General features: G+C 40.9%; 1 long non-coding RNA gene, 1 other non-coding gene and 1 pseudogene across 2 annotated transcripts; 2 read left to right on the forward strand and 1 right to left on the reverse strand.

The window, feature by feature from the left end:
- The first annotated feature begins 10,756 nt into the window (after positions 1–10,756).
- On the forward strand, positions 10,757–97,305 carry LOC110342304. Its single transcript, XR_005880358.1, has 6 exons — positions 10,757–10,837; positions 13,049–13,141; positions 86,043–86,246; positions 94,190–94,245; positions 94,676–94,755; positions 96,405–97,305. It is a non-coding gene; the product is annotated as an uncharacterized LOC110342304 (long non-coding RNA).
- A 21,061-nt stretch (positions 97,306–118,366) lies between these two features.
- LOC121143389 lies at positions 118,367–118,488 on the reverse strand. The gene has a single exon (XR_005880592.1). It is a non-coding gene; the product is annotated as a U6atac minor spliceosomal RNA (small nuclear RNA).
- Positions 118,489–140,385: 21,897 nt separating this feature from the next.
- On the forward strand, positions 140,386–141,540 carry LOC101833689 (annotated as a pseudogene).
- Positions 141,541–144,179: the final 2,639 nt, after the last annotated feature.

The following is a 144,179-nucleotide window of genomic DNA, read 5'->3' on the forward strand; positions in this document are numbered from 1 at the left end:
CAGTTCCTCATGTTGTGATGACTATCAACCCCAAAATTATTTTCATTGCTACTTCATAACTGTAATTTTGATACTGTTATGAAACTTAGTGTAAATATATGTGTTTTCTTATGGTCTTAGGAAGCCCCTGTGGAAGGGTCATTTGCCCCCAAAGGGGTCACAACCCAGATGTTGAGAACCACTGCTCTAAAGGCTGGAAGGGATTATGGCTGTGGTTCTCGGTCTCATGGCAACCTGAACATAAAAATAACAGATTTTTGTGCTGTTCCAGAGGAACAAGGAAGAACTTGCTTTATGCCTGGACAAACCTCTGCCCACTTGCCCACTAGTGACATATTTGCTGACAGAGAGCACGGCTTTGCGTCTAGACTGTCAAAAGCAGGAGTGAGACTGATGATTCTGAGTGACATAACACTGGGGAGTAGCCCTGAATACTTAAATATACTGTAGATTTCTGAGAGAGAGGAAGAGAATGAGAAGCTGAATGTCTCCCTATGATTGCTACTTTAGAGAAGCCAGAGGCTAGTCCTGGAGTTACTGATCATCCTATACACTGAGGGTTGGATTCTTGGAATTGACAGATATGTGTAGAATTTGATTCAAGTCTTGGTGGTATAATTTTACCCATAGTTCTGAAATAGAGATGTAAGCAAGAAGGGTTGAATACATACCACAAGTGTTCCAGCCTAGTATTCCTTTTCTTTCTTCTGTGTACAAGAAAACTAGTTTGGAACAGACTTCTTTGAACTAGCAGAGTCAGGACATATTTTTGCAAAGTGGTGTTGAACATGTCATGTGACATGCCAAGCCAGCAGTTGCAGTGAACTTTGGGAACAATACACACTACTCTTTTTTACTTACTACATTTTTCAAAATTTATTTTTAAATTCTGATGTTTTAGGGCTTTAGAGATGAATTTTACTTATTGATATTTTGGACAACTACTGAACACAGCTGTGAAGCTGGTAAGATCTTCGTGGATCTGTTCCACTTATTATGATGACAACTGCAATGTCCCACACAGTCGCTGTTGCCCCTGACTTCTGTGGCAGAAATGGAACATTTATCATGGCCCTTCTTCCCGCTGAGCACTGGTATGGGGAGAAATTATTCTTCATCTAGCTATCGGGGCAGCCACTGTGGGGCTGGCACCAGAAGGGGAAATGATTTCCTATTCTGGCGTGAGGATCTTTGTCTCTGCCCCCAGCATAAGAGAGCTAGAGAAGGAGGGTATTTGGGACCAGGCAAGCTTCTATTTGAATAAGGCTCTGCCTCTTTCAAACCTGCCATCCTAGCTTACTTGTCTGAGCCTTTTCTCCTCTGAAAAGTGAGACTAATAGGCACAATTTTGTAGACTGTGTTGTGATACTAAAAGAGATGGAATGCACCTTGGTGCCAGATTGCCCAGCTCTCTAAAAGCTAGCTCACTTTTCCACCAAAACTTAAGCCAAGCAGAAATAATAATGAATGCATTTTTAGAAAAAATGCATCATGTTCATGTCTTAATAGGAGAATATCTTTGATGAGGAGAGTTAATTGTGGTAGTATTGTGTCTTGGAGCAGCATACCTTGAAAGGCTCAATCTGAAACCACTCAGACAGTCTCTGGCTCTGTAGAAAGACATGGCTCAATTTTAGTTTCCAAAACGTCAAACTTGGCAGGGACTAGTATTTCAGGGAGTTACAGAAGGCATAGGATCCATAATCCTTGCCCTTGAAGAAGTCAAGCCCAAGGTACACAATGACAAATAAACATTCCATAGAATACAAATAACCAAAGCCTAGAAATAGACCCACATATGCTAAATTACAGCTCCATAAATGTATTTGCTTCTAAAATATCTGCATAGGCAGACAGATCAATGGAACAGAACAGAATCTTAAGTAGGCCCAAATACTTCAGGGAATCTAGTATATGATAAAAGTGGCATTTTAAATCAGTAAAGAGAGATGGATTGTTTGGAAGATGGCACTGAGTCAATGTTTTCAGCCATTTAGGAAAAATATTGGATCTCTATCTCTCTTCTCACACTAAAATGCATTTTGGATATACTAAAGCTTTAAAAATAAAATGAAAATGGTAAAATTTTCATAAGATTTCATGGAAAGTTTTTTTTTGGTAGTGGGGGGTGGAATCTTGAGTTGGGTAAGATATTTTTCAAGCAAGAAACCACCTGAGTAGGTTTAACAAAAGAACCATTTAAACCTTAAATTTCCTCCAGGGAAAAATACAGCAATCAAAGGCAAAGACAAAAAGATGATCCACGAATGCAAGTGTCTGTCTCCAAGTGTATTCCAAAGAAATTGAACCAAATTTTACACATGTACACTGTGTGTGCACTGTATGGTCAGACATATATTAAAGATTGTTCTAGACTGACAAGAAAAAGCGGTCTAGCAAAATGAGCAAAGGTATGAAAAAACAGTTCAGAGGGGAAAATCTCTATTTTATGCATACAAGAATCCTTGATCTCATTCATAATTCAAGACATGGAAATCCCAATTGCAGACCGGTTTCTCACTGACCAGACTGATGATAGAAAATGTACCAATTGACAAGATGGATAAGGGTGTGAAGACACAGACACGCACACATGCTGATAAGCTGAAAGTTGGTATCATTGGCTAATACTATGCAAACCGAAGTATGCAGATCTTGCAAGTCCTAATTTTGGTGATTTTTCCTCTGGTTTTATTTGCACATCTACACAAAGTGGTGTGAATAAAATAGTTCATTGCTACATTATTTCAAATAGTAGAAAAAAAAAGTCCATCTGATGAACAATCTATGTGTCAGTCAACAGGACACCAACTGTATGAGTTACGATATAATCATGTAAGTTGTTATAGAGATACAGAAAATATAACGCACCTACATGTGCTGTTAAGGATTTTCAAGTCATATTGCTAAGTTGAAATAAGAATGTCCTTGGATATACTGGTGCATGCTCAACTTCTGGGTGTATGGAAACCTGTTGACTGCTTCAAGGAGAAGGGCTGGAAGAAGTAGGGAGGGGTCTCCACTTATCTTCGGATACATTTTGCCATATTTGATTTTTCTGATCAAAATCATTCGCTCCCAGGGCTGGGGATTTAGCTCAGTGGTAGAGTGCTTACCTAGCATGCAGGAGGCCCAAGTTCCATTCTGAATTCCATGCCAAAAATACAATAAAAATCATGTGTTTATAACCAACAAGTGAATTATGACCAACTAAACTGATTGCATAGTAATAGCTTTTAGATTGTTGCTTTTGTTTGTTGTTTTCTTGTTTTCTGGCTGGACTGCATCTTCCTCACCAAATCAAAGCCAGGAGTAAATTTTTCTTAGAGAAATGAAGCCTTTTTGAAAAATAGGAAGCAGATTGAATCACCCGGATATGCCCTGAGGGAAAGGCTTTGGGTAGTAGAGCTCTTGGATAGTTTCCCCACATGGAGAAAAGAGAGATCCTCTGGCAAGGGGAATGGAAGGCCCAGCATGCACTCCGAGTCACAGCCTCTGAACAAGTTGCCCAATATCTGACTTGCTTCTGAGAATGAGTTCATCAGCATGGTGCGCCACCGGAAGTCATTGTGCATGATGGGTCTGCAGAACAGTGTTTCCTGCAGTTACCAAGACCAGGTGGCTCTACAGAAGAGAATGTGCCACTGTGTCCCTCAGGCACCAAACCTCTCCACCCACCTCCATGATGTTGGGCAGGGTGCTGCAGACAGAGGTGCTCAGGCAGCAGAGACCCACCAGACAGCTGAGACAAACCCCTCTGTAAGAATGAGACTCCCAACACAGGGACCAGAAGGCCAGCCACCCAGGCAGTAGAGCACAGTGAGCAACAGAATTGTCACAGGGAACCACTGATAATGTGGAGCAAAGGACACACAATTTTAAGGATACTGTGATTCAGTGATACAAATCATAGAATATATTAGTTGAAACAAAATCATATCACAAAGTTTCCTCACTTTGCATTATGAGTAAATTTTTCGTGGAAGCAGCCAGTAAACTGAAAGGCTTCATTGCTGGGTATAGGTAGGCTTTGCTGTGTCTAACAATAATGCCCTTCCTGTAAACCGTGCAAAGGTTTCCTAATCTGCTTGTGATCCTCTGGAAGGTAAGCCGGACAGGACAGGGCAGCTCTCACTGTAGCCAACAGGAGCTAACTGCTTGGGATAGAGTTAAGTGTCTTGCTTACAATGAATTCACCTGTGGCAAAGCTGAGGGTCATAGCTAGGTTTTGAACTTCAAAACACTAGATCCTCCAAATCCCATGGTCTTTGTGGCCCTATTACATTGTGGCTGAAATGGCCTCTATGGCTTTTAATGAGGCCAGGGTACAAGAGGGCCAATAATAGACACTTGTGAAAAATGATTGGATTTTTGTTTTCGGCTTGTATTTCTTAAAATCTACTGTACAAGATTCCTCCAGGCACTTTCTATGTACACAGCAGTTTGGATTTATGGTTTTAGGAAGTTACAGTTGAAAACTAGTGTCATGACTTTATTCTCTCTCTCTCTCTCTCTCTCTCTCTATGTGTGTGAATGTGATGCATGTGTGCCTGGTGTATGTGCACATGAGCACATGTGTGTGCATGCATATCACTGATGTTGTATATGGATGATATGTATGTGTGTGCATGTATGTGCATGTGTGAACATATGTTTGTGTGAATGTGGTATACACATGGTGTGTGAATGTGGAGTTCTTGTGGTGTGTGCATGTGTATGTGTGTGTCAGTATGTGTGTATGTGTGTGGTGTATGTACACATGAGCACGTGTGTGTCCATGTATGTGTGGGTGTGAAGTTGCATATGGATGATACGTGTATATGTAGGTACACATGTGTGCATATGTTTGTGTGAATGTGGTGTACACATGGTGTGTGAATGTTGAATACACATGGTGTGTGTAAGTATGTGTGTGTGAGTCCGGGGAGGACATTGGGTGACCTGCTCTATAACTCTGTCTTATTCCTTTGATTCAGAGTCTTCCACTGAATCTGAAGCCTGACAGGCAGCCTCCCTGTCCCAGAATGCCTCCTGCCTCCTCTGCCTTCCTGTCCCCACCCACCTCCTGTCCCCACCCACCTCCTGTCCCCACCCACCTCCTGTCCCCACCCACCTCCTGTCCCCACCCACCTCCTGTCCCCACCCACCTCCTGTCCCCACCCACCTCCTGTCCCCACCCACCTCCTGTCCCCACCCACCTCCTGTCCCCACCCACCTCCTGTCCCCACCCACCTCCTGTCCCCACCCACCTCCTGTCCCCACCCACCTCCTGTCCCCACCCACCTCCTGTCCCCACCCACCTCCTGTCCCCACCCACCTCCTGTCCCCACCCACCTCCTGTCCCCACCCACCTCCTGTCCCCACCCACCTCCTGTCTCCACCCACCTCCTGTCTCCACCCACCTCCTGTCCCCACCCACCTCCTGTCCCCACCCACCTCCTGTCTCCACCCACCTCCTGTCCCCACCCACCTCCTGTCCCCACCCACCTCCTGTCTCCACCCACCTCCTGTCCCCACCCACCTCCTGTCTCCACCCACCTCCTGTCCCCACCCACATCCTGTCTCCACCCACCTCCTGTCCCCACCCACCTCCTGTCTCCACCCACCTCCTGTCCCCACCCACCTCCTGTCTCCACCCACCTCCTGTCCCCACCCACCTCCTGTCCCCACCCACCTCCTGTCCCCACCCACCTCCTGTCTCCACCCACCTCCTGTCCCCACCCACCTCCTGTCCCCACCCACCTCCTGTCCCCACCCACCTCCTGTCTCCACCCACCTCCTGTCCCCACCCACCTCCTGTCCCCACCCACCTCCTGTCTCCACCCACCTCCTGTCCCCACCCACATCCTGTCTCCACCCACCTCCTGTCCCCACCCACCTCCTGTCCCCACCCACCTCCTGTCCCCACCCACCTCCTGTCTCCACTCACCTCCTGTCCCTACCCTCTTCCCAGCACTTATACAGAACTAGAGTTACATGTGCAGCTTTTGAAGTGAGTGTGAAGATATGAACTCACGTCTTTGCCCGGCAGATACTCTTACCTGCTGGGCTTCCTTTCCAGTTCAATAAAAGAGTTTTACAGGAGCTGGAGGCTCAGGGCTTGAGGGAGCGCACAGCCTTTGTAGAGGACCTGAGGCAAGATCTGAATAGTTTTAGGATTTACTCGAAGACCAAGGCTGGAGTTTGCAAGGATTCTGCGGTCACTGTCCAACAGCATCACACATGTTCTTAGCCTGTGAGCATCTTCTAGGCACAGCATCTTTGCCTCCACTTCTCTCTGGATTCTGGGAGCTTGTAAACAGACTCGGCCTCGGCAGGTGATGCTGCACAGTGAGTGAGCTCTGTGCCATTCAACTGTGAAGCACCATGACCAGTGTCTGAGAGCTGAAATTAACTTTTGATTAGCATGACACAGCTGTGGGCGGTTTCATCTCATCGGCAGGCATTTCTGGTTCTCTCTTGCCTTTTCATGGACCACCCGTTGGTTCACCTCCAGCTACTCCGGCATCCTCATCCACACTATTCCGTTCCTCGTCAGGTTTTTCTAGTCCGATTGCTTCTTTGTGCGGCTTTTTGATGTTTCAAAAGAAGCGTGGAATATGATAGACCTTTCATTTTCAGATGTGCTTTTCTGGCTTTGATGCCTCATCAGAGCAACATGTTGGCGAGACCAGGTGAAGGAGAAATGAGGAACCTGCTCTCCCCAGGGCTGATGGATAACCTCAGCTCCGCTAGATTTTCCCACCTGTGTCAGGAATGTGGGTTAAACAGTATATCTTCATTTCCCTTGACTTTTCAAGACACCTGCCAGGTTTGTTGCCTGGACACCTGACACAATACAGGCCTCTGGTGATTCAGACTGGCCCCGGATATGAAATGGTACAATCCTCGATTAAACAGTGTCGTGGTGTGAACTTCCCATTTTAAAATTTCTCTCTTTGAAATAATTAGGGCTAGGTAGGCAGCACACGTGCTGCTTTCTGTACACCTGTCTTTCCCTGTTTGGCCTTCCAGATAGCCATCTCGCTCTTGCCTGGGAGTATTTAAAGCCTTGACCTTTTGGAAGAAACAGCCTGAAATAGCTGAGAATGTGTGAATATTCGCTTTGCTCTGCACTCTTGATCTCTGGAACGTGGTTTTCCAAATTGCGGGGAAACAATGGGCCTCTTTATAACATTAAGTAACGGTACATTTTGTCCTGAAGAGCTTGGATGTGCTTAAGCTGTACCAGACAAGGTCAGCCAAAGATTAAGATAGCATAGAAAATGCATTAAAATTTATGCTGTGGTGTAAATAGCATTTATATAAAAATACCCAGTAAATATTTTTAAAAGTTAGAATGCCAGCTTGGCATGGTGGATCACACCTGTTAATTTTAGTTCTTGGGAGGCTGAGGCAGGAGGATGGCTACAAGTTTGGCCAAAGCTACAGAATTAGAATATATCTTTAAAAAATAAAATGTCATGAAGGCTGTAGAGATGGCTCAGAGGTTAAGAGTACTGACTGTTCTTCCAGAGGTCCTGAGTTCAATTGCCAGCAACCACATGGTGGCTCACAACCATCTGTAATGAGATCTGCTGCCCTCTTCCGTCATGCAGGCAGAACACTGTATTCATAATAAATACGTAAGTCCTAAAATTATGTCCAGTTATTTGCATTTTCTGGGATTTTTGTCAACATGGTACAAGGAAGTACAGGACTATGCCTTATGGAAACATGTCACAGCTAATGGTGGTGAGAATGTTTCCTCTAGAGGATATGAGCATACTCTAATTAACCTATGAAGCTCTTTGTCTGAATTGTAATCTCACACTGCATGTCCACCCAAAAGTCAAATTAACAATTGAACTAGAGGTAAAATACCAATTGACTCCAACTCCTGCCAGAGTGACATGACTGCCATCAAGTGAGTCTCTTATTGCTTTATTAGGTTCCCCCAAATTCAGTGAGGATTCTTGTCACCTGAAAAACATTGGCTCATTGTCTTCTAGGAGGCTAGGAAGAGCATATGTCAGACAGATAAACGGAAGCATGCCCAGTTATCTCAGGAAAACACACACCACTTGTGCATACCACCATTCTGGTTCTCCAGACACCCTGTGTAAGAATAGGACTGAATGGAGATGGGACTTCCATTTGCTTTTACTCCTTGGTGAAAATATTCTATAGGTGTTAATTTGGTGAGTGTATAGTGTTAAAAATTGTATCTATTTAAGCTGGGTGGTGGTGGTACACACCTTTAATCCCAGGACTTGGGAGGCAGAGGCAGGTGGATCTCTGTGAGTTGAGGCCAGCCTGGTCTACAAAGCTACACAGAGAAACCCTGTCTCAGAAATATATATATAATAAGCATTACTGGAAAATGTAATCAGAAAACTTAGTGTGAATTAGATCAGATAGATATGTGCTGGAGAGTTGGTCTTCCTTCTGTGGTAACAACTCCCAAGGCAGAGAGTGTACCTATTTGTAGATCCAGGCTTCTCAAGGCATGCACCCATCAAGATGGAGTTTTGTTAATTAAGCTACCAAAAATGTTCCTCTGAACTGTTGTTCTGTTGACTATGGGGGAATATTTGGCAGTACAAAGGTTTTTGTTACATTTCTAAGTGATCTTTAAATTCTTTATCATACACTAAGTACCACAGTTCATGTTTATAGTACCTTTTATGGCAGATAAAATACCCTTTACAGAGATAGACTCAGCCAACTTGCATCTTGATGCCCCACCCTTCACCTTTCAGAATTAGTGTTGTAGGATGCGAAAGGAAACACCATAACTATGGAAGGGAATGTGGATTGCAAATAATGAGCTGGCTTGAAAACTATAGAGGATTATGCATGCGGGCTTTTGACTCAGTCCATTCCATGTTTAACAAGTGAGCTACCCTGCACTCCCTACGTGCTTCTAAGAGTCCTTCTTAAAGCAAAGGACAAATTAGGACTTAAGAGAGTGCAGGATGCTGGCTAAAACCCAGAGGTCAAATGTTTCAAACTGAAAAATTAGGTAATTTTCAAAGTCAATTCAAATTCCAGGTAAAATGCAGTCCCTGAGATAAGGCTGATTCCTCACACTTGGGTCTTTCAGATGGTATGCTCAGAGGTGACACTGACTGGCAGTTCTAAAGGTGAATGTGTGTGGTATTTTGAGGGTCTTACATATACGTGTATAGTACTTACAGTTATAAGATGCAGTCTCATTGTAGCCGAGTCAAACTGTTCAGAGAGCACAAAGAGCAAGCCACTAAGCCACTGTCCCTCCTTCTACCTTTGCCTCTAACAGCCTTCCCAAGAGGAAGCAGCTGCTCCGAGGCCATACAGCTAAGCACCCTCTTTTGTATGAATCAGTCTGGTCTCATACACTAAACTGTATTCTTTCTTGCACATAAAAGTACATATGCATAATACCTAGGGCAGGAGGAGAGGGATGGCTCAGCTTAAGCAGTTGAGCAGAGAGAGGGTGTGTCTTTTACGTTTTTGTTCTATTTAAGCTATAGCAATCATGTGAGCGTCATCCATACAGAACAAAGAGACTGTTTCTCTGTCTCTCTCTACTGTGTGTGCGCATGCGTGTGTATATGTGTTGGGGATATATGCAGATGCCCATATAGCGCACCTGTGTGTACATGCATATCTGTGGGGTGGTGTAGAGGACAGAGGGTAGCTTCAGAATATCCTGAGCACTTTGTCATCTGTCTGTCAGTCTTGGTTTTTAAGCCAGGGTCTCTCATTGGCCTTGAGCTCATCATGAAGACAATGCTGGGTAGCCAGTGAGCCCCAAGTACTCACATTTCTGGTCCCCCCCCCCAGTGCTGGGCTTCTAATTGCAGTATGCTTCCATGCCTGTCTTAATGTGGGTTATTGCAGTATGCTTCCATGCCTGTCTTAATGTGGGTTCTGGGAGTTGAGTTCAGATCTACGTGCCTGAGCTATCACCGTGTTCCCAGGGACAATCCTCTTCTCTGTATCTATGATCTCAAAGTTCATCTCTTCAGAAATTCCCTCAGTGTAACACCCAGAAATCATCTTTATCTTTGTCTGCACATTCCATGATGCAGTCAGGTTAGCATATTGAATTATATACCATAATATGTATTCTGTATTAAATACTAAATTAAATACACAAATGGTTCTGTGATTTCCAACTTGCTTGAAAAAAAAACTAAACCTTACAGTCTATAGTTTTATATATTGGTCTCTTTGGGTTCACTCTGTTCATTTTTAAACACTGACTAATATTCTGTGTCCTGAATGTGCCATTATTTACTTAACCTCCTTTTTTGGTGATAAGTGAGATTGACTTCAGTTTTTTCTTTCTTTAGCTTTTCCAAACAATTATAAATGAACACCAATGTATGTACATATTTCTGCACTTAAACAAGCATCTCTTTGGGATAGAATCTTAGCAATGAGGTGCTGTAGGTTGGCATTCAGTTGGTGTTTACTGGAGAATTTCTACTGACACACCTCACAAGCTAGTTATGGTGCACATCTGCTCAGAAGAACCCATACCCACTAAGGACACTATGATTTTCACCTGAGATTACCCTCTTTGGTAGTTAATGTTAGCTGTTAACTTGACGGAATCTAGGATCACCTGAGAGAAGTACCTGGGGGTATGCTTACAGGGGATTATCTTGGCTGAGTTGAGGTAAGAAGACTTACCCACTGTGGGTGGGGCCATTCCCTAGGCAAGTGATCCTTTGGTGGTGCAAAGTGGAGAGAGAAAGGTGAGCTCCAGCGTGCATGCGGTCCTTGCTGTCTTCTGATGCCATGTGACCAGGTGTCTGATGATACTGTCACTGTGACTTCCCATGGTGATGGATTATGACCTGGAACTGTGAGTTAGAAGAAGCCCTTGTTCCCCTAAATTGCTTTTGTCGGGGTGTTTTATTACAGCAGAAGGAAAAAAGAAAAGACATCTTCTGAGGCTCCTTTGTGCTCGTTTGAAAGTGTACGAGAAGCCTGTATCTTGCTTCGCTACTTGTAGTTTATATGTGTCTTTGCGAACTGTGGGCCATCTGAGGAATGAAAACAATAAATAACTAGTTGCTACTCTATGGTCATGAAGTTTCAGGTGTGCGTGACGAGCAATCACAGAGATCTACAACATAACATGGTGCCTGTGATTTGCAATGCCTCATTGCATCCCTTCAAATTCTATGGGTGAAGTATTCTTACTATGATTAGAAATGCCTGATGTTCTACTGGAAGGTTTTGTTGTCCTCCGACAATCAGGGAGATGGCTTATTTTCATAAGTTTACAAATCATTTCAACTTTGAGACTCTCTTGTTCATAAGCCTTTCCCCCTCTCCTATCTGGTTGTTCGAGTTTCCTTAATCAATGGGTGTGCCAAAATAGACTTTTATCTAGTACAGATACTTTGTTGAAAATGCCGTGGATGGCTTTGTCCTTTCAATGCCTTGTTGTAGATTTTGTTTGTATGGTCTTTCCATGTAACAACATGTTCAAATTTCACGACCTCAAAGGTAACTGTTATCTTGTGAACATTTCCATTTTCTGTCTTTCTCAGGGAGGTCTTTTACATTACAAAATTATAAAAACATCTCACTCTTTTTTCTTCTCACACATGTGCACACAAATTTACGTTTTTATTCTATCTGTAGTTTATATATGTTGCATGCAATTTTCTATCTCCAGCTGTGGGGCTGCAATCTAAATTAATATTTTCCTCAAGCTAATTGATTTTATTGAATTATTATTAAATGGCCTTATTTATACTATATTCAATAGTATAAATTATTATATAGAATATAGAATATATCCATGTACTATATGAAAATTATCCAATAGTACAAATAAGGCTATTTAATAATAACTCTTATTGAATACTTGATTTCCCTCTCTTACTTGAAATATCCACACGTGTGTGCAGACCCATGTGTGAGAGTGTAGAGGGTAACATCCTCAATTGCTCACCACCTTATTTGGGGGGACAGGTCTTTCACTGAACCTGGAGGTCACCAACTGCCTGCAGGGTTTAAACAGCCTCCCTCAGGAGTCCTTTTGTCTCTGGCTCCCAGACCTGGGGTTACATGTGCTATCTATCATACCTAGCTTTTGTTTGTTTGCTTAAGACAGAGTTTCTGTGTAGCCCTGGCTGTTCTGGAACTTGCTCTGTAGATCAGGCTGGCCTTGAACTCAGAGATGCACTTGCCCCTGCCTCCTGAGTACAGGCGCCACCGCGCAGCTCACACCTAGCTTTTATCTGAATGGTGGGGAATCTGAATTCAAGTCCTAGTGTTTGCACAGCAGTGCTTTACCTTGTGAGCCATTCCCAAGCCCAAATGTTGATGCTATTAGAAACCTCATAATCGCCACCCCGCAGGTGTGTTTGCGTTTGCTTCTGCACTGCAGTCTACAGGATCACTTTTTAATTCTCGTGCATCTTTCTCAGCAGAGGACTTCCGTGTGTTTCATGTCAGATAAGGCAGTAACTCTAAGTGCTTGGTATTAAATTGACCTTCATATGATTTAATTCTGACTTCATTCTAAATGCTCAATATTATTCAGAGATTTCTCAACATGTGCAGGTTTTCTAGCTATCAGGACATAGACTCATGATAAATGATGCTGGCCCAACTGCATCTTGCATAAATTTGCAGTGTGACCTGTGTGGCCTTCTACTCCGTGGCTCCTGCCTAGCATCCTCTTACTTACCATGCTAGTGTGTGTTTCAGGATGATTCAACACTCACCTCCCCCAGACTGCACCATTTTGTTTTATGTCCTTGCATATGGGGCCCTATCTTGGTTGCTTTGAGACTTTTATAACTAACTCCACCATAAATATAGAGAGCAGAGGCTAATGGTTCAGAGAATCTACAAAACATGTGCAACTGTTATAGAAACATTTTTTTCCATTTGAGAATGTTAAATATATACATGATAGTTTGTGTAACAGCCAGTTTCACTGAGTTCTGAAACTAGACCACAACTTCCCAAAGGACAATGAAAGTCCCTGATGGAAGATATATATAAAAAGATGTCAAGCTGAATTTTCCATTCTAATGATGAATTTTTCCTCTAGCTGACACAGCTGATTAATGTGTGGACATGTCTGTGTGTGAGCATGCATATATGTCATAGAGACAGAAGACAAAACCAGTGAGTTCCTTCAGAGGTAAGTGGCTTTAATTTTACTTTCTCTTCCTAGTTTAAGTGGTGAATTAATGCATGCTTTAGGGTAGATCAGGCCAGAGACACTTACATGCCAAATATTCATTACAGACAAAAGCCTTTTTTCCCCCAACGTGATTCCCTGAGTGATTGACTCTGCCCCTTTCTCACTTAGCATGTGGACTAACAGGATTGATTGCTTTGACTGACTTAACTTAGCTTCAGATCAATAGACTGAGACAATTGGCTTTCTCCACCATGGCATTGACTGAATCCACCGGTTCGTTTGGTGCCTGGGAGAAAGGATCAGTGTCTTTAATCCAAGTCTTTCCTGTTAGAGACTAGTCTATGTTGCAGTCTTAGTTCTGGAACGCTGAGTTTCACATCAATGAAGTTTCTATTTCTAGTCTAGTTACTTAGGCACAATCTCCCTGTCTTGGCTCCAGTGACTCACAATGATCTGGTTAGTCTTGGTTTTTCCATTCAAAACACTGGCCATGGGTATTCCTCAGACCCATGCTACTTAGTAAAAGGGGTGAGATAATTTGACACATGCATCAAGAAAATAGTTTATGAATGAGTTCTGAATCTTTTCTTCATTAATGTTCCATATTAAATTCAGTACAGTTATTCCACTTAAAACTGGAAATTTGTTTTATTTTACAGTAAGTACTGGCATAGTATCTAACAGAGAGGGTTCAGAAAGCACATGTCAAACAGAGTAGAACTTTCATAAGCCTGCAGATTTCTTGTTTCCCACTGTGGTTCATATACACACAGATGTGAGGTTGTCTTAGCACCCAAATTGGTTTATTTTGTAAGAAAAATCAAAGGGAACATGTTCTGTACCACATGCCCAAGGAATGTTAGTGAATATGCTAATAAAAAAGTGTTATTTGAACATGAAATTCCTTTGCTCTGTACTTCGTGTTTCCTTATATTGGCTATTTCATAGTAACACACATACCCATGTTATTTATGTACTACATATTTACAAATATGCATAAATGCCTTTTAAAAGTTTTTTATGCTTAATTAGTTTGTGTATATGTGAGTGACTGATGGCTTTGTGTATGTGAGTTCACTGCCCAAAAATGCCAGAAGAGGGTCTCCAATGCCCTGGCAGAGGAGTTACACACAGTTATGAGATGCCTGCCATGGATTCTGGGAACCAAACTCAGGTCTTCTTGAACAGCCTGATGTGCTCTTAAACACTGAGCCATCTTTCTAGACCCAGGCTTGAGTAATTCTGAGAAAGCATCCTTTGTCTTGAATAACTACAAGTCTTAGTTATTATATGAAGACACCAATGAGAGAATCTTAATAAATTGTGAAGATTCCTTATGACATTCTCTTGGTCAAATTCCTGGTTGGTTGTGAGCTCCTTAAAGATAAGGACATATGGCAGGTCTGTGGATTGCTATTGCTCGGTTCAAAACTGGTCGGACATTTACTGCTCGGATGAGGCAGAGCCACTGTGACATTCTGTGTAGTTTCCCAGGGCCAAGGCTCCTGCCTTTGTCATTTGGGAATGTCACAGTTTCATGTTACACATGAAGAACTTGAAACAATGGATTCACATGATTTGCTACTACATGGCAGAGTCAAGTTTGAAACCCAAGACCTTTCCCATGTTATTCCCAGTAAGTCAATAACTAGAAATCCAAATTTGTAAGTACAGACGGAAGAAGATAAATTACCACCAACTCATCACTAAAATGGGATAATGTTGACTGCTTTGCATGAAGGGTGGTTCTTACAGACATGCTTCCCTCTAATCTAATCACCCAAGAGCCAGAGATGCTTCTATCTTGTTCCTCTTCCTTCCTGGATCTTTTTCCTCACACCTCTGAGTTCATTTGTCTGTTAATATACTCAGTGCTGTATCCATGCCTTGGATAATTTTACTACTCAACAGAAGGAGTGAGCACCATTTCTAGTAAACTAATATGCATCCAAACAGACCCTAGGAGCAACAGAATGGAAAGATAATAGGTAAGAGGTGGGAGGAAGATATAAGCGATCTTTGAAAATCAAAGTGAATTGTAGTACTCATTATCTCTTGATGAGAAAGAAATTAGAAACCGGATATTCCATTTCTAATTCAGAATGGCCCACACAGAAGGAATGTGAAGTCCAAGCATTCTTTAACTTCTCCAATCATCTGTCCTTTCAGAAGTGATTTACTTTGTTATTTTTTTCCTCATAGTTAAAGGGTTTTACACAGAGCCCCAGAAGCTTTCAATTTGGGAGTTGTGTCATTAAGAAATTGGGGCAAAGGGGCTACCTGGATTTGTCTCTCTAGGCAAGAATTTGTTTTTGGAGAAGGAAAAAAAAAAGACTGTGTAAATTATGGTGATACAAACTTCTATTTCTTTTTCATCTGAGTAACCTTTCCTGTGGCTAGTGTTTCATGTTTCAGCATTTTTAGATGTAAATATTTCCCTCTGACCCTGGCATAAATATGTTTTTGGTAACACCGAGGTATATTTGGCTTTAAAATCAGTGACCTCTCGTTAAAGGGCTCCCTGAAAGACAAGAAACGAGAATGTGGGAGGAGATGGTGATCTGTTTAGTATTTTATCAGGCTTCTTCTGGGTCTCCACTGGGATCCCCAGTGTGGCTGTCTCTGCTCTCCCCACACTAATCACTCTCTCCTTTAAATTCAGGAGCATCATGCCTGGGCGTCCAGGGTCAAAGACAAGATAAAACAATGAGAAAGTCAATTATGGTAAAGAAGCCTCTGGTAGTAAGTTAGAGGTAGCTTCATGATGATTTTGGCAGCAGCCAGTAAACACAGCCTGCTTTCAATTTACATCATTAGGAGTAACTGTATTTATAACCTCGATTAGGAAAAAAAATTTATGCCTGGGAAGGTGATAAGGTCCAAATCTTGTTCCACTTAGAGTGATTTGAAATGTAAATATGCAGCATCTCAGGAGAAATCAGACCCTGTGCTTCTGAGCCTTCCACACTGCAAGAGCTACTTGCCTGAGGCTGGAATCTGGTTTCTCTGCTTGCACCATCAACTACACTCAGCTCTGCCCACTGTAAACAGAATTCATCCCTTTCAGAAAGGACATGTAAAGAATACCTACATAAATTTTCTCTTTGTAGTTTTGTATCTTCTTAGGACAAAAAGACTAGCAACACAACCAAAGGGAGTCGAACAGGCTCTGGTGTCTGATATTTTCAGACATAAGGGCTTTTGTCATCAACAGATGTCACCATCCTCATGATAGAGAGTGGCTGGATGCCTAGTAATTTGTTCAATGAATGTCTATGTCATTTTCAAGACTTGCATGCATTTGAACAACAGCAGTGAGCACATGGGAGCAGTGGAGTCCTCTATGACTGGAGTGACTGTCACACTGGAGACAGAACCTCATGCTATTCCCAGGAACTACTAGGGAACGTCTCCTGCTTTGCTTTCCTCTCTCTCCAGACTCACAGCATCCTCTGTATTCCAAGAACCAGCACAAAGACTTCATTCTTTCAAGAACCCATCCAGCCCATCTCTATGCATTGGCTGTCAGATTTGCTCATCCTTTCGTTGCACTCTTTTCCTCCCGAGGTCTTCTCAAGTCTGCTTGAGACGATTCCTCTGTGAAGATCCCCTCCATGGCCACTCAATACAAACCCACACTTCCTCACCCCAGCCACTCTTGATCGAGTGTCTTGTTTCAGTAACACTTTTTACAATGTGAAATTAATTATTTGTTGGTGATGCTTCTTGTTAGACTATTCTCCATGGTTTCAGGCTTTGCCTTTCTTGTTGTCTAGAGCTGTGAGCACCTGTGCTCACAGGTGCTTATTAAATGTTCACGAATGAATGAAAGTATATTAGTGAGGTTGCAGACTCATAATAACTCCCAGTTTTCCTCCCAACTGGAAAACATTGGCTGAAATTCTCTTCTTTCCATATGGACCCGACTGACAAATTGGCTATAAAAATAGGCATTTGATGACTGTTGTCCTTTTTTTTTCCAGGAAATTTTAATTATGTTCCCAAATTAAGTCAAAGGGTTTAGAGAGGTTGTAGACAGAATCTAACAGTACTTAATAAAACACAGCTAAACTGTCAACTTTGTTTTCCTACTCCATATATTTATTCATTGTTGTGACCAAAATGCCCACAAAACAACTTAAATAAGAGGACAATGATTTAGTTCACAGTTTCTGAGGTTTTGGTGATGGCCACATATCTCTGTGTTTCTGGGGTTATGTGAGGCAGGACATCATGGTGATAGGGACACATGGTAAGATCTGTTCTCCTCATGGCAGCTAAGAATCAGAGTGATAAGAAGGGATTAGGAACAAGATGCCCACAAGAACCCACCCAGTGTTCTGCATCCTCCATCAAGATTTTATCTTCTAGAGTCTTCTTTAATGTCCAAATATAGCACTACTAGGTAGGGACCAGGGCTTTTAATTCAAGTTCTTTAGTGAGACACTTCACCCTTTAACCACAATAGTCCACCTCTGACACCAAAAGACTTCTATCTATCTCATGACAGAAATACATTTAATCCGTCTCCAAGAGTGCTTAGTAGTTACACCAGCTCTAGCATTATTCAAAAGTCAAAGTTAAGTTTTTACTGTGAGCATCTGTAAAAATATGAAAGCAAGTCACATACCCCAAAAATAAGATACTTCAGACTAGGCATTCCTATTACAAAAGGGAAGAATTTGAGATTAGAAAGGATTAAGTCAACAGAAGACTGGAAACAGCAAAGGGCGCATAAATCCTGTAGCTCCATGTTTTGGGTTCATGTGTGTGCAGCCATGATGTGAGCCTTAGTGTGCCTGGGCAGCCTTGCTCCCTCATTGTTGCCATTTGCAGTCCACAGACCTCTCTCTTGAGCCATTTCTGCTGACTGACTGCAGAGCTTCTCTGTATACAGCCTAGGTTTCCAGAATCCCTAATACAATGGAGCCTCCACTGTAATGTTGTCTTTGTTTTTACAGCTTTGTACATCACAGTGTTAGAGTGGAGCCATTAGTATTCTAATCCTGTCACATACTGCCTGGCCTCTCTTGCTTGGGTTTCAAATCCTGGTGGAAGCTTCTGTTGCATTCCATACGTCCATAAAACTGGTTTTAAATGTTCAATGCCAACGTCTGCGACAGGCTTGAGTAGTGGTTGAGCCTCCATAAACTACAGCTGTGGCAGCTTCTGAGAGCCCAGGCAGCTGAACCCAGTAAAGTGAGTCCCAGGGAAGTTCCTAGGAAGCTGTGTTTAGGCAGGGTGCCCCACAGGTTCTCCTCAGGGAAAAGCCTTTCTAATGAGTTTACTCTTCTGTGTACTTGACATGACAAAATATAGACTCTGGATAATTTCTCAGGTTTACTCAAAGTGTCTTTCCTGTGTTCTTGGTATGCATAGCTTATTTTCTTTCTTTCTATTATTATTATTATTATTATTATTATTAGAGACAGGTTCTTACAATGTAGCTCTGATAGGTCATGAGCCCTTTGGACGAGGGACCCTTTCCCAAAGGTTGCCTAAGACTATCGGGAAATTCAAAACAGTAGCAAAATTACAGTTAGGAAGTAGCAACTAAATTTTTGTGGTTGGGGGTCCCTACAACATGAGGAACTGTATTAAAGGGTTCAGCATTAGGAAAGTTGAGAAACCCTGTGCTATGTAGATAAGGCTAGCTTCAAACTCACAGAGATCTACCTGCCTCTGCATCCTGAGCAAATTCTGGAATTAAATGCATGCACTACCGTGCCTGGCTTTCTTTCTTTTTTTAATATTATTTTCTTTATTTCTCATTATGTATATGTATGTGTGCCTGGGTGTGGTGAGTATGTGCGCATGTCTACAGGTGCTTGCAGAGCTCCTGGAGCTGGCATTAGACTCAATTGTGAGCCACCTGCTGTGGGTGCTGGGAATTGAACTCTGGTCTTCTGCAAGAATACTACACACTCTTGGTTAATGAGCCCATCTCTCCAGCCCCAGGTTGCAAAAGATCTCTTCAAGCTGGGCAGTGGTGGTGCATGGCTTTATCCCAGCATTAGGGAGGCAGAGGCAGGCGGATCTCTATGAGTTCGAGGCCAGGCTGGACCCAAAACAATACAGAGAAACCCTGTCTTGTAAAAAACCAAAAAAAAAGGGATCTCTTCAGACTCTTTTCCTTCTCTGTCATCAACTTTGCACTGGATTCTATGACCAAATCACAAGATTGCCAAGTCTTTCTGGTCTCGTGTAAACCTGACTAACAGCAGATAGTAGCTACCACACTGTAGCTTGACTCTAGTTCTTTGAACATTTTCTACCAGACTAATTAATCAATCACCTTTAACCTCAGGCTCCTTTGCGAAGTTTTGGGGCACATATATCGTGCAGACAGCTGGGTAGAGTGAAATCATTTACCGGTGGACTACTTCTTAGTTCCTGATTGGAAATGAGTAGTCACATCAAAGCTATCTCTAAATAACCACATTCAAGAAAGATCTCTAGAGACTGTGGGCTAGTGGAAGAGAGCTGTGGTTTGGTTAACCTATGAAGAGTACTTAGAAGTTGTCTTATTTGCTTCAGAGTGAGGACCTGGGAAGTGCCACCCAGGTTAGCATTTCAGTGAGACATGCCTTCAGACAGTAGTCACAGCAGGAGAACTTTAACCAGTAAGGGGCACTATATAACAAGAGTGGGAAACATACGTTGCCTTCTATTTCTTGCCTTGTGGCTGAACAAAGGGAGACAGAAGAAGGAGTAAGCCTTCCGTTCCATTGTTGCCCTAAAAGCAATGCTTGTCCTGCATTCATCATTTCTGTTCTCCACAAGACCTGTCTGACCTTTGCCCCTAACCGCCTTCCCCTTTTCCTCTTAATTATGTGCTATGGATTTATTGTAGGCTATATGCTTTGACCCTTTGAGGGTCCACACATCACTGGCACAGCTGAGAAATGTTTGCACTCCTACCAGCCCTTTGACCTCCTGAGGGCAATCTCACCCCTGTTAAGAATGCTGTTTCTAGAGCAGTAAATCTTAAGTGAGGACCCTTTTGTACCCCAAGGCAAATTTTGGTAAGATATGTATATTTAGTTGCCCAAACTGGAGAAAGTCATACTAGGACCAACCCAACAAAGCAGGACGTACTGCTAAGATGCCTTTGATGGATGGGGCAGCTTTTCCTCAGCAAAGGCTGAGGTGAAACTTTAGCATGGATTCTAGAACACATAGGCTGAGAACTTAAAATAGGAGTGAAGACAGGAATTAACTCAGGGCATGGAATTAAAAATTAAAATATCTGAATATGATCTTGAATCTACAGAACTTGAACCCAGTGCTCTACAGAGCAGTAGAGGAAGGTTGGGTGAATGAACCAGAAGTGTGGGAAAAGAATGCTGTTTCCTGACTGCCTGTTCCTGAGTTCAGCTTGCTAACAATTTGTTTTTGTGAAGTGTGTACGTGTGTGTTGGTGTTCACAGAGGCCAGAAGAGGGCTTGGATTTCTTGCACCTGGAGTTCCAGAAAGCTGTGGGAACTGCAGGCGGGACCTCTGTAAGAGCAGGAAGTACTCATCACTGCTGACCACACCTCTCTAGCCCTCAAACATTCACTTTTATATAACTGGTTTAGGGTTTGCAAACTGGATTCACATGTGCATTAGTAGCTTTCTTTATCACTGTGGACAAACACTGACGGCAGCAACTCATAGGAGAAGGGATTTATTTTGAGGGCACAGTCCATCATGGTGGGGGGAGGCATTCGAGCTGAAGCAGCTTGACACATGCTGGGGGAGCTTACGTTGTGGTTTGTTCAAATCTTGGTGGACCCAGAAGCAGATAATTAGAGGCAAGGCCAGGCCCCAAAGAACCTGCTTCCAAGCTACCCAGCTCATTGCCAGATGCTCTCTTCAGATGAGAGGAAACAGGTATGTGATATCGCCAACTGTCCTCTACTAAGGAGAAACTGTGGTGACTCCTTCCTTCAGAGCACCTGGAGGCTTTTCTGCACCATGTATTTATATGTTGAACATACTACAAGTAAGAAAATGGGGGATGATCAAGGCTCCTTTAAAATAGACTTTCTGCAGGGGCTGTATTTCTATACGACTGCATAGTGTCTATGATGGGGCTCCTGGAAGTTGGTAAGCTGGCTGAAAATGCACTGTTTGAAGGCAGTCTCTGCAACACATCTGAGGTCTCAATAGAAATCGTTTGGCCTATCCCATAAAGTCTCTTTCCCCATGGTGCAACCCCAGGGAGGCCAGTGCAGACTTCCTTACCTATCAGGGCAATAACAGGTTAAGAAAGATCTAGGCATTCTAGAAGGAAGTTTCTCAAGTCACACTTCTGCATGCCATTAGCTTGATAAGCTACACAACAAGGACAGCTAGTATCAAGGGGAGTGTCTTAGGTTAGGTTTCTATTCCTGTGAAGAGACCCTATTACCATATTTTAAAGGAAAACATTTAATTGTGATGGCATTTAGTTCAGAGGTTCAGTATATTATATCATGGTGGGAACCATAGCTGCATGCAGGCAGACACGGTGCTGGAGAAGGAGCTGAGAGTTCTAAATCTTACAGGCAACAGGAAGTGAGCTTTCACTGGGTGATGCTTGAGCATATATGAGACCTGAAAGCCCGCCTTCACAGTGACCTCTATTAACAAGACCACACCTACTCCAACAAGGCCACACCTCCTAATAGTGCCACTCTCTTTGGTGGCCACTTTCTTTCAAACCACCACAGGAAGAAAAAAAGAGTGGATCTGTAGAAGCATGTCAAAGGCATTTTCTAGAGATGTATGCTTCCAAGAACAGAAACCACTGAGGCAGCCACGCGTCTCAAGATGGCTTTCAGTGTACTGGTGGGAGAGGGGATCTCAATTTATCAGTAGAGAGACAGATAACCACATTTAGAATTTATTTATGGCTTACGTTCCTGCTGAGTATGGTGGAAAAATCTTTAAGTATACATATGCTGCATACATCTTATGGTGGAAAAGAACGCACAAGATACAGGGCAGTTTCTGTTACCAGTCTTCTGTTTCTGGGGGATAGGTTCAGAAGTCTTAGGGAACATGTCTAGCCAGTCTGGATTCTTGCTGTATGTCCTTCATTGTTTTGTCCTACAGAGGTAAGCTGTCTTCAGAGGTTATGTCTTAAACTTTTGTTCTAAAATACAATATTTATTTTCATACTCGTTTAAATTCTGTCTAGTACACAAGGTCATCCCATAATATGGTGATATGGAGCGTGAGTCTCTAAGCTGAGAGTTGTGTGTTTATGTTTTCTGCCTTGGTGAGAACTCTGGGCTGACACAGCTTAACTCTCCTCATGGCTTCACAACTGGAATAGATCCAAAAGATCTTGTGATGGGAAGAATTTCTTTCTGTTTAGAATACGGACTACGAGCAAACTTTGCATTTGCCCAGAACCATGACAGCTCCATGTTGTACCTGATTGACTGCTTTGGACTATAAGTAACAGAGTGTCTGGTTTGGTCTGACTGAGGCAATGAAGACACAGAGCCTCTCCTATGAAAGAGGCTCATTCATTTAAGAACTCTACAGAGGGTGGTGCTGTTTCTGACTCTAGCATTAACTTTGACCTCCAGTCCTTATCTAGAAGGAGAGAGGGGCACAAAACAGAACCAGCAAAACCTTCTCTCCCAACCAGGAATAGCTCTCATTTGGTCCAGCAAGTCAACTGTCAACTGTCATGAGCATTGTCTCAAAAGTAGTTGCCCCAAACAATGGAGCAACTGGAAAAACTGAAGTCACTGTGGGGATAAAAATAATAACAAAACGTAAAATGTGTTAGAAGATACTCTAAAAATGAGAAAAGCTTGATAATCTTGGGTTCTATTTTATCTACAATGTACAAAGTTCCAGTATGAGTCAACAAAAGCTCCAGAGTAAGCCCTTGGTCTCCCATCTTCCCTTTGTTTAGTACCACGTAAGAGACAATGATTCACATACTGTAGTGATGGATAGATTCCAGTTTTTTGTCTGTTTTCCCTCACTGGAGATCACTGATAGAAGCAGTTTAGAAAGATGGGCTATTCTTCTTTGGCTTCTCCTCTTCCTCTCTTAAACTCCACAGGTACTCAAGGTAAGCTCCCAAGAAAGCAATGCATATTTGACTTCTCCCTGGTAATTATCACTGACCATAGGACAAAACAGATGCTCAGGTAACTGCTGGGGCAGTCACAGGAATGGGGCACTTCCAACATGAGAGTGGGAGGAAAGAAGGGTGGGTCACTGATTGTTCATTGTTCGCAAAGTGGAGACACGGGAACCACATTCTATCCCACTGTCAGGATTTTCTGTTTGTTTGTTTTTTCCTAGAAGTAAAAGCATAATCAGTTACTTCTCTGGGACGGAGTCTCAGCTGATGGCTAACGATGGTGTTTTAAGGAGAACTTGAATTAAAGTCATGAGTTTTGTCATATTTTGTGAAACTTTTAGCTTTTCCTCAAGAAAACAGATGCAGGATTTGTATAAAGAGCACTGTGTGTTTTGTTGGAAGATGTTAGTATAAATGGCTGCTCTTGGATGACCATGCTATGAAATTTCAATACAGACATCTTGATAAAATCTGAACTCCCAGTTTTCTTACAACCTACAACCATTTGATGCCCTGCCATTATGTGAGTGACAGCTGGGGGTACAGGGCAGGAATGGTAAGTAGGGCGGCTTCTGGAGTTTGCTTGAATAAGTCCTCAGAGGAAGGCATTTCTCTTCTTTTCATTGACTGTTGCTCACTTCATTCCGCTGCCTGACTCTGGGCTCCATGAAGGAGGTATCAAGCCAGGTCCTCCATGTCTGTTGGAAGGGTGCAACCATTCCCTGTGAGACTCTTAATAGTTCCTGTGTAATCATTAAGGTGAATCAGTATCAGGTCTATGCTTGCCACATTTGAGCCATCTATATTTTGATTCTGCCCTTGCACTCCTAGTGTATTAACAGCATGGAGTGACCCTGGTCAGAAATAAGTCACGTGATGTCTGCCACATTTCTGTCAGAACCTTCCTGAATCTCAGAATGAAAGTCAGAGTCCTTGCTTTAAGTTACAGGACTTGGATGACCCCTCCCTCTTCTCTCACTCTCTGATGTCATCTTCCTTCTTTCTGATTGCTTGCAGTTTGTCACACTGGGCACTGTGCTACGTTCTTGGAATTCCTGCCTCTTCAGTGTCTTAGAATTTTCTGCACTTGCTGTGTAAAGGATTTCTTCTATAACTGTACTTTGGGGAGCTGGCCACTTTCTCCAGATCTCCCTTGAAAGTTACCTTCTCACCAAAGTCACCTTTTCTGGACATCCCAACAAAAATACTTCTTTTCACTCCAACAACCAATATTCCATCCTTCATGTCACCCCTACAACTAATACTCCATCCTTAATGTCATCCCAACATTTCATCCTCCCTGTAACCCCAACAATACCCTATTGTCCCTGTCATCCCAGCAATTAAAACTTCATCCTCCCTGTGACCCCAACAAATAATACTTCATCCTCCCTATGACCCCCAAAACTAATACTCCATTTTCCCCTCTAACCCCAACAACTAATACTCCATCCTCCCTATCAGCCCAACAACTAACACTCCATCGTACTCTCCAGCTATGACTTTGTTTTTGTATCATTTTATTATTTGTTTTGAAAGCTGTTTTCCTCATCAGAAAGAATATAAATTTCACAAGGGAAGAATATTTTCCCTGTCTTCCCACCCTCACCCCCATACCTAACAACAAGACCTGCACCTGTACCGCTGGAGATTTCACATCAATCCACTGAATGCTAAGTGGCTTCGTTCCTTCAGTCATAGCCAGTCTTCATTTAGTGAGAGCCAAGCATTATGCTGAACACGTTTCCAACAAAAAGGAACCAGAGACGAAGTCTCTAACCTCATAGAATTTAAAATCTAGAGTGAAAAGAAGGAATTAAGCAAGTGTCCATTTTATGCAGAGAAATTTGAATTTCTTATAAACTAAGTTTTACAGCATTCATGATTTTTAATTGACACAGTGAAGATGAACACCCAGAAGTTGTGAACACCCAGAGTTGAAAATTAAAACATTAACCCCCTTCGTTTCTACAATGCTAGAGTTAAGATCCCTGCTCTGGAATGCTGCTGACTGTCACTGTTGGTGCTTCTTCCAAATGCCCTTCTCTGCACAGGCGCTTCACTGTTGTTTGCATCTATTTAAAAATTATTAGATGAAACTCATCAGTCATTATTACCACGGACAAGCTTCATTTGATCTGCCCTTCAAGGACTTCAATCTAAGAATAACAACTATTTTATCTTGCTTGTCCCAAATTTAAAAGAGGCCCTTTAGCTCCCGATAGCACAGACCAATGTGAAAACGGAGTCTCTGGATAAGTGGACATCTTACCTTCCACCTCACACCAGAAGTTGTTTCTGAAAGTATAGGGTGACTCTGAAATTTGAGCCCTCAGTCATAATTCGTTTTTCAGTTTGATGTTTTTGAATAGAATGAAATCTTAAAAAGGGATCTACTTCAAAGTCAATTGTTTTTTTTTAGTGAACTCTGCTTTTGTTATATGGGAAATTTTCAGAGAATTTCAAACTTTTCAAAAAATTAATTTTAGGTGAGTTCTACGAAAAGAAATTTAAATGTCAAAAAACAGTTTTAGACAGACACTGGCTGGTGTCATAGGAGACCATGACGTATGTAGTTCTGCAAATATGGAGAATTCTTTGCACCTGGAAACATAATAATCCCAAGAGCAAAGGGTCTCACTTTGGCTACTGTTAGATGCTGTAGTCACGAGGTCACGGCTTGCTCTCCCAAAAGAAAGCAGCAGTAGAGTGAGAAGAGTCCTGCCTTTGTGTACAAAGCTCCATGTAACAAATGAAGGAAATGAGCAACCTACAAAGAGAAGAGGCTTCAGGCATTTGCTAACACTTAGGGCCTGTGCAACACATGGCAGAGGGGATGGAAGGGTGAGAGGACTCTCACTTTTGTGCTCAGGGAGCCCAAAGTAGGAAGAGGTGGAGGTGGAAATCTCACTATCTCTTTGGAGAGTCAGTTCTTCAACAACTCTCCAAGTCCCAACAGGCTGTGTATCTTAGAGGTTCACCCTTTCCCATATCACTGGACTGGAGATTAAGCCCATCTTATTGTTATTTCAAGTCCAATTAATTTATAGTACAGCTTCACATCACTGTGTAGGCAAAAGAAGGTTCTAGAAGGATCCACATGTTTCTCAGACATCCTGATTTGAGGTGAAAGAATTAGCATGGGGCTATCTCTCCCTTTGATTATTTAATTCTTCCTGTCTGAGTTTTGGGTCAGAGGAGTCTTTTAGTGCATTCTGAAGAGGAACTTGTGTGTCAGTTGGGGTGGAACTGGATCAGTCAGCTAGCTGCAGAGTGAAGTCAGGACCCCAGGGGAGGGGCAAGCTGTGGGAAAGTGAGGAGTAGGGAAGAAAGACTTTTCACAGACTGCTTACTTTTCCTGCACATGAGCAGATTCCAGAGTCAAAGCCACCCTGGACTGGCTCTTGTTTCCCATGCCTTGAAAAGACACATTGATCACATGACCTGAAAAGTCTTTATATTTCCCAGTAACTTGAAGGGCAAAGCATTGGCTTTCAAGGTTGAATTTACATATACTATGAAGACATAAAGTGATGAGCGATGTCCTTCTGTATGCTATGAATATATGTTTCTCTTATTGGTTGATGAATAAAGCTGTTTTCAGCCCATGGACAGGCAAGATTTACCCAGGTGGGAAACCCAAACAGAGATAGAGAAAGGTAGTAGGCGGAGCCAAAGAGACACCATGTAGCTACTGAGGAAGCAAGAGACCTGGGCATCACCGACAAGTCAAGACCACGTGGAAATATACAAATCAATATAAATGGGTTAATAATTAAGAGAGAGCTAGCCAATAAGAAGCCTGAGTCATTGGCCAAACAGTTTATAATTAATATAAGCCTCTGTGTGTTTATTTGGGACTAAAAGGCTGCGGGACTGAGCAGGATGGAAACTTTTGTCTACAATAAAGGAATAATTATTAGATATAATTTCCCCCAATCATGGTATTCCCATGGAAAGCAGTAGGAATATGGTAAAGGCTTGTAGATGGGTAAAATATTCTTTCCAGATTGATTACTTATCATTAACATTAATATCCAATCAAGGGGAAGGTGGGGTGAGGCATGTTGTCATGGCCTTTATAATGCCAGGCTGGCTAACACCATTCCTTTGCTTCATTAGATCAAGCAGGCCATCTGTATTTTGTCCTTTAGTTGTTTTGTGGATCTGTGGTTCTTGGAATAGAAATGTCCAGTCTTTTGAAGAAGAGAACATACTTCCTGCATTAGTTCCTTCAGCCTTACAAACCCGAAGAGAATGCAACCCCAACTTTTAAAATCTATATTTGTAAAAATATAAGACATTTCAAATTGGACTATAAAAACTGTATCAATTCTCATTACAGAGACTATAAAACTCGGAATTGTTTACAGATATTTAAACATAAGAATAAATGGGATATGAGTGGAGGGTAGAGAGTAATTATTGAAGGGTAGAGATGTGTGTATGGTGTTTGTGCTTGTTTGTATGTGTGTCCTGTTGTGTGGGGGTACATGTCACACATGAATGTATGCATGTGGAGGTCACATATCAGGTGTCTTTCTTATGTACTGAATTGGGGTATCTTGCTGAACCCAGAGTTTGTTGTTTCTGCTACTCAGATAGCCATCTTAGTTCAGAAATCACCAGTTTCTGCTTTTGGAGTGCTGGGAAATCTATACACCATTTGAATGGGTGCTGGTAATTTGAACCACTAAACTCTAGAGCTCTGGTGGCAGAGTTCTTCTCATGTGTGTTCTAATTTCTCTGAAACTCTTTCTTGAATTCCAGTTTTGTTAGATGTTCAGGTTGGGTGAGATGATGGGTTGTTTGAATTGTTTCTATACTACCTCATGTTAAATGCATCTACTGATCCAGTTATATAACAATTTGTTGGAAATTAGCATAATTCAATAAGAATCTATAGGATCTGTGAATGTAGAGAATTTGTAACAGAATGAAACTTCCGACTTGGAGAATTTCAAACCATTCAGCTTAATCCACACATATGTCTTGTGGAATAGCTCAACCCTAACCAACACTTTCACCACTATGTTCTTGTCTAACTGCTTCTCAATGATTTACCAACCTGAAATCTTGAGTCACCCTGCTTTTAAAACACCACTGTGAACTGCTATCTTGAGAGCAGCTTAAAATTGGAGTCACTTAGATTAAGCTTTATCTTTCTGGCCTCAAGGATGGATACTAAGTTTATTTCTCTGCGCATGGATTGTCCCATAATGGAACAAGAAGAGGAAAAGGGATCATTTTGCACATTGAAAGCTTCATTTGGCAGTCACAACTGTGATACTCTTGCCCAGAATGCTTTCAGTATTCCTCCTTTCAATACCCAGATGGGGCCAAACTTAGAAACTCTCCAACTCTCTGATGAGTAAGGATGTTACATGGATAAAAAACAGGGGAATCTCTGCAAGGGATATTATCACTGCCAAATGTTTGAACTAGAGAATAGCTAACCCATGCAATTTGCATTCTCTGGAAAATACCTGACAACTCTACAAGGCTCTAGAGACGACATGGAGACAATACGTTTTACATAATTCCAAACATCCAATGATCAGATTATCACCCATGCCTGAATCAGCTGCAGATCATGTGTTTTAAATATAGACAATTTTCATTAAGAGAATGTCCACGGAAAAACTCTAGCTGTCATTTGGCAAAGACTGTTAGTTCATGTCTGAGGGTAAGGGTTTTGAGCTCTTCCTAGTGAAGAGCTTCCACTTCATCTAGGCTCTAGAACTTTCATCAGAAATTGTTTTTTGGTTTTTATGAGACAGGGTTTCTCTGTGTTGTTTCGGAGGCTATCGGTCCAGCCCAGCCTCGAACTCACAGAGATCCGCCTGCCTCTGCCTCCCGAGTGCTGGGATTAAAGGTGTGCGCCACCACCGCCCGGCTCAGAAAATATTATTAAGATATCTTTTGCCCTACTTTTAGATGTTCCCAAAGGGGACTCAGGGCTACTTAAATGAATGGCGTAGTGTCTTAAAGTGACCCACAGACTCTTGCTAAAGGCATCTAATTTCTGAATGATATATGACATCCTATTAACTGTAGAGACACCTTTGTGCATCTACTCATTAAAATATTTGAGACCATCCTTACTTACTGGTGGCACACAGCATTTAGAGCCAAATCTGAGCAGAAATCCCATATTTGCCAGATCCTGGCTAATTGCTGGGCCTGATTTATGATCTCCAAAACAGATATAACAATAGTGTATACTGAAAAGGACTTCATTTATTTGTAACAAAGTCAGTGTTGTTAAGCCAAATGTTTCTCTCCTAATATCTGCATTATGAATGTTCTGCTCCATTCTTGTTAGTATTCTCGGATTTCGAAACTCCTTTCTTCTCTTCCTTTGTCGCGTCCTCTCTCCCTTCCTCCCTCTGGAAATGAATCCAGGAACTTTGAGCGTGCTAGGCAAGTGTTCTATCATATCACTTACCAATGACTTCTTTAAAGTGAAGTTTATGGTTGTGGCTGTCATAATAATGATATGGTTATGACGGTGATAGTAAGCACACCTGGTAGGTAATATAGTCATAAAATGCTGCTATAGTAATTCTATGAAATTAACAGTCATGAAAGTCTCAGTAAGGAGATCTTGTCTCCAAAACCAACCAAACATACAAACAAAAAACAAACAAAACCAAGAAAGTTGGCAGTGACTCCTGAGGAACAATGCCCGACACCCAAGGTTGTCCTTTGGCTTCCGTATGCACATGTAGAAACATGTGAATTCATCTGTGCCCACTTGTACACCCACCTACACATGACATTCACCCTCCCAATCTCCAACACATGAACATATGCATGCCCTTCAGTGAGCTAAACAAAATATGCAGGCTTTGCTCATGAGGTCAGTTGACAAGAAACGGAAATTCGCTAGGCTCTGTTGGACTTGGAGTCAGGCCGAGGGCTGAGGGCTGAGTGCTGAGTTATAATTTGTTTTTCATAGCATCTTCCCTTTGAGGACTAACATCTTCATGTATGCTCTATCCAGGACTATGGGGATGCAACCAAGAGCCCCAGGGATTATCAGCATGCACATTTGTGAGCATTCCACTTAGTGTGAGTCACATGACCAAGTCAAGGGATAGTCAGCAAGGTGTGATGTGCCCTAGTCAGTGTTTATCAATGTTTAATGGAACCCTGGATCCTCCTGTCTCTCTATCTCCAAAGTGTTCATATTACAGGTATGTGCTACCATATGTGACTTGATCTCATTAGATGTTTGAGAGTCTCAGTTCTTGCTCCTGGCAACATGAATCAGTGGCAGAGTTGACTGCAGTGTGGTAGTTTGCATACCTCAGTGAGCTCCAGAGTGTCTAGCAATGTCACCATCAGTATAGGAGGGCATCTCCAGATGTGTAAACTTCTACCCCTGATTATGGGAAGATACAACAGATTTAAGGACTATCTGTGCCAGGGGACACAGGTGGATTCCTGAGTGGATGTCTGCAGCATACTTGTTGCTGTCACTGTGATGTGGCAGGGATGGTGGTCTAGGGATATGATGATGTTGATATTCAGAATTCTCTCTTCTTTCAGTTTCTGGGTCTAACCTTGAAGACATTGATTTCTGGAAGCAAAGTGGCTTTGCGTTGTGTAACTTTCATCGTTATACGGAGGTGGGGAAAATGCACACAGAGAATGAGAAACACTGAGTGTGCACTGGTTTTCTTCTCCTCCATCAAGCACAGTGATGGAGCTGATTTTCTGAAGACGTGTTACAGGGGAGCTTAGAGAAATAAATAAAACCCGCTTTCAACTTTAAGCTTTATTGCATACATAGCCCTGGGTGGGCCCTTGATTACCTTGGGACGTGAACCTGCCATTTCTTCGGGTTCATTTTATTTTTCCAATTCTTTCTGACACCTGTATCCTTGGTTACTCTAGCCAGGAGGTTATGGATTTAGCCCCCTTTGAGGATCCTTCTCTACTTTATTTTCAGAATTAAAAATTATCAATTGATTATACCCTTATTTTAGATATCCTTCCTTTTAATTTCATGGTCTTCTTTTTCTTATTTTTTAATGGCCCTAGGAATTGGACTAAGGATTCATATGTGCTAGAAAACTACTCTACTCTTGAAGTACATGACAAGCCCTATTTTTCTAATAGTTTTAGATTAGCTACATAGATGAAAAGTTTTTCAATGTTCATTTCATCTCTTTTTTCAATTTAGATATTTAAATTATTAAGTTTTCACTTGTCTTTGCTTTCTAAATGTCTTAATTAGGCTTCAGATATCCTTCTAGGTACTAATTTTGTTGACCCCATACATTTTGTATATTCTATTTTCATTGAACTGCAAATTAAGGCACTTGTTTGGGATTTATTGCCTTTGAAGCTACTCTTGGAAACTTGAGATTGTTAGCTTTTTACTCTCAACATGACACAGCCCAAAATCTCCTGAGAGGAGTCTCTCTCAGCCAGGAGTGTTTACTGCCAGTTGGCCTGTGGGCAGTCTGTGCGAGATTATTTTTGATCAAGTGGATGTGGGAAGAGGATCCGGCCCACTGTGGGTAGTACTATTCCCTGGACAGGAGGCCTTGAGCAGTACAAGAGTAGAGATATTGAGCTGAACACACTCTAACAAGTGAGCATGTGTGCTCTCGTTCTCTCCGCTACTGACTGTGCATGTGAATTTCTGCCTTGAGTTTCCCACAGTAAAGGATTGTAACCTAAGCTGAAGTAAACCCCTTTTCCTATAAATTGATCTTTGTCACATTTTTTATCATAGTAACAAAAATGAAATAGGACAACATCTAAGTAAAAATATAAATTAAGAAGTTATATGTAAGCACGTTGGTTTAAGGGAAAGAGTTTCAAGTGAAAACAAATCTTCAGAGTAGTTAGTTAGCACAAGACAATATAAAATATATGGAGTAGAAGAGGCTATCTAGGAAGAATAAACACCTGGGGACATGGTAAATTAGAAGCAGAGTGTAATTAAAGAACAGCAAATAATATAGAAAAGGAGACATCAATTAATTAGGAGATAAATCAGAACGTATAAATTTAAGTAGAGTTTCACATGGGAGAAAGTAGGAATGGGGTGCAAATTTCTGATGTTTACATGGGGAGGGGGAATTAGCAAATTCAGGGGCAGCATCCACTCTAGTTGGGAGGAGAGGTGGCACTCAGCACTCTTGTGATGGTAGTTTTGTCAGCTTAACAAGATCTACAGTCACCTGGGAAGGAAGTCTCCAGGAGGGACTGCCTAGATCAGTTTGGCGTGTGGGCATATCTGTGTCTGGGGGAGGGGTTGTCTTTATTGTTCCAATTGATGTGTGAAGAGCCAGACTGAAAATGGGAAGTACCATTTCCAGGATTTGGGCCCGCTTTGCATAGGACATAAAAAAGCAGAGTATTAAGCATGTATGAAACCATTCCCCACTGCTCTGGACTGTGGATATGATGGGACCAGAGTCTCTGGCTTCTGCTGTGACTTTCTCCATAGTGATGAGCTGTCGCTTGAAATTGTGAACCAAATTAAATCCTTTCACTCTTGAGTTCCTTGTCCTCGGGGTATTTTTATCACAGTAACAGAAATAAAGCTAGAACAACCGTACGGGGCATCTCTCCTTCCTCAAAAGATTTCTTGAGTTTTACCTATGGACATCCTCTTCCTAGGCAGAGATATTTTTCAGCGTTTTGTTACTATCCAGTGTGGAGATACATACTGTACCAAAGGACTGGAAATGTCATAGACCTTCTGCACAGGTATTCATAAGATTTCTAGATGCAGAAGCCCCACTGGACCATGAAGATATTCCCTATGCATGACAAGATAGATGGCCAGGACAGGGTTCTTCCTGATGATATTGGGGACTGTCTAGTACCCTTGTCCCTTCACTTTACACAGACATGGCTGTTTGCTAAGAAGGTTTTATTTGGGGAGCCTCACTCAAATCTAACAGCCACACTACACTGCCTGTCTTTCTTTTTTCCTCATTTGGTTTTAAAGATAATTTTATTGAGTTTTCTTTGTTGAACAATAAGCGCTCTGCGCAAATAAAATAATTTTTGCCTTCCCCTTTGTAGCAAGTATCCTTCATTAGCTGGGGATTTCAGAAGATTGCTACACAAGAATGAACAAAGGAGACATTCTTCTCTCATTCTTGACTTTAATGAGAAGGCTGTTGCAGATTTAGTACTAACAGCAGCGTTGTCTATGGAGATTCTTCAAGTTTAGAAAGGAAATAATGACATCTGCTTTACTTTACGGACTTGTTACAAAGGTTAAATTCACGAGTTAATATAAAAATGCCATGTAACTGTGAGAAGTGTACCATGTTTGTCTGACACATTTCTTGCACTCTACCAGTTTTTTCAAGGTTATTTTTGCTATTGGTAATTAATGACCTCCTATGCTTAATACCATAGGAAAACAAATGGGTCCATGGGAGAATGAGGTGAATTTGCATTTGGGTAGAATCTATTGGTCCCACTTTGTAAATAACTGAAACTTGATTGCTGATAGCTTGATATATAATACACTGGGTATAATTTACATTTAATAACTTTACATAATGTGTTTCTTTTCTTAATGAGACAAATCCCTTTGCTTTGATCTATATACAAGTACTTAATTACATCTGAGCAAAAGTGAAAATTGGAGGCTATTATCTGGAAAATCAAAACAAAACCAGCCAATAAATCAGAACCACAGAACTGCTTTGTGTTAGACATGTGGATTGTCCTTTCCTCTATGTTACTACTAAGTACCTTGAATGATTACTTGAAAATGTCTTTTTAAATTCAATTAATATAATATTAACATTTACTGAATATATGTTAAACACTGTGGGATCTGGTGTGTGTATGTGACAACAACAGTAAAATAAACACATATTTTCTTGTCTATTAACTTGATTATCATAAAATTGTCTGTTGGAAGAAGAGAAATATTGTCACGTATGGTATAGAGAGCAAAAGTACATTAGTCAGACTTTTCATACATATGAAAAACACTGGATGGAGATAGTCTTAGTTGAGGATAGAGTACTCTTGGCTCACAATCTCACAGCTTTCAGTCTGTGGACGCTTCTGTTGCTTCTGAGCCATGGTGCTACAGAACAGCATGGCCTGAAGGTATGGCGGGATGCACTTGTTTAGGAAGAAGGGTAGGAAAGGTAGGAAAGGAGGGGGATAGACCAAGGTACATCTTTTCAGGGTGTACCCCACCCACTTCCCTCCTCTGACTACATCCCACTTCCCATTTTCCACCATGGCAAGTCCATCCAAGGATTAAGTCATTCATCAAGTCACAGTTCCCATGATCCAATGGCTGGGGACCACCCTGTCTATACACGAGGCTCTGAAGGAACATTTCATAGTCAAACTACATCAGGGGTTATCTCACAGATCACACATCAAATAACCCTGCAACTCCAAATTGAACCCAGAATGAGTATAGATTTTACATACAAATTTTACATTACCTCTAATGGTAAACATATTTACTGTTTGATTTTAAGACTATTTTGAAAATGCTATCTAGGATAAATATTAATTTTGTGCTCAATATCCTTAGGTTCATTCCCTTAGTTTGTTCAGTGGTTACTGCCCTCCCTGGATGATAAGTGTGTGTATTAATCCTGTTTTCTGATACTGGAATCTAGTGAATAATTTGTTCAAGGACCACAAAGCTATATGCATAACAGAGGTAGGCAAATGGCCAAAGAATTCTATCTCTGAAAATATTGCATTGCCACACTACTTCTTTAGGAACATTCCTCCCTCTTCTTGTATCAATTTTTGATACACCTCAGAGCAGGTAAATTTTTCAGTAGAACTAAAACTTATACTGGTCTCCTGGTCTCATATCTAGACAAAACTGGAAAATGGCTCATATCTTTAGCTTTTAAACTCTAAAAAGAAACGATACACTGATTTTTTTCAGAGCTGTGGTAAGCTTGTGTGCACAAATGTGGATGCTTGCAAAATGGTTTGATTCTTCAAGCCGATCTGTTCTCTGCTGCTGTGTTAATGGAAATAAATGGTTGAGACTGAATTTTACAGTCCATTTGCACACAGAGGCAATGTACGGATTCAGCCCACATCCAACTATTCTTGAACTCACTTTTATTGCATTCCTCGGAAGTGCCTCCAGTGTTTTATATCTATTACACACGATGATATCTAGAACTGACCAGTGCTTTGGAGGTAAAATTTGGCCCAGGATCATGATACCTTTGAGCTTACAGCAAAATTACGTTAGTTTTTGCTTTCATCCTCCTATTTCTGTATCATATTGCAAGCCCATAGATCATCTGTCATCTGTTTTTTTTTTCTTCAGGTCTTTTGTGTCATTACTGCCTTCTAGGAGTTTGGGATTATTTTACCTAAGATATATTGACTTTCCTTCATCCAAGCAGGATACCATTTTTTATTTCCTTCCTCACTTATCAAGACCATGTCCATATTTGCAATCACTTTTAGTATGTCTGTGGCTTTTATTCCCATCACAAAAATATAACATAAAACATTCGTTAAGATCGACTTCCTCATGTAGATACTTTCTTAATCTGGATTTGCTCCAAATTCAGTAATTTGGAGTGTTTTAATCCATTAGGCATCTACTATGTACATTCCATGGTGCAACTAGGCACATAAACATGAATGACAGGGCTGTGGTCACTCAAAAACTACAGATTGACTCGAGCCTCTGCTTCTTCAGATGCTAAATGGTATTAAATCTATTTTGAAAAATTCTGATGAGAACTAAATGAGATTAGCATGGGAAATTTAGAGGTACATATAAAGGCTGAAAACTACCTGTCAGCTGTGCAGGAGAAAACTTATATGCATAATTAATATTTAAAATAATAAATGTGATTAGTTTTATCCCAGCTTTTGCAGATAATTTGCCTGAGGTTAACACCTTTCCTTAAGATTAATTATTTGTAGATAGTTGAGCTAAACTGGAATCTCTGTCTGTTTAATTCTGAAACATATAGGTTCACTGCACTGGCCAAACTCAGCACTTAGTAAGTTGCATATTATCTAGTATATAATGTATGAACTGAGAAGTGTGATGATTTGCATATACATATAGCAATGCGCAGGTAAGTGAAAAATGAAGTTGGTCAGTTAATGAGACATGGATGATTTGTGGCATTTATCTTGAACTTGGATGAGACAGAATTTGGACTTCAAATGAAAAATGATACACTCCTGCCTAAGGACTGGTGTGAGCAGTTCCAAAGTCATAGGTCATCTGTGGGCAATAGCTGCTGAAGCTTTCCACAAGTGAGTAACTATAAAAAGATAGCAGAAATGAGGTTGCACACCTTGAGCAGGAGTCTTGGTAGGGTATTTTCAATGTTAGATTGGCTGTTCTGAATTTACAGCAAGCAAAGGAAAGTCGTGGGAAGATTCTGAAGGTCTGGGGAAATGCTTTAGTGAAATTAGTAACAAATGTATGAAATAAACATAAAGAGAGAGTAAGAGCCAAAGCATCTCATTGGAATGCTATCCCAATGACACATTCTGTAGGTAAGTAGTGATCAGAATGAGAAGACTGGATTTGGAACAGAGGAGGTAAGGAAAGTAAAACAGAAATATGTTACACAAACTGCTTGGGTATATGGAAGTTCCAGTAGGAATGAAATAGGAGCATTTGATTCCAGACATAGCAAATTTGAAGACATGGTGAGCTTTATGATGAAATGTGAATGCGTAGTAATCCTTGGGGAATATAGAACGCTTAGGATATTCCAGACAGTGGCAAGAATTGAAACCCCAAGACTGCATCAGATTCTGTAAGTAAAGAAAGGGAGAGAAGACACAAGAAGTTAAAACAAGTCTCTCAATGATACTTACATGTAGGAAAAGTCATTATATATTCTTGGTGACATGTACTATGTATTTGAAATTAAGGCAACCTGATGAACACTCAGCATTTTTCCCCAAAAGAAAGGTCTATGGAAGGAATGGTCAGGATGATCTGACAGATAATCATGTGTAAGGATAATGTGCTTACCCACTGCTTCCGGGCCTTCAGGCACCATGCCAGGCACTGGAGATAAGATTGCACAGACTGCTTCCAGTCATGAAACTTAGTGTCTGTAACACAGAATAGTTTCTGAAATCAATTCAACAACATGTTAGAGATAGATAGACTCAGAAGAAATCAATCTTTAAGAAACTGCATGTGTGAGAGGACCCGTAATGTGACTTTTCAGTATTTCAGTAGTTCATGTCTAGGTGACCCAGGGGCAAGCATTTTGCTGCTTAACAAAGTGTGGCATGTGCTTGCATCACTATCTTAATTTACCTACTTTACCTGAAATTGACTTCAGCGTTGCTGTCTCTAGGAAACGTGATGCAGTGTTTTTAAAAGAAGCTAGTTTAAATAAAAACAAAACAAAACAAAAAAAGGCTGTGTGACACCAAAGTGGTAAAGACATGGACCATCTAGACCAACCACATTTTTAGGTAAAAGTACAAAATGGTCTCAGCCCTTGAAAAATTTTCTGGGAATGTCTAGATTTCCTTTTCATAAAGGAAAGTTAAAAAACATATATTCATCAGAAATTAAAGCTTTGCCCCCCGAAAGACTATCATGAGAATGTGAAAGGGTTAGCTTAGTGCTGTTAGTATTCAGTCATTGCTTCTCTATTAATAATAGCTAGAATCTGGAAACAACCTAGATATCCCCCAACTGGAGAATGGATAAAAAAAATGTGGTACGTTTACACAACAGAATATTACTGCGCTGTTAAAAAAGCAATGACATCCTGAGATTTGCAGGCAAATGAATGGAAATATAAAACAATCACCCTGAGTAAGGTTACCCAAACACAGACACATAAACATGGTATGTATTTGCCTATATCTGGGTATTACCTGTTAAATATATGATATCCAAACTACAGTCCATAAACCCAGAGAGGGTAGGCATAGAGGAAATGACTGGGTGGGACATGTGGATCTCCCTGGGAGAGGAAAACAGAACAGAACTGGGTAGGCTGGGGTCAGGCAGAGGTGGGAGCAGGGTGATCATGTGGGAAGGGTGAGAAGAAATGCAATTGTGGAGGAATGAGGGGAGAGACAGCTAGAATTGAAGGGTATTTTAGGGATCGTATGGAAACCCGGTACAGTGGAGTCTCCAAATAGGGAGAGGGAGCCTTACTGGCTTTCTCTTTTAATCAAATGAAACTTCCAATACAGGGGCTTAATTTCATCCAATTGAGTTATTGGCCAAAAGAGTTCCATGGAAATCTTCAAACAACCCAGGCTATCGTCAAGACCACAGGTTGGTCTTCATAGACTGACAGCAAGATCCCATTGCCAAAAACAGCATCTGCACAATTCATTAACCACAGAAAGGTCAAGCTGGTGCCTACATAGAACCTTCCCCATGTTCTAGTCTATGGCATAGAAAGATACTCTTGCAGGATACCAAAAGAGAAATGTAAATACTAATAAGCTAGGACAAACCTTGTGGGAGTAACTAACTGATGTGTGATTTGACTTAAGGCCCACTCCATGAGATGGAACCCATACCTGATGCAGCTTGGTCAATGAAGAACCAGAAACTAGATAGACCAGAGACCTAGTGTAAAACGAAGTGCTACTGTTCTTTTAAAAAGTAGCAATAAAATGACTCTTCCTCCTGCAGTAGATGGGAGCAAAGATTCACAGGCAGATATTACACTGAGAGAGATCTTGGAACACACTGTTCTAAATAAGATGTCTCCATCAAATCCCTCCCCTAAGAGCTCAGGGAACCTCAAAGAAGAGGAGGCAGAAGAGAATGGAGGACACCAGGAGAACAAGAACTTCTGAAACAACTGAGCAAGATCATATGAACTCAGAGACTCAAGCAGGGCATACATGGGTCTGTACCACGTCCCCTGCATACATACTATAGTTTGCAGTTTAGTACTTTTATGGGACTCCTGACTGTGAACAAGAGGATCTTTGATCCTTGTGACATCTCTTGGGGCTCTTTCTGTTGGCTTGGCTTGTCCAACTTTGACATGATGGTTTTTGTTTTATCGTATTATTCTTTACTTTGCTATATTTTTGTTATTATCTCTTAGAAATATGTTCTTTTCTTCTTTGTGAAACCTGTTCTTTTCTAATGAGAAACAGAAAGGGAGTGAATCCCGATGAGAGAGGAGGTGGGTATGAACTGGGAGGAGAAGAGAGAGGGGAAACTGTAATCAGGGTATAGTGTATGACAAATGAATCCATTTTTAATGAAAGATTAAAGGACTGTGCTAAAAGGACTTGAGATTATAAAGATTAAATATAATACAAAAAAGAAATGATCAGCAAACAAAATTACAGAACTCCAGTGGAATATACTGTCCAGTGAGATACAGGAATGCACATCCCTATAAGGCAGCATGCTGAGTAAGAGGATCCACTCACGTGAAATTCTGTGCTAGGCTGGTTAATCTATGACAAAAATGTCGGAATGGTAATGGTTAGACACTGAGAAGTGGCCGGAGTAGGCATGCATGGATGATGGATCATGGTTTGGGTTATGTGCATATTTTAGGATTTCTCAAGAGGTATACTTAAGATTAGTTCATCCTATGGACCATGCACTTTTAACTGGAGAAACAGGGACTTAGGAGATGGCTCATTTATTTGGTAAAGTGCTTGCTGTGCCAACCTGAAGATCTGAGTTTGAATGGCCAGAACCCACATAAAAAGCTAGATGAGAGGAGGATGTACCTTAGACACCAGCACTGGCTAGGCAGAGGTAGGAGGATTGCTGGGACTCACTAAACAGTTGCCTTGATACCTCAGTGGGCTCTAGGTTCAACAAGAAATTATCTTGTCTCAAAAAATAGTGAGGGAGCTGCCCAGTGTCAACTTCTGGCCTTCACACAGGTACACACATGTATATATGTACTCGATGACCAGCCAGCCTAGACTCGGGGACACCTTCCAGACCAGTGGGAGATCCTGTCTCACAAAACAAGGTGAACAGTTCTGGATGAACAACACAGGATACTGTCCTCTGGCCTCTGCATGCACGCACCCCCATGTCCATGCATATGCCCACACACACGGGTGCACCACCACACAAATTAAGATCAATTAATGGGTGCCAAAGTGGATAGTTACACAATACAGCAATTCTCAGAATATATAAAAGCAACTCAGAATTTAGGTGGCAAGAGCTCAGGTAAATATAATTCCATTAATCTTTAAAGAGGTTTGAAAAGTGCTGTAATAAAAATGTTAAAGGAAAATAAGATTAGGTAGGGGTGTAGCAACTTTATTGTTCAGCTAGTGAATCGAATCTTGGAACAAATGAAATGCTCCCCTCACACAACACCCATGTCTCATCAGTATTTCTGAGAAACCACAATCTTTACTGCTGGCTGGGATGGGAAGAGACTGCTTGCTCTCAATAAATTCCATGGACGGGTGGATTGAAAAAGACAGTGACAGCTCAGGAGAAAAAAGATGAAGGGTATCTTACTAGGACATGGATGCTGGGAACAAAACCCTGAAATTTCTTCATCTCAATATAAAGATCTGTGTTGGTAGGGGTGGTGCTGCTGTAATTATTTATGGCTCATTCTTCAATATAGACAAAGTTGTCCAATAAAGCCTATTCTTATTAATTGATTCATAGTCTAGTTGATACCGAAAGAATTCAAACTATGCAGATACCTTTGCTGTATCTCACTTTCATAGTTGTCTGTTTGATTTCACCCTGTAAAATGTTGCACTCTAGAAAGGCAATTTAAAATGTAAGAATCTTTTATCAGCATCAAAGGAATAAGAATCAAAATTCCCTTGTAGATGGCACATACCTTTAATCCCAGCACTCAGGAGGCAGAGGAAAAATATCTCTGTGAGTTGAGGCCAGCCTGGTCTACGGAATGAGTTCCAAGACAGCCAGGACTACACAGAGAAACCCTGTCTTGAAAAATAAAACAAACCAACAAAATTCTTTTATGGATGTAGAGCATTTTCTAAATTTATTTTTTATGTATGTGTATGTATGTATGCCTGTGTGAGTTTATATATACCATTTGTGTTCAGGCAGTTGTGGGCCACTTGAACCTTGTATAAGTGCATGAAACCAAATTCAGCTTCTTTTGGAACAGCACAAAGCAGTCTTGAAGCCTAAGCGATCTCCCAGCCTTGATGCAGGAGATTTTAAAACAAAGACAAAAATGATTCATACACTGATGAGTATTCATGGCCTCACTTTTCTTTCGAACAGAAAATTATGGTGACTCAGGAAAGCAAAGGAGTCAAAGAGGTCTACCATCAAAGAACGATCTAGTAGGAATCACAGGGAAAGACAGACAAATTCTAGATTAAAACAGACTGGAAAAAATCCAAAGAATTATAGGGCAGATTTGGAAAGTAGGTTAAAAATCAGGAGTAAATCTGGGAATGAACTGGGGAGAATATTAAGAGTGCCAATAGACACAGGGATGGCTTCCCAGTGGCTTGCAGAGCAATGGATATCACCTGGTCCTATCTATATCATCTTGATGTGAGACATTAAAATCAGAATAATTTTCATTTACAATTTTTCTGTCATTTGAAAGTTACAAATGGCTTGGGCCAAGTGAGGCTTCACTTGCAGTTTAGCGGCAGCTTTTACTGTCAGAACAGCATGAGGACATTCTAGGAAGCAAGAGAGTCAATTGAGAAAGAGGAGCTGGGAGTCGTTAAGTTATGCTAATTAGGCAGTGATTAGACTCCTCCAGCAAAAGCTGGTGTTTTATATTGAAGCATTTGAGAAATGAAACGGGCACACTGATTGCAGATTTTAATGAACTGAGATGATTAGGTTAAGGAGCTGGTTTGTAATGCACTCAGGAACTTCAAGTTCCTTCTACTTCCCATTGTTTAATCCTATGTGGCATGGACTGTGAAAGGAAGCGCTTCAAGCCCGAAGAGCAGCAATTTTGGAAATTCATCATTGAAAGCATGGTGCTTGCCGCGACATTATGACAGGGTAAATATACAGTGAACACGGGAGAGAAACTATGAGGCAGCAGGGTCAGACTGAATGTTTAAACAGAAAGTAAGGAAAACATCAATGACTCACCCAAGATTTGAACACTAGGAGTACAAGAATTGAATATTATTAACAGGTTATCATGAAATTCTTTAAACACTGAAATATTTTACTACTGGTAAAGTATTTTCATGTATGTATGTATGTGGTGTTTGTGTATGAGTGTGTGTGTGTGTTTGTGTAGGTCAGAAATGGGTATTGGGTCCCCTGGAGCTGGAGTTATAGGTGGTTGTGAGCTTCCAAATTTGGGTGCTGTGAACTAGAGCACCGTACGTTCTTTTAACCTGGGAACCATCTCTCCAGCCCCATTGCTTACCATTTAATTGGGGATTTGTATATTGTATCAGTTCATAATGTAGTTATAAAAATCATAGATGGAATGACAGCAGAAATTATTTCCTTGCCATTTTGGAGTTTGGTAAATTCAAAATCAAGATGCTGGAAGATTAGGTGTTTGGTGAGAGACAGCTTCTTCATGGCCATTTTCTTCCTATAATCTCACATGGCAAAAGGAGCCAGAAATATGCCTGGCGTCTCTTTTATAATGTTTCTGGCCCATGATCTACTCTTATCTCACGGGCTTTACTTCATCATGCCTTTGTTTGGTGGTGGATTAGCTGTCAAAGTGAATTTTGAGGTCTATAAACACTAAGTACATCTCAGACACATAATGTCTTAATTGCAAACAAGTGTGTAATTAATAATGAAAAATCTTATTGAGAATGATTTTTGGTTATCTAAAAATGTTTAACATAAACCGGTGGTGGTGGCACACACCTTTAAACCCAGTACTCTGGAGGCAGAGATGAATGGATCTCTGTGAGTTCAAAGTCCACCTGGTCTACAGAGCGAGTTCCCAGACAGTCAGGGATACATGTGGAAACCCTGTCTCGAGAAACAAACAAACGCAAAGAATCATTAGTATAGGGATCATATTTGGTTTGGTGAGTAGGACTACCCATGGCTGCGGAAATGGCTCTATGTGTACCTGAGTTGAAACAGAATTCACTGAAAAACTAGAAGCACTACCAGGCATCTGTAGCCACAGCGCTCCCTGGATCAGAGACAGAAGCAGGAGGCTGAAGGCTAGTTATCCTTTATACCTCCGTAATGAGAGTTGGGTGTGGCCACTCTCAAGACTCATCTGATGGCTAATTCCCCTAGGTTAGGATGGTGAAACCAGAAGAAGAGAGGACTCGATTGGAAATGCCCATCACTGAGTTGGATGCTGTATTGTGCATCCGGTGAGGAGTCAGGCGTACAAAGATTGCAGAAGTGCAGTGGCAGCTCTCTGAAGCCTGGGGTTCTGAACGGGAGGCCCAAGTGCAGAGCCGAGGACCTGAGGCCTCCAGTGCTTTGCGCTCATGTCAGCACCATAGAGGAACCCACAGCAGGCCGGGGGATGGCCTATGTGATGATTCATATGAAAACATTTTGGAACAGTGAGTCTGCTTGCCAGCAATTGGTTAAGAACCCCTTGACTTCTCATTCTGCCTCCATCATGAAACTTTTCTTCCTTTTGCGTGGTATTTGAGTGGAGCGCTTGGGGGTGGGGTAGTTTTGAATTGAGCTCAGGAGAAGCTGAGTCGGGGTTCTGGTTGGTTTAGAATGAGTAGGGTGTAGTTATTTGGTTCGCAGGCATACGCAGGAATGCATTATAGCTAGCGTGGTGATCTGTGGAGAAGGTTCCCTGAGGTCTTGGAGGCTGCTCAGATCCGTGTGACTCTTGTCCTCAGACTGCAGGAACTCAGAATGCTCTTCCGGACGATTCTGGTACAAGCTGGAGTTCGTTTCTCTTCTCTGTGTACAGTCCTGCTTCGAAAGACTCCATCTGCTTTGGTGTCACTTTCCTTGAATTCCCTAGACTTTCAGCAAACATCACCCACATCCAGGTCCCAGAAACCCAGGGGCCAAAACCCCATCTGAGTCAGTCCCTGATGGGCTCGGGTGCCCATCCTTCCCTCCCACTGAACAGCCACTCTTCAGACCTTGACGTAATTTTGCCCCTTTCCATCTTTTTACAGTCCATCCTGTGGATAGGATATTTTATCACCTGTGCAAACTTCAGAATCTTTGAAGGTGATGAGTCAAGGACGCTCTGTGGTGAGATGCCGCAGGTCTGGTAATGGGCATCTAATGATATTCAAGATACACGTGTGAGAACTTAAAATGCATAGGAAACTAAGGAGGGCCGGGTTTACCAGGCACGTGGAAGAGAAAAAAGAAAAAGGAAGCAGAAAAGGCAGGGAAGACATGGAAAAAATAACGGAGAGGGCGAATGTGAACCAGCAGAATCTTACACATGAATGGACATGTAATTTAACTCCATGCTTTGCATAGATATTATACACCATTACTTATAAAAATGTTACTCAAAATAATTGACAAGGCGCAAATATTCCATTTGAGCTGAACTTTGGAATTTTTTTACATTGATTTAATAGCTCTTATTATCTTTAAATTTATTTTTAGGGAGATAAGAGGATGTGCAGATAGAAATAGAGCATTGAAAGAAATTACAGTGTGATATTAAAAACAATCTTTTTTTACAAACAACAATAATCAACAGCTTTATTACCCAACAGATACCATAATCAGAAAATATTTTTAAAAGAAGAAATCATAGTCACAGAATCATTAAGAATTTAAATTATGTGAGACTAAACTATTTGGGAATTTAGAGCCATGTAAATAAGCCATAGCAACTTTACTTTCATAATAGGAATGAAGGTGATACTAGAAGTTTACTACTTTTATTTTAAATAAAAATAAGAATACATGATGCAGAGGAAGTATTTGGGAATAGGGCCTTAGGGGAGGTTTATATGTGGTTTGTTTGTATGGTTATAAATTTGAATTTTTATGTATATGTTCATGTGTATTTATGTATATGTGTGTGTATGCATCTTTTAGTTGTCTGTTTTTGTTTTTCTTTATATATATATTATTTTTAAATTTAAATTAGAAACAAGGTTGCTTCACATGTCAATTCCAGGTCCCTGTCCATTTCCCTCCCCTCCTTCCGTTTAAAAACGATCTTAACCACAGCAGTAACAGGTTTAGGGGAAGAGGTATATTTAAGTAGAGTGTTCCGTGTGTGTGTGTGTGTGTGTGTGTGTGTGTGTGTGTGTGGTGATGTAAATGTGAGTAGAGGCTAGATGAGGACATCAGGTGTCCCCTGTATTCTCTGTATTATTCTTTTCAGGCAGGGTCTCTCCCTGAACCTGGAGTAGTCTTGTGTGAACATGTTGGCTTTAATTTGATCTCCACAACCCACATAAAAATACTGGTCATGGAGGAACGTGTCTATCCCAGTACTGGGGAGGTAAAGACTGATGGGCCTATGGGGCTTGCTGGCTAGCCATCTTAGCCTAATCTATGAGGTCAGGGTTTAGTCAGTGACGGTTCTAAAAATGAAATAAGGTCTATAGCAAAAGAGGAAGACACGATAATGACCACTGACCTCCACACCCAAGAGCACCATTTATAACCACAACCCCATCGTCTCTTCCCTCACACACTTGCATACACACATGCAACACATGCACACACAATGCTTTTAAAAAGAATTACTCTTTAGAGCCTCTCAAATAGTCTGGAACGAATGAGATGCTCACTTGGTGCAAGACACAGAGAAACTGAACCTAGGACTGGAGGACAGCAGGTTCGTGCTTCTCATTTCATGTTCCCTCTGGGGCACATGTACCTTAGAAGAATTGGGAAGAATCCTCATGGCATTATCAGAGTTTTATATTTAAATGGTAAATAATCTCTCTGCACTAAGTCTCTTGGCATCAGAGCACATAAAGGGGAAACTTGATGTTTGGGTCCCACTGAATCCTCAGGATTTTCCACAGCATCTGATTTAACTGGAAGTCTGTGCAAGAAATCTTGGCCAAGTTAACAGAGTGAAATCACAGTTGCTTTTACCAAGTCCAAACAAGCCCTGCTTCCAAGCATTTGGGGAATTCTGGTCTTATACATTAGAACCTGATCACTTGAATGTGGACTCTCACTGAATGCTGTCTGAACCTAGGCAAATCTCCACCAATATTAAGCACACAATCATCAGTATGTATGAAAGATGCATTTGGGGATTTGGGGGGATTTGTCAGCCTTGAGAATTGCCTTTGTGCAGAGCTGGAAGTAATCATTGTACAGTAATTAAAGCATTTAAAATATCCATGGTGTAATAAGGGAAGATTTTAGCATTTGCCATTTTCTGCACAATGGCTGATCTACTGCATTTTTTCTTTTCTTTTTTTTCTGTTTTTGTCTTCCCTGTGAATTCATTTATTGCCAATGTTTTTAGTAGGACTGTGAGCTTCATTGCATAATTAGTGGTATTCAATTGCTGCTGTTTAGCCTGAAAGAGCTGTAATTAGTTTTCATTCACGACTGGCGTTTATGAACCATCAGGGTCATTGTCAAAAGGTATAAAGACTATAATTCTATCACCAGGCTTTAAATCCCTAAAAACATAAAAATCTATTTTGCTCATCTTCAGTACTAAAAGAGGACATGATCTACAAATGATAGAATTTTATTCTGCGTGGAAAGGCAGGAATATAGGATTTGAGGGAGGGTATGTGTGTGTGCCTTCTAGATGAGGAGTCCCTCTTTGGCGGAGTGGGGAATTGTACTCCCTGATAGCTCGGAGATGAATTCTAAGTAACCTCAATTGTAACTGAACAAATCTCTTGTCTCATGCCTTCTTTTCTTGTGGAGTCACTGAAAACAGATGATTTTTAGTGGCTGAAATAACTGTGGTGAGTTTTACAGTCAAGTCACCCTGAGTTCAAAAGCACTTCATATACTTAGCAATCTCTGAGAGTTACTTCCAGACAAAAGTCAGCAGTGCTTTCCAGCATGGAAGATAATGATTTTAAGTGTTATTTGTAATCATTACCTCTTTCTGACAGCACCATCAGCTCCCAGGGTTGTTAAGCTGGGTTGAAAGATTTTAGTTCCAAGACTTGAAGTCAAATAACCTAGTAGGGGCTGGATGTTTTGGAGTTCTAAAGAGGGCAGGCAGGGTTGGTAGCAGATGAGAGAACATATCATGATGCGTTTTTGATTAATACCAAAGCAATGGAGATGTTATGTGTCTACCACACACAGGCACTTGTACTCGAGTCTCCGCCCATTTTTTGACAGTCGGGAGAGTCTTTGACTATGTTGGGGGTGTGGACCTGCAAGCGGTGGGTGTGTGTGTTATCTGATATGTGTGATGTGGGGATGCTGTGTGTGCGTGTGCCCATGTGAACGTGCATGGGTGTGTATACACATGTGCCCTTAGTGGGGGAGAAGAGGAAGAGACTCACCATGCCCACCCCAGGAACCTCCCCATCTTCAGATCAGTACTCTCTCTGACTTACCTGTGCAACGAGTAAGCAGCTCAGGTGTGCAATAAGCAGTTTTTAAAAGTTTTGTTTTAATACAATCTTATTTTACATATCAATCCCAGTTCCCTCTCCCTCTTTTGCCCTCCCACTCTCCCCACCATCTCCCCATCCCACCTCCATGAACTCCTCAGGGAGGGTGAGACCTCCCATAGAGGATCATCAGAGTCTGTCACATCACTTGGGGCAGGACTAAGGCCCCCCCTCCCCTGTATTCAGGCCAAGCAAGGTATCTCTCCATAGGGAATGGGCTCCAAAAAAACCAGTTCATACTCTAGAGATAAATACTGGTTCCACTGCCAGTGGCCCCATAGACTGTCCAAGCCCCACAACTGTCACCTACATTCAGGGGACCTAGTTTGGTCTTATGCAGGTTCCTCAACTGTCAGTCGGGAGTCAGTGAGCTCCCACTTGCTCAGGTCAGCTGTTTCTGTGGGTTTCCCCAATATGGTCTTTCCCCTTTGCTCTAGGAGTTCGGCCCATTACTTAGCTGTGGATGTCTGCTTCTGCTTCTGCTTCCATCAATTACTGGACAAAGGTTCCAGGAGATCTTTTCTATTTCCTCTTCTCAGGGGGGATCCATGTCTGTCTCTCTTAGGGGCCTCATTTTTTCCTTGCTTCTCTGGGGTTGTAGACTGCAGGCTGGTTATCCTTTGCTTTATGTCTAATATCTACTTATGAGTGAGTACATACCATGTTTGTCTTTCTGAGTCTGGATAGCCTCACTTAGGGTGATTTCACAGAAAATTGGTAATCTATTTATCTCAAGACACAGAAATGCCACTCTTAGGCATATACTAAAGGATACAAACTCATACCACAAGGACACCTGTTCAACTATGTTCATAGTAGCATTATTTGCAACCTAGACCCAACCAATTGCACCTCAGCTGAAGGATGGATAATGAAAATGTGGTACATATACACAATGTAATACTACTCAGTGGTTAAAAAAAAGTGACATCTTGAAATTTGCAGGCAAATGGATGAAACTAGACCAATAAGCATTTTTGCCTTCTTTCATTTTTGTCACCCAATTTGGAAATTTGTACCACAGCCTTGGTGTCACAGCTGCAGAGAAATTCTTACCTCTTTCTGCTGTAGTTGTGCTGACAGGGCATATTTATTTTTGTAGTTGTCTTAGCCACTAAGCTTGAATCAATCTACAAGAACCCCTTTCCATACAAGTTTTCCCCTATATTAAGCAAAAGACACACTTTGTGTTTCAAACACAGTCGGCTTTATACTTGTCGTGGACTGTTCTTATACAGAAGGAAAAATAAATTGGCTGTTGGATCACATATCTGGTTTATTCATGTGAGTGAACAAACTCTTACTAAGAAACTTTGGACTGAGTTAGAAAATTTGAAGGCACAGATTGATCATGTGCACAAGACTGTGTTGGTGAATTTTGAAGTCATAATACTCTATAAGTCTTTGTTATTTGTTATATGATTTTTTTCTTTTCACTTTTAGTTTTAATTATGTACATTTAAAATACATTCCCAGGCATGGAAGTGTTTTTATTTTTCTTTCCTGGATGTGGAACCCAGAGAGATGGGAATGTGGGAGTGTTGGGAAATTTTAATTAGGGAAGAGGAGCCAGGGAATCAGAGAAAAAGTAACAGAAAAAAAGCAGGCTAGAAACACCTTTCTGGCTGGGACTTTTAACTAATTGATAATTGGCTGAAAACTAAAGAATTTTAATTGTTTATTCAAATGATCTGTCTTTAGGGAAAAAGGATTTCTGTAAGACCATTGGTGTTTTGCCAAATGCTCTGATAGAATTCTCATGGCCTGAATGCAGGTAGGTAGTGGGTCTCAACTGTATGCAATATAAGCTCTCTCTCTCTTCTCTCATTGCTGTCTCCTTGGACAATATCACATTACAATCTCGTGTGCAGATCAAGAATATTTGAAGTGGACATTGTACCAGACATGGCACATGAATATCTGTGTCCTTTTAATGCTCAAGAATTTGGTTAGTGTATAAATTTGCACAAAAGAAAGAGTTTAATCATGGCATCTTCATAGATGTGTATAAACTATTTTGATCATGGTCAAACCTCAATTACCAATACTTAAAACCCTGTCTTATGAGTTCCCTTTCTATTTCTAATAGTATCGCTTCTTATTTTCACATCTTTATTTCCTTTTTAAAATACTGCATATGTCAGTGAAAACTTGCTAACCAACTGATTATTTTAAAGCATTCATCTCCATGCATAAGCATAGTTTATGTAATTTATCTTGCAAGTAACATCTAATTTTATTTTGTTATAATCTGAAAATATAAGAAGCCATTTAATTCTCTTATATGTATTAAGATATGTCTTAAGTTGGGTAATGGTGGTACATGACTTTAATCCCAGCACTTAGGAGGCAGAGGCAAGTTGATCTTTGTGAGTTCAAGGCCAGCGTGGTCTACAGAGTGAGTTTCAGGAAGACCAGGGTTACACAGAGAAAACCTGTCTCAAAAAAAGAGAGAGATTGTTTCATACTATAAAATGTAATATATTTTTTATAAAGTCACCTGAGCTGCTGTCCTAGTAAGCTTTCTGTTATTGTGACAACACACCACTACATAAAACAAGCCAGAGAGGAAAGTCCATTATTAGGGCAAGCCAGAACAGGTGCGCAAGCAGGGACCTGGAGGCAGGAACGAAATTAGAGACAGTGAAGGAATGCTGCTTACTGGCTTGCTTCCTTTGACTTGTTCGGCTGCCTTTCTTATACAGCCCAGGCCCAACTGCCTAGGAATGGTGCCACCCACAGGGGACTGAGTCTTCTACATAATCAGAAATCAAGAATACACCCTAAATATATGCCCATAGGCCAATCCAATGGAGGCAGTTCCTCAACTGAGGTTTCTTTTTCCTAGTATTTCAAATTGACAACCAAGAACAGTTACGGAAGCTGCTGAGAAGAATCTGTATTCTGTTGTTGCTGTGTGTTGTTCTGTAGTTGTCTGGTAAGTTTTCTGGGTGGTTTATAGCATCACTTAATGTGTCTTTGCTGTCCAGTTAACCTGTGGATTTCTGAGAATGAGTTTCTGAGGTTACTTACTATTACTTTATTGGGAACTGTCAGTAGTGAGTTTTGAAAGATAGGTGTGCCAACATTTGGTACATATGTGCTTATGGTTGTCGTATTTTTTTTATTAAATGATTTTCTGTCTCTTTGCCTTGAAATCTACTTTGCAGATGTCTGTACAGCTACTCTGGATCACTTCTGAGACCCATTTGCTTGGAATATCTTTGCTCATCCTTTTGCTTTCAAGCTGTGTGTATGTCTTTGTGAATCTTTTCCAGTGCAGTGCATTTCTTGTTGACAGCTAACAGTTGGTCCTATTTTAATCTAATCAGTCATTTTCTGACATTTTGTTGGAAAGTTGGGGCCATTATTAATATCTACAGCTATTATTGAAACATATGCATTATTTTCTGCCTTTTACAGTTTTTGTAATATTTCGACTTTTTCCTAATTTTCTTTTATCTCATTTTTCTCATGACTTTCACTTTTTTCTTATATTTTCATGGCTGTGTATGTTTTCCTTTCCTATGTGTAGGATTTCTTTAACAATGTTCTGTAGGACTGTCTCAGCAATCATGCATTCTTTTAATTTTGGTTATTATGGGGAATCTTTCTTCTTCAATTTGTAGGAATGCTTAAAGTGTTTGGCAATCTAAGCTAGCAAGTTTTCTTTCTGGGGTTGAAGTGTATCACTCCATGTTCTATTAGCTACTTTTCTTGTGGCTGTGATAAGATAAATAACAAAATTCTGTAAATATGGGAAGGGTTCATTTTGGCCCACAGTTTGAGAGTTACAGACCATCACAACTCAGAAGGTGTAGAAGCAAGAGTATGAGGTGGTTGTTCACATTACATCTGCAGTCAGGAAGCAGAGAAAGATGAATGCTGGTGCTCACTCTGTATTCAGTGGGAGATTGCAGCCTGTCGACTAGGACTGCTTACACTTAGTCAGGCAACATTTGTGGAAATAATCAGATACCCAGCAGCTTGCTTTCACACTGATTCTAAATCCAGTCAAGTTGACAGTGAAGATGAACTGTGTTTACCATGTGCCATCCTGTGTGTTAGAGTTTCTTCTGAGAAACCTGCTAGTATTCTGATGTGTTCACTTTTATAAGTGACTTGGCACTTCATTTTCCTATTTTCTATATTATCTTTGTTCTGTGTATGTACTGGGTTAACTATAATGCAGTTTGGGGAGATTATTTCCTGGTCGTATCTGTTTGGGGTTCCAACACTCTCCAAAACCCAGATCTCCACTTCTTCCCCAATATTTGTGAATTTCTCTAAAATTGTTTTATTGATTATATTTTCTATGCTATTAGCTTGTACCTCTTCTCCTTCTGTACATATAATTCTTAGGTTTTGGGTTTCATCAGTATCTGAGAAGTTTAAGTACTGTGGATAATTTCTTTCCTTTTTCTTTAATACTGTCTGAATATTCTAAATAGTCCACCTTATCTATAAACCTGGTAATCTCTTTTACTTAATCTAGTTGTTGTTATATTTTTTAATTTAATTTATTGAGCATTTCGTTTCCTAAATTTCAGTTTGGTACTTTTACTCAGAATCTCTGTATTTTTATTGGATTCTCCCATTATATCTTACATTTTCTTACTTATTTCATTTAACCATTTATTTTTATCCTATTTTAATTCATTTAGATATTTAACTGTCCTCTCTGTAAACAAAAATCATTGATATAGTTTCTTCTTTTAACTCTTTTTTTTTTTTTTAGGTTTTTTGAGACAGGGTTTCTCTGTATTGTTTTGGAGGCTGTCCTGGTGCTCTGTAGGCCAGGCTGGCCTCGAACTCAGAGATCCGCCTGCCTCTGCCTCCCGAGTACTGGGATTAAAGGCGTGCACCATCAACGCCTGGCTTTCTTTTAACTCTTTATCCAGCATTTCATCCACCTAGCTATCATTAGAATCAGATATCCATGAAGTTATAGTTTGGAGGAGATTTTTGTTTACTTATATTTCTTGTTTGTCTTGGATTTGTACATTTGGGACAAATAACTGTCTGGAAATTTTAATGCTTTATGTTCTTTGAGATGAAGTAATCACTGAGGGATGGGCAGGTCTAGTCCATGCCAGGGTAAAGAAGTGCTTTATCACAACTTTGATGACCACTTAAATCACAGTTAACATCAAGGCACCAGAGCTAGTCCCCCAAACCATTCAGGGACAACAAAAGTAATCACAACCTACAGAAAAACCATAATGTTACTGTGGTCATAATCAACGGTTAGCAATAATAATAATTCCATAACAATTAGAAGAAAAGGAACAAAGACATATTGTTTATCTAACACAACATTGATGAAGACTGGAATGGAAAAAATAAGGAGAATAACAGTATAAAAATAAAACAGAAAGATAAGGGAAAAATAAATACAAAGGACAAAGGGAAAGACTAAGAGATATAATAATAAAGACAAAGGGATGCAATAAGAAACCAACCAACCTCATAAACATACACAGAGAAGACATTGTAAAATTTTAAAATCTAAAGGAAAAAATGAAAAACTGAGGAAGAGAGAATGGATGTAATTGAAGGAAGAACAAGAATTTTACAGTGCTAAAGGATAGAGAAGGGGCTTAAAACCAAATTATAAGGTGTGGTGGCCCTTGCTTACAACGTCAGTGTTCAGAAGTCGGGTACTGGGGCACGCCAACTCGGCCTCTTTTAGAAGCATCTACGTCATTATAGAAGATTTGATGGGATAAATGAGGCAAAGAGAATAGACGTTAAAAAGGAAAGAATAAGAGGGAACCATGAAAGAAAAATAAAATAGACAAGCAGATAGCAACGTTACAAGTAAGTACTTAAGCCGACTGATCAAATAATGTGGCCCTATGATCAGCTCCTTCTCTGGGGCACTTGGGCTGTGTGCCACCTTTGGGGGTGGAGTCTGTATGCACAATTGATTCCTCTTTCTTCTTCGTGGTGTTCACTTAGCCACCAGCAGGTGTGGCTTGTGGGAAGGGCCACAGGGACTTTGAACTGCCTGCCATATTGGTCAGATAGGAAGGGGCAGGACACACATCTTCCTCCATGTGGTTGAGGTCTCTGATGCCATCAGATGTCTGCCCATGGGATCGGGCAGGGTTTTGTGCGCAGACTCATCCACCAGTCTCACCACTCTCCGGCTCCACTTTCCAGGTTCTAGAACTTTCCTCAACTCATTTCCTACACGTGCTTACTTGCTACTTCTTCCCACTTTCAGAGCTCTGCTGGCGGTAAGAAGTTACCTCTACTAGTGGAGCCCATTCTGCATGCAGAGAAAGCTTGCCCAGCCTAGACACAGGGGTGTGGGGGGGTGGAGACGTGCCTCCGTCCTGCCTCAACTAGATGATGGGACAGACTTAAGACTTCCTAGGGGAGGCCTTACCCTCTCTCCATGGAGTAGATGGGAGGGAGAGTAGGGGGTAGCAGGAGGAGAGGAGGGAGGGGCAACTAGGATTGGAATATCCAAAATAAATTTATTTTTAAAAAGTGTAAAAAATCTAGTAACTGATGGAAGCAGAAGCAAAGACCCATAGCTAAACAATGAGAACTCCTGGAATCCAGTTGCAGAGAGGGAAGAGTGATGAGCAAAGGGGTAGAGACCAGGCTGGAGAAACCCACAGAAACAGCTGAGTTGAGCAAGGGGGAGCTTGGACTCCAAACTGATAGCTGGGAAGCCAGCATAGGCTCGACCCAGATCCCCTGCATGTGGTGTCAGTTAGGAGGCCCAGGCAATCTATGGGGCTTCAGGTAATGGATCAGTATTCATTCCTAGTGTACAAATGGACTTTGGGAGCCCGTTCCACATAGAGGGCTACTCTCTTTGCCTAGACACATGGGGGAGGGCCTAGGCCCTGCTCCAAATGATGTGACAGACTTTGAAGATCCCCCATGGAAGGCCTTACCATCCTTGAGGAGCAGAAAGGAGATAGGATAGGGGCTTGGTGGGTGGTAGGGGAGGAGGGGAGGGAGAGGGAACTGGGATTGACATGTAAAACATGATTGTTTCTAATTTAAATTTAAAAAATGTATTTAAAAAAGTAGTTACCTCTACTCCTGACTATGGTTCTACATGGAATTTCAGTGTTCCTCAAAGGTTGACCAGGTTTTGGGACTGTACTCACTGGTCTAGCACCTGTCTACAGTGGCAGTTTCTGGATAAGTCACCTTTGACCCATAACAGAATGGCTTTTCTAGAACTTTCTCAGTGAGAACATGACGTGCAAATCCAGGGACCACTGCCTGTATACCACTGTTCTGAGTAGCACTAGGATAAATATTAATTGCTGGCTTTTTTGTTTCAGTCTCTCCTTCCTTCCTCTCTCCCTTCCTTCCTCCCTCCCTTCCTTCCTACCTTCCTTCCTTCCTTTGTAATTAAAATCAAGGCACATGGACTCTGGAACACTTACAGTTTCTTTAGCCTCAGCTCATTCCCCCTTTGGCACTTTTCCCTCCTAGGCAGTCTTTCTATATCCCACAGTCTAAATTCCCTATTTTAAAACTCAGGTTCCATCTGAGGGCTCCTGAGCTGCCAGTGTCTGTATCACACACAGGAATGGTCCCTCGTCTTCAGCCTTCCTAGGTCTACTTCCTGGAGATAATAGCTACTGGTGGGTGACAATGGTCTGCTACCTTCCAAGACCTGACTCCTTCTTCACACATCATCATTTATTATATATGGTCTTTTGAGAAAGTTAAAGTCTTTCTATTCCGTAAAATAGATAATACGTGCGTTATACAGTACTTACAGAGAGATCATAAAGCAACTTCTGCATCAAGAACATTTTCAAAACTGTAGGAGACAGAATAAGGAGGAGGCTCAGATGAGCATAGTGGAGGCTGCTTCAGGAGAATAATTAAGAATTTAAGGCCATCCTGGGCTGTGTGGGAAGACCTGGTCTTAAGGAAAAAAGAAAGGGAAAGAAAGAAATGGTCAGAACAAAGAAGACATGGGTTTTGGAATTCCAGTAGCAAAGTGAGCAGAGATTAAAATGAGAAATACAGTTCCTCTAGGCTGGGCGGTTCAGTCTTGAATATGCGTCCCTTGTGACTCTCTATCCACAGCAATACCTGTTCCCTACTCTAGGAATGTTGACCCTTTTTTTTTCTGTGGCTTGGCTCAGTGATAAATTTCATTTTTTCCTTGCTAAAGTTCTTAGGTTTCTAGACAGGAATCTAGATTAGAATCTGCTGTGAGATTTCTGAAATAAATTTCACAATTTGGCTTAAGTGGACAATTTACATTTTTGTTTTAAATTCAATCTGTTACAAATAGAGACCAGGCATATGAAGTTCAAGAAGGTACACCATTGACACGAAGAGTTGCTATCTAGTCAAAAATATCATCAGAGAAGCAGAACATACCTTTCATAGTTGGGAGTTCTAATCCAAGAATAAAATGACAGCACTTACCTAACTTTTATGATCGTTTTTCACATTAATGAGCCTTAGAAGCCAGTTTTGTAGGGCTCCAATTACTGAAAGGGCTTTGTAAGTGTGATGCCATACATCACAGGGAAATATAATAACTCTGTTACAAAGAGGGCTGCGGTAATAAAATTATCATAAACAACGTGATTTAGTTATGGTACAAAACATCCAGTGATTAAAAACTTCTATCCCTGCAGCTTCACGCTTTAGATTCAATCCACTCACATTTTGCACCATTGCTAATTGTATTGTTTGAGAATTCAATGATATGTAAAATATAAAGGCACCAACCTAAAACTTAATGTATATCTATCTTCTCTAGGATGTCTCCATTTGCTACTTAATTTGAATAAATTTGATGACTATGGGAAAGTTGCTAAGAAGAATTAGTCTGAAAACATTTGGGACTATTTTCTTTCAAAAATGATGCTTAAAATAGAAAAGTGCTTAAAGTTACAAAGTTTTATATTCTGGCCTCCCATGGAGTCTAGAATAAAACTTTGCTGTAAATGGCCATGACCTGGAGCAGAGAAATTCTCTGAGTGGGATATGGAAGCTGGGAGACACTAAGTGACTTTCCCAAAGTCATGCACTGTATTAACGGCAGAACCTCTTAGCTCTTAATGTTTTCTGGCTCTTTGAGGGAAGCATAATAAATATTATTTAGGTTTCACATAAGATGGACCTTGGACTTGACTTGTAATGTATGGCTGGTTTCATGTCATAACTATAACTAGAAGTCCTTGGAGAATCTGTTTTGGAAATGTCCAAACTTGCCACGGCTAATTAGTGGGAACTCTCCTCATTATTACTAGTAGTATATTGTAAGTTTCAAAATATCCCTAGATTATAGAGTTTAAATAATGTGGTATGTTTAGAACTTCCATAGTATTCTCTGCAGAAATGGCATTAGTGACATTAACCTGCAGGAACTTCAGGTCAAGGTGAATGGCTTGCAAATGAAAATTGCAAGCACGGCTATGAAGCTGAGATGTAATTTTTGACTCCTTGTACATTTGTTGTCGCTGGTGTTTTGGAAAGTTTAGTCTCCATGTTAGCCAAGGTGAATGTTTTCATGTCAATATCCATGTGCTTTCAGATAGACTGTTACAACAGCTTATGCTGTGCACCTGTTAAATTCCAGTGTCCCTACTGGTCCTGTCTGCTGCCACCATACCCAAATGTAATGAATGGGTTGACAGAACGGATTACACTAGTGGACTATGACAGAGCAACAGTCAGCTCAGATAAGCATGTTCTTTAACTTCGCGTCTCTGTGTAGTGTCTGGGGAGAGTAAGAAAAACATGGTTGGGGGAGGAGTGGTTTTAAAAATCCAAGTATGTAAGGATGCAAGGTTATCAATGAAGAAATTGAACACATTTGATCATCATAAAAATTATCAATTAATTCCTCATTTCTGTGACTAAAATACCTGACAAAAGCAACTGAAGGAAAGAAAGCTTTTGTTTGGCTTACAGTCTGAGGGGAGACAATCCACCGTGCAGGGCAGGCGCCTGGCAGCAGTATGAGGCAACTGCTTACTCCACCTTCACTGTCAGGAAGCACAGATGGACATATGCTGGCGCCACACCCTCGTTCTCCTTTTCACTCAGCCTGGGGCTCACAATTGGGGTGTCTCATCTCTCTTCAGTCACACTTTTCTGGAAGCACTCTCAGAGAGACAAGTAAGGAAGTGTTTCCATGGTGATGGTAAATCCCCTTAAGTTGAGCGTGAAGATAAACTATCATAGTAAGTTTGAGTTTTTTTTAAAAATATCAGTTTGTAAGGGAAATTAATGCAAAAGTTCAAAGTGAGCTATGTGAAATCCGAGGTCTACTCCACATTATGCTCCTAGCATTTTAAGTCTCAAAGATAAGATACTCTTCTGCCCTTCAGTGTGCCTTAGACTTTTTTGTTTCCAAAGCCTGGCCTCTTAACCACCACATGCGTCAGGGCAATGCGCGCCAGTTTAAGGAGGATGGCGGCTGACAATGGGCTCTGCCTGGTGCTACTGTCTTCTCAAAGGAGCCAACTCGTCTAGGTTTTAACATTGCCATCTTCTGTCTCATTTGTCATGACACAGCTGTGCCAGTTTTCAATGAATTCTTTTGATTTAGGGTTTCCCTCTGACAGAGATGGCAACGCGGAGGAGTATCACCATGACCATGAAGGACTATTAGCAGTTTTATGTAAGCTTTATTAATCTTCCACCTTCTGGCCCAGCCTCCAAAGGCTTGTCTCAGAATCCCAGGGAGAGGAGGCTTTTTAGGAAGTGTGATACAAAGAGGGCACCTCCACATGTGACTAGCCCCATGGCCACAAGGTGCTGTTGCCTAAGTAGTAGAGTTCAACGTTAAGAACTCAGGCTAAAGAGAGAACAGCTGAAACTCCAACCTCAGCATGGTATGGCTGACTGTAGTAAGGCTGAGTGTTTGGGCTCAGTCAAGTGAACTGCTCGTGAGGGGAAGCGGTAGCTGGTACCAGTCTGTGATTTTACATGGAGAGGTTAGAATAAGTAGTGGAAGACACAAGAAATCAGGGAAAAAGTGGTGGTCAGGATGTAGTCAAATTCAATAGAAAAATCAGATGTCCTCCTCGAATAGTTGAAGAAAGTTTCCCAATGACCTCTCTCTGCTCGGCCAGAGAGGAGCTGTTCCTGTTAAACTGATTGGTAACAGAGGCTGCTTGGTCATGCACAGTTGGTTGTAGAGATTTAATGGCTCTGTGATTTTGGATTCTATTTATTATTGTTATTACTATTATAACATTTCTGACCCAATAATAATATTTTCTTATGGTAAGGGTACACTATCGTTAAAAAACAAGTTTAATTGATAGACATCAATGAAATAAAGCTGGACAATAGAAACTTACAAAAGCCCTTAAAAATAATCTGTATAAATATTTGCCTGTAAAGTCCACCTTGAAGTTGGAACAGAATGTTCTTAAATAAACACTTCTGGGACATTTTGCAGAGTTTGCTTTTCGATATTATTTGGTGCCAAAGGATATTCTTATCATTTGCATATCAGAGTGTTTTATCTTATTTTTGGATGGGAAGCAGCCTCTGTGATCAGATCTTCACAGCACACACTCAGTTCAGAACTCTACCAACAAAACTTTTCTTAATATTTGACTTCCTTGAACAAAGATCATGACTCCTTTACCAATCTTCAAACAGTACGGTGGCCTCTCTTCAATAGATGTTATTAGTCTTTTTTTTTCATGAAACAGTTTGAAGTTTGTTAACTTAGTAAGTTCCAGGACCATTTGGATGTCACAAGGCCCTTTCCCCGCTGTGGACCACAAAGCAATTTTTAAAGAGGGGTGGGGTTATGCCTTGCCCTCATATCAAAGTGAGCCATGCAATTGATGTAGAAAGACTCAGTTGTGGGAGATGCCTGACTTGTAGCTGGTAGTTTTATTTCATATTGCGACCTCCAGTAAATGATAGAACTCATCATTTCAGTTTTGGATCTTCAAGCTTCTTCCTTCTCACCCCCAAATCTTGAGGCCAATAGATCATAAGCTTGTGAATAAGTATCTGTATGTAACCACACATGGGCATGTAGGATGATACCAATAACTTTTAGAAGTGACATTCAGTGTGCTTCCTCCATACCTCTGTGCTGTGATTCATTGTTTAAAGATTAAAAATTCACAAATGATATAAAAAGCTTTGTGAGGCCATTATGGCCAATCTCAGAGTGCTGAACCATCTGTTCCACTCTCTAAAATTTCAGAAAAATTTAGATGGCATGTTTGTAGGGAAGCCCTGCTGGTGAAACCCATGACAAAGGTTTCCACTGATGCCTCCTAGTAAACCAAATTTAGTGTGTTTTATGGCCCAGAAAATGATCCTAGTCAGGGAACCCGGTTTGTAAATGTCTTAGAAATTAAAGGAACAATTCCCAATTCAAATGTTGTTCACAGTGCAAATGTTCTCAGTAAAACCCAGCACCATCCATTCCCAGGAAACCTGAAAGACCTTATAAAACACTCATTTACCACTCCTCTCAGACACATCCGGTAACATTCTGCTCAAAAACAGAATCAAGTTTATGGAATGGAAATTCTACCCTTTGAGACAGTATGCCCTCTCAAACATAATAGAATAAAATCTGAACAGTTAAACAGCAACAGATAGCACCTATCATTTTGAGATCTTAATTATTCTCATATTCAGGTGACTCCAGGTTTGCAGCCTCTTTTGGATACAGTGTTTGAATAATTTCACTAATAAGTAAAACCACAGCATCACAGGGCAAACTCATCGAGTACTTGCAACTCAGTGGACACTTCACCTGGCTAAAGTGTCTTTCCTTGTTGTTCCCAGAGCAACCTTTAATAATAATTGCTACCCTCTGTATTACCTAGAAACTTATATCCAGAGAAGCCTACCTAGATAACCTGCTCAAGACCAGAGAATTCTGTCTATCCCATTTGGGTCATATACTCTCTTTACAAATAGTGACTAAATAACTTTTCCTTGCTTCTGAGCTTGAAGTTTATTGGGGTAAAAACAGATGAGATGGTAAACAAATACACAAATATGTGCTAAGTGATTGGAACTGTGACAAAGAGAATCACAGCCTTCCTTATTTGCAGAGGAGACATGCGAAGACCTCTGGGTGGTGATGAAGTAGTAGGTTATCTATCATCTATCTATCTATCTATCTATCTATCTATCTATCTATCTTTCTATCTCTGTGTGTGTAAGTTCCTTATGTACAGTATGATATTAACAACAACCAGTAATAAAATATAATTACTAACAAAGTAGCAGAAAAGGCCCTTATTAAGTAAAATAAGGGTTCGTGGAGCAGAAGCATGACTCGGTAACAGTTGATCTGATAATCTGCTGAGAGACCCATCATTAGGATAGTGTACTCAGCTTGGATACCCTGGACAGATTAATGATTTACGCTCTGAAAATGACACACCTTCTACAGCATGGGACCTTTTATCACAGCCTACAATGCCACAAAATTTAAGTCTTATGAATGGCTTTATTATAGAATTTCTTACCTAATGTTTAGACTTTTTTGACCTCTGAACCTTGATACCACAAAAAGTGAAACAGTAGATATGGACCCTTCTGTGAAATGGCAGGGTCAGATGCTGAAGGTAAGATGTTATTCTGAAAATGGCTGTCCAGGAAGGCACTTCTGATGGGTGAGATCTGTGACATGAATGGAATAAGGAAGGATGCATGAGCATTTGGCAGGACGGCTAGTACACAGGTAGATGGATTGGCAAATAGACATGCTTTTGAAGATCAGCAAGAAGCCAGAGCAACTGGAGAATAGTGACCAGGAAGTGAGGGGAGCAGAGGAGAGAGACATGGGGGCCAGCTCATCTGCCACAGTGTGTTGTAGTTCGTAAATATATCCTTGGAAAAGGCGTTCATGAAGCATCAAAGATAATATGAACAAGCTCAATGTACATTAGTCAAGATTGCCAGGATCATTCAGTGGATTCTATTGAGGGTTACAGATATGCCCCTCTTCCCCAGGAGATTATTTACTTAGTTGGGTTTTTAATATTTATTTTTTATTGTTTTTAAAACAATCTTATTTTACATACCAATCCCGCTTCCCCCTCCCTCCCTTCTTGCCCCACTCCCCTTGTGCTCTCCCTAACCCACACCACACCCACTCCTCAGAAAGGGTGAGGCCTCCCATGGGGAATCATCAAAGTCTGTCACATCATTTGGGGCAGGACTAAAGCTCTCCCCACGGTATCTACACTGAGCAAGATATCCCTCCATAGGAAATGAACTCCAAAAAGCCAGTTCATGCACTAGGGATAAATACTGATTCCAGTGCCAGTGTCCTCATAAACTGTCCATGCTGCCATCCACCAACTGTCACCCATATTCAGGGAGCCTAGCTTGGTCTTATGCAGGTTCCCTAGCTACAAGTCTGGAGTCAGTGATCTCCCACTTGCTCAGATCAGCTGTTTCTGTGGGTTTCTATACATGGTCTTGACTCCTTTGCTTATATTATCATTCCAACCTCTCTACACCTGGACTCCAGGAGTTCAGCCCAATGCTTAGCGATGGATTTTGCATTGGCTTCCATCAGCTACTAGATGGAGATTCTGTGATTACAAGTAAGGTAGTCACCAATCTGATTATAGGAGAAGACTGGTTCAGGTACCATCTCCACTACTGCTTAGGTTCTTAGTTGGGGTCATCCTTGTGGGCTCCTGGGAATTTCTCTAGTGCCAGGTTTTTCGTTAACCCCACAATGGCTCCCTCTATCAAGGTGTCTCTTCTTCTCCCTCTCTGTTTTTCCCCCAACACGACCTTCCTGATCCCTCATGTTCTCCTATTCCTTCCCCTTCTCTCCTCCCCAATCTCCTACCACCCTCACTCCCTCTCCTCATGCCCCCAATTTATTCAGGAGATCTTGTCTATTTCCCCTTCTGGGGTGGTCCATATGTGTCTCTCTTAGGGTCCTCTTCGTTTTCTGACTTCCGTGGGGTTGTGGACTGGTTATCCTTTGCTTTATGTCTAATATCCATCCATTTATAAGTGAGTACATACTGGATTTGCCTTTCTGTGTCTGGGTTACTTCACTCAGGATGGTTTCTTTGAGTTCCATCCATTTACCTGCAAATTTCAAGATTTCATTTTTTTTTTACTTCTGAGTAGTACTCCATTGTGTAAATGTATCAGATTTTCTTTATCCATTCTTTGGTTGAGGGGCATCTACATTGCTTCCAGGTTGCAGCTATTATAGATAATGCTGCTATGAACACAGTTGAACAGATGTCCTTGCGCATCCTTTGGGTATATGCCCAAGAGTAGCATTGCTGGGTCTTGAGGTAGATTTCCAACTTTCTGAGAACCGCCATATTGATTTCCAAAGTTGCTGTACAAATTGGCACTCTCACCAGCAGTGGAGGAGTATTCCCCTTTCTCCACATCATCTCCAGCATAAGCTGTCATCGGTGTTTTTGATTTTAGCCATTCTGACAGATGTAAGATGGTATCTCAGAGTTGTTTTGACTTTCATTTCCCTGATGGTTAAGGATGTTGAGCAATTCTTTAAGTGCCTTTTGGCCATTTGAGATTCCTTTGTTGAGAATCCTCTATTTAGATCTGTACCGCATTTTTAAATTGTATTATTTGGTGTTTTGGTGACTAGCTTCTTAAGTTCTTTATATATCTTGGGGATCAGCTCTCTGTCAGATGTGGGGTTGGTGAAGATCTTTTCCCATTCTGTGGGCTGCTGTTTTGTCTTGTTGACTGTGTCCTCTGCCTAACCGATGATTCACAGTTTCAGGAGGTCCCATTTATTAATTGTCGGATCTCAGTGTCTGTGCTACTGGTTTTATGTCTCCTGTACCAATTCATTCAAGGATACTTCCCACTTTCTCTCCTAAGAGGTTCAGTATGCTGGATTTATGTTGAGGTCTTTGATCCATTTGGACTTAAATTTTGTGCATGGTGATAGACATGGATCTATCTGCAGTCTTCTACATGCCAGCAACCAGTTATATTAGCACCATTTGTTGAAGATGCTTTCTTTTTTCCATTGTATAGTTTTAGCTTCTTTATCAAAAATCAGGTGTTCCTAGGTATGTCGGGTAATATCAGGATTTTCAATTTGATTCCATTGGTCCACCTGTCTGTTTTTATGCCAATACCAAGCTGTTTTCATTACTAAAGCTTTATAGTAGAGCTTGAAATCAGGGATGGTGAAGTCAGGCTTCCTTTGTTGTACAGGATTGTTTTGGCTATCCTGATTTTTTTGTTTTTCCATATAAAGTTGAGTATTGTTCTTTTGAGGTTTTTGAAGGATTGTGTTGGTATTTTGATGGGGATTGCATTTAATCTGTAGATTGCTTTTGGTAAGATTGCCATTTTTACTATGTTGATCCTACCTATCCAAGAACATGGGAGATCTTTCCATTTTCTGATGTCTTCTTTAATGTTTTTCTTTAAAGACTTAAAATTCTTGTCTTCATACAACAAGGATGTCTGTTCTGCTATGTTTATAGCAGCATTATTTGTAATAGCCAGAACCTGGAAGCAACCTAGATGCCCCTCAACTAAATAGTGGATAGAAAAATTGTGGTACATTTAAACAATGGAGTACTACTCAGCAAAAACAAACAAACAAACAATGGAATCTTGAAATTTGCAGGCAAATTAATGGCACTAGAAGAAACCATCCTGAGTGAGGTAACCCAGTCACAAGAAGAGAGACATGATATGTACTCACTTATATATGGATTTTAGACATGAATCAGGGAAGTGCCAGCATACAATCACACTGCCAGAGAGTCTGGGAAACAGAACCTTCATCCAGAGACTGATGGAAACAGAGGCAGACACCCACAACTAAACACTGAACTGAACTCTTGAAATCCAGTGACAGAAAGGGAGAAATGACGAGCCAAGGGGTTAAGACTGGGTTGGTTTAACCCACAGAAACAGTTGACCTGAACAAGGGGGAGCTCTTGGTCCCCAGATTGATGGCTGTGTGGAAAGCATGGGACTGACTCCGGCCCCCTGAATATTGGTGTCAGTTTGGAGGCCTAGATAATCTATGGGGCCTAGGATAGTATTTACCCCTGGCGTACAAATAGACTTTGAGTGCCCATCCCACAATGAGGGGTCTTCTCTCAGCCTAGACTCTTGTGGAAGGGCTTAGGCCCTATCCTGGATGAAATGACATACTCTGGAGATCCACCATGGAGGACTGCACCCTCCCTGGGGATCAGAGTGGAAATTGGGTGGGGGACTGAGAGGCCTGGTAGAGAAGGGCAGGGGAGGAAGGAAGGGAGATGGAGAGGGAGAGGGAGAGGGAGAGGAAGCTGGGATTGACATGTGAAACAAGCTTGTTTCTAACTTAAATAAAAAATGGGTTTGTATTAAAAAATAAGTAAAATATAAGGCTGAAAAACAAATTCTTGTCATACAGGTCTTACTTGTTTGGTTAGAGTTATTCCAAGAAATTTAAATTTATATTTATATTGGGAAAGGTGATGCTTCTCTGATTTCTTTCTCAACCTGTTTATCATCTTTATACAGGAGGGTCACTGATTTTTTTTAGTTAATCTTGTATCCTGCCACATTACTGAAGGTGTTTATCAGTTGTAGGAGTTCTCTGATAGAATTTTTTGGGTCACTTATGGAAACTATCATATCATCTGCAAATAGTGAAAGTATGATATTTTCCTTTCCAATTTGTACCCCCTTGATCTCCTTTTGTTGTTTTATTGCTGTAGCTAGAATTTCAAGTACAATATTGAATAGATATGGAGAGAGGGGCCAGTCTTGTCTTGTTCCAGATTTTAGTGGAATTGCGTTTAGTTTCTGTCCATTTATTTTGATGTTGGCTGTTTCCTTGCTGTATGGTTTAAGCATTTTGGTTGAGTAAACTCCACAAAAGGAATTTCCTGAAGAAAGTTGTTGGAGACTGTCTTGGTTTTAGTGACAAATGTCCCACATTGTGGGAAACCCTTCTGCCTTTGGTAAGTAGTGGAGTTGGTCACTTTTAACAGTTACCAAAGTATTTCCTAGACAATGATTGCTAATGAAGGAAATACAGTGATGTACTGTCCTGACACTGTACTTATTCCCCTATTGGGGAATGCCTATATAGATTACTAGGCAGAAAGATGTTAGAGTGGAAACAGATTTCCAAGTATTGAAGTTGGGGTTTTTTGTTACTGACAAAATGCCTAACAGAAGCAACTTAAGAAGGAAGCCAATTTTGTCTCACAATTTCAGAATTTTCAGGTTTCTGGCTTTGGTAATTATGGCTCCATGGCAAAGCAGAGTGTCATTATGGAAGGAGACTTTTTCAGAGCCTCCTTATCTCCTGTGGATGGGAAGCTGATAGAGAAGAAGGCCCATGTACCTCCTTTAAAAGGACCCCCAGCCCTTCACAGTTCACTTTCTGAACTAGACTCTACCTCTTAATATTCCCATCATCTCCAAAAATGACAGTGCTAGTTGTGGACCAAACATTCACCAAGGGGGAAATTTCATAATTATACTCAGCAGCAAGTTTCTTTCTATGCTTATAAAAATAATCTTTAGGATCATTTTCTATTGTTGAAGCTCTAAATAACAAAGAACATGTGTGTTATAAGCAATGTGTCCCTAAACACAATGATTTTTTGTTCTGTAAAACAACACATTTTTCCTCAATTTGCCAAGAAACGAAAAGCAGAAAATGAAGGTAACAAATAATTAACAGGTAAATGAGAAAAAGTGGATGGGGTCTATGAAAACATTTGCTTCAATTAAAAAAATGTTCCTGCTGTCTAAGAGGCAAACAGACTACAAGTGGATTCGAACACATAGCAAATAAACTAATTTTCACTGGGAACTAACATAAATCATTCTGAATTTGAACATTACATCAAAATGACAACTTAAAAAGAGTATTAAACTTTACTGAACAAATAACTATTGATGTAGAAAAATGCCCATGGTATGATGTTATGTGAAAAGGTTAGCTAGTTTGTGCTAAAGAGCAAGAATGGCTGGGTGTGTTGGCACACACCTGAAATCCCACCTCTCATGAAAGAATGGCTGGGTGTGTTGGTACACACCTGAAATCCCACCTCTCATGAAAGAATGGCTGGGTGTGTTGGTACACACCTGAAATCCCACCTCTCATGAAAGAAAAGCAGGAGGACCATGAGCTCAAGGACAGCCTGGGCTACATAGCAAGACCTGTGTTCCAAAGTGACAACATTGAAAATAAAAGAGGAACATAATGTTTTAGCTATTGTTGCTTCTGTGCAGTTGGGGGATTTTTCCCCCTGCCTTTTAAAACTTTATACTTTCTAATATACTCTACAATATGTCCCTATTGTTTTCAAAATCTGGAAGATAAAATTAAGAAAACAGTTGTAGAAACAATTTTGTTTCCCTGTTGGGACTTCCAAAAATGCAAATTACTGTGTAAGAAGTTAGGAATTATCAAGTTGTAGATGAAAAACTCACTCCTGCCCCTAACACAGATGGGGAGGATGGGACACTTCTGGCTTCATATTGATGTGGGATTAAAATGGAGGAAATAAAAGTCACCATTTTACTAGAGAAAAACATAAAGAATCTTGAAGATAAATTTTGATAATAAAAGTTATCTCACAGTAAACTTTCAACCACTCCTTTGGCGGATCAAAGGAAGAGAAATTTAGAAGTTGTTTGCTCCAAGTGGAGATTCAGAGAGTTACCCTGTGGCATGTGAAAGTACTGATTCCTTTGCCTGGAGGCTGTGGGATTTAACCTTACATGGTCTCTTTCTTCTTAACTTGCTGTTTATTATTACATATCAGAACTCGCCTATACAGACCCCTCCTCTCCCTCTCCCTCTCCCCCTCCTTCTATTCCTCCTTCCTACTCTCCCTCCTTCCCTCTGTCTCTCTACTCTCCACTCCCTTCTCCCTTGTAATTCTCCCCCCTCTTGTTCTCCCCTCCCCTTTACCCTTCAATTTATTCCCGCTTTCATTTACTGCGGTAGAATTTCCTCATTAAAACCTTGAAGAAGCCATAAAACACACTGCTATTTTAAATTTCTTCATCTTCATACATTTCATGTTCACTGCCTTGCTGAGTCCCAGAAGTAACTTGTGAATTACATTAGATTAGTATCATTTCATGTTTTTAAAGACAGGAAGCTGTGGCAAAGCAAACGCCTTGCCAATCTGCAGTATCATGGCACTATGTACCACAGTCAGAGTCATTGCCCCTGCGACAGCTCTCCTTTTTATATCACACTGTGTTCGGGCTGTGATTCTCCTTTTTATATCACACTGTGTTTGGGGTGTGATTCCCAAAGGCACAGAAGCAAAATGCAACAAGGTGAAGTTCATTTAAAATAAAGCACGACAGATACTCATAAAACTTGTGCATAATCAGGATAATTAACGAGGATATTTAATTTTGTTAAAAAGTTGTGGTTGTACCTACTTAGTCTATTTTGCAGAGAGATTTACATACGGTTATCAAGTTTTGATATTAGTTCAAAACTTTCCATGGCATAAATCTTTACATGTTTTCCTGGAATGATATTACCTCCTTCTTTTGATTTTTATTCATTAATACATGAGCCACTATTTAAAAAGAATAATCATAAAAATATACGTACTTTCCATTTTCCCCCTCACATCCCTCCCTTCCTTTCTTTCTTTGCCAAGGTTCTGATATATAGTGAAAGCTAGCCTCAAACTCATGATCCCTCTGTGTCTCCCTCCCCAATGCTGGGATTAAAAACCTGCCTCTATCTTTGCCCAAGATACTTTGAAGAGATCACCTTAAAATGTCTCCTCCCAGGGGCTGTCGTGGTGCGTCTTATGAAGCATTGCTGTAGTCAAATGTGATGCTCTGTATGAAAGGAAAAGGAAGCAGTGATCAGTAATAATCCAGAGGTGACAAGTGTCACCTTCCAACTCAGGGTAATTTCCTTGGTTTTGGCAACTGTCACTGATTTTGTCTAGCAATGGCATCTTTATTCCTAGGAATGCTGTCTTTTCCCCCTGACATGACCATTTCTCTTCCATGAAGTAGCTGACTTCATTTGATTGGGATGACCTGCAAAACAAAGCCACAAAATAGTTTGACTCTTGTGTCTTTCTGTCTTTTTAAATATACTCTCACTAAGATTGGTCTTTCTCGTGTCTAGGTGCAAAGTTAGGCAAGCTTATTGGCTTCTGTGGTCACTCCTGGGTAATACAGTTCAAGTAATTGAAAATGACCTCCATCTAGAAATTTAACTATCAGTAGCTCATGTTTCCAACTTGTGTTTAAAGTTGAGGTTTCCTTCTATCTCACACTGTGGGTTCCTGAGTGAGTATGAACTTGTCATCAAACCTTCCATCCCTCCCCTTCTCCTACTGGCCAATTGAATGTTCTGAATCATCTACAGTTGGGACAACAAGGAGAGGGGATGAGAGAGGCTTCACAAGATTGTGCTTTGTGTGTGGCTATCTAGTATGCTGCCAATTGTTCACAGCTGACAAGATGACAGATGTTGATGGCTGATGTTTCTAGGGGCTTCTGTGACTTTTTCATGCTTCCCTGTAAACAGTGACTCTGCTGTATGGTTGGTAAATGTATCTTGCATTAGCAGGATACTCTCTAACCCCTCTGTGACATGCCATGAATTTCACCAAAAGGAGACAAAGAATCAGACCTTCATGTCATGTTGGTCAAACATTCTGAGGAAGCAGTTTCACCATTAACAAGCATTGGGTGGAATAAAGAACATGAAAAAACAACAAAATAAGATTGAGATTGCAAATAGACAGAATCGGCAACAATGAGATTAGAGTCATTTATGGTAGGAAAAGGTAAAACAGGAGTGAAAAATAATGTAAAGGGAGAAGCTGTGTCTCTAAAAGCAAAGGGAGTATGTGTTGGCCATTAGGAGCCCATCAGTCAGACTGCCACTATATAAAAGAGGAGGTGGTCCCAGTTTGCTTCATTGGTGGTTAGGTGGGAAAAAATGACATAGCATCTCATGACCCAGAAGGATTAAAAGGACTGAGTATCTTTGCCAAAGTTTCTAAGATTAAACAAAGAAGAAGTAGAAACAACAGACATTGGTACTTGCTTTAAGAGAAGCTTCATGTGCTTATTTTAAAAGGATAGAAGTGTAAGTTATATGTAGATATTAAAAGGTTGAAATGAAGATTTAAATTAAAGGCAATAAGACTATTAATATGCCTCTTAAAGACTAGTTGGCTATTAAGAACCTATTTAATTAGATTCAATAGCCACTAAAGCCACCATGTCTATCTGTTAAGTTAAATATTAGTAATTTTGCTTGTTACAGAAAATACAGTTAAACTGTTCTAACACAGTGGGAAAGCTACAAATACTAACAGTGATTTATGTTTTCTGAGTCTGTGAAACAAAATCAGCCGCTGTTCTATAGACTCTGATCTTAGTGTCCCTCATTCTCAGAGGCTGCTGCATTAGTGTCCCCATGTCCTTGGTCACAGTTTGGGTAACTGAGTCCTGGAGAGTCTTATTAACCTGTCTGGGATCACACAGCTAGTCAGTGCTGTGACTCCTTGGTCCTGACCAAGAAGTCACCTGGTGACACCAGTCATTAAAACAATACCCAGCCGTCTTGGGCAAACCTGGTGTTGGCAGTAGTATCAGCTGGAGGTTGATGAGCTCATTTTAAGCCCAGATCTCTGTGTGGTAGAAGGAGGCTTATAGAAAATACCACAAGAGAGAGGTCTGTCACAAGCCCTGTGTCACACTCTGATTTCACTTCTGCAGCTAGATCAAGGACAGGAAACCAGTCAGTAGGGCTTCTGAAGTCTTGACCTCCTTCGCTCTTTCTAGATCTCCTATATTTAGTTCTTTGTCACCTGCTGTCTCTCAGATCTGCATGACCTTTGTTCACTACCTGATGTGCTCTCTCCCTGGCCCCCTCTTCCTCCCGCTCTGTTTGTTGTGTGTGTGTGTGTGTGTGTATGTGTGTATGTGTGCATATGGAGGCAAAAGTCAACTTTCTCTATAAGTATCATGTTTCAGGAGCCAGCCACCTAGTTTTGTTGAGACAGGGTATATCATGATTAGACTAAACAGGCTTGCCAGTGAACTCCAGTGATCTGCCTGACTCCACTTCTCAGTGGCGGGGATTATAAACGTGTGCTACCATGCCAGGTCTTTTCATGTGCATAGTAAGGATTGAACTCTGACCTCATGACTGCGCTTTACTGACCGAGCTATCTTGGAAGCCCCAGAATGATCTTTCTGAGATTCTTACATTGTCTTGTCTCTTACCTTCTATTTTGCTTGTGGACTAGAGTTAGAGGTGGACAAGATTCTCTGGTTCTTCAGAACATAGGCAAGTGCTTACAGATGCCAGGAAATGTGAATCAAGACCACCTAGAAACTTGTGCCTGTAATATTGTAATATAGTAATCATTTGGGGGAATGGTGAATGGCAAAATCTTCAAAATAATAACCAAGGGCCTTGAGAAATGGCTCAGTGGTAAAGTGTTTGCTGTGTAAACATGAGGACTTGAGTTTGGATCCCCAACACCCACGTAAGAAGCTAGACAGTGGTGGGTACCTGAAACAATACTGCTTGAGAAGGTATCAGAGACAAACACCTTCTAAGGGCTCACTAGCTAGCCAGAACAGTAGAAATAATGAGTCCCAGCTTCAATGAGAGATCATGTCTCAAAACATAATGTGAATAATAATAGAGGAAGACACCTAACACTGGCCTATGACCTTCGTATGCACACACTGTACACACAAATGCAAGCTACTCTCTCACAAACCTACACACAATCAAAACTTAGAAATTAACAACCAGTTCTGAAAGGGGCACTCTGCTCAAAAAAATTACTGCTTGTTAAAACTGCACTTAGCAAATATAGCCCACTGCAGCAATTTATTTTCTACAACAGTTAATAAACTCATTGTCTCTTACTAATGAATACATAACAAACTTACTACTATAAATTCTTGCCCATATGCCAATTTGCTTTTTTCTTCATTCCTTTGCCATTTTCTCTAAGTTTTAAAGGTTGAATTTAATATTCCATATGGCCTAATAATGCTTCTAAGACCCGCACACCCCCAGAAATTGTCTACTAATAAAGTTTTAAATAACCAAAGCATCACCATTTCTTTATCCTTCATGGACTAAATTTTGGATAAGGTGCTTAGGTTAAGATCTGAATCTTTTGTACCTTGGTGTGATGCCCACCACATTGGCACAGTTTCCTGACTCAACATCACTAAGCTCTTATGAACCTTTATCCTGAACATATACTTTTAAGGGAATCCTTATGCATGTACATTAGACTACGTGGGAGTTGAAAGTCTGGAAGAGATACAACTAGACACTTATGTAAGCTACTCAGCCAAACAAATGCAACTGAAATGAAGCCCACAATTCTAGAAATAACACAGTGGATGACACCAGTAAGTTAAACCAGATGGCATGTTTGATAGTGCCCTACATTGTGTCAGGAACTCTGGAGTCACCCTTTGAAAAACCATCCCATCCTTAATACTGAAGTGCAAAGGAAGACCTTTGCCTCTGATCCATAATTTTCTTGATGTATCATCAGCCTATTTCTTCTGAGATACTTTGCCTTACAGTGAAAAACAGACGGTTCTTTTTTTTTTTTTTTGGTTTTTATGAGACAGTGTTTCTCTGTATTGTTTTGGAGGAAAACAGACGGTTCTTAAAACACCCTTCTGCAGTTGCTGGTGGACTAGTTTGCCTTGGAAATGAGGAAGGTTGCATAGTGTGCTGTGTGATATACTATTTACACAGTGATGTATGTAGAGTCAGGTAGTTCATTTATTACCAGCTATGTTGAGGTTATCTCATGTAAGGGGTGAGATTTTCTACCCTGGTTTTGAATTTCCTCAACAGATGAAGTTAAAGGACCCAACCAGAGTTGGCAATGAAAGAAAAATGGCTGCATGCTCGTAGCAGATTTGGTTGAGCCGAAGCTCACGAGCTTTATGTGTGCATCACTGTTGAATCCATGTGTGTTAGATGCCCTGGAATTGGAGGTATAGGCAGCTGTGAGCCACTGGAGGTTGGCACTGGGAACTGAATGCAAGCTCTGGAGTACTCGTAAATGCTGAGTCAGCTCTCCACTTCTGCTCTGTGCACTTTAGCAACCATCCTATTAGCTTCGTGGGAAAATTTAAACTTCAGTTAGTTCAGATTAAAAAAAGAAAATGTGTTTCCTCAGTCAGAGTTGCTATGCCTCCTATACTCGGTGCCCATGAAAGCTAATGGCCATCGCACGGGTTGTGTAGTTATCGAATGTTTTCAACATTGCAGGTAGGTAAGAGGACTTGTCCTGGAGTGCTGAAGAACCTGTTATCCTATTTACGCTCTCACTATTACCCAGGAAAGTAGCTTTCGAACTTGTGATCCTTTTCATAGGGGTTTGAGTGTCTGGTAAACATTGATCAGTGGCTGAAGTTGAAGACAAAAGCTGATTCTCAGGTGGAGAGGAACATGGAGTTCTAGTGTGTGCTTTCACACACACTAGATAATGGTGCTGTAGATAATGGTAATGTCTGTGCATTTCACCAGGTAGAAGGAGCCGGAATGCTTTCACAGTAAATAGGCAAGCAATGAGCAGATTGCTGTGTTCACCCTTATTTAAACGGTGTGATGTAGATGTTTATTGCAGTATCTCCTTCATCTCTTTGCTCAGTGTTTCTACAGATGTTTTATCTCCCTTCCTTCCTCAGGCTGGTGAACCCACACATACTAGGGGTTCACTTACATTTTTGAAGCAATCTTTCCTCTGTAAAAAGTCTTTCTCAGCTCTCTAGATAAAGAGGAAACTGCTTACATCTGTCTAGGACCTATGCCATTGCCTCTGGGAATCCACTGGGGTTCAAAGATGAAGTGACCAAGGGCAACAGATTTCTGCATTACATTATCACCTGTCACTACCTCTTACATTCTTGGTAAGAACAAGGTGGTCCTCACCACTCGGGGCAGGACCTCGGGCACCGGCCAGATGCCCAGCAGCTTGCTTGACCTCATTAAAATTGAGCGATCATGTTAATGTTTGGGTTCGAGGCCAAATCTCTTGAAGCTGTTTAAAATTTCTGAAAATGTTATCACACAGGAGGTTTGCCTTGTGATCTTTTCTTTGTATTTTCCAGAACATCAATTTGAATGGAAATAGACCAAGTGGGCGTTAGATCTATACTGGAATTAAATGCAAAATTTATTTGCTGCAGAAAACTACATTCAGTACTTGGCTAGCTACCTTATTTTTATTTTGAGCTCTTAAACTCTAGAAAATAGGATACTTATTCATTATAGTTAGGCAAGAACTTATAAGCTACAAAACTGAAGTTCTAACTGGCCAGGATGACAAATCATGATGCCTGGTGTTTGTCTCCAAGCAGTAGAGACGGGGTCCTGACAACTTCTACTCTGTGCTCTGCTGACTCACAGCCTGACCTGTGTTTTCATGTCTACCCCACTGAAGGTCAATAACTGAGTTTAGATGACAGAGGAAGTGTAGTACAAGGGAACACTGCAGTTCCTAGCAGCTTTGTCAAGATCATGCGGGACTGGTAACTGACCAGATTTCTGAAGGCTGCAGATTTTCCTGAACATAAATCAAATCTCTGTCTATGAAGCGTAGCGCTTTTTCCTTTCAGTTTAATTATTTACTGCCGAAGGACATGCTTCCACTCTTGTATGGGCTCCAGTGAACTTCCCTGCACAGTGGTCCTGTCAGGTTGGTCCAAATGCCTCCGCTAATTGGTGTCCTGCCCTGTTGTTCTCATGCTGAGTCCAGCGTGAAGCCGGTTGCTCTCAAAGAGCAGGTTTCGTGTGATGAAAGACAGTCTGCAGAGCACAGATGTGTGGTGCCCGAGAGTGTTTGTTCAGTCAACATGGACACTTTTCAAACACAAATAATACAGGTGGCCAGATCTGATCGTTATTGTTAACTCTCATAGCAAGGGTCCTCCCTGAGCTTGTGGGCATTCAGATCCCCATTTCATGACTCTGGTGCTAATCAACCTAAGAGGCATTATTGGCCAAAGCAAAAGACAGGAGACTAAGGGCAGATACTGTTCTTTGCCTACAATGTTGGCCCTGTTATCATGTACCTGTATTTTAGTTTCTTCATGTCCAAAATTATCATTTGTGACTGCTAATTGGTTAATATATCCGAAAGGATAAAGCTATGTGACATAAGAGGGATGCAGGAGAGAAGTGACAATTCTAGAGCAGATGACGATTTGAATTTTGGAAAGTATTCTTTACAAAGATTGAAAGTAGAGGTAGATGAACAAGGAAAGTCACTTTTGCATCATTCTGACAAAATCATCACGATTTACATTTGTACCTAACTTCTAACTTTCCTGAGTGTATTGCAGTTTCCCACACACCTTTACCTTCATGGTGTGAGCTGAACTTTACAGCTGCTTCATGAAGTAGATGAATAAAGCAGCTGCCATAATCCAGAATCTCAGATGTTCAAGAGGGAGGTAGCCCACTTCTTTAGTTGGAAACATAGTGGTGTACCATTGACAATTAAAGCCACTTCTGTGCTTTGGTGACTATAGTCAACCTTTCCAGTATTTTTCATATATAAAAAATATAGACACTTAGCTAGGCATAGTGGCAACTTCCTGTAACCCAGCTCTTGGGAAGCAGAGCTGAAGGATTGTCTTAAGCTTGAGTCTTGGTCTATATAGCAAGTACCAGTTGAGTCAGGGATATATAATGAGTACCCATCTCAAAAACCAAACCAAATCAATGCAATCCAACCCAAAAGCCTAGAACCTTGCAGTATGTAGCATATACACTGGCTTTAAGCTTACTAGAATAAAGATTGGTTGATTTTCAATCTTCTGGTCATTTTTCTATGAAATAAAATTATAAATTGTTGATTTTTCCCTCATTATCAAAGATACATAGATGCTCTAATACCAACTGTAGAGTTAGAGGCAGGAGAATCTCATGTGTTTGTAGTTGTGCTCACAGATGATGGTAGCAGGCGAGTAAAGGAGAAACACAAGAAGTTGCCTGGCAGAACTCCTTATTAAAGTTGAGAGAAACTGACTCATGTAGTTAGGAATAAACATTGGGATTAACGAGCAGACTTGTAGAAAGCCTGTAGTGGCTGCCTCCTCCTCCTCTTCTTCTGCCGCCTCCTCTTTCCATTCTCTTCTTCCTCCTCCTCCTTCTCAGAAAAAAAAAAGCACAAACATTGGACAATTTTGGAAATTTTATTTGCACTGTGACTCCTCTATTCAAGCAAGATAAAGGGAGAGTCCAATGTGAACAAATTGTTGTAGCTCCTTGAGACATCTCAACCTTGTTTCAGCAATGATCATGCAACTTCCTTCAGCTGCGCCACTAAAGCACAAGGGGAACCTCGAAAAACACAATCCCCAAGTTCAAAGAATAGCCATGGGCTCTCGTGTTAAGAGACATGTGGCTTTCTGGCAATGATTTTTCTGTGGAGCTAAAAATTCCTCTAAGCAAGAGGCAAACATTTATATGAATTTTATGAGTTTTATTGGGATTCAACACAAATATTCTATGTAGCTTTTGGTGTACTGGGGTTAGACTTTTTTAAGATTTAAATTGTTCATAGTCATATGAGAACTGTTTCAGTGAGTCAACACCTTGGTAAATAGTATTTTGTTTGCAACTTCTCTCCTCACAAAAGACATCTTCTTCAGGGGACCCAGTCTGGCTGTTTTGAATGGCATCAACTTCAAAGGAGCATTGTCTGCATTCACTCATTTTCACACTAAGTCTCCCTTTAGTACTTTGGCCAAGCCCTCTTTATCTTGGGACACAGGGAAAAGACTTTTATTCTTGTTTTGAAAATCTTGCTGATCTGCTGAACAAACCTCCAGCCTGATCTTTTTTCTTTTGTAAGTTACATAAATCGTGCTGTGTGAACTAACATCTTGTCACTCATTGTCCTAAAGCTAGAGCCAAACTGGTGAGAAACCACCTACTGCTGAACTTCAAGCCCGTGCCAAAAAGGCAAGAGCTACATGCTGTTCTGTTGTGCCCTTGAGTGATCAAACAGTTCTAAGAGCAAACAGGAGCTTCAACAGCGGGAATCAGAGGGCAGCAGGAGCCAAGCAGAGTGCAGACAAGCCAGGGAGGGGTTTCTTAAGGTGAGGTGACACTTGCAAATACAGGCACATTTGCTTTGCTGTTTGGTGCAGGGTGCTTGAACACTCCCAGAGTAGGCAGGGTGATGCAGAGGCTGCTTAGTAGGTGGGAGAACAGAGCCCCACAACAAGGGGGTTTTCATTTCTCACTTGCTGCTTACTCTCCAGTGTTTATGCACATACTTATTGTTCTGGAACAATCCAAAGTATCTCAGTCTGTCTTTACACACACATCACATTTGTAAACATATATGCTCTACCACGACTGCTTGCCCGCTTCTAGTTAGGGTCTTCCAGTCTACATTTTACAGAGGGGATGAAAGAATTTTCTAGAGAGCTGATCTGAATAATGGAGTGAATCAGAAACAATTATTTTAAAGTCATTTTGTCATTTCAGGAAATTGTTTATGTTGACTAAAGCAAAATCTCAGTGTTGCAGGGCACAGAGAGGAAATAGCTTGGTAGAATTTTCTTTGCAAGACCAATAATGTAGTCAAAAGTGAATAACTTTAAATTCTTGCAGTTCTTAATATTTCCTTAATTGTCTTATACACAAAAGCTTTTGGAGTGACACTAGGTCTTGGAGACACTGAAAGGGGATAGCTGCTGTTTCTGGGCACAGATTGACATCATCAGTATGAATCACAGACTTCAAAATATTGAAACAATGATTAGATTTAGAATAAGTGATGGACTCATAGAATCGAAAATGGGGTTGGCATTAATGCATTCATAAAATAGAGTGTTTCTAATCTGTCTTCAGGGTGTGAAACAGCCTGGATGGTTTGTTTATAAACACAAGTTATAAAAGCTAGAAGTCGGAGATTGAGGTATGATGTCATGCGTTTCAGGGAAGTGTTCTCTTCTGGGATGAAGATGGCTGACATTTTAGTCATCACACTACAAAAAGAGACTAGAGACGCTTAAGGGACACTTTCATAAGAACACTCATTCATGCAGTGCCATGCTTGGTACTTGACCACATTCCAAGGCCCTTCCTGATATCATGACCCCAGGCAGCAGGAGCTCAGCATAAACCTGGAGGACACAAATATTGGGTGCACCCCTCTGCTCTAACCTTGGCTGTTCCTCACTAGGTTCTTGTTTGTGGAAGGCAAATACATTTCTTGAGCCTCCGTGGACTTGTGACATGTGTTGGCCTCTTTTCCTGTCTTCTCTTTGCCCTTCATGATAATTAATAATTTATACAGTTATAAATATTAATGGACTCGTGGTGACATCTCTATACATGCTTATTGTCACACTTAAGTTAATCTGCCCCTCTTACTTTTCCATTTTCTTCCTCTCCCTTGAACTCATTCTGTTCACTGTTTTCACTATAGTGTTTTCGTTTTCAATGCTCTCTTTTACATATGAGGGAAAAATGCAATACTTGCCTTTCTGTATCCAGCTGACTTTGCCTAATGAGATGACCTCTGGTTTCATTCATTCCATGTTTGCCCTTTATCGTGTATTCCTGACTCTCTTTCCTTTGTCTGTGCTCACAGCTATACTTCCCCAAAGTTTGTTTCCCTCTTTCTTCTTCACCAACATGCAGATTCCTTGGTTGCAGAGACCAATTGGTTTAGATCTGTAATACTCAGCATCTACCAGTGAGCCTGGCAGAGAGCAGGCACTCTGCAAAGGTGTACAGAATGGAAACAAGTGAATTATGAGAAGATCTATGGTTCATTTTAAATGCGTTACCATTGAATCATGAGGGTGAAGTCCTGTTGTCACCAAGAAAATTCCTGAAAGTGCTTTCTTCTTTATGAGTTGCTCATCATCCACGCTGCTTTATTAAATGACTTCAAGTGCACTCACTACACCTACGAGCCTAAGACCTCCAGGGGTTTTATCCTATAGGCTATTGGACCCCCACCTCCAACTGTGTTAACAGTGTGAGACATCTGGGAGATCTTTGTGAGTTTCCTTCCCTGTGTAACTGTCGTGGCTGATGTTAACAAAAGCATAATGATGAAGGTGAGCCTGTGTTCACCTTGGCAATAGTACTCATATTTGAGTCCCAGCAGCTGAACAAGGGGATGGGGAGTGAAAAATCTGATATATGGCTCTTGGCATGGTGGGAAATGAATCTGGAAACCTAATAAAGTGGCTCATTTAGAGTCAATGATTTTAAAATGAGGGGCAGAGTAGCTCCTTGGAAGGCAGCAAATCAGAACTTAAACCAAAGGGCAGCCTTCATTCTTGTTTCCAACCCTGGAACCTATCTGTTTCCACCTTCCTTCTTTTCACCAGGCATATGACTGACATCTCTTCACTGATGAGTGTGGTATCTTCTCATGTGTAGCCATTCTATCCTTCGCAATGGCTTGAGAGATCCTCCAGAATAGTGTAATGCCGGGAAAATCCTTTGCAATGTTGTAAGTCTGGTATGAATTTCCTTGTACTTAGTGGAAGCACACCGAAAATTTGTTGTTCCATCTTTTGTAACACGGAAGGCAGAAGTAAATTTCAAGATGGGGAGAATGGAAACAGCTACAAACCCTTGCCTTTATGCACTAAAAGGCAAAGGAATTCATCAATTATTTGATGTTTCCTTTTAGATTTCCCAAAGTGTCAACATAAGGCAGATATTTTTCTTCTATCAAAGGGTTACTATGTCTGAAGATACAATAAATGAAATACTGAAATGTTTTTTTGTGATTCCTGGGTTTAATATTTGTAAATAATGAGTTGTGACTCATTTCTCAGGAAAAACAAATGCTTTAGCTTCACAAACTGTCTGTTAAACTGAGAGACAGGTGTATTGTGTTTACAAGGGATATGACATTATAAACTCAGCCAGAACAACCCATCCAGATGTGCAGTGATCTGTATCCATGAACCCAGAGGATGCTGTCACAAGCTTTGCGGGTAATTTTTATTTTTGAGTAGTTAAGCACCTTAGCAGCCAACTGGAATGGGGCCAATATCAATGACAACACACAGATGAAAAACCATTATCTAATCAACTTCCATCAAACCAGTCAGTGGTAAATAGCATTTCCTTGAAAAACTTACTACAGATAGCATTTTGGTTGTTAAATTTATTAAATGTAAAGTGGCATAACTTCTTTCTTGAAAAATTCAAGACTGCATTTTCATACCCATGTCCACCCACAAACACAGTTCAGCAGGAGAGGAGCTAATAAGGTCATTTGACAAAAATAAATCACACAAATTGTATTTAGCAATTTTCAACATTTACTGAGAAAGTCCATGCAGGGGGCATGGCCTTGCCAATTATGAAAAATGCTATCCTGAATAATTAGCAGAATGTGTTGACAAAAAATGTCAGCATGAGAGGAGGCAGCAGGCTTTATCTACTGGTGTGTAAGAAAAACCTTTTGAACCCAAAGTTTTGCTAATTTAACATGTTTTCATATTACTATGAATCGCTATGGCAAATTTGCTAAAGACAGTGTGGTCTTAGAAGAAACTATTTCTGCTCTATATTACAATATGCAGTGTCAGTTATTTGGGTGTATACATAGTATACAGCTTCAATATATATGATTAAATCTTGAGTTTGTGCTTGTTGCTGTAGATTCTAATTAATCCCAGAGCACATATATAAGACATTCATTTGTCTTTAAGAAATTCATAAATAGTAAATCAATAACCAAGTTATTGGGTGAATTCTATTATAATAGAAACATTTCCATACATTTAATCCAGGTACTCAGGATTCTCTATGCTAATTTCTTGTAATTTTCAAAACCCAGGTTAAACAACATCTACCATATGGTGTTTTCCCTCATCTCATGTGATGATATCTTTTTATTTGAAGACCCACATAGCTTACTTTTCTGAATAACTTGTATGGAAAGTAGTCACTTGCTATATTTTCCCTTCTCTTCCTGCTCATTTCAACTGCAATTTAATCTTTAATATATCATTTCATATTCTCATATGGATGTGCATGTTCTGAGGTTAGTGATTAAATCTTTAACTTTTTTGAAGTCTACTCAGTGTGGTGTATGGCTGGTAGGTAAAACAAAAAGCATTAGAAATGATCAAAAGCATTATGTGCGTATTATACAGAAAAGAAGACGGTATTATTTTCTACTGCAAATTAAGCTCAACACTGATAGTAAATCATTTGAAATAAACACAATCAAATTTTGTATAAATTTACCATCATGTGAACATTTTCCATCTTCATCACACTTGAAGCTTATCATTCCACTTTATAAATATCCAACACCTTTAGCAGTTGCAAAGAGTTATTAAAAATGAAAGTCATTGTAGTCTCTTGAAGAGGTGAGACACGTTCTTCAAAATAATTTCACTATAATATATCTTCTGGCTTGAGGGATTTTGATTTTTGTCAGTTTGATCTCAAGGCAAAACTTGAATATTAATATAAAGAAATAAAGTACAATGCCCTGATTCATGGATTGGAAGTCCTATTAGATAATGTACAGTCCCATTAAATAATGAAATAATTCAAAATTTAATATAATAAAAATATTAAAAATTAAGTCACCGTGGGAGAGCTGGTAGCTTCCAAGAACACGAATTTTATGGATTCTTAGTTTTGTGGGTCAGAAGTCCAGGATAAGTCTAGCCTTGAGCTAGCAAAACTCAAAGTACCTGAAATCTGAGTTCCTTTCTGAAGACCTAGGGGAGAATTCTTCTCTCTCCCAATTTCTAGAACACACTGACATTCCTTTGGCCCATTCATCCATCTTCACAACTAGTGGCACAGAGGGCCAAATGTTCTTGCTGTCTTTGTTACTCTCCTCCTTTAATAAAAGAGACACAGAAATATTGTTAAATTTGGCTCAAACATATGGGGTCAACCCAGAGAATCCAGAATATTCTTTTTATTTCAAAGTCTTATATTATTCATATCTACAGAGTCTCTTTTTCCTTGTCAGGTAATGTGGTCCTGGATTCCAAGGATTAGGAGATAGATGCCTTGAAGAGTCAATACCCTGTTTGTGAATGCAATATGTTTTATGTATCTGTAAGATAAGGTACATTTTCAGTGGGATGTATTTCAATGTTATTAGTAATAATTGTAAATTTCTTAAAATTATAAAATATTAGAACAAGAAGGGTCAATGGAGGCTGTGTATAGTAGTCAACATTCACAGTGGCTCCCAGGGGTCCTCACCTCTGCGTTCTGAGCCCTTGCACTATCCCTTCCTAAACAGAACCACAGGGCCAGTAGAATAGAGTGGATCTGTGAGTGAGTATATGACTTTTGAGAATTGGTCATTGAAAACATTGTAGCTGTCATCTTGATTTCTCAAGATACAGAAAACTAAGGGCTGAATGAAACAAAACTCTCAAGCATCCCTAGGAAGGTTCCTGTAAGGGGAAACATGCTCCCTGCCAGTAGTTGGTCATGTGGTTGAACACATTGACAGTTCCAGGAAAGGCTTTCCATGGCTCCATCCTGGCTGATGTTAAGACTTGGACTGTACTAGAATTCCCAAGCTTAACCTCTTTGAAATTCCTGACCTGTAGTCATCACAATTAGGGTAATTTTTTTACACAGGAATAGACAGCCAATGCATTTTCTGGCCCACATTTCTAACATGTGGCCTGAGAATCACTAATTGGTAATTCTCTTTTAAAAATAACCTTAGAGAGCACTATATGATTTATGCCTACTCAAATAAACATCACCAGGTTTGGCTCAATGTGAATTTAACTTGTTTAACTATGGAGACTAATCAAATTACTTCATTGTCACCTGCTTTCAAGTGACGTCTACAGAGAAGGGACCCTTTTCTAAATTCTGATTCAGTCTACTTTTGTTGGTTTGAAAATAAAAGGTTGAATGCTAGAGTTATGATTTTACTCAAAGTGTCTTTATGCAAAAAAGTAAAATTTTGTATATGAAAAAGGAAGCTAGAATTTAAGCTTCCTGATTCCTATGTTCTTTAAATATGCTGATTAAGGTTCCATTAGGAATTTTAAATACATAGGGAGAAATGCCCACCTCCATTGACTCATTTATACGCTTTCATTATGCCATTAGAGCAATTCTAATTGAAGTTTTTGTTTGTTTGTTTTGGTTGTTAGAGATAAGATTTTTCTGTGTACCAGCTCTGACTGTCCTGAAATTTGCTTTGTAGCCCAAGCTAGACTCAAGTCACAGAGATCTTACTGCCACTGCTTCCCAAGTGCTCAGATTAAAGGCATATGCCTCCACCGCCTGGCTCTAATTGAAGTTTTAATACAAGTAAAATTGTACTTTAGGAGAAAAGTATTCTATCAGTTGCTTGCAAAAAAATCCTTTATCTTCAGGTTTTTTTTTTGTTGTTGTTGTTGTTCTGTTTTTCGACAAAGAGTTTCTCTGTGTAACAGTCCTAGCTGTCCTAGAACTGTCTCTATAGACCAGGTTAGCTTCAAACTCACAGAGATCTGTTTGCCTCTGCCTCCCAAGTGCCAGGATTAAAGGCATGTGTCACCACTGCCCAGCTGCTGACAATAAATCTAAAATTATTGGAGATATCTATGGAAACCATGTAAGAAGGGAGAAGCAGGTTACTGTTGAGGAATGTAGTATTTACTTCCTGTGTTATCTTTCCAGTGCTGTGACAAAACTGGACAAAAGAAACTTGAGGAGGGAAGAGCTTGTTTTGGCTTACAGTTTGAAGAGGGGATGTATGGCAACAGGACCCCGAGGTTGTATTGACAGTCAGAAAGCAGGGAGAGATGAATGCTAGTTCAGCCCTTTCCCTTTTTTATCGAATGATACACAAACCAAATGGTTCTTCCTACATCAATTAACCCAAACTAGCGATTTCTTCACAGACATGCCCAAAAACTTGTCTCCTAGATACTGTCAAGTTGACAACTAAGATTAACCATGACTAACCAAGACACTTCCTCAGTAGAAGTCTGTCACCCTTACAATGTTTAGTGGTCATGTATTCAGTGGTTACATAGTGATCCTGTCATTACCATCCCCCTATGAGATGAGAAGCCTGTAGGTGTTAAGGGCACTTTTCCTCTAATGTACTTTTCCTCTTCTAGATCATACATCAAGTATCAGAGGTCCTATAGTCCATAGCCAATGCTATCCTGTTTCACATTTCATGGGCAAGCATCTTCCATGGGATCTCCCTTTTGTGCCAGGATGCCAGGGGCCCACACAGTAGGTTCCAAAGATTCCCAGAAGATGACACTTTCTCTCTCTCTCTCTCTCTCTCTCTCTCTCTCTCTCTCTCTCTCTCTCTCTCTCTGTGTGTGTGTGTGTGTGCACGTGTGTGTGTGTGTGTGTGTGTGTGTGTGTGTAATGCAGACAAATCCCCCAAACAGCTTATAGTGTGAGTCAAAGCTATGGTTGAAAGGAAGGGAACATCATTAGGGACAGGGCCTGGCTCTTATAATACTTCGGATGTTACACAGAAAACTTTGGATGAACATATTTCAAATTAGAACCAAGCCTGCCAACTTGTGATGAAAGTATTTTCCCCACGTAAGTGGATACAATAATTGTGTTAAATCGTTTTTGCTGAGGTTCTAACTTTTACTTATTTATACACATGGTATATGAACCCCCACCTGTTGTCTTGTCCTTACCAGGCTGCATTCCTAATAGGTTGGCCAAGAATTCTCTCTATATAGATACATATACACACTCCATTAAAGATGCCTACAGTGAGTGAAGGAGCAGTGTGTGGTGGGGCTATGATGAAAACCGTTTCCCAGCGTTGCCTTCCTCTTGTACCTTTCATTCTTTGTGCTAATAACATTGGTTCTTGGGTACATGGAATTGCTTTTAGACATTACATATGCTAAGCATTTATTAGATAATTTCAAAAGGATTTGAAAAGTGATGGGGTAAGTCCTGTGTATATGTCAATAAAGCACTGTTGGCCAATAGGGAAGCAAGATAGATGGGACTAGGAGTACAGGAGGACTCTGGGTAGAAGAAACACAGGAAGTCAAGATGTAACTGCCATAGGGATAAGAAGCCCAGAAAGTTCTCCGGTAAGAGAAATACTTAGATTAACAATTATGGGATAAATACTTAAGTCAGAGCTAGCCAGTAAGAAACAAGCAAGGCCAACAGCTTCATAATTAATATAGCCTCCTGTGTGTTTATTTGGGACTGATGTGGCTCTGGAACCAGGCTGGCGGAAAGGCTTCTCTTTACAGAAAAGTGTTACTACTTGTAATTATCTAACAGCAATTAGAGTCCTGGGATGGACTTCTTGTGTAGCTAGATTCTAAGAGAGCTAAATGTTAACATATTTCAGTTATTTAAAAAAATAATAAAAGCTGGGAAGTGGTAGCACACATACTTTTAATCCTAGGAGACAGAGGCAGGTGGATCTCTGTGAGATTGTGGCCAGTTTGGTCTATACAGTGAGTTCCAGGACAGCCAAGGCTACACTTGCATGATGTCTTACAACCATCTGTAATCCAGTTCCATGGCCATCAGAAGATCTCTTCTGGTCTCTGAAGGCACAAGGCACGTAAGTGGTATGCATACATACATGCAGGCAAACACTAAGACACATAAGATAATATAAATAACTCTTGAAAAACTGTCTAGGCAGCTTTCCCTAAGACCCAAAACGCTACTGTGAGGTGGGCTCCTGCAAGAGTGCATTTACCAAGTCTTTCAAGGGCTCTAAAGCAGACATAAGTAATGTTTGGGATCCATGCCCTGAGCTTGCATCCATTTATTGCTAGAGTCGGTTAGACAAATAACACTTAAGGTCCTTTGACATACAGGCTCAGTACTGTTGTGGTTTGGATGTGAGATATCCCTCAGGAGCTCACGTATTTGGACATTTGTCTCCCAGTTGCTGGTGGTTTGTAAAGGTTATGGATACAGCAGGAGGTGGAGCCTTGTTGGAGAAAGTGGGTCACTGGGTCTGGAGGGCCACTTCCTAGCCAACTTCACTTCTCTTCTTCTGCATCCCAGCTGTGAGTGTGGTGTGGCTCCCTGTATCATGATCTTGCTGCCATGCCTTTTCTGGCATGATGGGCTGTATATATTCTCTGAGAGCCAAAATAACCATTTACTCCATTAGACGGTCTCTTGTCAGGTATGTTACCATGACAATGAAATCTTAACTAATGAGAATAAATAGGTACAGCACAAACACTACCAGACAAACTGAATGATTTTATAATTGAAGGAAGGAGTTTTTGCTCTAAGTTCTTTCTAGGAGAAATGCTGTTTCAGATGGTTCTAATAATGGCTGAATCTTGTCTGCTTGGTGCACTTTACTCTCTTTTTACTTTCCTTGGTTTTTATATTTAGCAGTGGTTTCAGTCTTTGATTTTGTTGTTTTCCAGGCCTGAAAGGTGCTTCATCCAGGACCAAACTGTCGTAAAGTGAAGTCAATAAATTTATACTGAGCATCAGAATTGGAAGACAGAAAGAAAAGCACAACCAATTCTCCCCAAGCAGTTGAACTTTCACAAGGATAATAAGTCTGTTGCCTGCTGTTTTTTATAGTTTGTTTAAATTACATGATCACAATAGTAACTCAAGATCAGGTTGGTATTCACTGTGAATAAAATAATAGGAAGATGTGTTTTTGTCTTGAGGCAGGAAGATAGACTAGAAAAATCAGTTGTCCTACTCTTTGATCTTTCAAGTAGAGTTGAGAGTTCTTATAGTTACTAATTTTCCTATTGATATTTAATATGTTTTTATTACTTGGAGGTAAAATGAGTAATGTGAAACAAAGGGGGTGCCATGGTTTGAATAAATGCACAGCAAGCCAGTGTATTGTAGGTTTATTCCTCTTCTAATGGTGATACTCAGAGGGGCTGAGAACTTTAAGAGTCAGAGCCTGATGGAAGGAAGTTAGACTACTGGTGGAGTGTTCTGGGACTGGGTATTAAAACTTTGGAACCTTTGCCTCTATTAGGCTAACTAATTGCCCTGGGGGAACAAACCTCCTCTATCACATGCTCCTGCATGCACTGAGCTTCCATGGGTCCAAAGCAACAGCGCTAAATGAAGTTGAACTAGAAACCCAGAGAGTGGACCAAAATTACTCTTTTCTTCTTTGTTTATTTTGTCATCATGATATAAAGCTTGTCAATACAAGGGTTCAATATATGAGTTATCACATGATCAGTGGTGATGTGATATGGGACAAGATCTTTGGTCATCTTCTTGTCCTTACCCATCCACTATTTCAATGTAGATATTATGCCTATACCATTGTCTCTACAGAGAACATGAAATGAAGCTAGTCTTAATCTACTGTGACCCATTAAGCCTATGTGTGGGCATTGCTGACCATGAAACAGTCTCCATCATTAGCTATTAGGGCCTTTGATCTGAAGGACTTGCACGTTCCATGAATAGAGTCGGCGTTCTATGGTTTGTGTATATTGATTCATTATTGTTAATAATTCTTACTCATGTTGTGAGTCTGAGTACAGTTTCTATAAGTTTACTTTTAAGCTCTTCAAGTTCAACTTTTATATTTCATTTGCATTTCTACCACTGCCTCATATTTTTCCATTCTTAGCAGAAATGAAACATACCATTCTACTATTCTTAGTGGAAATTAAACTTGCATTGAAGCACACTTGAGTAATGTCAAATTGACCCTGCATCAGCCTTATGAAAGAATATGGAATATATATGGTTAAGATGGCAATTCTTTCGGAATAAGCAAAGTTAATTTCATAGCCGTGTCTTAATAAGTGAGCCTTGAATTTTCCTATTTTATCAAAAGGATTTCTGTGATATATATTAAAATTCTTAAATTAAAACTTTCATATTAATAACACAGGCTTGCTATGAGTTCTACTCACAGAAAGACTGGCAAGCAAATGGTTCTTGCATTTTTACATAGTAAAGAAAAGAAATAGAAAATATGAAGTTTCAGGTTGAGAAAAATCACAAAAAGGGCATTACAAAGGTCAAGAATAGTTTTCTTAGCTTTATACTTACAAAATAAGTTTTAATTTAGTTAATTTTTTGCAGTTTGAACATTGAAGTGTTTCTTATCATTATGCATATTTGAAATTCAAGAGTAAGAAAGGATGATTCCTATATTACTCTCAGCCTTCTGTAATTAAGGAGGACTTCTACCCCTCACCTCTATGCATTTTAATGAGACTGAATTTTTTGATGTTGGACCACATCACGTGCTTGAACATTACGGTGTGCTCCTTGAGAAGTAACTGTCAAGCTGAAAGGCAAATAAATAGTTTCATTGTGCAGAACTTTAGGTCTTAGGCTTATAGTTGGATGAAATGCACGTGAGTAAGAATATGACTGATTTCTGACAGCCTTTACTCACTAATACAGCTGACTGGAAAATCTGCATCTTTCATTTCAACCTAATATTGTTCAAGCCGACAAATATTATCTGCTTCCCATTTACAAAGGATTTCCTTTGGAGCTATATTTAGAAACACATATATTAAAAATAAACCCTGAATTTTGCCTCCCTGAAGTAGCTTTAGGTCTAGTAAAGGAGATAAAATGACAACACACAGATAAATATCAAGTTATTTATAGCCTTTTTACATTGTGTGTCAGATGTGGTAAACAAAAAATTGTCACTAGGGTGCACTTGGCTAGGTCTTTTAGATTCTAAATTCATGCTTGAGTACTAAATTTAATTAATATGCCAGGAACAATGACAATGGAACCTGGTAAGATGAAGAGTTAGCCACACTTCCACTGGGATTCAAGTTTAATGAACTTCTTCTAGTTGGATACAAAATAATTAGCTAACCTGTATTGGGAAGGTCAGATATTTTGTAATATCTCATAAATACAGGGACCACAGCTATAATTATAAAATAATACTGTAATTTTGCACCTACAAGGTTAATTTTGTATTACAAAAGTAAATTGAGACCTTGGATATCTCAACCTTGTGTAATTTAATGTGCAGTCACTGAACAGTATTTTTAGCTTGGTTTTCAGTTAATCCTCAGGAGATGCTGAAGAGGGGGTGTTGAGTGTGTGTTGATGAACTGTCTGGACAGTTAAGGTACCCTCCAGTGTGTTAGGACTATGAATTGTTATAAAAGCAAAATGAAGGTACCGCAATTTGTATATCACCCCAACATTTGTGAAACTCCAGATACCTCCAGAACATTAATCCCCACCTATCCTTCTGGGACAGTATTGTCATGGGCAGTTTTATTGCATTTTACAGGTGGGATAAATAACTAGCTTTGGGTTAGCTGCAGAGTGGGGGATAAAACAGAACTCTCTTTATTTCTTATACTATAATTTAGCAACTGCTTTCCCTAAACAAGTCATCATATTTTCTCCTATAAGAGTTCAAAGTTATTTCTTGCTTTGAAATCTTATCTTTGGGGATAGGCTCTTCCTTCCACATCAAGAAATCTTGGTCTTGCAACAGGTACATACAGTACTTGGCAGTTTTAAAGTTTCTAATAATTTTACTTTATAAGCGCAGCTGACACTGGATGGCTTTTCATACTCCAGAGTGTTGATTCATGAGTGTCTCTACGCATGGGCACACTGAGCACTCACTTTCGCTTCAATGCATCGCTGTGCCGTTCTAACACATTTTCTCACTTGGAACAACAAAGGTACAGCTTTCTGACTTTTACAAATGAGATGTGTTGTAGAATCAGCAAAAACTAGTTTCAACTCCTCTGAGAAACTTGTTATGCAGACATAGTTTATGATGAGTATAAATAATAGTAATAATTTATTTTCTGAGGCATAATGCTAGAGCAAAAGCCATCTGGGCAGGCAAACATTTGTTAGTTGTATGGAGCGTTCATCAAACTCAGTCTCTACCCAGAGATAATGGATACGTAAATACATTTTTTTCTTTTACCTGAATGCACCCTAAGGTTTAGAAGCAAACACATTTTTGAAAGTATTGGAAAAATAATAATAATTTTTTCTAAATCTGTATAGCCTGCCAAATTTGTAGCACATACAAATAGAAAATCACGATCTTTGAGAAAATTGAATTTTATGCTTTTTAATTTATTCTTTCGAGTTAGGAACCCGACCACAGGCCTTTAGACTTTCTGTTCCTGGTTTTCATTAAACTCAGGACATTTTGATTTAGAATAGAGTTTTTATATTCTTTGCTCTCAGGGAAAGAAAGTTGTCTGTGTTTTTTCAAACAAGAGAAAGCCATAAATCTAACTCTAAGACTGAAGTAGCATCAGTAAATGTTGGTAGATATTTGTGATGCCTTAGAAATGCTCATTAATAACACAGACATTTATTAATTATGTTAATGAATTTTGTATGATGTAAACAGTAGATTATTTAAAAGCCACAATAAAATGATGTAATTTTGAACAATCATCACATGAAAGGGTTCTGAACAGATTTTTGCTCAATGTTGTTCCAGAAAAGAAAACATGGATCTTTTAGATGTCAACTACATCTAAGCTACAGAAGGGTAAATATCAAGTCAACAGAGGAAGAGATTTCTAGCATCATAGAAGGTGTTCTCACCTCTGATAGAAATAAAATAGAAATGACTCCTGAACCTTACAGAGGACTCAGAGTGCATGGATTACTAGAGACTTCTCAGTTTGACAGTGGATAGGTCCCTTAAGTTTTTAGAAACATCTATTTATTTATTTATTTATAACATGTGTATATGTGTGCCTAAGTATATTTAGGCTCACCGCATTCATGCAGGAGAGCTTAGATGCCAGGAGAGCATGTTGGAGCCCATGGAGCTGGAGTTACAGGAGTTGTGACTCTCAAGAGGGAACCAAACTGGGTTCTCTACAAAAGCAGTAGACACTCTTAATCACTGCACCAAGCCTTCTAATTCCTTAATCTTTTGTGTAGTATTAAAATGCCATTATTTCCTATTTTAAATATTATTTTTAAGCAATTTTAATTTTTATGATCTATCTCCCCTAAGATCACAGAGCACTTGTCATGGAAACAGATTCTTATTTTTTAGTATTCTTTTCTATTTATTATATAACATTTATTCTCAGTGTATATAAGTCAATCAATGTTTTGATCATTTTAGACATCACAAATTTTTCCTTGCATTGGCAAATCTATTCGTAATCTATGAATTTTTTGGTACCCTTTATGACACTGCTTAAAAATATAGCATTCCCCACAATTTTTTTGGAGACAGGCTCTCATGTAACCCAGGCTGTCTTCAGACTCACTCTGTAGCTGAGGATGTCCTTCAATTTCTGATCTCCCAGCCTCTACCTCCTTAGTGCTGGGATTACAGACATGTGCCATCATGCCCAGTTTATATCATGCTGAGATGCAAACCAAACCCAAGGCCTTATGCATGTAGACAGTCACTCTACCAACAGAATCAACTGTATGCTTACATATGCTGACATGCCTCATCCCTGCTCATGTTGCTCACATGTTCTCATTCTGGTATGTGAAATATTTCTTAATGTATCCCTATTTTTCCAGTATTTTCTCTTACTGTCCCCAAACACCAGCCATTTGTTCCCTTTTACTCCCATCTGCCCAAACTTTTAAGTTATCTATAGGTGTAAGTATAGGTAAATTTGTCATCTTTTATGAAGTTTCGACTTTCATTTTGTTAGGAAATTCACTTAATATCCACCAGAAGATTTGTATCAGAAGCATGTATTTTCTCTCTCTTTTTTTTTTTTTGGTATTTTAGTTTTTTCAGACAGGGTTTCTCTGTAGTTTTGGAGCATGTTCTGTAACTCTTTCTGTAGACCAGGCTGGCCTTGAACTCACAGAGATCTGCCTGCCTCTGCCTCCCAAGTGCTGGGATTAAAGGCATGTGCCACCACCACCCAGCCCAGAAGCATATATTTTTAAAATTAGTTGTCTGCAAGTTTTGTGTGTATCGGTGCATGGAAGTTATACATACCAAACTTGTTATGTAGTTTTAAAGCTGTGACGATTCACCTTCTGTTTTAATTTTCAACAGTCTGAAGCAACATATGACATAAACATTTATTGAACATACATTAAATTTATATCAAAGAAAAGATTAGACGATGCCCAAGAGGAAAGGAATGAAGTAGTTTTCTAGTGAAAGACACAGGAGGTATCTGTGGGAATATCTGCGTGTCCTGATTCTCTTGGAGGCAAAGACGGGCTGTACTGGTGATAATAAAGTCACGTTGACTTTAAAAATGTCTTTTTTCTTGGTCCATGTTGATGAGCAGAGTGCCATGGGCTATTAGCCCCCCAAATATTTTGTGTTAAAAAGATAGCTCACTTCACATACTTTCCATTTTGCAGTGAGAGATTTAAGCTTTATTACATCTGAAATACTGTGAAGTACATCATCACCTCGACTTTAGTATTTTACAATATATTCTAGATGAAGAGAGATTTTAGGGAATTTTACTCATCAGCTCATTTATTAGCCAGTATGATGATGGAACCAGAACCCTGCCATCCCACACGGCACTAATGAACTCCATTTGTGAGCTCTCTCAGCAATGGGGATGATAGTCTGAATTGAAATGGATAGAGTGTATTCCTCACTACAGGTGACGTCTTGTCCTTGTAAGTGATTGACACACTCTTCGAAGGAAAGTACCATTCCTTTGATGGTCCCATTATTTTTGTCTCAGTCTCATACACATCTTAACCTTAGTTTCTAGTTTCAGTGGATGTCTTAGAGTCTTTCTCCTAGAGTAAGCAGAGAAATAGAAATAGCAAATGTAAGTACAATTTACATAGAGAACTTTTCATTTTTGATGTCTTAGCCTTAAAAGATTCTATCACAGAAATAGTGATCTGAGAAATGACTGTCTATACAACACTAGACAATTAGCAATTTACCAGTATAATACTAATAATACTAACGTTAGCATTATAAATCATATAACTGAGAGTCTGCCATGGAAGCAGACATTAATAATTATAGAAAAGGTTATCTAATTATAAAAGAAATAAATTCTGTCAGAAAAACTGTTGACTATACAAGAAGAGATGCTAATGAGGAGAAATAACAGTCTGGGAGAGGTGAGACGGGAGTATCAGGGATGCATACTTTCCTGAAGAGGTGACTTACCAACTGAAAGTCTGGAACAGAAGAGCGGGTAGAAGAAGAGATAAGCGAGATAAGCTGGGGTTGAGTTGGGACTGTGCTTTTCCTTAGAACAGCGTGTATGGGGGGCGGGTGGGGATACTTAGCTCTTTGGAGAAATGAAACAGGGATCAATCATGAACTAACAAGAGAAGAAAAAGAGAGGATTGTGAAAATGGCTAGAAAACAAGCCTGAAAACCCTTGTCAGTCAAAACAAGAAATGGCAGGAGCTGCTCTTATGAGTTTCATTTAAAGATTACTCTGATTGAAAGTGGGTAAAGTCTAGAAGACTCAGCAATAGTTCTGGGGGATTATGGTGTGTACGGAAGGAAAAGTGGAGAAAAGAGGTCCTGAGGGTAGTAAAGACTATGGTGACTGCCTTGAGACACAGTGAGAGAGACAAGGGCTCTCCTTCAATATTCATGACATATACAAGTAGGTGTTTGGTACTATTATGTCTGAGAAGGAATTGGGAGACAAGATACAGAAATTTGAGTTTAGGTGTGGGCAGGTTGAGATTGAGATGCCTGAGGTTGGCATGGGAAGGAAGGATTCTATCAGGAAGCTGAGGACATGGGTCTTACAGGACACAGAAGCTGTGATACTGTGATAGTTTTGTTCTTTTTTCTTCCTACAGAGGAGAGAGGTAAAAAATACCTTGTCTTTGAAAGTCATAGAGAGATGAACACAAACAAAAGCCACTCAAACCACCCAGATACAAAACCAGCTTCAGAAACATTGATGAATATGGAATTCAGCAAGGTCTTGTAAACACAAGCCAGTTATGACACAGCCCACAGCCAAACTTCTTAACTCCTTTTCAATATTTCAGAAACTTTCCCTAAGGTTCCTTCTCATCACAGCTGCCTCATCCCTTTCATTTCTTTCTATAACCTTTATCTTCATCCTCGCTGTTGTCCCCTACCTCATCTTCCACAAAGGATTCTTTATTTCTGTGAGTAAGTTCAGCTGTCCTTTATTTCCTGTCATTCACAGTGACATTGTGCAGCAAGATGAAGATCTCTTTCAGAAGCTACCAGCCACAGGATGATGGGGGGCAGGAAAACAGAGGGAGACTATAAATAATAGACAAACATTTTCCTGTAGATCATCATGTTTGTGGCATATTCATGGTAACACAAGCTGTAAGAATGGGGTTCAGAAATTGAAAAACTCAGGATAGGAGGGACAGGCACTAGGCTGTGGTCTAGTAATGAAAGAAAAGTGTCAGAATACTTGAAAAATCAATGAACCAAGTACCAAGGGCTTAAGAAGAATCCAGTGGTCAATCTGTCAAATCCATTGAGGGCTCCTTTGCATATTTTAAGATGAGAATGCTTCAACTTTTCTTTACAATATCCATTTCTAATGCAGCAATCGTCTCAGTGAACATTTGTTTTGTCTAGACATGCCAACGCAGTTTTTTACAGTTTCCTTTTTTTTTTCCATTGCAGGGTAGGGGATGATCATCTGAACAGATGAATTTTGCTATTCTTACCTTGCTTCTAAGGTAAGGAGAGGTAGGCAGATTTTAAAGTTTGAAATTCAGAGGTGGTCTAGTAACACCATTAAATTGCTCAACAGATGACTAGGAAGTTAGCTAGGTCTTCAATAGATGGCAGAAGTGCCAACTTGGTTGGGAAATGCAAAGAGAATTGTGTGTTTTAAATGACAAGGCAAAGACAATTTGGTACAGCTCTTTCAAACAGTTCAATGCTTCAGAAGTGGGGAAATAGGCAATTAACTATGACATGGATCCAAATGAGCATCTACCACTCTGATTTTCCTTTTAAGTGACAGATTCAGAATTTTCCTGTGTGTCCATCCTGGTTCTCCAAACACATTTCTATGTCCTGCCTTCATTTATAGACACCAGTGGGCAGCCACAGCCTTTGTCTGGTATGTCTTCACTAACATAATAGGTCCTCATTTGTTTCCAGAAATTTCCACAGAGTAAAACTCAGATGAGGTGATATGTTTGACTTGGGCACGCACAGCGGTGGAGAGGAGTGAAGAGGAGGTATGCCTAATTTTTTCATTGGTTTTTTCAAAAAGCATGTATCATGACTTCTAGATTCAGCTGGAGTTGAAAACTGAAAAAAATACATGCTTTCCTCTAAGCATTAATTCCACCTCGATGTCTTGCTACAACTGTGAGCTTTGTGGAGTGGCTGAACATTTAAATTCCTTCCTGCTGGACATTTAAATATTCAAGTCTCCTTGCTATGGCTTCCCCTCAGTTCACTGTAGGTCTGCTTGAAGTTCATGATCAGAATAGGAATTTGTAGGTTATTTGAGTAAGGCCAGCCAGGGTTACTTGTCTTATGCTCTCTTGGGCTTCCTTAGAAATCTGACCTAAACGTTCCTCAGATGGCTCCGTGGCCGGGAGTGAGCTATTCTTCTGCTTGGAAAAGTCTAAGCAAAAGAGCGAGAGGACGGAAGAGGGAAGCTCGCTGTAGATTGCCCCTTCCACTGATGTTTTTAGCTCTGCACCGAGAAGCAAGGTGGTGTACATCAGACTTCGTTCGCCAATAAAATTATGACAGTTTGCCTCTTGCTGCACATCCTGCTTTGTCACGATAAAGAAACAGGTCGCTCAGAGTGAAAGTGTTCCGTGATGCGTCAGGCATCTGGCAGTCGATCAACCCCACTGCAAAGGGTAGTCAGCATCACCGGAGCTGTGGCTGTTTAAAGAATGTGAAATGTGGCTGGTGGCATGGAGGCAGCTGATGGTAAATCAGATACGATTTCCCCTCTGAGAGCACAAAATCAACCTTGTCGTTACCACGAAGAGAAATGAAATCTCTAAATATGTCTCAATGTTTTGTCATCTCTGCCTGTCGGGGTGATTTAACATAAAATTTCCCCCAAGTAGGAAGTGCAGGTATTATTTCATTTCGTTTCAAAGATAAACTTCATAGTTTTTTTCCTATAAATTACTCAAAAAGCCCCCAATTTGCAATTGGGGAGGTAGCTTAAGATCAATGGTGTTTTAAAGAAAAATATTACGAGTAAAAAATTATACTTTGTGTATTGTCCCCTGCCTGCAGCTTGGCAGCCCCTGAAAACAATGATATCCTGGCGTTTACAGAAAAATATCAGAAGGATTAAGAGAAGTTGCTCATAAATGCTTTACATTAACTCTGCTGCCAAGAAGTTTGTTTACTAGACTCTTGACTATGTATTTCTTGCATGATCCACATTTACCTACTTTTGTGTTTCAAACTCCTCTTTGCTTCTTACTCCTACCCCATTCTCTTACGTTAATGAAATAAGACTCTGCAGGCAGTTGTAAAACTTCTATTACCTCTAAGGTCTAAAATACCATTTCAAAGAAACAAAAACCTTTTTATTCTTTTTATTATCAGAGTATGAATAATGCATGATCACCGCAGAAAACAGGAGGGGATGTCAACAACCATGCCAGATAAACCTGTTACTCAGATACAGCCAGTACTGATACTCCTGTAGGTGTCTCCGTGGGCTTTATACGTGATCACATTTCATTTAACTTTGGATCATTCATTTTCCATGGCAGAGCATTAAAAAATGAGGCCTGGCAAATTTTTGCTCCTTGGTCTCAGGGGTCAAGGTGAATACTCAAATGAGTTTATTGTGAAAGTTCCGTTCAGTGTTTGATTACAGAAAATGTATCTATTTTCTCTTCAGCTCCACTGAACAAAGAAGAGGGCAGACTGCCAAACACAATGGAGAGTGTTCAGGCTAAAAATCCAAAATGTTTGTTGATATTAATTACTGGAAAGTGTCATATCTGTTTTTAATATTTCACCATCTCCAGCATCATGGAAGGCAACAATCATCCCATTTGTTGACCAGCTGTCTGGTTTGACTAAATGATAACCAGCCAAAGGCTCTACTTCAATTCTTATTTGATATGGGACTTGGTTGAAACAAACAGTCAGTTTGTTTCAGTCCTTCAACAGCTCACAACCCAAGACAATACCCCTAATCATGAATTCAATACATTGAGAATAGAAGAGTAAAGTCTGAGGAAAAGCAGAACTGATTAGTGTTGTATTTATGTTCCATATTTCTCTATGTCACATACAATTTGTTAAGAAGCAGATATTGATGTCCACATGGAAAGCTAGAGAGTTCATGTTGACTAGGAATTTAGAGAATATCATACAAAATGTCTATTCCCCTATAATAAGCTAAGATGTTGGGTACTATCATTATGCCTGTATTATAGACACAGAAACAATAGCATCTAATATGTGCCAGGCATTATGCTAACTTCTGGAACACAGTGAAATTCATATAGAAGCTCAAGCCCACAACTTACATGCTAGTAATAGAGGTAGAAAATGAGGTTAACAAATGATATTCCATGAAAGAAAGTGAAAAAAACAAGGGAGAGAGATAGGGAGCATTCTTATACAAAAGTTGTTTTCGATTCCAGATATCCTACCTAAAAAAAAAAATCTGTGCTACTTTGATTTTGGTCTAAAAACTACTACCTGAGATGAATCCACAGGAAAGAATAGTTTCTGAGCTACATTATGTACTCTTTCAAATGTGCAATAAAGAGTGAAGAAATGTCATAGAAGATGGCCTGGAATCTTGTCATTTCTAAGGCAGTTAAACTTTAGTTTTCAGACAAATAAATAGAAGCACAATTATTTGGCCCCTGTTGAAAGACAAGACCTGGGCTGAGTCAGCCTTGGACTCTTACTTCTCCCACTGTGTCAACAACCTCATGCAGGACTCGAAACACCCAGGACCAGTGGATGTTTGAGATATATTTATTTTGTCAAAACGTCAACATGAATTATTTTTCATCTTGTGAATGCATAGCCTCAACTTTGAACTCTGTCCTAGTTTTTCTCTAACACAGTCATTCCTCAATTTTCTACTGTGTTAGCCAGACTTGTAAGAAGTTTCTTTCTAGGGAATTGGTGTCCTGTGATTTGTGGATACTGGAGCACGGAACAATTTATTCTTTATCTATGTTCTAAAGAATAGTATAATTTGAAGAGAAAAGGAATTCTAGAAACAGTCATGTAGAGTCAGCAAGGTGACTCAATCGGTAAAGGTGCTTTGTTATCAAGGCTGGTCCCCAAACTCACATGGTAGAAGGAGAGAACTGATCCCTTCAAGTTGTCCTTCTGACCTGCGCGCACGCACGCGCGCACACACACACACACACACACACACACACACATGCACAGATACACACATGCACACACACACACACACACACACACAGCACTACTGGGCACATGGTGCCCCAACTTCCAAACAAAATGAATAAAAGTAAGTAATAAAGAATCGAAAAGAAATATTAAGGTGAAGTAGGAATAATAGTAGGAATAAGGTGAAGTAGGATGATCCTGTCTGAAGTAATTTGAGTACAACAGACAGCATTCAACCAGAGAAGATGAGTGAGATGCTTCATGACTGCTAGACAGATGATAGATAGCGAGTTAATAGATAGATGATAAATGCTAGGCAGATGGATGATAAGTATTAAGATAGGTAGTTAGGTGAATAAATGGTAGATACATGGTTGATGGGGGAGGATGAAAAGGGAAAGAGTGTATTAAAGAAGATGAGATTGAGGAAGAGGCATCACCAAGACTTGACTTTCACACTGTGAGAGCTGGTTAAGCAGTCCATGGATAGTGTTAGGAGAGGGAAACTCCAGTATATGCTTCTGGGTGGAAGCTATGCACAGGGGGAATTTCTTTTATCTGCCTGAAACTCAGCCTTGCACTTAATGTCTTCCTGCCATCCAGATCAGGCCTACCCAGATTATGAGAGGTAGTCTGCCTGATTGAAGCTCAACAGGTGAGGGGCTTCCATTTATCTACAGAATGCCTTCAAATCAAAGCCTGGAATGCTGTCTGGCTCAGTAACTCTGGACTTTAGTCCAGCCTAGCCTAAGTCAGCACACCAAAATCAAAGCAAAAACAAAAAGTTGACCTGGTGAATTTCAGTTTTGGGAATCTTCATTAGAATGGGTATAGCAAACCCTTGAAAGACATCGCTCTCCTCTTGAAGCTTTTAGCTTAAAGCACACCTTTTGTGTTTCGAGGGGTACAGCTTGCTCTTGTGTTTTCCACCACTTACATGTCACAAACTAAGAAATTCACTCTCAAATGTCATGACAAATCAATCTATCCAAGGTCCTGTCGAACTGATTTTACATTAAAAACCAAGCAAAAGGGAAAAGATTGCCTCCTAGTCATATGCAGCATTTGTGCCCGCAGAAAGAACTGTTTTCATTTCTCTTGTGTACAAATTCTATTAAGAACCTTACTGTAAGTCGGAAAAAAAGAATGCATCAGACAAATCAAAAATGCAAACTAAAACAAATCAAAAAATGAATTCCAGTTTGCCATGGCTGACAGGCGGGGTCTGTAAGCCTGACTGGCAATGAAGGGAGATTAAGAAAGGCAGACACAAGGAAGGTAAAGCAGGGATCCGATAGGTCATGGAAATGCACCAGCAGTCTAGACGCTCAGCTCATGTATTACATACAGTGCAGGAGGCAGCAGCTTCACTAGTCTTGATAGGGGGTCTCTGTAGTGGGGCAGTCTCTCGAAAGTGTTCATCCTGGATGAGGAACTGCGGTTGGTAGTGCTTTTTAATGGTAGTCAAGTGTCTATCAACATCTGTATTCCTAAGGGAAGCTCTTGCCATTGCCCTGAACCACACTCAGGGAAGGTTTTGCCATTCCCACGAGTCTGATGCATTGGTATCCTTGACATGGTCATGCTAATGGAAGCAATACACATTCACTCGACTTCATCTGCTTTCTATACCAGTTTGTCTAGTTTCCTTCCCCCAGGTGTGTGTGTGTGTGTGTGTGTGTGTGTGTGTGTGCAAGAGACAGACAGACACACACACACACACACACACACACAGAGTATTCTGTTGTAGATCAGTCAAAACTAGTTCATGGAGATTTTGGGGTATAGGAGGGGGGCTTTGGCTGGTCATGTGACCCAATTTAGGAAGGCAATGTTAAGCACCCCTATAAAATAGCAGCTTGGAAGAAGAAATCTCCTTTACTTGGGAGATGCAAGGTTATTCTGTAGGTCGGAAGCTGTGCAGCCCGCATGTGATGGGAGGGAGGCGCTGTAAACATGGACAATCCCAATCATGCCACTGAGCTGCTGAGCTAACACCCATGATTAGCGTGCAGACTTCAAGAGTGTGAGCCATATCGCAGTGGTGGAAACGAAAGATGGACTCAGACAAAGCCAAACACAAACGGAAATAAAAACCCAAAAGGTCAAAAACGATAAGGAGGATGGATATCAAAGGAACACAGGAACCCAATAAAATATCTGTGAATGACCAATATTTGAACACCGAAGGAGTAAAATAAACTCTGCTTCCAACAAACCATGCAGTTGCTGCTCCACAATTATCTACAAAGTAAGGGAGAAAGCTCTGGGAAATAAGTGGGGAGGAATGTGAATGCCCAACGAGGAGTTTGGTCACTTACAACTTAAAGAGAAGACGTGATTTGAGCTATACTGCAAAGACTGATTTGGTCAACTAAAAATAGAGTACCATTTTGGTGGAAAATAGAGAATAGAGAAAATAGTAAACCTTCACAGATAAAAATTTCTGGTTTATTTATTTACTAAAAATGAGTCACTGGTAAAATCAGATTTTTATTTATATCATATTAAGGTGTTATAAAAAGTCAGTGATTCATAACACAAGATGCTGTTTTCTGCTCTGGTCCAGCAGCCGCTATATTTCTGAGTCAAAGCCCACAGCTTCTTCCTAGCTCTCCTTCCTTATTTCTAAGTATCAAGCATAAATAGCTCATTCTCGAGTTTTGAGTTTTAGGTAGTATCTTTTGACCCTGATCTGGAAAAGGAGCATTTCGTTGCCTCGTGTTAGCCCATCAGCCTCTCCACTCACCTCACACTTCTCTCTTGCTCTAGTGCAGCCGTGATAGCCATTTTTGTTTTTGGCTCACGTTAGCGAAGTGTGAGTACGGGGCAGCCGGGTTAGCCATGTTTGATTTGGTATTCACGTTAGCGATGTGTGAGTACGGGGAAGCCGGGTTAGCCATGTTTGATTTGGTATTCACGTTAGCGATGTGTGAGTACCGGGCGGCCGGGTTAGCCATGTTTGATTTTGGCTCACGTTAGCGATGTGTGAGTATGGGGCATGGCGAGGCCACCAGGGTGGCTAGGGCCACCACATTTCTTTGCTTGAGCTGCTTGCTCTTTGCTGACTGGGATAGCTACCCCCTTTTGTTACTTGCTCTTGCAGTCTTTCCAGTGAGGTTAGGCACTTTATTTTCCTCCATCTCTGAACAGGCACATGGTAAACCTGTGCTCAGAATAACGCTGTTACGTATAAGTTGTATTTTCTTTGAAATGCCAACTTCTGTTTGCTCGAATTGAGTCTCTTATTTTTTTGTTTCATGTTTTTTCTCTTTATTATCTGGCTTTCTTTAAATACATACTATCGATATTAATATATATACATACATATATACATACATACATATATATATATATACTATTGCTTAAATTGATGCATAATTATAAATGGAGTGGAGATTCATTTCCCATAGAATTTTGAAGACTAATTAAGCATCTCCTAGTTCTCAATAATGCAACTGTTTTTAATTATGATTATTATAGTCACAAATTATGTATACATGGTTAGCACATTTGTTATATTTGGGAGACTTTAGGATTTAAAAAACTCCATTATAGTCTTAAGCTTTATTATTGTGTGCATTGATTTTATCATTTTTCATGCATTTGGTTTTTTGCTTTATTTTTGGCCATTGTTTTGACCAATTTTAATTTCTAATGTTTCAGTTCAATATAAATATTTCATACCCTTGATCTGATCATGTTGTTTATTTTCTGAAGATTTTTAAAGGTAAAATTATTTCTGGTCTGTGATGACTGCTTTGGGCATGCTCTTACCAAGAGTTAATTTTCCCAATAGTTTTACTTATTCTTTCATGTTCTCAGATGTTTAATGACTCCTGACTTTCATTCAATCCAATTTAGAGTTCTCACTCAGGTGAGATACCATGGAAGGTGAGCGGATGGAGTTTCCACTGTCTTTCTGGGAAGCCCTAAGTGTCAAATGTATAGATCTTTGATTTTTTATTAACTCAGGGGAAAATCTCCAAACCTGTGACATTCTGATAGGATTACTGCTACACATTTGATTGAGTCTTGAATGTCCTGAAAGCCCCTTTCTTGGTCCCCATCCTGTAGTACTATTGGAAGGGATAGAATTTTGAGTGGTGGGGCCAATGGGAAAGTCAGGCTGTTGACTGGGGATTTTTGAAGGGGAAATTGAGACTTGAGGACCCTGTTTTCTTTCTTTTGCTTCCTGTCTTTCTGGCATGGTATACTGTGACACTACAGGCTCAGAGCAACAGTGACAAGAGGGCAAAGAATGGAACTTTACTCAGGAGTAGTGTTATATACCTCTAACCCTAGCACAAGGGAGGAGTGCATCGGAGGTGACACAAGGTCTCATCTCCAAATCACACCCCAAACCAAATCTGAAAACCAAGAACTAGGAGCTGGAGAGATGACTTAGGAGGGGACAGGCAAGCTACACAAGAGTGAGAGCCCAAGTTTGGATCTCCGGTACCCATGTAAAAAGCCAGGTACTGCAAGAAGCACATCTATAATCCCAGCTGGCAGGGGTGGGGTGTGATATAGGCAAGGGTGGAGAGGACTCCTGAAGTTAATTGACCAACCAGCCTAGCTGAACCAATATGCTCTGGACTTAGGGAGAGACCCTATCTCAACAATAGCAACAAGCAAACAAACAGGTTGCGGGTGATTGAAGAGAACACTGCATGTCGAACTCTAGTTTGTGTACATGTACAAAGCTCACTAATTTAAACACATGCCTGTTTCTCCTATCCGCGAACCTACCACTGGGCTCTTCTGTCTCCATTTTCAAGATGGTGCCATGTGTGAGCCTGGGGTGTAAGACCTCACAAAGATTAGAATTTACTTTTCCCAGAGATCAGAACCCTTCTTGTTTAGATGGAGAATATGGGAAGGGAGGGATTGGGGGGTAGAAAAGACTCATTATGTAGTTCCATGATGTCTTGTAGAAACTCCTCAAGGCTAGACATGTTTGAGAATTCAAATTAATTTTTAGATTTTAGAAAATAATAAGATATGTAATTGATACATCACCTAATGGAATCTGCAGTAGTTGCCATAATTAAACGCATAGATTTTTTTTCCTGCCATGGAACATGAATATTCTGAGAGGATTAATAACATTATTATTAGCCTTATGTACTTTAGATCATACTTTGATAGCAAATAAGTTAAGATAAACTAGTAAAATTTTCTGAAACAATTTTACTTGTCAGAAATTTTGCATTTGGAGGTGTCTCACTTGGGCCTCTGAAAATAATGATACATCTATTTCCTAGCTTTTCTTGAATGTTTTTGGTATGAATCAATTCGTAGACTGTAAATATTTACTTATTATTTATTTGTCCGTGTGTGTGTGTTGTGAGAGTGGGGGGGTTGTGTGTGTGGGATGTGAGTGTGTATGTGTGTGTGGGTGAATGGGTGTGGGTTTGTATGTGTGTGTGTATGGGGGAGTGTGGGGGGTGAGTGTGGGTGTGTATATGTGTGTGGTTTGGGTGTGAGTGTGTATGAGTGCACTCTTGCACATGCTTATGGGAGCAGATGCATTTGATTCTCTGGAACTTGAGTCAAGTTGGGAACTGAACACCTGTCCTCTAGAGAGCAGCATGCACCTTTCCAGCCCCATCTGTCTTCATTTCACTGACTTCTCCATTTGTAAGCCCTGAGTGGTGGTTTTTACTGTGTTAAGTCAGTTGCCCCTTGTCTGCCAGCTTCCCATTTCTCAGAACTTGATTCATGTATTTCTTTTCCTTTGTACCTTCTTTCATAATGCATGGATTATTTTTTTAACATGTTTTGTTCCTCAGCTGTCTTGTTGGAGGAGATTTAGGAATATGCAGAGAAAATTGGCTGTGTCCCTTTTGCCTTCTTTAACTTTAACATGCCAAAGTTGAGTAGGGCCCTGAGACCTAGATAAAGATGGTGACCTGAGTTCTGTGATCACTGTTTAATTTAAAAAATAAAATATAAAAAAAGCAGTGCATGAGAGAAGACGCCATGAGACAAGAGTTCAAGTGGATGGGTTTTTTATTAAGGGGAAAGGATCATAAAAGAGGGGTAGGGGAGGAGGGAGAGCAGCCTCCCGGGACAGGGGCAGTGAGAGAGGGGAAAGAAAGGCAGAGAGTGTGAGAGAGGAATGAACAGACAAACAGAGAGAGGGAGAGAAAGAGAGAGAAGAATGGGAGGCAGGCAGGGCTCTTTTAAAAGGAAACAGAGTAAATAGGTATAGGTGGTGCTCTTAGTGGCAGCAGCTGAGGGTGTATCCTGTCAGAACTCCAAAGGCAGACTAACACAGATGCTTAAATACTAACAGTCACATCTCAGTCAGTTAGAAGAATGAGTTGTTGGGCAAGTAGCAAAAGGTAATCCTTCACTCAGGCTTTACCCGGAAGCCTTTCAGAAGTGCCACCTCTGTTTCAGAAATACCCATAGGCTTGCTACTACCGTGGGCTATGGCGGGCTCAGGGTTGTTCTTCCTGACTCTATGTTCCACTCTCAGATATTTCCACATCCTGACCTCCAGGACTGTGACTACTGCTTTATAGAGTAAAGCCATGAGCAATGCCTTCTGTGACAAATATTCTGGACTACTATTATTGTCCCACAGCTGTTTGAAGTGAGGAAATTAGGAGTTATTGATGGATGGGAAAGTGTGGCTGAGAAATATGAGGTGAACATCAAGGGATGCCAGCTGTTACTGGGGCTGGAAGACACGTGCTCCCCCGAGCTCACAGAGGGAAGAGAGCTATGCCTATACCTTGATTAGGTACGAAGCCATCCACCTTATGTTAATTTGTTATGGCAGCCTCAGGAAACGAATTCCACAGCCACACAATCTCGTGTTGTTCTTGTCACAGGAGAAAAGCTATCTTTCTGTGAGACGCACCAGCAAGTCATTTTAATTATAATTTTGGAAAACTTGTCTGTCTTCTGTGGGCCTCAGTTTTAAAACTTAGAAATTAAAGGTGATGATCAATTATTTACAATGTTTCTAAAATTCAATCATTCCTTACATAATCTTTACACAGTGATGAGGAATTTGACCTCTTGATGTCATTCATACAGTCAAATATATAAACACATTCCAATCGGGCCTAACAACATTATCAGTTGCTTGAGGTAAGTTTGTTTCTTCCTTGTTTTCTCACTCTTTTTTTTGAAATAGCTATATATGCTATTTTTTGGAATAGCTAAATATGCCTCTATATTATATGCTCATATATGAAACCTATAATATATTTTTATAGGGGAAACTTTCTTGATTTACTTGGAATAACTAATCTAAGACCATCTTAATATGAAATTTTGGATAAGGCATCTACTTTGCAGATATTTATATAAATCATAAAAGAGGCTATGTGAAAATCAAATTAACAGGGCTTCTAATCTCTATTTTTGTTGCTTAGATAGCTGCCTATCTTTTCTATAGGACTTGGCTTAATTTAAAATTTAATGGTTGGCTGATTCAATCACAGGAGTTTTTAAATGTTCATTCAAAACACATTTAACTTCATTGCCTAGTACAGAGACCTTTCTTCTTGCAAATAATTGACACCAAACAGCCTTGGGTCTCTTTCCCATCTATGTGCCCAAGGATTTTTCTGTCCTTCATTTTTTGAAATCATTTCTAAGTGAAAATGTTTCCTTTTCCACAAGACCACAGATCCTACTCACTGTTTTTCCCCAACCTTTACTTCTTACAGTCTACTCAGATGCCAAGGTCGGCTTAGGCAGGGCTTAGGGTGTGTTTGCTTCTGTGGGCTCCTTCAAACATGCCACATTTTCAAGATATTTTGTGAGGTAGATGCATTAGCATCATCTCTCTTTGTAAAGCTGTGGAGGCACTGAGAGGTTAAGTAATTGTCATAGAAGCCACATGAACATTGAATGCTGCACTCAGAGTCCAAGGCCAACAGTTTCTCCAGAGCCTTGGCCTACAGGGCCGAGGACTGCCATAGAAACTACAGAGATCTCAAGGACCTCGGTTGCCACGCCGAGCTTTGTAAATGTGGGTGCACACTGATCTGCTAGACTGGCTGGCCAGTGACTCCCAAAGTTCCTCCTGTCTCCCTCCACCCATGCACTAGGGTGACGCCTGTGTTTTGCCATGCCCAGCTTTGTAAATGCGGGCGCTAAGGAACTCAAGTCCTTGTGGTTAAATGTCAGCCATTTGCTGACTGGGCTATATCCACAGCCCCTATCTTTTGGGTTCTAACAGAAAGTACAGGAAGTACCGTTGTCATGGTGGGAGTATTGCCACCAAACCTCAAGGAGAGAGACAGCATCCCAGTAGCCAGGCAAGATGCTCACAGAGTTCCTTTTCTGCCCATGGTACTAAGCCATCTGAGTGGGGTTTTTCAAGCTTCTGACCAAGCTTGTTTTACTCTGGATCCCCGAGCCAGGGCAGTGTGTTGTCTGACTGATCCTGGAGATACCAGGTCTGTCTTCTCACCAACATCATCTGACAGATGTCCTCACCCCTGTACAGCTGGCCAGGAAGGGGAAGAGAGCATACACAGCCTCCGTGTTCTGAGAGAAGAGAAACCATGCAGAGATTGGGGAATCAATGGGCGCAAACCAAGCTCTTCTGTCTTTCTGGCTCTTTTGCTTTATGAATCTGAAGGAGAACGCCAAGAATTCTGAGAATCACAAGGCACAACTTGCCCTTCTGCCCTGCTTCTGGATCTGCCCCCTGGAATAGAGGTAATCTGTGAAAGCAAAACCAAAACCAAAACCAAAACAATTAACATCTGGGCACCTCTGTGTTTGCACAGAATTTAATAGTAGGGGCACTTTCCCTGAGTTGGTCAGAATTTATTTTCATTGTTAATTCAGCCTTTATTTTCAGTGAGTCCCCCAATCTCCATTTACTAGCCAGTCACTTAACATTTATTGAATATCTGCAATGAACTCTTGAGTGAGATTGATAATGTTTTCCCTTACTCCATGTTGCTCACACTCTGCACTAAATTGTCTCAGGCTAGTGGTGACTTTCATGTTCTTAAATGTCCCTAAGTTCCAACAGGTGTCTTTATGCTCACTCTCATCTGTTTAATAAGTCATGGGTAAGCAAAGAAGGATTAACACGTGATGTAATCAGTCTTGTGACACTGTATCTGTGTATTATTATTACCTTAAATGTTTATTTCATGTTCTTCATTCAACTTCACGAACTTTGGAAAACACTCCCGCTAGGGAAGATATAGATGAAGGGGCTCTAACAGGCCCGAGCATGGCAAGGATTGCAGACAGGTTTTGCCCTTTTACCCTGTTTCTTCCCCCTTGCTTAAAACCGTTGCATTCCTAAAGCTAGCCCCCAAGGTCTCTTCCCTTATCTGGCTCATTCCTGAGACAAAACACCAAGGTCCAGTAATCAAAATTCATTATTTGGCTAATATGTCCAATCAGGATTTACCAACTGCCCTTAGCACAGACTGCCCTGGCACAGACTCCCCCTAGTGAGACTCACTCTTTTTACCCTTACCAACCCACTCCTGCAAAACACCCTCTCTGCATCTCGTGCTGTTCTTGCTCCTTGTGCTTGCTGATGCTGCCCCCTTAGTAGCCTCTGCCCACCTCACCTGTCCCTCTGGGGTAATAAATATCCTTTGGGCTGAGAATTTGGTGTCTGGGTATGTCCTGTACCAATTCTGGGGGTCCGATCTCCCTTTTAGTAGACACTAGGTATCTGTGGGACAGTTTTGGGAAAGAAAAATTAATCAATTCTTCTTTGATGTTCACTGTCTGCAAAAGTACTATGTGTAGCATGAACCTTTGTTTCTGAAAACTTGAAATCATCTACTCACCCGTGATCAGGGCAGCAAGCACAGACTGAAGAAATGTTTCCACCCAAGTCTAACTCAGTGAACTGCTCAGTGAGCAGCAGGGATGAGGGGTTATTGACAGGAATGTGGTCAGTTTAATCAGTGGCTGTATCACTGAGGACAAGTTGTTCTCTCTCTTAGCAACCTATTAATTGTCTACATATCCTCAAAGGGAGGATGGGGCAGTGTGAGGTCCTGTTTCTCTCTAGGACAGACACATTAGTGGGCTTGGCCTCAGTTCTATGCAGGTCTCATGGGGGCTACTCACAGCCACTGAGAGTTCATGAGGCAATTGCCTTGTCATGCCCAGAGGTCAGTGTGCTGGAATACTTATTCAGTCAGGCAAAAGTGATTATGGCCCTCCCTCAGAGTTAATCTCTGTCAGAAAAACCCACAAACTGGATCTGTATAAGATAAGTCTCATATATTCATGACAGGGCTACTAATAATTATACCATATGCTAAGTCAGAAACCCTGTGCACAGTAAGGGTAAGTTTATTAAGTGGGAGACAAAGGAGAACTGGGGCCTGCTGCCCTCTGTGACACTCCTCCTTGCTGACTGATCCTAGCTGAGGTGAGGCCTTGCCAGTTCTCTCCTTTTATGTCCTCTTGACTTGACTGTCCTCTGCAAACTGTGTTCTGGAAAAATCTGTCTTTCCAGGAAAGCGCTGAGTTTGAGTTGGTTTTTTAAATGAGCTGCACTCTCAGCTAATGACTCCAAGAACAGCCCAAGGTCCATTTATGTGGATCCGAGAGTCTTCCTTGTCCAACTTATGCAGATGATGCAGGGCTTTGAAAGGGCCCATAGGGAGGCAGGAGTTCATTAGTAGTTACTGAAGACCCCATGGCCTTTTCTTCAGCCAGTTTCTCACAGATGAAAGAAGGATTTGGGACATAACTATTGAATGACATTGTGATTAGGTTATGTATATGTATGGCCTACAGCTTGCTCTTTGTAGAAGGCAAAAATCAAACCCTCTTGACAATACATGGTAGAAATTCATGCAGAAAAGCTTAGAGACAGGACAACTACTCTCAGATGAATGAAGTAGAAAGTCCTTCATCGAACAAAGGCAGTGGAAGTTGCTGGCAATCTGCTGCTACACCAGAGTTTGGATGATAAGTGGAAACATCTATGCATACACAGGCATAAACTTCTCTTGAACATACCATGAGTTACTTGCTTTCAGTATTTAGTAGGGGGAAGTTAATGGGGACATGTAGTTGATGGATTTCAGGATATTTACTTACTCAAAACTCATTCTCAGCCAACATTCCTGTATCTTTTACACTGTGTACCTGAGCTCAGGTGGGATTTTTCTTATGGCCTTTAAAAGTTGTTTTGAAATTACATAGTTGGGGTGAAATATACTTGCACTGCCTATGTTAGAACTGCTTCTGTCACCACAAGAAGCTTTTGTAAGCATTTGTGAGGGAGAAATACAACTATAACCCAGAACCCTACCCTTGCATTCTGAGAGAAAATACCCTGAGCCCTGCTAGTTGCAAATTACTTGTATGGCACTGTGCATCAGATCCTTCTCAATTACACAGCTGTGGCAGATTACACCGTTGCCCTCCAGAGATGCTCAAATACAGGGTTACAGTGCAAACAGACTTGCCATAGTGATGCAGTTACCCTGCACTTTGAGATTCATGGTATATGGCCTAACTCACAGAAATGCAATTTTTGAATATTTTGAATGGTTATTATTTTTGTCTGTAATTTGAAACTATGGTACCTCAACATTAATCAAATGACAGCACCCAGTGTCATTTTCATATTGGCTTTTGTTTCTCCGTGGTTTAACGGCAGAACTACACAGGCCTGGATTCTAAGGAAGGGTGTCTCCTGCTGATTTTGTGCCTGGAAATAAGCTTCAATTCCACACACCTGACTCATGCACCTGTTATTGATCCACTTGAAGGTCTTTTGTCCTTTGGATAGTAGCATAATATCTAGGACTAACCAAGAGATCAGATTCTTTGCTGACTTGCCTGGTTGGCTGCCTGCCACTTTAGGGAAGAAAATAATATTCCCAGCACCTATATTCCTGCAAAGGACGATAGGATCCTTATCTTTTGGCATGCCACTGTCTTCTGTTGACCTTTAAAAACATCTGGTAGTGAACATAAATTCTTCCAGTTGCTATCTGTCATTCAAGGGAAGAGCCCCTCTATAAACCCTGCTTTAGATTCCTTGAGATCTTAAAAGCCGAATTAAAATAGTCTCTTTTTAAAATCTATTTTCACATGCAATTTGGGGCCTTAAGTAAACACATACAACTTTTAATTGCCCTCAAGGTACAATGTGAACAATGTCTTACCTTCTCATCTTTATCTCTTCCCTCATTTGGAAGCTATATAGACACTGTAGAAAGCTCTATTCATTTTTAAGGCTCTGAGCCAAAATCCTTCACATCTATGATTCATGACTGTTGGGCCAAGCTAGGTATGAAGATATTAGCTCCATCATTTCAAGTTCTGAATATTATATGTAGGTTGCAGAGAAAGTCATGAGGGCAAGTAATATATCTTCCATCATTAGAACTTAGAACTCATACTTCACAGCATTTCTTAGTGTAGGGAATTAAATTGAAAGTTATTTACTTACTATAAATAAGGAAAGGATAAGAGCTAACATTTACATGGCATTTCCCAAACATTAATTAATTCAACAGCAAAATAAATATATCTTGTGACAGAAAGCTGCCTAAATTTTGCTACTAAATTATTTATTGCTTGCGAACTACGTTAGTTGACTGAGGAGTAGATAAGCAAGGGAGAAGGAGACTGCATCACAGAATGTTCTTTGCCTTCAAGTTTCTATGGAAGCAATTTGATGGGCTACCCTACCCACAGGAAATACACCTAATAGTTTAGAGTACTGGAATGATAGTCACACAGAGGTAGGTGTGGTCTAGCCAGGTTGTGCCTACTATCTAAAACTCAGATTCTAAATAAACTATAAACACCAGGCTATAAAGCATGTAAAGGAGGCTATGAATCATGTGAAATGTAAAAATGATAACAATGTAAACTAATCTGAGAGACCATGATTCTGTTACCAAAGCCCAAATGATAAATGTATTCCTTTTTACCACGTAAAGGCCGCTGGATCAAAACTCCATAAAGTTCCTAGCTTCAGATAACCCACAACTGTGGAAATGGGTCTTCTGGGGGGTTAGCACAAAGATACATGCAGGGCTACCTTTCTTCTTTTCTTTTTCTCCTCTTTAAATTTGTATTGATTCTTTGTGGCTTTCACATCAAGCATTCTGATCCCCCTCATTTCCCTGTCCCCTCACATCCTCCCTCACCCCTCGCAGCCTCCACACCCAAAGCAAAACAAAATCTGAAAGAAAAACCAAAGACCAAACATGACAAACAAGCAAAACCAACAAGTGAAAACACAGAATCAAAAAACAATAACGACACAGCAGAAAGAAGAACCTCATTATGGGGACGCCAGTGTGGCCTGTTGAGTCCATTCATCTTTATTTGCCAAGTGCTCATTGACATTGGGGTCACTGGTCTGGCTCAGGCCTCTGGCTTCTGCTACACCACTGATAATGGAGCTCCTGTTGGATACCCTGTCCTGTGGAGATCCTGTGGAGATCCTGTGGAGATCCTGTGGAGATCCTGCGGAGATCCTGTGGAGATCCTGCAGCTTTGGATCTGTAGGTTCACCCACTTCACATGCTCCAACAGTTCACAGATGAGGTGATGTGGGACAACTCATAACCCTCGTTCTGGGCCTGTGTGGTAGCTGGGTTGCTCAGCCTGCCAGCTTTCCCTCATCCTCACTAGGCAGGCGAACTCTCCGACACTGCCTTGGCTAGCTCACCCAATGCAGCCTGCAGCAAGGAGCGGGCCTGTTCCCCTTCCCTGGGGTCCTCATAGCTGCTTACCCACACTTGCACCACCGGGGACAGCTCTACCGTTTTGCCCAGGTGAGATGCAGGGTCCCCTCTCCCTGTTGCTGTAGGTGACATATAAGGTGTAGGGTGGGGGTGTAAGGTCAGCTCTCCTCCTCTTATGCCTTCAGGGCTGGCTCACCTGTGCCCCTGACAGCAGGGTCAGCTCTAATGTGCTGCCTAGGTGAGGTACACCCCTGTGGTGAGGGGTGAGTGGAGCCATCCCTCTTGAGTGCAGGGGTGGGGGTGGCGGGCAGGGTAGGGGTGAGGGAAAATTCTTCCCTAAGGGGCAGGTCCAGTTTTCATGCTGCAGTATCCAGTGAGGGGCAGGGCCAGCTATTCCAGTGCCAGTGAAGGGTGGGGCTGGCTCAGCACAGCAGGGTTCCAATGACACCATGCTAACATTGGCCATGGACATCATCACAGACCCCAGCTGCAGCAGAACAGCAGACCCAGACATAAACCTCAGTCGCAGCTCAGGCCTGGACATCACCATGGACCCTGTGGCAGCACAGGCCACTCGGATCAGTATGGTCCTAGCTGTAGCATGGTCCTCGGATACCAGCAGGGTCTCAGGTGGCTGACTAGACTCTGAGCATCCAAAGAGCCCTTGGTGGTACCAGGAGCCATGGGTATCACCCAGACCCCTACCACCGCAAAGCCACGAACCCAACCATGGCCTTAGGCTGTGTCCTGGGGTACAGATGTCTCTCTAGCTCCAGGTGGCAGCACAGCTCGCCCAGATGAGCAAGGCCCCATCAGGGGCTGCCTTTCTTTCTGGAAGCTATGAGGAAAAGAATTTTCATGGACTCTCTGGCTCCCAAGGCTGCCCACCTCTCTCGTGTTCCCGACACTCTTACACTTTCAAAGCAGCAGTGGCCATCAAGGCTCTCAAAAGCCTGGCTTTTCTGAATCTACCTTTTACATTTGAAGAGCCCTTGTGATCCCCTCAAACTCATCTGCATAACCCAAGGTACTCTGGCGATTTCAAGGGCAGCTGGTTAGCAACCCAGTTGAGTATGAATCTTAATGCCGTTTCTGGTGTACCCTAACGTTTAGTTTCTAAGATTAGAATGCAGTCTTTGAGGGACTTTCAGTCTGCCTACCACAGGTGGCAGGATAAAGCACCAGTACAGGCTCTTACTCGACAGGTGTAAGCATCCAATTTTTCACCTAGCTTTGTTAACACATTACAAATCTCCTGAGCATCCTTTGCTGGCATCCTCTGCCATGTCTTAGCCCAGGTTCCTATCATCCTTCATTGTGACAACTGCATTACATCCCAGCAGTTGCTCATGTTTAAAGTCTTGGCAGTTAGGCCCTCTCTGTTTCCCACTGAAATACCAGGGGAGATTGCTAAAACACCGGTCTGCTTGTGTCTGTCTTCTCAGAGTCAATGGCTGCCTGTCCTTCATGACAGGGATTGCCACCTTAGTCAGAAAGAGCAATCAGTATCGGTTTTTGTTTTTGTATTTTGCTGTTTGTTTTTATTTTGTTTTGTTTGCCATTGAACCTTATGAATTTCCACTTACTTCCCCAAGTTGATGAGTCTCTGCTGGCTCAAGGAACCATATTCAGCATTCGAAAGTCATTGTGTTTGTATCTGATACACAAAGCTCTGGCAGGTGGAGGAACTGTTTGTCCTCCATAATGTTTTAATACTGTACTGTGGAACTAGGTGAAAAATAGAAGGAAATTCTAGCAGTCCACTGATTTTTCCACCGCTTATTTGTGTGTGTGTGTGTGTGTGTGTGTGTGTGTGTGTGTGTGTGTGTGTGTGTTCTTGTACGTGAGGAGACTAGAGGTCAACCACAGATACCATTCTTCAGGAGCCATCCAGCTTGTTTTGTGAGACCAGGTCTCTCATGGGACCTTAATCTTGCCAAACCAGATGATTAAGTGGCCAGTGAGCCCCAGGAACCCTCCTCCCTGCACTTTCCAGTGTTGGATTTACAAGTCCACTCCACCATGCTCAGCTTTTATGATGGGTGCTGGAGAATGAACTCAAACCCTCAGCCTTGTGAAGCAAACATTTTACTAACTGAGCTATCCCTCAGCTCCCATTGACCTTTCTAACTAATTTTAAATGAATGTCACAGGATAATTAAATAAAGCCAGAGAGAATTACCCAAACCAGGAACTTGTGCAACTATCTTTCCCTCATCCATATGTAGAACAAGTGCGTCTAAAATTATCCACTGGGATCTTAGACTCTGGTTGGATTTATCTAGTTCTGTTACAGGTGAAATTCTAAGTTCTTTCAAATTAAAAGTTATCCCCTTTTCTTAGCTAAGGCCCACTGGAGGGGGCTTGCAAACAGCGACAAGTAGATAACCAACATTTCAACGGTAAACCATTTCTTCATGCTTCAAGTTATGGCCTGTGGTTTCTAAGTATTTTAACTGTAAGGAGGAAGGGATACGTAGGCTACCTTCTTTCCTGTTTTCATTACTTGAGTGAAATCAAATGTTCCCCTTTCTTGAATAGTGAAACTATGGGTGTTTTTACACCCCTCAGTCCTTGCTTGGGCTTCTCTCTGCATTTTCTTCAACAGAGCTGCTATTCACTGACTCTAAGAATGCTTGAATAGCTTGAAGTGTGCCCGTGCTGTCTATATAGGGAGCTATCTCTACACGTGAGTATGCTTTGTGAAGAATATTTTTACTGAATCTTTGTGAATGTCATACCAGGTCCTCATCACACTCATTTCCCTGTCCTTCCACTGAGTCGCTCCCCTCGTACATCCTGGCCAAAAGCCATCAGTTGTAGAGAGTGTTGCTGCAACGGTAAGTGGCACACTTGTTGAGGGTATAGGTAACTGTTTATTGTAGAAATTACTCACAAGAGAAAATGGGCAACCCAGATGAGTCAAGTAGTTTTCTGCTATCAAACCAGAAGCCGAAAAGAGGGCGAGAGGCTCTGCTGCTTGGTCTTTTATTCCTTCCTCTGTGCATGCCTCTAGCCACGCCCAAAAGTGGGCCTGGGTAGTGGCATAGTTCACCGCAGTATCTCTAGTCATGCCCAAAGTGGGTGTGGTTAGCGGTGCGGTTCAGCCCTTTCATTACCACATCCATACTGGTCTCTAGAGTGCCACATGGCTAATGGCAGAGTCCTAAGTTTCCCCCTACAGGAGAGCTAAACTCAGCATCCTTAGCACACTTTTTTAAGAGTTCCTTTGATGGCTTTCTGTTTAGGCTGTTTGTTTTTGAGGGTGGGGTGGGTTTAAGGGGTGTCATGTGTGACAAAACTGATTTGCCTACAGACTCTTCCAATGCTGAGCAATAGAGCAGAACACGACTAAATGTTCTTAATGGATAGAAAGTGGACCCCAGCTGTGTTCCACAGAACAGTGTTCCTGATGGCCACTGAGGATTGGGTGGTAAAGGACTCCTGGCAGCAGGCTGGAGTCTAGGGAGCCGGACTGGATTCTCTGGACTAGGTTGGGAGGTGAAAGTACAGTAAAAAGACTCTTTTGCTAGAGCATTTTACCAAGAAACAGATTCCAACCATGAACTTTGAATAAAATCCATTTCATCAACTGAATGAACAAATACTAACCTGTGATGGGGGAGAAGGTTTTGGCCCCGCAGGAGGCCAAGGTCAAATCCAGCTGAATGAAGACCATCATACTCGGCAGAAATTGTTGGTGGGTTACACAGCTTCACAATGGAGCTTGGGGAATACCTGGTGCTGCCCTCTTCTTTGGATCTTGCTGTTTCTTGACGGTTGACAACTTTGGGATCCCTTAGGGTAGTATCTTTCAATTGTCAGGGGAGCTCCAACTTTCTGTCTTCTCTCACAGGGAAACTTAGCCTGTGCAGTGGTCTGGACGAGACTGCCTCCCCACACCCAGCAGGCTCATGTATGTGCATGCTTAGTCTTCAGTTGAACAGCTGTCAGGGAAGGATTAGGAGTGTGTCCTTGTTGGGGGAGATTAGACCTTGTGGGGAGGAGATGTGACCCTGGGGGTGGGCTTTCAGGAAGATACTTGTGTCTGAAAGATGAATCAAAGATGGCATCTGAAATTTAAATGTTCCCCTCCCGGATCAGGTGTATAAATAAGCTCAATGCTAGGCTAGCCCTTGCCTCTGAATTCCTAATCCTCTTTGGTATCAATCTTACTAGATATCTACCAGGCTGAGCATTTAGTATGCCAGCCTTGGCATGCTATTCCTTTCTTTGTTTGCTCCTTCCTCCCTCCCTTCCTCTCTCCCTCTTTCTAGTCATCTTTGCTTCTCCTCTTTTTCCTCTCATCCTCCTTTTCTCTCTCTCTCTTTCTTTCTCTCTTTTTTTGTTTTTTGACTGGGTCTTGCTATGTGTCCCAGACTGACCTTGACCCTGACATCTCAGTCTCCTGAAACCTAGAATGACAAGTGCACACCACTGTAATTGGTTCAGCTCGCATCTTTCTATGGGTATATAGCTGATTTCAGCCATGTTTGTCATGTAGTATTTCATCTAACTTCTCATGTCAACCATTATTGTGACCCTCACTTCCTGTGATTTGATGCAAGCCCCACCATTGCTTGGAGAAGTTCTTTGCCTGTCTAATTGAGTTGAATGTGGAGGGACTTCTAGAAGATAATAAATCAGTATAATAGCTTTCTATCTTGGGAAAATCTCATGCTTGCTTAATAATAATGTACAGAGCCCATCATGTTGGGTCTCAAACTGAAATTCTATAGGTCTATGCTTTCAATAGAAGAGGCTAAATTAAGCTAACTCCATGGGCCTGTCAGCCCATGATTCTACATGACTGAATCTTCTGTTCTGTTTCCCCAAGGAGAAGAAACACCAGTAGGAATCTGCTGTGAACACCAAGTGATTAACTCAAGTTTCATGTCTTAGAGCATTCTTTCCCTTGGCTTTTCTTTTGAAAATTTTATTGTGCATTTTCATTGTACTTGGTACTGTGCTACATGAGGACATTTTTATGGAAGTCTATACTACATGCAAGCATATCTTTCTCATGCCCCCATCTTCTCTTTTCTCATCCCTTTTGATTGCCATTAGACGTTTTTGGTCCCCTAGACAGGTTCACATCTATTTTCATATCACAGATACATATCTCACTTCATGTATTGATTAAACATTTAGGAACCACACATAACAATATTTGCTTTGAGAAAACACAAACAATATTTTCTTTTCTGAGACTGACTTAATTCACTTAGTGTGATTGCTACCAGTTGCATGCATTTCCTGCAAGTGACATAAGTTTACACCAATAACGAGCAAAAAACACTCTATTATGTATTACAGTTTTTTATCCATTCCTCTGTTGTTAGATACAGTGGCTGGTTACATAATTTCATTGCAATAATGTGATATATTGACTTGAAGTCTTTTGGGTAAATACCAAAGTCTTTTCCAACATAGTCGCATGATAGATCTATTTTTAGTTTTATGAGAAAGCTGTGTCCTGATTTCCAAAATGGTTTAACCAGTTTTCATTCTCATTAGCACTGTGTAAGGGCTCACCTTTATCCACATCCTGTCATCCTTTGTTGTTATTTATTTTTTCAATCACTACCATTAAGACTTGGGTGGGGTGGCATCTCAAGGAAGTTTTGATTCATATAGCTCTGATTGGACTTTTTTCATATATGGTACCTAGGAAGTAGCCATTATAAAAACCATATTCTCTATATTTTCAGTAGACTAATACATGGTTCCTAAGAAGAGTGGTTTACATGATATATGATAAATACATACATGTGAAAGCATATACAGTATAACAGTGGATATATAATAATATAGGCATATTATGAAACACGTGTTTGATTACATTCTTGTGCTAACAGGTAAACATGGTAGTTTATAGGCTCCACATCAAATTCATGTAAAGAGGGTATTGAGTACGTACTTTAGTTCATTATGTTACCTATCTTTACAGGAACTTTATAAATACTTAGTAAATCCAAAGTCATAGAATAAGGCTGACAAAGCCATTGGAATGACTCTCTTTGGCTAACCCAGGTTCATTCTCATCCATCAGAAGTTACGTAGAGTGTCATAATCAAGAGGCCGTATTAGTTACTTTTGTCATCACTGTGACAAAATACATATAAATGCAACTTCAGGGAGAGATGATTTATTTTGGCTGACAGTTTAAGCTATAGTCTTTCAGGACAGAGAACTTTGGTGGTGGGGAGCTGTATCAATGATGACAGAAGCATGGAGCAACAGCTCTCTCCAGGTGGTGAGGAGGGTGGAGTCTAATGCTCATGACCCAGCCCACAGTTGTCCACTTCCTCCAACGAGGCCCTCCTTGATAAATATTCCACAAGCTCCCCAGATGGCACCATTAGATAGTGTTCATACACGTCATCCTTTCACACAGCAACCTCCACGTTTGCTCTCAGCAGGTACTGATGGGGCAGAAGCTCTCCTGTTGGTTGACTTTACTGTGTCAGAGACCTGCACTTCCAGATACACAGGCTGGGGAATCTGGGTTTGGAAAATGACTAAGATAGGAGCTTGTCAGGAGAGAGGTTTATATCTGGCTCTAGCCAAATGGTCTGATACTGTAGAGGACACTGGATGCACACTGATATTTGGTATGTTCTCTAGGAACCAGACCCCTCATCTAACCAGAAAGAAGTGTCATGGGCTTTAAATTGTACACTAAAAAAATGTTTAATCAAGTTACTTGGAAAGGATTTTTGGAGACAACACGAGAATTTTTTTCAAACTTTTTCACAGGGTCTTTTGTCCACCTTTTAGCTCCATTTTTTAAAAAATGAAATAACAGTGGTTATGTGGCACAGAATATGTGGCAATGCCATGAGTTTATTCATATTTTCGGCTCCAGAGCCTCTTCTAGCCTTGTCAGTGAGGATGCAAATCTCTTCTCTCATACGATACATCTTTTGTCTGTGATTTGTCTTAAGATACCTCATGATTTTTCTGGGTCAATCACTATCGAAACCAAAAACCATGTAATCTTGGTTGACAAAAACCTCAGGGATCTCTGTATCTAAATTGGAAATAATTTTTAACAAAAAAACCTGATAGCTAGGTGTACTTTTTAATTAAACATGAGCTCAATTACAAAGGAAACCGATCTAAGAATTTTCTTATTCCTATAAAAAGCAGTGTTCATATTTCTATGAAGTTTCTTGCTTATAAGTCCAGGAAAGCTGTATGGTCAAACCTCTTATGAATGAATGCAGCACCTCCTCCAGTATACCAGGACTAGACTCCAAACAACTGATACTAGATTTCATGCTCTAAATGTGGTTATTTCCCTGGTGAATACTGTCAGCTTGGGGGTATCGCAATAGCTAGTGGTGATTTAGTAGACCACCCTATTTCACATGCCCTGCAAGCTACAACTGCTAGGATTTTTAGCCGGCAAAGCTTATCATAGCTGAGCCACTTGGTTATTAGGGCTTGTAGAAGGGATTGCGTCTTAATCTTGTCCTTCTAGTTTTGCTGTGTTGACTTGGAAAAATTATTCCAGCATGGCACATTCCAATTTCTTGATTTCTAAAATTAGGACAAAATAATCACCTTTTCTGGGCAGTTTTATATGAGTTTATACATTTAAAGTACTTAGTAGAGAAACTGATAAGTTATTCCCCCAAATGGTAAATAGAATAGGAATAAAAACCATGAGTATTAATGTGTGTTTCATTATTCATCTCTAACTCTAAAAAGGTTATACTATCTTTACTCCAGTGAGTAAATGTGACACACACACACAGAAAGAGAGAGAGAGATTATTGATAAGCAACACCTACTACATTGAAATTATTTCTCTATTTCTTTCTAGCCAAAACAGAAACTCAGATCTTCCCCCATTTTGTTGAAAGAACAGTTGTATGCTTCCTTCCTTTTAGGTAAACCCTTTAAATGTCATGACAATCCTGTGGTTTTTAGGGCTAAAGAGTATTTCTATAGCATTTCAGGATGGGAGATCCTTGATATTTGATATTCTTTGGCCAGAAGTTTTCCACAGTTGCTTTTAGATGTGGGCTGTTCAGCTACTTACTACAGTTGGAAGCCACTCAGCTTGCGAATATTACAAAACACCCACCCACCAGTGCCTTTTCCTCATGTGTTTACACGTGTGTGTTCATCTGATGCCAAAGTTGTGTCTACAATTCCAGAGACTGCTTAGTGGCTCTTTTTGTCAAAGCTTCTTTCGTAGAACACATATCTTTTATGGGCACTACACATATAAAACAGGCTACAGTTTGCTTATAGTCTTGTATTTTCTAGATGTCTACATTCTGAGTTAGCACTCATGCCACAGTATCCTGGATGCTGCTCAATTCCATGCCTTGGGACTATAATCCGATGCATTCCAACCATTTGGTAACAGTTAAGAACCCAAGTTAAGACATGAGGTATCATCTAAAGCAGCCATGGTACTGAGGCATTGCCCTCTCCTGTATCAACTCTTGAGTTTTCAAGTAGAAGATATTGACTGATGGCTTGAATTTGGCAAAAAGAAGAAAGAATGCCTAGGGGGAAATATATTCAGACCTTCTGAACCCAAATGTGGTGACTGCAATAGCGAGATGACTTTCTGTTCTGAATTCACAATGTTTTCTTCTGAGCTGCTGGTATTGCGGTACTGGATTAAATTGAAATCCTCACTCGAAGTGAAGAAAGAGGTGGGAGACTGAGTGCATTGAGCTGCATAGAGCCTGCCCTGGAACATGCTTCCTGCTACCTTGACAATTTCTCTGTCTCTCAGACTATGTAAATAATGACTTCACCAGAGTTGCTATTCTTCCCGTTCTATGTTGTGGTGTTTCTCCCTGTTTTTCTCCTAATTAGGATGATCTGGCATTTCACACTACTGCAAGCTATGTAAAAGCCGTGATTCTCCAGGCTGCTGGGTGGCAAGCGAAATGATCAGTAAGACCCGCTTCTGGCAGGAAAATGAAATCATTTTTTATGTTAAATAAAAAAACGGCGGGATTCTACCCATAGCCCAGGTCTGACTGGGGAATGATAAAAGATGAAGTCAGAGGGTAGAACTCTTTGATCAAATGGATTGCCTTTAAACAAAGCTTAGAAGAAAGCATCCCAGTGCCAAAGCCACACAGCTGTAAGCCCAAATGCAGTATTAAAAAAAAAAGCCACTTATAGGAATTGGAGATTAACAAAGCAAAGTGTCATTAGGGACCTGGGCCAGGAAGCTACAAAAGGACAGCTTTGTTTTCCTGTACATGGGCCTGAGCCATGGTAGAAATGCGCTTTAGGGAAATACAGTGCTGTGTGCGCTATACTTGTCTAAAGAAGTATTCCAAGGGACCCTAAGTGCCATTTCAAAATGTTCTTACATGCTAACCAAAACACGCTGATGGGTTGGGCAAAAGGTCTGACCTCTTCATGTGTTTTCATATTTGTTTCAAGGCTCAGCTTTAACTCCCAGTGGTCTCTGGAGGAGCAGAATATGGGCAGAATGAGCTGGAGCACCTTGGGATGCTGGGCAAACAGGGGCAGTCTAGAGAATTCTGTACCATGATTCATTTGTCTCAAGCGAAGCTGATACTCGCTCTCCTTAAATTGCTACTGAGCCGGAAACAGCGTGGTTGTGCCCTTGCAAAATGGATGAAGACCCACAGATGCATCAATCTTCAAAGGGCTTTCATTTTCTCTGCATAAGAAGCAACTTTGCTGGGCTAAAATGATGGCCTCTCAGCCACATGAAGATCAACCCTTTCTGAATGAAGGCATTTTTTAAGGAATGTCAATGAAGTCTCTTGTTATGTACTTTTCTGTGTGGTTATTTTGCAAAACATGCCTTGAAATCAGCGTAGCAAAGGTATGTGTGACCTGCAGTATGCAAATAACCCCAGAGGGAGTCACTGTGACACCATCAAGGACATCCTTATGTTGTTTAGCGACAATTGGAAGAGATGATTTTGACTGGAGTCACGTTTATATCACTTTTCCTTCCCTTCATTGATTTAAAGGTGTTGCAAGATGTTAAGATGTTGATCTCTTTCTCTCTGTGTGTCTTTTTCTGTCTCTCTGTCTCTGTCTCTGTCTCTGTCTCTGTCTCTCTCTCTCTCTCTCACACACACACACACACACACATACACACAAGAAGCAATGAGGAAATCTATGGTGACCTTAATCTGCACTGACTTCTTTCTTTTCCTCTAAAATTTCCAGGCTACAATCCAGAGCATTTGATGCGTTCTTGGTAGAGAAGAGCCACAGTATAATTAGCAGCCTCGGGTGAGCATAGGACCATCCTTTACATTCCTGCTCTACAGTGCCGAGTAGACAGTGCTGGAAGGCAGTTTCAGCCCCTGTGGAGCACATCTGAGATGCCTGTGGTCTGTAATTATTTGGGGGCCGACAGTTGCTGAACACCATCTCTAACAATACCTGACGCATGTCTTAACACTTTACTCAGGCAGAGAGCAAACTACATTACAACCATCGCAGGAGCCAGAGCTCACTGCCAGCTTCTTATTCATCACTCCCAGAGTTACAGGGAGAGTGTTCCAAGAACTTCATCTAACGAAGCCCTCATAAACTCACGGAAGGTCTTAGTTACAGTTACAATCACTGCTGTTTAGTTGATGGGACTCAGGGAAGGGCGGTGGTGGGGAGTCTCAGAGTCATGGACAAATCCTGAGCTCTTCGAGAAAGTGTCCTATAAATTCAAGATATAATTATCTGGATCACTGTGATCACTTCAACCTCAGCAAGTTTGTAGCCGTTTGGTTAGAAATATAGAGTGTGGAGGAATGTGCTTCTCAGAGCTGGGAAACATGTGGGCTCTGGAAAGCAAAGGCTGTCTTCTGGCCAAGTCCTCAGGGCCTGTTGACTCACAACACACTTCCACAGGCAAGTGGTGGCACCATCCATTCCATTCCCCAGCAGTGCTGTGTCCTGTATTTGGGCCACCTGATTGAGTGCAACTGTTATGGCTAATAAGGGATATACGCTCAATAAACAGGACAGAGAAATAATCAGAGAGAAAGGTTGTTTCTATTATTTCACGGATTGTATATTGAGAGAAAGGAGAGCATCTCATACAGAAGACTATTGTGATACATCTTAAGATGAGCAGGGCAAGTCTCAATAGGGATGTTCTAACACTCAGACGTGTTTAAACCATATTCCCAATAATGCAGGAGCTGCTGTCAAAGGGAGCACACTGAGAGAGCAGAGACACATGAAAAAGCCAGGAATAGAAAGCCTCCAGTGCAGGGTTAGTTGAAGAGGGTGGCAGAGGCCAGAATATCTGTTGATATTGTTCAATGTGCCTTGTAAAATGTTAACTAGAGTACCCGTCTTCCTCATACGAGGCTATCTGCATTGCTCACTTCTGCCGTGTGTGGCTGTACTATGTCCAGGCTCACTCAGAGAAGTAACGAGCTCTGAGCCCAAATTTACTCAGATCAGTAAGTGCACATGTGGATGAACTCACGAGAAAGAGGATTTGGGAAGGACGAATCTAGAATCTAGGATATGATTATTTTTTTCCCAGTAACTGAGGAAACTTTTAAACTAAAACAAATTTCCAGGAGAACCCATGGCCCTGATTATATTTTATAATATCTGGCCTCAGAAAGAAGACATAGAAGTGCAGTTGAATCAAAGAGTCTAAAGGATAGGAAGAAAACTATGGGATTTTGTTAGCAGCATTCATTATCATCATTTGTAAGTATCTTAAAGAGAGCAATAGTATTTCCACATTTCTTAACCTTTCCAGTGCTATTATTGTTTTATTTTCTAAGCTTTGTGGTACCTGCATACTTGGTTTATTTGAATTCAGAATACTTTTTATCCCTGTAGGGTTTTGTTATCCGTGAAATGGCAAGCTTTATGCTGTCATGATGGACCAGTTCAAACAAAAGGGAAGAGATCAAGTAAATAATATCCAAGTAAAGTGGAGATCTTTACTGAATTGCATCCTACTCTCCTTTTTCTGTTTGTGAAGATGAAGGAAACTTCTCTGGTCATCAGATAGATAGGGAACCTGTGAGCTATTAGCTTTAAAGGTCTTTAGGTAGATGGACCACATGGTGACTATTGCTGCTTGGCGAAGTTCCAGCATTTCAACATTGTAGACCACATTTCTCTAGGACCTTTTCACTTTCATTTTTAATGACTTTCAGTATTAATGCCCTTTCACTTGAGAACTTTTGTGTGGGTTTTGGTAAAGGATATAAATGTGTACAATGGTAGCCTCTCTAAACAAAATGCTTCTTTGGAAACCCCCACCAGGGAACCAGGAATTCTATTGTGCCCTCACAATTACACCAAGACCAGGAATGTTAGAGATTTACTAGGCACACCTGACCCTGAGGATAAAATGCCTATAATTCAAATCTAGAACATGAGGCAATTAAGGACAAGAGTTCAGTTAATAAATGTAGAGAAATCAGAATAGTGCCTTATAATGGGAAAAGAGGACATCAGGACCTTCCCTTTAGTGAACATTATGAGGGGAACAGGACCATATCATAAGACTAAGAAAATGTAGTAGCATAGTGTCTGCTCCCCAGAAGTGCTTTTTCCAAGGTCAAACATTTGGATAAGGGCCTCCATTCCCTGGTGGCTTGAGGAAAGTTCCTGCTTGATAAATCAGTCATTCTTATCTCTAGCAAGAGGAATTTGTGGCCCTTCCATTAACATAAGGCTAGTGCCTATTGTCAAGGTCAGTGCTGGATTGTTCAACCCCTGACCTCAAACTACCACCCAGCTCACATGCCCCTTACCTCCCATTTAATCTTGTTTACAACACATAGTATAAAAGGTATAGTAGTATTTTTCAATTAAAGGCTGCTAGCGGCCATCCCAATTCACTCTCTGGATCATGTTTGCCGAAACAGGTTGCAGGCATTGAGAGATTATGCATCAATTTGGAAGTAGCCTGTCCTTAAACCTGAAGTTTAGAGATTGGTCATTGCATTTTCTAAGCTGATCCAAGTGTGAAGAACATTTAACTTATACTACGTTCAATGGAACTTCTGTCTATGAGTCTCCAGAGACCCATGTTTGAATAATGAAACATTATAAATTAGGGTTTAGGCTTGCAAAGTTGGTGGTCTCAAACTGGGTTAGCTCATACCAGTTATCATATGCACCTTGGCTTCAAGGAGGCATGCCTATGGGTTGGGGAGGAGCCCATAATTATCAGCCTTCTTCAAGTGAGAAGGACCAAGAGAGGATCAAGCATACACTGTGATAGTCAGCATCCTGTTATAACACACACTGGGAAGGGGTAATGAAAGGTTCAGGCATCATACTGGCCGGCCCCTGTTACCTGGCAAAATGCACTCAGGCAGCACTCTGGCCAGCCCAGAGTTCCATCAGTACAGTCTGCACGCAGGTGCAAAGGACCGCTTTGAAAGACAGACCTCCGCTCTCTTACCTCTCTTACCTCTTCTTCTCTGCCCCTCTCTCTTACCCCTCCCCATCTCTCCTCCTGCTCTTACCCCCATAGCCTCTCTCATGTCTCTCTCTCCCACTCCTACTCTCGCGCTAAAATAAACTCTGGATTGTGCTCTCTACGGCTTTTGCTCTCTATGGTTTGTATTCCATTGCTCCAGTCGAGGTTCTGTCTTGTGACCTTGTCACCTTTTCCTTTTTCGCCCTTTTTTCTAATTTTTAAACTTTTACAAAAGAACAACAGGTAGGGCTTGTGTTGACTCAGTTTTGGATTTTGGTTCATGATTCTTTTAACCCAGTTGCTTTGGGTCTGCACTAGTACATCACGGGGGTTGGGGGTTGGGTAATAGCATAAACCAGAAAGATAGAAACTCAACCTCAACTGTTTCCTGCAAGGGCATGTCCCAGGTCACCTATATAACTCCCATTAGGCTCTACTTCCTAAAGAGTTTACCACTACAATAGTACCACCCTGGTGAGAAAACCTCATATCTTTATCATATGAACATTTGGGGACAATGAGCAGCATTCAAACTTCCAACTATGGCAAACATATAATTCCAAAGATTAGCAAAAAGCTACTAGAACAAGCAAGTTTGGCATATTCAAAGATATAAAACCAACATACAAAACTCAGCATTTCTATATGCCAATACCAAGTTATCTGAAATTGAAACTAAGAAAGCAACCACACTTAACAACAGATATTGAAATATTATCTAGGAATAAGTTTAGTCAAAGACATGAAAGGTATCTACAATGATAACCATGGATGTGGGATAGTGAAGAGGACACTAAAAAAAATGGACGGTTAAAAGACATCCCATGTTCATGGATTGAAAATTTGAATATGTTTTATAAAATTTATAATTAGATTTACTTATTGTTTGTAATTGTGTTGTGTGCAGGCATGTGTATACCATGGCACATGTAGGGAAGTCAGAGAAGGATTTATGGGAGTCTAGTCTCTCCTTCTACCATGTGGATTTCTTGAATCAAACACAACTCAAGATTGGTATCAAGAATCTTTGCCCATTGAATCATCTCACTGACCCCAGACACAATATGCTTTAAATATTTATATTATTTAAATTGATCTACAGATTAAGTGCAATTCTTGTCAAAATGCGGATGACATTCTCCTAAGAACTGGGAAATAGTCCTAAAAATTGCATAGAATCTGGAAATAGTGATCATTACAGTAGTGAAGTTAGTCAGGGAGAAAAAACACTGACTACCTGTTCTTATGCATATGTAGAATCTACAACAGCCAGTCTTGCAGATTGGGAGTACATTTGTGGTTTCCAGAGCTTGAGGAGTGGGGAGCTGGGAGAAGACAGTATAAAGAAAAGTTGATTTTTGAGTAGGTAAATCATAATTATAAAGATTCTTGTGTGATATTTACAGGGGAGTATCAAGAATATACCATGTATTTCAAACGGCTAGAAAGAATGTTACCATAAGGGAATGGCAGACATTTGAGGTGCTAAAGATATTTAACACAATTTAAATATCACGTGACATATACATACCTTGATACATCAGGTGGTACCCATCAAAGCATATAGTTTTAATGACTTTAGATAGCAATTAAAAAGAATGTACTAAGTAATAAGTCTTGAACATGTGTTAGTCATGATCTTGATGTCTGAAGATGTGATTGGAGTTTTTCCACTGGAGTTGTGTCTTATTGGTAGTGGAGGGCATGTCTCTGGTGAATGGGCTGTCCCTGTTCTGGGGATGAGCAATCACACACCCTCACCATTCTAGGGACGTAAATTCCAGCAAAGGACACTTGCAGCAGGCCAGCTCCTAAAGGGCACCAACCTCAAAGAGGCAAGGAGAATCCAGGAGTAACTCAGATTAGTCATGGGCTTCACTAGAGAAGTGACCTTACTTCTGTTGGCATGCACTTGGTGAATATTCAGACAAACACCCAAAGGAGTCTGCAAAAACAGGTGGGGGGAAATGTTGCCTAGCTCTGAAAGCTGAGCCATTCCCACTAAGAGCCTTCTCTCTGAGGCTGGAGGTAGAGCCTTGGAAATGAGCAGAAGAGGCTGAGCTAGGAAGAGGAAGGGTGAGATCACCCGTGATGCTCAGGTTTCCATCCCACACATGGGGGCACAGTTTCAAACAGGACCAAGTTCAGTGTCTGTAGTTCTTGGATAGGCCTTTAGAAACAATAGGACAATACTGTTCTTGTGACTGCACAGGGCACAGAAGCACATCCTGGATGCCAGGTGCCCTCAGTGACAGATAGAAAAGAAGCTGCATGAGTTTGTAACTGGGTTGGGGTGAAATACAATTAAACATGACAGTAGTTGATTTCCTCTTGCTTCTGTTTTGTGTTTCTTTTTGTCTCAGAAGACACAAACAAATAATGTATTCATTTTCCGTATTCAAAGATTTGAGGACAAAGCTTCTGAGGATCCTGAGAACCTCAACCTCCTCATTCATTCAGGGCCTCAAACCTCCGAATGCTTCAGCTTTCCTGTGCCATTGCAGACTTCTGCCTCTCCCCTGAGCCGAGTCTTGTGCTGGGAGTGAGAGAACACAGAGGGATGCTCCTGCCTCCTACCCAGTCCCACCTCACTGCACTGTATCATACAAACCCCCTTGAATCCGCATGGGTTGCTGAATGCCTAAGACAAAACAAAACCACACCTTAAAATGTAGACCAATCATCTTCCAATGTCTGTCATAGATTCAAAGTCGAACTAGACATATCCTACAGAAAGAACTATCGGTTAATGATTCATTCGGTGTTTTCCAATGATCAAATATATGAGATTGAAAAAGTCCCTTACATTCCATAGTATTGTTTTGTTTTAATTGTAGAACAAGAAACTGGACCGTTCTAAATTCCTAAAGTATTAAATTGAGTACTGTGTGTGTGCTTCAGTATTACCCACAATAACACAAGTTTTCTTCATGAAAGGTGTGACAACAGAGAGGGAAACAGACAAATGTTTAAGTAATATTGGTGCAGAACAAGCTGGGATAAACTAGAAGAAGTTAAGTAACAAGTAAGTCTATATTGACTTCAAAACATATTTTTGGAGGAGAGTGGGAGATTAGTTCAGCGGTAGAGGGTTCGTGTAGCATCCATAAGGCCCTGGATTCAATTCCTAGCATTACATGGCAACACACAAACAAAACCATAAAGTTGAACAAGCAAATGAATAAGTTTGAAATGCAATGCAAAGGAAGATGTAACTAAGCCCCTTCCAGGTCCCAAATTTCAATTTCATACTGACCTTCATTCAGTCTTAGAGAGCTAGAGACAGGACTATTTGCTGGAAGGAGGGGTGGACAAGAAAGAGAAAATGATGTTCAGAAAAGGGAGGTCCAAACAGATGGGAATGAAAACTACCTTTACCTCCCAAATGTCTTAATATTTTCATTTAGTTCTGTTACTGAACTCTAAATTGCTTCGTGCATTCATTCCTTAAATCCTGATTGTGTTCTGAAAGTCCATTAAAAAGTCACATAGTTTGGAACAATGGAGTTAAAGCTAGAATCAAGGTTTGATAACTTTCATCTACAGAAAAAAAAAGTTAAACAGAACCTGCTGATAAAGGATTCTGTGATAGAACAGAAAGGGTCAGAAAGAGGTGATGGATAGAGTAGGGGAACGGAGGGTGTAGGAGACTGTCACCTTGAGTTTTCCCAAGAACACTAATTTTAACCATGTGCATGTCACAGGAAGCCTGAGGTTGGTCTGATTTGTATATAAGTAATAAGCAAGGAATGAGGGTTAAGAGTCAAACAAAGGCTTCCATAGGGCACCAAGAGTATGTAAGTGGTGGGTGCGGTGGAACAATGCATGTGGACAAGAGTAAGAGAATAAATGACTGTATGGTGCCCAGCCCTAAATGGGATACCATGTCACCCCTCTCTCTACCAGGTCTGGAGGATCTTCATGAAGAATGTCAGAGCCAGGCATGCTCAGCTACATCGATGGAACAGTGGTTCCAGGAACAACAGGGCAGATGAACTTAGGAACTGATACAAGACCTGAACAAACTCCATCCAGATAAAATCCCAACATAGAGTAGGGAAAGGTGGACAGGAAACTTTTCTACCACCATCTGAAGAGTTACGGGCAATTGATAGCTGTTGGAAGAGGAAGAGTCAGTTTTCTTTAGTGGTGTGACCTCTGGAAGGTTGACTGCATACCAGGCTAGGGCCCACTCCTAAGAATAACTGGACAACACAGACCAGACTCAAAAGCAGAAGAAAAATACGGAGGAGGCATAGGAAAAGAAGGAGTGGAGGTTGGGAGGGAGAGAGGGAGAAGGAATAAGAAATTTCAAGTTGAACCAGAAGGGACGGGAGGGTTAAGATCATTTCAATGGTAGGTAGGAACTGAAGAATTGACGGGGGTATGAATATGCTCAAAATATATTGTATTGGTGGGGGATTGGCAGCATAGTGATGAGAATAGCTGCCTTCCAAGATACACTGCATGAAATTCTCAGAGAAAATTTACAAATATTTTAATGTAGCCTTTCAACAAGAAAGTTGTGTGTCATCACTATTGTAATCATTATTCTATTTATCTGTATTTACCTAACTCCTTGCTGACCTTGAGACTGCACCTCTTCACTACTGCAAGAGAGTGATGTGTATGTTGGGAGTAGACAGAGTGAGAGTTCTGGAAGGTGAGTAGATTTAAAGATCAGTGTTGTGGACACCTTAAGCCTGGAGAAATACTCCTCACGCTTTTCATAAACACTGTTACCTTCCCAAAAGAGGTTTGAAAAACCTCCTTAGGTTTTGAAGCCTTTGAAGTAGACATCTATGATTTCTGTTGAATGTAAATGTGTGTACAGCCTGTTATTCCTGACAGATCTTAAATAAATATTTCTTCAAATTAAACCACGACATTAATTTAAACAATGTTCTTTTTGGATTCAAAATACTGTGACTTGATGTTTTCTCTCTCTTTTTATTATTTGTGAAAACAGCTTTAGATTCAATGTTCTATTTTGGATGTCTGCAATTCCACTGCAAGCTCTGATAGAGTTTTTTTGTTTGTTTGTTTGTCTGTTTTTGTTTTTGTTTTTTTCCAGACAGGCTTTGGAGGCTGTCTTGGAACTAGCTTTTGTAGACTAGGCTGCTCTCGAACTCACAGAGATCCACCTGCCTCTGCCTCCCGAGTGCTGGGACTAAAGGCGTGCGCCACCACCGCCCGGCTCATCTGATAGAGTTGTATGTTGGCAGAAAAAATGGAAGATGTTGTCTGGCAGGATTTTAAAAGACAAAGGAGGTCTTCTTATTTCTCTCTCTCAAGTAGAGTTCATTTAGCTCTTAGCAACACATAAATGAGAGTTTTATCAGTAGTACCAGGGGTTACTCAGCGGGCAGTAGTGCCTGTTGTACATTTATGGTCATGAGAGGTCTATGCCTGGAGGGACTGCAGATATAATCATTTAATTCCAGCATTTTATTTTTGGTGTGTGCAGCTAATCATTTCCTAGTAAAAATAGGTGCAACAATGTGTAGATCCCTTGCATAAATCATGTTAAGGACCTTCTCCTTTGCATCTTTAAAATTTTAGATGTACCCAATATTTCTTAAAACATATATTAAATATTTAAATGATTTCTACTTTTTAAGACTATGTCATCCTATTTTTCTCTTATCTATCTGCTTTTGGCCTTTTTATTCTCATCTGAATTTCACATATGAGCCAATTAAGCAAAAGACTTAAATCAACTGATTTTACAAATTAATTGATTTTGTTATTTATTTAACAAAAATCACACTTAGGCCACAGGCTAATTACAGTCTTCTGTATAACTTTATGACTTTGGCTATCAGACTTTTAGATCCACTGATAAGTATTCGGCATATTTATGAGTCAGTACCATGTGGTTTTTGTAATTAGAGATCATCTGGCTTGCTCGTACTGATAAGCAAAGAAGGCATGGTTTTCTTTTGACACTGGAAACGTTCATCTCTTGCGGATGCGTTTTCTGGTTAAAGATGTGGCTGATACGAGTTTGCTTTCACAGTACTGCTGCTCGAGTAGTCTCCAGTCTGAAGTAAAGATGGATGATTGACGGACTGGCAGATGGTTATTTTCAGCTACCATTTTCATGGAAGTCCTGATAAAAATGGATGGCAACTCTTTCTGTGTTCTAAAAGGAGGTATGGAACCATCCATCTACATGAGAGGGGGTGCTTTCCTTAGACCTCAGATGCAAGGGAGGGACTCACAGGAGGATGAGGGACACTGCATAGAGGTATTCACTTCACGCCTGGGATGACTGAAAGCTGATCATCAGCCTGGAGAACTGTGGCAGTGAGCACCACACCTAAGCCTATGCTCACCTGAGCCAGACCGTCATCCCTTAGTCCCTTTCGATCACTGAGCAAACTGTCTTTAAAAAGGAAAGATGCTAGGCGGTTAAAGACTAGGCTCATAACCAAAGCTATGAATAAGGGAGGACTGCCTTCACCTCATGGTTTCAGAGATTTCAATCCATAGCTTCTTGGCCTTGTCCTCCGAGCTGTGGTAAAGCAGCACAGCAGGGTGGATGTGTGTGGTGGAGCCACACTGCTCACCTCATGGTGGCTATGAAGAAAAGGAAGGAGGGAGAGAGAGAGAGAGAGAGAGAGAGAGAGAGAGAGAGAGAGAGAGAGAGAGAGAGAGCACCTTTATAAAAATCATCCCCCCCCCCCGCCCCCGCTGTTATGATCTGAGTCTATAGATTCGTTGATCCACTTTTGAGGTCACAGTCCTCCTGAGTTCCCCACCACAGAGGTCCTACCATTGAATTGGAATCTTCAGCGCATGAACTTTGGAGGACTCCCAGGACCTATGCCAAAGCAGTTCAAAACACTTGGTTTCTTTCTCAGCGTCTTCACTGACTTATCGTTTATTTAAGAAAGGATTATTTCCTTTCCAAACATTTGGGGACTTTTTCAGGGGCCTCAGCTGTTGTTGATTTCTGAGTTAATTCCACTGTAGCAAGAGAAGATCCTCTGATGGTCTGACCTCTCTTTAGCTGTCAAGGACTCCTCACTCCACACTGGCCCGGAAGCTCCTTAGGGAGTGAGATGCAGCTTTACAAGCCTTATGTCATCCCTTACCCTGCAGAGTTCACTGCCCTTTGTTTCCCATGTCTTCAGAATCTCGATTTATACAACCTATTTCCAGCTCTTTCAGCCAGGAAGGTAAATCTGTTGCTTGCTACTCTTTTTTGCTTAAAAAGTTCACAGTTATGTCTAGGTTCAATACTCCTTTTATGTACTTATATGGAAGCTTGTCTATCTGGGTACTTTATTCAGGTCTATGTTTACAAACAACATAGTAAGGAGTCTATGGAAAGTTGATGAACTATGTGTTTCCATGTTATCTTCAAGACAGACAGTTTAGGAAAAGATAGTAGAATTTATTAAGGATATAGCATTAGAACATCAAATACTACTATTACTACTAATAATAGTAATAAAGACATATCCCTAAGTTTGACACTGGTTGACCATAGAAATAATGTGGATGTGTATTGTGTCAGTCACTTTATGAAAGAGCTGCACCCTTTAACCTGACAATTTTGCACAGTAGTTCTTACTACACCCATTTTCTCAAAGAAAGTTGCCATTTATGTTTTAGTTTCTTTCTTAGCCTAGTAATTTTCCTAAGGCTACATAGGTGATCCTCTTGGACAGCCATGGATTTAGATTTTGTTTGCAGTTCTGAACCAAAGTGGTACTTTTTTTTTTTTTTTTTGGTTTTTCAAGACAGGGTTTCTCTGCATGGCTTTGGAGGCTGTCCCAGAACTTGCTCTGTAGACCAGGCTGGCCTCAAACTCACAGAGATCCTCCTGCCTCTGCCTCCCAAGTGCTCGGATTAAAGGCGTGCACCACCAATGCTCGGCCAAAGTGGTACTTTTTAAAATTTATTGTAATAGCTATCAACAATACTCTGTGTAGAGAGAGACCTAGGCACCTGTGCTGCTGACCACGCCCGTTTTGGGCGTGGCTACTGGTGCCTAGGTCTCTCCCCACAACCCTGCACATGCTCGCTCAGGTTTTTATGATTGACTGGAGTCAAAATTGTGAAAAGTGATTATAAGAAGCAATGTTGTAAGTTCTATCATACAGAAGCAAGAAGAGACAGTCTCAGGTAATTTTAAGATCCCAATACTTGATAGAGCACTTAAACATTTGCTTCAGTGAGCTTTCCTGAGCTGGGTCATAATGAGGATTTGCTTACAATCTAGTGACTTGAGCGAATGTGTATGCCGGTGCTCCTTCCTGTCATCTTTAACAGTATGCTGGCCTTTGTCCTTGGGTAACTTTTGTGCTCTTGATTGTGCACTTACTATTTTCATAGTGTCATCCCTGCTATCCACTTCCGCCGGCCACCCTTTCCTATTCGTGCCTTCCATTGTTTTGTCACCCAAAGCAGTGCTTCCTCCGGGTACAAATTTCCCATTTTCAACCTTAGAGCACTTGTTCGGAACAGGTGGAGTTGTGAAGAACCTGCATGAGTATTGTGTGGATCAGGCAACTGTGAGTCAGCCACATTAAAAAACAGAAGTCAGACGTTCTACTCATAGTCCAAGAAAGAATAAGAGTGAACAAAATGTAAAACTTCCTGTCCTGGCTAGATTTTCAAAAAGAGAGAAATACTCATGCTTGAGTATTGTGGGGGAATACCTCAGATTGTGGTTAGTAATTTAAATTCTAGCCATCCTTCCCTCCCCCCCCAATTGCCTTTGTCTCCCTTCTCCGTCTATTTAATTGGCTCTTTCTTCAAACTTGAGCTGATCTGAATGGAGGTACAAAGTGAAATTAAGCAATTCCCTTGGAAGATGTAGGGGTAGCAATAAGTTAGAAAGCTTGTTAATTCCTCTTTTCTCTCTTCCTCCTTGCTGTACCCTCAGGCCTCCCTTCGAACCCCAGGAGAAGGAGAATTAACAAAGCCCCAAAGCTGAATGCTACAGACTTTCCAGGGAACCAGCTAATTTCATTTTCCTGCACCATTTGGAGCAGCTGGGGGTACTGGTCTTGGGGGAAATAATTGGATACAATGTTTAAAACCCTTTATATTCCTAAACAAATCATGCCCAGTTTGCTTATCAAACTAAAATATAAATGGTGTTCACCATATGCCTCCTCTACTGTGACTTAAAAAAATGTATTTCTTCTTCAGTTTTGACTTTGTAAGCCAGTTAGAACTTCCCAGCTTAATTTTTTATTCTAAACATGTACTGGATAGATTATTTTCACCATTTCCAATGACCATGTTATCAGTGATCAGCAAACCACTGAATCTTTTCTTTCTCTAGTTATAGTCCCAACTTGAGTGTTTCCTGGTTTCCTCCTTCCACACACCTTCAGAATCCTAAGTACTTTCTCTGGGTAGAAACTTTAGCCATGATTCCAGTGTGAAAGCATTTTCCCATCATGTATGATTCTGCCCATCACCTAGAGGGCATCATGGGAGGAAATCAGACGACCACTGCCGAACCCTCACCATCCTTTCGTTACTCTCTTAGCACTTCTGCAATGTGTACACTTTGGCATTTACAAGCCATTCTCTTTCTAGGTTAATAAACTCATTAAACATCAACAGTTTTAAGTCGTACTCTGGTATGTCACCCTATCAATTTCTTTACATTCTCAGCCGTGGCCATTTAACTCTTCTTAGTTCTCTTTAGAGATGATCGAAGGGTGGGGCCTTGTCTTTTGAGCTTTGCTTACTATATTTCCTGAATTCTCACTTGTGTGGAAATTTACAAAGATTTTTTTTCTTAGAACAGGGTGTAAGGTAGCATGTGCCTGTGATCCCAGCAACTGAGAGGAAGAAGCAGGAGGTTCTAGTATCAATTACTTTTTAGTCTGAATATGCCCCTCCAATTTAGTTTCAGTATGAAGAGAACGAACATGAGATTGTTTGCAAATATTAATGTGAAAAAATCTGCATTTAAAGTGGCTCTCAGATTGCCCAGAGGCATTCTTGACCAGCAGAGGCAGGTGCATCATCTTAATACTAATTTATACACCTTTCTGTGAACCATCAAGTGCTGCTGGGCGCTATTGTGCTGTCGATGTGTTAAAAGGAAAACGCTGTGGAGGATTCCTTTTGAAAATCCTGGAAAACTCTGGTTTGGGCATCGGAGCCCCCTGACAAGTGAGTCTGTTCTCATTATCTTGACGTCTACCTTGGCTTGTAAAATCCCTGCAGGTTTATGATGCAGCACGATACCCTTCAGTACCTGCTTTTGTGCTCCCACATAAAGCTGCCACTTACATTAAAGCAAGCCTGATAAGATTGTCTTAAAGATCCAATTCATTTAAAGAGAACATTGCTGCAGACACTAACGTCCTTTCACTGCGGCTCTCCTCTGCTGGAGTTAGAATATTATGCTCTAGAGTTAGAAAGATGTGGTGCAGATGTATTTATATGCAGAAAATCAGCCCTCTTTCCTACAGGGTTGGAGCCTTAAATATCAAGATATCCATCCTAATATGAATGGCAAAAAAAATGCTGTTTTTGCACTTTATCAAATGAGACCATGGACTTCAACCATTCACCACACTATCCTTAGTAAATGGACAATAAGGAGAATAATAAACCATGGTTCATTTTAGATGTTAACCCACATCCAAATACCTGAATGACCTTCTCTCAAAGCTCTTTTAAATAAATGGTGTATAAAATAGACACCAAGAGAGCCGTAAATGGCCAAGGTGATATTTGAGGCCTTGTGGGAGGCACTCATTTCAGACATTCCATGCTCTGTCACCTCTAATGATCTTTGGCTCTTCATTTAGCCGCGAGTTGGCTTTTTAATGAACAAATGCCTTAACCAGCCTAGATGGCATTCTTATTATGGTCATATATTTTGAAAGTGTGATGTGGAAGAAATTGATAGAAGACAGTATACTCCAAGTAAGAAAATCCCTGGGAAATGAAGGACATCTGTGCCCCCATGGAGTGATGATAAACTTGTTGCTTCTCAGTTGGTGAATTAAGACTGATAATGTTGACATTATGAATCGCTAGTATTTGTTCCACTATAAGTACTATAAGTAATGGGTACACAATCCAACCCATAGTCAGTATGTGTGTGGGGGAGGCAGGGAAGAGGGAAGGTTAGAGAGATCTGGATATTCCCTGGGGTTACAAAATAGTGTGATAGCCTTTAGAGTGTTCTGGGAAGTTTGACACCAAATGAGCCGCTCCTAAAAATTTCAGAATGCCTTGACTCTTACGGCTGGAGGAGAGCAAAGAATCTTCTCTTAACAGTGTCTGGGAAACTATTCCCAACAAGGTAGTCCTGTGGGCAGGACATTAGCTCATCCTTGTTTCAAAAGCTTTAGGGGGATGTAGAGAATCTGGAGTGGTCACACATAATTGGTGGGGCAGCATCATGTTTTTTTTTAAGTCCAGTACTGTGAGGGGCTGTTGTTATTTCTCTGCCTTGGTTGTCTTGAGCCATAGTGGAAAGGGATATGTGATTTTCTGTGGTGGCTAACTCTGCCTTGTAAACAGCTCTAGTCCATATGGAAACGTCCTTTCTCTACATTTAAAACACCAATGAGAGAACTGATTTATGTTAGCTCCTTCAACCACAACTGGAAACTACACTCAATAATGCTTGGGCTTTAAAGGTAGACTCATACTGTTTTAAAGTATCATGTGCTAATGAGACAGCTCTAATTATGCCTAAAGAGCTTGCTGATTTTTTTAATTATTATTATTATCAAACTGAAGTGTTTGTTTTCATACAACATGCGGATGATGAACTAATCAAAAAGCATAACGGGCATACATTATTGAATACATGACTTACATGTTATATACATTTAGGGCAGATTTATACATATACCTTTGAACCATATTAGTTGCATTTGGGTGCAGCATCTTTTTGATTTATTTTTTAATTTGCATATGTGGCTTACTTGTTCAGATGACTGGAACTAAGTCAGGTAGTATCTGGTCATTTCTTTCCATGTGTAAGACCCTCAGCCCAAGTAGCATTCACTATACTAGTTTATGTAAATATCTCAGGTCCAAGTTGCATTCACAATACTACTTATGTTACTATTTCAGAGTCTTGCCATCTTATTGGTTTATGGCATATCATGAGTAGATGGAGATAGCTTAGCCATGAATGTTAGTTATATTCTGATTTGTGCTTTTAACCACTGCCACCAGGAAGATGGAATCAGGGATCTGGCAAAGGCACTGGGTAGATTGTTTGCAAAATTCACACCTGGATGTGTCTTAATCTGCTACTTAATATGTTAATTAATACTTAATCTTAATATATTACCATTATATGAGCTTTTCCCTGGGAGACACAACACATGCATGTACTCATGCCAGATATGGAAACTACCACAGACCAACAGAACAATTACAAGAATGTGAACTAAAGAGCTTACTGGGAATACTAGCAAGAGGGTGGGTAAAAGGCTATTTACAGGAGCAGGGAGGACTCAAAAGCAGTTATATCATCAAAAAGCCCATCCTGACATAGGTAATGACTCAGAAATTACAGCTCTGAGCTCTCTGCATAACTTTAAGCAGCTGAACAGGCCCAAGAGTCTCCTCTAGGCAGCTGAGCTGCTCAGTAATTGTTTACCATTTCTATAACTTTGGAGAAGGGCCCTGTGAATCTTTTAGATTTTAGCTTTCCCAGAAATGTGAAGTTTGTTCAGTTCCTGAGTCTCATGAGGTGCTTCCCCCTCCTCTCCCCTACTTTCCTGGAAGGAATATTTCAATTCAGAAAAAATTGCTATGCAACAATGACTTTAACAGAACTTGTGTTCTGTAATTTATATTGAACATAGTTGACTGGCTCACCAATGTGGAGGTTAGGAAGACCAAGATCAAGGAACTGACATCTGGTGGAGGCCTTCTTAAGGCATTATCCCATGGTAAAAGAGAAAAGGGAGACAAAAAGATTCAGAAATTAAACTCATTTTCTCAAACATTATCATAATCAACAGTAATCCACTTATTAGTAGAGTATTTGTGGTCTTGTCCCCACCATTGGGTACTACTACACAACAGTTTTCACTGTGAATTAAGTTTTCCAGTAACACGTTTTTGGGGGAATATTCATGGAAAATATAGTGGAAGGGAAAATTTAAAGAGAATTTGATTTTTAAATTTTGTATAGGACTTCTTTCTTTCTTATTACTGAAATGCACTGTGTTGCCTAGGGAAACAACTCTTGACTATTGGCAGCATTTTGTCTTGTTCTGTTGTCATGGAAGATCAGAAGATTTGTGATTTGTGAAAACTTACTAGAAAGAGCCTTGGAAAAGATAAGATAGATTTGAAGTTGTGCTCTGAAATGCTTAGAGAACAGGGCAAATCATCCTCTTCCAATTGTTCTGAAGACAGAGCAGTTCTTCTTGAGTAATGTGAAGTGGGACTGTGGGGCTGTGGCAGGGAGAGTGGCCCAAACATCAGTCATTGCTCTCCTTGGGTACAGGCTGGTGTGCTCACTCTACTACCTTTGATATTACAAAAGTCACCTTTTGCTTTCATCTGGCCATACCTACCCTTGTTTCAGCCACAAGAAAGAAAAGTATTCAGGTTACTCTATCTCCTTATATTCAGAATGTTTGTGTTATCTTTTCTTAAAAACATAGTGCCAAGTTCTGGGGGGAGGGGTGGCTCACAACAGTCTACCTTTTATTTATTTGGTTTTTTCAGTTCAGACTCTAGGTAAAGGCTTGATTGAGCCTGGGGCAGAAAGAAAGAGTACAGAGATGTGAAGAGACCACACTGTAGTTATTCCTTCTCAGAACTGGAAGATGGTCAGACCTCATTAGCAACATCCAGATAACTCATTAAAAGAGCAATTTTCACTGCCATTTTTGCTTCTGTGCCCACACTTGCTCGTGATATTATAAATTCAAAATGGGGCCCAGGAATCTGCTTCCAAAGAATCACCCCGAAAACCCACCATGGGACACTAGCCCACATTATCTCTGTCCCACGGTCTCTAAACATAATTTACTGGAAAGTCATGGGTTTGAGACAGTGTCTGGGAAAATAAGTATTTTTCATAAAAATTCCAATCATTAATTTTTGGTATTTCCTAGAATGATTCATTATCACAATCCAAAAGTTATGATAGTTTAACATCTGTTTTCTTCCCGGTTCTCATGATAAGAGGAAAACATGAAAATACTGCATATCCAGTTACATTATAAGAGAGAATTAATGCTACCAACAGGGAGGTTTTTTTTTTTCTTGTAGATATTCTGCTCTTAAGAACCCAAGATCATAGAAGAGTGGGAACCTTCACTACGGACCCCTTACCACCAACCAGGGTAGATGGCTGTCAGAAAAGACAATCCCAGCGGCCTCAGTCAAGTTGAGATTCCGTAACTGTGTGGTGGATAAATACATATAAAACAGGGAGAGGAGGTGGGAAAGAGAGAACATGGCTGGAGGGGAAGGATGGGAGAAATGAGAAGGAAAGGGAAGCAGTGTAAGATGCATCTCTGGATGGGGTTGGAGTGACCTGCTTCTCCCTTTAATTGCTTGATGTTGTGGGAACACAACAGCTTGAGATTAGGAGGTATGAACTTTCAGTCCAGAAATCGTCCTACAAGCAAGTGATTCAGTGCACATCCATTACTGAACTCACAGACAGCAAACTGCTCAAGTGTGTTGTTGCCCGTGTGTCTTTCTGTGCAAATATGTGTGATGTTTAACAAAATGGAAAGTGGGAATTGTGCAGTCGTTTCAAGAGTTGTAAAGAAATACAAAGCCAGGCAGGGCGGTGGTGGTGCATGCCTTTAATCCCAGCACTCGGGAGGCAGAGGCAGGCGGATCTCTGTGAGTTCGAAGCCAGCCTGCTCTACAGAGCCAGTTCCAGGACAGCCTCCAAAGCCATGCAGAGAAACCCTGTCTCAAACAAAAACAAACACAAACAAAACCAAACAAAAGCCATGATGCTGATTGGAGAGATGGCAAGATAGCTAAAGATGGGCATTGTTGTCACTTGCGAGTTACTAAAAATGAGTTCCAGAGGAGTCACTGAAAGGAAAGTTGACATAAATGAAAAGGAGGGATTGAAGATATCCTGGAGGAAGTGGCCCTGGCTAAGAAATCTCACACTAAAATCTCCTGGAAATATTTCAAGACAGACAACAAAACATTCACTTACTGGTACTTTGAGCGGTTAGTGACCATCTTCCATGACGATAAGATCTTGTTTACATTGTTACTTGTATGATAGCAATCAGGTATGACTCAGACCTTTTTTTTTTTTTTTTTTTTTTGAGACAGGGTCTCGTTATGTAGTTCTGGCTGTCCTGGAACTCTCTGTGTAGTCCAGCTGGCCCTCAAACAGAGATCGCCGTGCCTCTGCTTCCTGGGTGCTGGGATTAAAGGTGTACATGCGCCCAAGCAGTCCTACTCGTTGGCCACTCTTGTGTAACTTCAGACAAGCCAGCAAAACCGCCAAGATCACTCTGTCAGCCATGTACAGGTGGATCACGAACAGCTGCTTCTGCTCCTCCCGCCGTGAAGATCCCAGCTGGCAGAAGTCCATCTGCCACAACCTGTCCTGAGCAAGAGCTACGTCAAAGCGCCTCGAGAGCTTCAAGAGAAGGACAAACCTGGCGAGGAGGACTTCTGTCTCGTTGACCCTCAGTATGCAGAGCGCCTGCATAGCTTAGCTGGCCCACTTCAAGAAGCAGAGGCCGCGGCCAGTTCACATCCACCGGCTTTTGCCCCACAAGCCTCACGGGACTCCAGCACAGCTCCTGAGGGTGGGCCTTTGACTATGAACATGGAGGCCCAGCACCTGTTGCAGGAGTTTGAGGAGGCCACAGGGGAGTTGTCGGGTTGGAGCACAGGGGAGGGCAGGCTGGGGCCTAAGAGGGTAGCCAAGGTCCTACTGACCCAGGAGGAGCAGGGTGAGCTACAATACTTCAAAGGCAACTTTGACTGGGAGGCCATCTTCCAGGCTGGCACTCTGGCTGAGTTACTGAGTTCACAGGAGGCCCTGGGGCTATGCTCCTCGCTGAGAAATGGATCTTAACTGTCCATCAACTGTCCCGGTATCTGCGGATCTCCAGTGGAGCAGGTTGTTGACAGCTCGGACTTCAGTGAGGCCTTTCTGGCCTCATCCTTCCTCCAACATCCCTGGGATGAGCGCGGTAGTAGGTGGCCGTCCCCAGAGCCCTTCTTTGAAGCAGAGGATATCATCTACACTGGCCCCCGGATCTATAGAACTGGGCTAGTATGGGTCCCTTCTTCTAAGAGATCAAGCTCTGCCCTATCTCCAAACAGTGCCCAAGTCAGGGTCCAGAGCTGAATTCCAAAACAGGCCCGTGGACGTATCAGCATCTGGATAGGGACTGGGCCAGGTCTCTGAAGGCTGGTTCCATGAGGCCACACTGCTGCCAGGCAGGGGTGTCCTCACATCCAAGCCCAGAGAAACTAGGGGACTAGGACCAGAATCCATGCCTGTCCCCCATCAGCAACCACCATACACAGTGTTTCACTGACTCGTTTCCCCCAAGACCTTGAACTGGCAAAACATCCAGACCTCACACCCACTCCCCAACCTCCTGCCCCTGCACTGTGAGACCTGAGGCCTGGAGGGGTCCTGCCAGACCAGGGAGGAGCTGAACAGAGCTTTCATCAAGCTCTGTTTTGTCTCACTCGCTCCTGCTGCTTCCTCTAGTCCAGAAAGCTCCTAGGCACAGCAAATGCTAATTAGATGATAGCAAATTAAGCCCTAGAGGTCCCTCCTGGCCTAGCTTCCTCTGGAGCCCTAGCAGCCTAGGCTAAGGAGGGTTGTGGCAGGGGACCCTGGGAAAGGAACAGAGAGAGAAGTCAGAAACAGGGAGGGGGCATCAAGGTGGGGAAAGATGGTCCCTATGGTCCCTGGGGTCTTTTCCTGACCCCGTCACCAGCATACATGAGGCTGTAAACCTTTGAGCCCATCTTGAGGCTGGGAGCAACAGGAATTGGGGCTTTGGGGTGATTGGAGAAAGGACAACCGAGACTTAGCCTGGGGAATGCTCAACATGCTGGGAACTCTGGATCAGGAAGCAGGCAGCCCTATGACTCTGTCGCAGGAGGGGGATCAGGCCTTGCTCCACTCTGACACCCAAGGCTGGGACCCTTCTCTACCCCCCACGTGGGCAACTTAGCCTTTTTCATGTAAGGTTCTTTACAATAGTTTTATCCAAAATGAATTTTATTTTTACTCTGTATAAGGAGGTATACCACCACACCTGGCCTTTGCCACACCTAGTCTTCAAGCAATTTTGATGTTTCTTACATAGCGGAGTTACAATGAATGTACTGTAGTATTGGAATTTAAAGACTGGTGATGTTTAATGAAATCATGTTAACTGAATTTTATATATGTACAAACACAACCACACACACCCCACACACACCATACACACACACACACACACACACACACACACACACACGATTTTGGAAAACCAGGGCTGCCAGTGCCTGTATTAAGTATTCATTACACTTTCATTTTGATTTTTCATATAGTATTATTATGATTTCCATTTTATAATTGAAAAACTGAGATTGAATCGAAGATTACTTCCAAAATTTCACATGTCTGGTAGGAGCTGAGAAAGAGTTTGAAACAGGCAGGTCTGACTTCTGCATTCATGCTTTAAGGCTCTGGACTAGCTTTCATTCATTCATTCACATGTATTCACGTGCATTCATTCATCGGGAGCGGATCATATCAAAGGCTGAAAGAAATGTGTTCTGAAATGTGCAGAAACGAGTAGCAGATTTACAGCAGGTAAGGGTTAACACAAGAACACGGAGAGACGAGTGACCAAGTGTGAACTAAGGGCATGGGGGACATTTAAAAGAGATGAGTCTTGAAGTATGTGTGGGCGGTTACCCGGGAAACAGGGCACTGGGTGTCAAGGGCAAGGACATTTGAGATAGAGGGAGGGTTGATAACAAAGGCACACTGGCATGAAATGAACTGATGCCTGTGGACTGTGTTCACTGGGGTGAAGAAAAAAGTTGAAAACACGGGGAAGGGCAGTAAACTGAGTTCGGACTTGGGTCTGTCAACAAAATTTGAGTGTCTATGTGATTCCCACGCTTCTGTCTGGGATGTTCTCCAGAGAACCACAGAGAGCCCATTTTTCTCTGTAATAAAGCAAGTCCATTCTTATTCACGTTTCCATTGGAAAAATAGCACATCCTTCTTTTTTTTTTTTAAGGAGAGCAGAGTGTCCAGGACTCCACATTTCCTCAGTGCTGGGCAGTGTGTTTGCTGCGAAGAAAAGGTACTAAAGAGTTTGGCTTTTAGAAGCACAACATAGAGAAATTTGAATTTTCATCTCAGTATAGAGTATGCTATGATGTTTTACATTTATTTGTTGAGTAAGACATCTTAAATAATATGTAGACTCTTCTAACACTGGCTACCATTTCAAATGTTTCACAGGACATTCGGCATTCATGCATAAGACTTGGAGCATTAGTTAGCATTCTACTGGCTCATGAGACAGTCTAGCAGACTTCATTTCTTCTGAATCCAGGGGAATTCTTAAGGTCTTCCTTTGGTCCATGACCTTTCTTTCTGTGAACATCACATATTCATTTTTATCTCTTCTACAACTTTCTTTCCACCTTTTCACCTGTGGATATCTGCTGACCTTCAGTTGTAAGCTTAGAAACCCTTCCTAAGCTAGACCCTTGTATTGAAAATGTGGTTAGAAACCCACCTGCCTAATTCTTCAATGGCCTGTGCTCATCTCTCATAGTTTGTATACTTTAGAAAATGTCTATTTGTGTATCAGTAGGAAACCAGGAAGTGAATGATGGAAGTCTATCTAGCCTGTTAATTTTGCATTCTTATTGGAAACCACTCTCTGATTATTTAGCAGGGTTCTCTGGGCGGGGGAATGTTTTGATGACTTAGAAATTAATGAGTGAATGGAAGATGCATTGTCTTTATTTTTTCACATAAGGAAGGAGTTAATTCGTGGTTCTTCCAATAAACCCACAGAGGATTTGCATTTAAAGAAATGCATTAAAAGTGGATGAGATATCTCAGTGGGTGAAGGCTTTTGCTGGCAAGCCTGGTAACTTGAGTATGCTCTCCAAAACCACATTATGGAAGGACAGGACCAATTCAAATTGTCCTCTGAACTCCATGGGTGTGCCACGGTATGCTTGT

The sequence above is a fragment of the Mesocricetus auratus genome, unplaced genomic scaffold, assembly GCF_017639785.1.
Source record: "Mesocricetus auratus isolate SY011 unplaced genomic scaffold, BCM_Maur_2.0 Super-Scaffold_100011, whole genome shotgun sequence".
Taxonomy (NCBI): Eukaryota; Metazoa; Chordata; class Mammalia; order Rodentia; family Cricetidae; genus Mesocricetus; species Mesocricetus auratus.